Genomic DNA, 144,179 nt, shown 5'->3' with positions numbered 1-144,179 from the left:
TCAAGACCGCACTATCCGAGACCAAGACTTGCCCGAGACCAGAATGCATCGAGACCAAGACAAGACCAAGACTTCCGAGAGCTGAGATCGAGTCAAGACCAAGACCGAGACAAGCCGAGACCGAGACAAAGACCAAGACCAAGGCCATAAACATTATTTTTTTAAATTAAAAAAATATATAAATAAATAAAATTATGATAAGGTTTGACAGTTAAATAACATTCTCTCTTTAGTTTTAGTTTCTTTTAAATACATTTGAAGGAGAAAAAAGAAACAAAAAAATTAACTAAATTATTAAAACTACTACTGCTACTGATAAATTCACAATTATTGTACATATTTGAAAACAAGAATTTTATGTCAGCTGAATGTACAGCAAGTGTTTAAAAGCATTTCTGCCAAGAAATAAGATGGTGAAGCTAAATAAAAAAAAACTCAAACCCTGGAACAGTCATGTGATCAATCAATCAACAGTTCTTGTTGAGAAAGATTATTATTATTCTGGATACAGTGGAAACAGAAACTATAAAAAATAGTTATATTGTGAACCTGTTTATATTGTAGGGAAGATATTATATACAAATATGTTATTGGAGTCTAAAGCCACAAAAAACACCACTTTAAAAAGAAAATAGACTAATATAAGACCTCTTTACAGTTATTTGACTCATTCTGCGCTTTGCGCGACTTCTGGCGATGACGCGCTGGTGACGACATAATCCAAGATGGCGGACTACAGCCGACACTGTGTAATAAAAGCCTTAAAAGACATGGATATAATGAAAAAAGTGGATGGACAGAGGCATAAACATGCAGACTTTCACATAGACACACACAGACTTAAACACACACGGACCTCGGTAAACGGAACAGCTTCACCGGACGGCAGGCACTAGGACCCAGAGGCGGAGTACGTGCGTCCCCGTAGTTTATCATTTTACCAGTTGTTAGAGCTACTATCTTTACCAGGGAGCAAATATTTATTACTGGTGATTGTTTTCCAGAGTTTTACTGGGATATTTACCGGTGATTAGTTCATATCTCCCTTCCGCTCCGCGGGCCAAACTGAAACCGTAACCCCACACACACACACGCACACGCACACACACACACACACACACACACACACACACACACACACACACACACACACACACACACACAGTCACATTAAGGAAAGCTGCGGTCATTATACTGGCTGGATTAAAGAATGAATAAAGAATTGCTTTATCCCGTTCTTCTCCTTGTTATTGTCACATTATAAAAAAGTTTAAAAATAGCAGGAATTAGTGCTGGTCTCGAACGGTCTTGAGGGCAAATCCCGAGTCCGGGTAGCCCGAGACAAGACCGAGTCAAAATGCTTCAGAGTCTGAGACTCACAGCATAAAGCTGGCATGCACTGGGATTGGGAACCTTTTAAATGTTTCATGTTAATTTACAATATGTATCTGCTTTTTTAGTGTGCTGTTTTTTACTGCTGCTAACATGGTGACCAGTAAAACTGTACACTATTTTCTATGAGCGCTCAATACAAACCAGTCACAAGATAACACAGAGCTGCCAAGCCTCACTCTTTGAGTGTGACAGTCACGCAATTTGACGCATTCTCACACCACACGCCACACTTTACATTTGTCACGCTTATATTTCCCCATTCAATACTCTTTTTATTTTTTTCATGATAATAAACTTTGGTCCTCGCGGCTTGCCGCAGCTCGAGTAACTCTGATTGACTGACCGAGACCATGTCTCCTTGTGCCTAAATCTAACCAACTATGGCAAGCATCACACAATAATAAACCAATCAGAAGCAACGTAAGGCGGGTCTTGACGAGCCATCACACCTCACACAGCAAGCACCGACTCGTCGTCATGCTTTCAGAAAGAAATAGTTTCGAGAAGTCAGACGCCGTCTGAGATGGTATGTAACTACCCAATTTTGTTCACTGTTTATATTGCTGTGTGTGTGTGTGTGTGTATGTTATAGTGTTAGCTTACTCGTCTAAAAAACTAACCCCCCCAGTGCACGGACACACACAGTTAGCTGTGTTAGCGACTGTCTGTCAGAGGTTCAATCAGTTCTGAGTGTTGAAGCACTGAGATATGTTTGAAGAAACATTGCGTGTGTTTTTCTTCTCTAACTAACTCTCTGTCGATCCTCAGCAAAGATCTGCTGCTGCTGCTAACAATGCTGTTTCCACACTCTTAAAGAGACAGTGTCCTGAACGTGATTTACTTTAAAAACGACTTTCAGCAACTCAGAGCTGCCCTGAAAAAAGCAACTCTATATAATTTAATCACATTTCAGCCTTAATGAAGGAAAAAGTCAAAAGTGACACAAAATGTTGTTATTGTGCTGCTAGTGATTAATAAAACGGTCTTTGTGGCTCCACTGACTTTGACCCATTATTGTTTTTCTTGTAAAACTATTTATAAAAAATAAATGGTTTATAATGCCTATTGCCATTTTGAGGAAAAATATAGAGAAATGAATATTGGGCCATATCACCCAGGCCTAATGTAACCAAAGCAGAAACGTTTTATCTTGTAAAGGATGTGATTGTCTAAACTGTGTGAAATGAGGTGTTGAAACACTGTTTAAAGTAGTATTTTATTAATTTGAGTGTGTGACCTCAATAACAAATAGAAACCACTAGACTGATATGCTGCCTTGTTATGTAGCAAGTGAAGCTGATGCTAATGCTACACTACTTTAGTTAAACAAAGTAAAAAGACTGTGTGACTAAAAGAACACATCAGCCCTTTTATTTGATGTTAATTGTACTTGGAACCAGTTTGATAAATTGCTTACATACAATTAAAAATATATATGTATTTGAAAATTACCTTGTCTTTAATGATCTTTTATTCCTTTTATCCATTTAGGGCGATGATTTTAAGTAAGTGAATTGTATGGGGTGCCAAGTGTAAAAAATTTAGTATAAAAGTTGTAGCTAACACATTTTTATTATTTATCTCACTTTTCTTATATTTAGCACATTTTCCTACATTTAACACAACATTTAACCACATATGTAGAGGTAAAAAAAAAGCATTACATCTAAATATTTAAATCTAAATGGTATATGTTATATCAAAATGTTAAATCTATATCTAAATATTTAATCTAATTCTAAATGTTATATATCATATCTAAATGCTAAATCTTATATCTAAATATTAAATCTAAATTTAAATATATGTTAAATCTAAATGTTTAAATCTAAATGTTTAAATCTAAATCTAAATGATTTAGATCTAAATCTAGATATATCGTCTAAATGCTTAATCTTATATCTAAATGTTAAATCTAAATCTAAACATTTAGATTTAGATTTAACATTTAGATTTAATATTTAGATTTAACATTAAGATAGTGGCATTTCTACTGTGAATGTCTCTACAAAAACTACTTCTAAACCAAAAACTTCTACACCGCACGTTTAAGAGCAGGAATCTGATCTGTATGAGACTCAATCTCAGCCATACATCGGTGTCACGTACTGAGTTTGTGTTGTTTGTAATAATACCACGCTAGACAGCTGCACGACCTAGTGACCATACTGTATGGTATGGTACTACTCTCTATGACAACGTTAACTTGCCTTGTCATTGCTGGCGTTTGTGGGGATTTTTCCGACAAGCTTTTTAAAAGCCGGTGATTCCACTGTTGACAGAGGCTCCATATCCTCCACCACATACTCTGCCACCAGTCTCTTCACTTCTCTTGGTTCAAGCTGCTTTGGTGTTAGCGTTGCACCAGTCCAGGTGTTTCTTCAAGTTACTGGTGCTGTTTTTCACATCTCAGGTTAAAATGCGTTGTAACGCGAGTGAGATTTGTAACAGATATAATATTAAAAAAAAAATGATTAGTAATGCGTTGCGTTACATTACTGCGTTACAGCAAAAAGTAAAACATTAATGTAATTGCGTTACTTTTGTAAGACATTACTCCCAACACTGACTGGATCAGTGACAGGACAAAAACCCCATTAACAAAATTACAACTTGTTAAAGCAGAACTAAGTCACTTTTTCACCTTAATAAATTCTTCTCGTAGTCCCTGTGAGTGTAATACAAGTGTTTAAGGGGTGATTGGGGGGTCTTTCATCTCTTTCTGCTGTTTCTGGCCAGAGAACAGTACTACCCGGTGGCAAGATGTACTGCTTTACAGCAGCCCAATACAAACTAATGCTAGATTATGACCAGCCCCGTGGCTGCACACAGTCGTCTACAAATTCACTTTTCTCAAACTTATATCGTGGCGAATGGAGCAACCTCATGCAGTGACAGCTCAGCAGCAGCACACAGCAATCACAAGCACTGTCGTCACGGCAACAGGCACGCACGTACACACTCGCAGCCCAGCGCTCCATCATGCAGCACACACACAAATATCTATCTATCTATCTATCTATCTATCTATCTATCTATCTATCTATCTATCTATCTATCTCATTCTATTATTTTGCGCTAGCACAAGTTACTTAGTTCTGCTTTAATAGAAAAATTAACAACTTCCCAATCTTATGTAAAACTATACTTTAGGAACATGTTTTATTACATGACATTGTTGCCATTTCATAAAAACAAAAAATAGTTAAAACTGGGATTTTGTCTGTCATGGTGGGAGCTCTGCTGTCAGCTGACTGAGGGTGCTTTAGTCTATGTATAATTGATATATTTAGTTTTTTTTTTTTTGGTTTTTTGAAAGAACCAATATTCCTGTTGTAATTTATTTTGCAACTATTTGTTGACAGGATCTTTCAATATCTGGTTATGTTCTGTTGCAAAGATACTAGTCTCCTCCTGTGTTGCTTGCTTCTGTAAATGAAAAGAAAAAATCAATAAAAACATTTAGATTTAAAAATGGATGTTTTTTGTATATTTACTCTCCTAAACCTACAAACTAAAATATCCTCCAGCCTCTCTTTGCTCTTTCTAAGACTGTTTAGTGTATGGTTGTCTTTTAAATACAACTCAAAAATTGTGATCTCTTCTTTTTTGTTGCTCTGGTAAATGTCTAAAATAGAAGCATCTGAGCAGGAAACATAAAACCATTCAGGGAAAAATGTCCTTTCAATAAGGAGGATTTGGTTTATAGGGCTGTGTGAACACAGGAGTTGCATGTGGTTGATTCATGTCCACCCCCTCCTCTCCTGGCTCCAGGTTCCTGCTGACACAGCAGCTGTGAACAATACGTACTGCTCAGAAGTGTGTCAATGTGCATGTGTGTGTGTGTGTGTGTGTGTGCAGGTGGTAAGAGGGAGACATAGAAGTGCCTGTGAGCTGAATAACAAATGTAGCTGCACACCTGAGGAGCTGTCGCTGTCATAATCATCCGTTTATAATGCATTGCAGAAGAGGGACAAGAGTGGAGAGGAGGATATGAGGACACAGTGGGTATCAAAGCTCTGTTTGTGTTGTTTCATTTCCTCCTGTCCTCTTCTCTGCATCATGCCAAATTGTGAATCGGCTTGTTTTTCTCGCAGTTTGAATTTTATTTAAGGTAGTGTTAGCTAAGCCCCTGCTATACTTTGATATTTTTCACTGGGAGGTTTTCCTTCCTGTTTCTCTTCACTCGTCTTCTGGCCCTGCCGGCTGGTGTCCGCACACCGAGCTCTAAGTGACACATGGTTGCTCGTCGCAAACACCCCCACACCCCCTCCGAGGCTTTTGTTGTTTCAGCTCATTGCTAATCTATGGTTCTGCTGTGAGGGCCACAGAAGCAGAAAGTTGACTCACATCCAGCTCACTGACCCAATCATTCACTGCTGGAATGCTGGATGTGCGTGTGTGTAACGGAGAACAGTTTCTGTTAAGAAAGACGGGCTGGTGTGTTTCTGCTTGATCAGCAGAGTTGCCCAAGCCAGCATCAAGAAGGAGGGAATCAATGAATCCCTAATAGAAACCCGGATTGATCAACCCAGGTGAGAGAGGAATCAAGCAGTTGAAAGAGCACACAGTGGTTGTTTCCATGGGAGCGTTAATTCCTCTTTAATTCAGAATAAAAGTTAAATCCTCTTTAAACTGACCTTGTAAACAATTGATTTCTAATGCAAATGAAATTCTGAAATAAATTTAAATCCGAATTAGGTGGCTGGTTTATTCCGATTTTAATTCCGAATTACGTAATTCCTCTATCTTGTAAACATTAATTCCGCTTTAAGTTAGTTCCGGTCGATGACGCGCTGGTGAAGACATAATCCAAGATGGCGGCCCGGACTAGAACCGAGACTATTTATTTAATAAGAGCCTTAGAATAAATCAATATAATGAAGAGTCGATGGACTGAAGCATAAATGTGCGGACATTCATACTGACACACAGAGTTATTACACACACGGACATGAGCAAACGGGACAGGCTTCAACGGACAGGTGATAGTAAAACCCAGAGACGGAGTGAATGCGTCTCCGTACTGCATGTACAGGCTGTAATATCACCAAGTTTATCATTGTACCGCTTGTTAGAGCTGCTTTCTTCACCAGGGAGTATATGTTTATTCCTGGTTATTGTTTTCCGGTGTTTTACTGGGCTTTATTTACCATGATTAGTTCATATCTCCTTCTCCTGCTCAGCAAACTAAAGTGAAACCGTGTGTTATTGTCAAACTGCTGCTTCAAAACTACATTTAAAATAAAAGTGAAAACTGTTCCCATGTGTAGTCTATGTTGTAGCCAATAGATGTGATACATCATGTTCGCCCCTTGTCCAATCAGAACCTTTCCCAACCCCCAGATCTAAAAGGGAAATTGAAAAAAAGCAGATAAAACCTTTTTTCCATGTAAACCTCAATTCAGAATTACTATTTCCATGTAAACACGAAGCAGAACATTTTAAATCAGAAATATTTAATTCAGAACTAATTCCAAATTAAAAACACATCATGTAACCGTGGCCGATGAGACAAAAATGATTAAAATAATATCTGCTAGAAATTGTGGGGGTGGGGGAAAATCAAACATTTTTCAGCAAAGAAGAGGTAAATCTTTTATTAATGGGCTTTGGTTAAGCCAAAGCTTCGCTCCCTTTCTTACACATTGCTTTGTTTGTTTTACATGTAGTGATTCATCAGATGATTCACTCTTCACTCAGACCAAATAAAGCCCTCCTTGCGTAAGCAAAGGTTTCAATCTCACTTCTTTTGTGTCCATCCGGGAAACGCTCACCATTTTACTTTTATATCTGTTCTCTCTCCCAGTGACCCTTTGCCCGAATTCTCCTGCGGATGAAGAGAGCAGTCACATGTCTGTGGGGGGGCCGGAGTAGAGGCAGTGTGTCTCATGATCACATCCTGAGAGAGCCAAATGAAGCACTCCTCTCACTGAGCTACCTGCTGCTAACATCTGCTGCTTTGGCCATCGATGTCTCTGGCCGTGTCTATCTGCTGATCGGTTTGATCTGTGATCTGAATTCACACCAGCAATCATCCTGCTTTTACCCTAAATCTAGTTTTCCTTTCATCAGCTACAGTAACAGTGCATGTTAATGTCTCCATATTACTCTTAGCTTTTTTATTTTTCAGCATTGTTGTATTTGAGATTAAATGTGCAGGAAAATTTCTGAGTTAATGAGAGAAAATCAGCCTCTTTTAATAACTTGCTGACTGCTAATGAGCTGTGGAGACACAAGCAGAATAAAACAGATCATAATCCAGCTCATGCTGACAGGAGAAAATAGATTTTAACCATATGCAAATGCCAACAATATTGTTCATAGGTGAAATCATGTTTAGAATATTTAATGTGCTAAAACAATTTTACAACGATTGATCCAAATTCAAAACATTATCCTCAAGCTGATATTTCATAATGTCTTACATTATTAGAGTTGGGCTTTCCAGATATCCTACATTTCATCATGATTTTAAGTACTTTAATAAACTTCTTTAGCAAACTCATTGAACAAACCAGTTCTATCCCACTTTCTTAAACACACAGTAATTATTCACACATTTTTGTAATTAGGTCTTATCGCCTTTTGGTTGAAACAATCAAATAAATGTGCTAACAATAACCACTGAAAACATAATAACCTTCCAAAAAGCTATTTATTGAAGTTTACTCGAATCAAATTTTTTTCTCCACTTTTAAAAAAATTCCATAGCTATGGAATTAAAAAAAAATGGAGGAAAAAAATTGTCTCGTTCCCTGCGTCTAAAGCTATAGACTCTTGATAAGAAGCAGAGGAAGATGCATTGTTGGATTGCTAGCAGGCACAGTCTCCATATAAATCCATGTCTGTGTCCACAGACAGGCTCCAGTGTCCACCTCTAAATCAGTGAGGTCGACCTGTCTCTGCCACAGGCCTCATTGTCCTGCAGATCAATAGTGATAGGGCTAAGCACAGCTCCTGGAAGATTTCAAAGAACCCCAAACACAGTATTAAACGTTTGTATGGGACAATTCCACACTAATAGCAGAGGAGGATTCCTGCAAGATGTCCATTCATCTGATAATACATTTACAATTACTAATTAGTCCAATGTTGTTGTGTTGTTCTCCATTCACTTGACAGTGATTTGCATCTTCTTTATGATTCCTGATACTTTAAAGAATCTTTCTGTACTGGACAGCAGAGCAAAATGTAACTATTGTAGCCAATAGGATTCATTTACTGTAGATCAGTGGTCTCCAACCTTTACTCTCAAAGGAGCCATTTTGCCTCATCTCACCTGGATTAAAGTCCTTCCAGAGCTGAAAAAATGGCTTCTCAAGGTTTTTTTAGTTGATGTTTTTGTAGGGCTATATAAATATCTTTAATTAGATAACACATGATCATGTCGGTCAACACATACTAATTGCTCATTACTTGCAACATATCAAGCATGCATGTTAAGCCGGTGTAGTGTAGAATAAACCTATTGTGAAAATTTAAGGTAGCAAAATGTACGTATACGTGTAAATATTTACTACACTATTAGTGTGCATGCACCTGTAGGAGGCTTTCACACGTAGGATTATTTTTCACTTCACCAGCACATTAGGAGTTAATTATATATTTCCCCACACAAATAAAATCTGTATTTTCTCTCAGACTCGTCTTTTTGTTGGTTTAGTTATCTTACCAGGGTTTTAAAACATAAGGTTAGCCACAGGTGCAAGGTTTTGGGAGGTGAAGTAGGAAGGTGGGGGTTATTGCACAATGCAATTATTTTTACTTTGATACATTATTATAGTGTGATTTTATTTAGTGTCAATGTCATTAATCATTAGAAACTGTTAGAAATAACAGTTCATTTTTTTATAGCTATATAGAGCCTTTGCAAAAGAGTCGCAGGTTGTAGACCCCTGATTTAGATCCTAGGTTCCCAAAGTGGGGTACGGATACCCCCAGGGATATGCAAATTGTCATAAGGGGTACATGAATGAAAAATAAAAATTGGAAACTAGAATATAAATTGACCAGCCTCCATGCATTGCCACAAATGACACATTAGCAGATGTCAGATTACCCATGGTGACAGAGAAACAATCTTATCAAAAAAGTGCAAATATGACGAGAGCTACATTGCTTTACCGATTTACATTCTTACAGATTATTATTATTATTCTTTATCATACATTATTCTTCAACAGGATAGGTAAAATTCAGAGACAAATTTTACTATAGGGCTACATCGTAGGTGACATTACATCAGTGGTTTCCATTCTTTTTTGGGTCGGAACCCCATTTTAATAGCATTACATTTTTGGCGTCTCCAAGGACTTTTTTTTTTTTTTCAAGAATTAGCCTTTGATGTTTGTTGTTGTCAGGATTAATGCACAAAGTGACAAGATGTGCCAGCTCAGATATTTTCATACTGCATTGTATTTTAACTTGATTTATACTTAAGAACATGAAAGTATAGAAAACAGTTATTTAGCACTGCTTTGTGTGTGATGTTATAATTTAAAAAATAATAATAATTAAAAAAAAATAAAAACTAAATAAATTTTTTTAATCAGTATTTTTTTAATTGTAAATTACTGGACATTTCAAGGGACCTCATTTGACTTCCAGGTGACCCCAAGGTTGAAAAACGCTGTATTACATGATTCTGTTTTTTAAGTGTGTAGTGGTTGGGGATACATTACATACTGCCAATTTGATACACCTGAAATTACAAGGCAAGGCAAATGTATTTGTATAGCACTTTTGATTCACAAGGCAACTCAATGTGCTTTACGTGATTAAAAATGCAACATTCAGAAAGAAATGTCATAGGCCTATGGAGAGCTGTATCGAGCTACGAGCAGGTGTTCTAACTGCATGACATCAATTTGTTTTGGCAGAGTTTCATAAGTGTTGTGTGAAAGCAGACCAGCTCAAGGTGTAAAAATGCTCAGCAATACTCGCACAATTTAAACTCACGTAATATTTCCTAGTGTGAAAGCAATGTTTGAACTGGTTACAGGAGAAGAGTCAAATTTTAAGTAGAGCACTCAGCTTGTTCTAGCACACAACCTCAAGCTTTCTTTCAAAATGAAGAATTCTTTAGTGACAAGCTGCAAACAGGCCGGCTGATGAGAAAAGCTCCAGCATTGGTATTCACTCCTCAGTCAAATGATTAGATGTGCCTCATTATCCAATCATTGCCATGACTGAACAAAAAATCAATGGCAGGCCACCTGGTGGTCCACTTCATTTTCTTCTAATAAAAATGTAATTCCTGGCTATGCCTTTTTACGGATAAGGACAGGACATTCAATCATAAATTGCTCAGAGATGGAGTCCTTCCATTGCATCAATGTTATCAATAGAATGTGCGTGTGATCTTTCTTTTAGTGCACTGTCGGGAAAACTTTAGTTGTTGCTAAATAATTGAAGCCTGTTTAGGCATGTATTAGAGAGTTTTACAGCTATTATATGATATCACATTTGACCAAATTGCAGTTTATAGGACTATAGACCTGTTGCTTACTAAAAAAAGGTGTCTGGCAGAAAGGTTAGTTAAAGTTGGTTTGACAATAAAGATGTTGCCAATGTTTTTACCTGTTTATGTTCTTAAACCTGGCAGGTGATTTCTAACTGTTAGGAATTCCTAACAACAGTTTTATGGTTCTAAGCACCTCTTTGATGTTCTCAGAGTTTGTCTTCATAACAGCATTACATTTACATTACTTCATTGTGGTATGGACTTTGTGTAGAAAAGCTGAAAACTGAGCTAGCAACTTTTTACACACACACACACCTACAGGAATCTTATTGGTCATCCCAGTGCCCATCTTCCCAGAACAAACTGCCAGCAGATGTGAAGTCAGCATCCAATGTGAACATGAAGTTAAAGCTGCAGTATGTACATTAATTTGGCTTCATTTTGTCAAAAATCCATCACCTTTGAGCATATTGTAATTCAAAGTGTTCTGAAAGTGTCATTTTACATCTTCTCTTGGCTCTCTACATAAAGAAATCCAAGACAACCTTTCAGCCAATTAGAATTTTTTTTTTACAAACAGACTGCATCATCCCCGCGACCCTGTTAAACGGGAAATAAGCGGATAAGAAAATGGATGGATGGAGACTGCATCATGAGATGTTTTGTGGTGTTACTATTGGCTGCCCGACTAAAGTCAATGCGCCTTCATGTCCTCTCTAGTAAAGTACAATGGTGGACATTCCAGCAGGAGAAGTCCCCATTGCGGCTTTAGTCTCCTCGGTTACTTGGCAAAGCAACCATCTACCAAACATACTTGGCTAGAACGGACTCAAAGCAAACGTCCGTGACTGCGTGTTGTTCGCCCCACTTACTGGTGTCAGAGGGAGAACGATAACAGAGAGGATAAATCCTGTGTAAACCAAAGAGAAGAATAACCAAGTTGGAGAGAACAGACGCAATTCATTTGCAATCTGGACGCGGAATGGAGTTGGTCTGACCAGCAGCTTGTATCACTGCAGCCACGTGTGTGGGTTTTGTGGTGGGGGAGGAGCACACACCAGCAGCCACTGAGTAGGGCAGTAACTACAACTCTCCAATAACACAACATAAAGTCCCTACATTTGTCACTAGTCTTTATTGAGAAAACAGTTGCTAAGGGCTCCACAGTTGTGCACGTTCATGAGGATACCAGTAAGCGACAAAAGGTTTTGAAACAGGGAGGGAAGTGGGGAGTGTGGTTGTTTCTATACAAGTCTCCTGATTCTACATACCGCAGCTTTAAAGGCACTCCCTTTCTCTATTGCGTATGACTGAGAGAGAGATCTTTAATCATTTTATTGTTGATTTATTGTTTTTACTGCTTGATTGTTCTTTTTTAAATCTGTTTAATGTTTTCTGTTGCACTTTTATAGTCATGTAAAGCACAATCCACTATAAAAATAATTTGGCCTTGCCTTGCCTCAACCACCTTTGGTGGTCCTCCCCATCAGGATTTTGGAGCTTTCATTCATTGTAGAGTACAGATGTTTATTTACACTCTCACTTGATTGTGCCTCTCCATGTAAGCAGATCTTGCCTGCATCTTAAGGCTCAAACATACTGGAACGTAAATCCGCACACCAGATACCACGCGGAGTCAGCCAGACCAATTAAGTGAAAACTTCAGATTTTACGACCTGGTGTCATACAAAACACTGCTCACATTATATCGACCAACATAAATGTAATACCGACCTTTATTTCACCCGCCTGGTGAAACAGAGTAGGAGAAATAAACATGAGCTTAGAGGAGAGACTGGCAGATGAGCTACGAAAGTACAGACACCTTTAAAACACATCCCAGGTCAACAAGGACTACAGAGAAGTGCTAAGAATTGTGGGAAAAGTAGGAATTTTAATAGAAAGTACTATTCGGTATGTAAGCTTTGAGGAGTGCGGACAGTCCACGCGGAGTCCGCCATGCGCAGGGTCCGCCCAAGTTTGTTTGAGCATTTACACCTAGCTACTAATTGCTGGATTGTCTCAGGGTCATCTTTGCTCAGCTTACACATTGCGTATGTGGTAGACCATGGCCTCTTGGCTCTTGTGCTCAGTGCTTGATCTTGTGCAGTTATGATGAGTGCCTCTATGCTGTCTGTTATTTCAGCTACTGGTAGGTCTTCATGATATCAACCACTTCTTCTGACATATTATGCTCTATGTAGGGGTGTGTCACTCCACGTTGCTTGCTCATCTGCCATGTTGTCCTTGTCTGGCATTCACTTCTCTTTTTGCACTTGACGAAGGCAGTCACATTCTCTGCTCCCTCTCCCACCCTTATCTGCCCTTGCTGCTGCTTGTTTTGTCTTGTGAATCTAATTAAGCGTCTTTTTACCTTTCTATCTAAAAACCGAAATTATGGAATTGATCAGTTGGTCTCTCTATGCAATCGACCAAATTTTTTCAAGAAAAAGAACGGACAGAAGTTCCAGACGGAACTTTGCTGCTGGATGCGTGCTTGACTCCTGGCAGAGGGTCATTTGTCTGTCCATTCTTTCCGTTGAGGACGCGGAAGACATCTACATGATTGGAATTATGATAGCAGGCATGCTGCTGATTGGAGCTGGCAGCTTTCTGACTTATCGCAAAGTCTGTATCACGTTGGCAGCTGTTTGAGGAAGGCTGCCAGTCATTTCTGATGGATTGTGCAGGGCTCTTAATACTCAGACTAATGTGATGAACGAACTGAAAAGTAAGCTGAGGCTACTTTGGAACGTTTACACAGAATGTGAAACCAACTTGGAGAAATTAAATGCTCGGCTGCAAGTTACGGCCAGCCGCCCAAGGCTCTTACTCACCAAGATGTTTGTGTAGACATGATGCTCCGTTCCCCTCCCGCCACCCCTCTCCTCCTCCTCCTCCTCTTCTCCTACACCACCTGGAACTTTGTTTTCTGAACCAGCTGATCACCCACTGATCAGCTGGTCTGCAAACGCCAGCTGGAGACCTCAGTCAGCAGTGGCTTGTGAGCGCTCATGGTCTGAATGTCAGCTTGGTTGAGCTTGTGTGTTCATGATACTCCTGTGAGAGGAGGTTGTACGTTTGTGGAACTTCAGTTGATATATATTTGTTGGGTTTATGTTGGGATGTGTGATTTATTGATTTAACTGAATACTTTGTTGTAAGCCTTTCTTCTTTGGTTAAATAATTAGTGTTTTGGTTTGATGGAGTCTTTCATTTGTTGTAATAAACACAACTTTATTTCTGAATATTTCCTTGTCTTTTGTCCAGGTTTTGTTATTGTTCATTTCCCATACTCCTAGACCACCATAAGGAATGTAACAGTGACAAAGCAGACTCCATGCTTTCGTAAAATTTGAGCTTTGCACTTAATTGGCCTGGTGGACTTACAGTATGTTTGAACTTTTCTTATTTCCGCTTAGTGTATAACAGCAGGGTCCTCGAGTCAGGGTGCAACCCTCCATGCATGGTGAGGAGCATAATTTCCTCCTTTGGCCAGCATATGATCCCCACTTGGTATCTGATGACTGGCAGTGCCTACATGTTGATGACTTGGACTTTGTGTTTACTGTTCAGACAGCTTCTCAGGACTTGCGTTACTTGATGTCGGTACTTGGTTGTGGTTGACTTCCTTGTAACACTTCTTGTGATGCACATTTTGTGGAATACCAAGGTACTACATAACAGTTATGGCTCACAACATTGAGACAATGATTGGGAAATGAAAAGCTACGTGCTTCATAAATGAGCGATATTTGAATCACACACAGGCCAAAACATTAGTGCAGTACTGACAGAGGGAGCTAATGAATGTAAAGTCCAAAGCAAAAGGCTTTAAGACAAAAGCTTTCAAAACAGTATGTTTGAGAAAGGAGAAATAATAATAAAAACTGTTACAGTCGATTGGTAAATTTGTTTTCATTCTTTATTAGTGACGCAAAACACTCCGACACACTCCCAACTTTTGCAGTCAAATAGTTTTTCAACAACAAAGATTTGTTAGACATTTACTCTTCATTGGGATTTTTTTTTTTCTTTTCTGGTATTTCATATTGTGAGCCCTATATTGTATTTCATATTGTATCGTGAGTTGACTATTTTGTTACACCCGTAATATATATATATATATATAAATATATTTTCGTTTACTGAACTGTATATGACTAACTGCTGCTTTACTTCCCTCAGCTTAAAGGTAAGTACACATTCAAGCAATGCACAAGCAAGGCAAGCAGAAATGCAGCTCCTTTATGCATCACTGTGAGTTTGTCTTGAACATTTCACACTTACCTTGCAACTTACTTATGCAACTTCTGCAGGATTAAGTTAAAATGCCCGACCTTGCATCAGTAACAGGGTCATTGCTAGCCACTTGGGATGTCCTACTGTGAAAACATGGCAGGGTAAACAAGCCTAGCCTTCTTCGTGCATCCATATGTTCATGCCATCTGCATTTCTCCAATATCAGTAAATACTTACCTGTACCACATTGGCACAAGTAGATTGTTACTGTGAGGGAAAAATAGCTGCAAAATATTGTGGATTCAGACAAAGACAGAGAAACTTACAGGCAAAGTATTATTTTTTTTGTTAATTAATATTGCAAGGTTAGGGTGCCTTTGTTGTGGGTTTATTTCATAACATCTCAGCTAACAAACTAGAGACAGGGCATAGGGAAGAAGAACACCACTCGATGAAGCATGCCAGTCAGTTTGTACCAGACTACAGGGTTTGTGAACCATTAGTAAGGCAACACTGAATCCAATATATATATATACAGTATATATTTAAGTACATATGGCTTTACCAATTATATATTGAACTTTTAAAAGCATCTGTACTGTAATAACTGTAAAGGTATGGGTAAACATCAGTGATTTTTTTTTTTTGTGTGTGTGTGTTTTTTTGGGGGAGGTCAGCTACCAAATTAGCAACCAAGCACAACATCAACTGGGTGTGAAAGAAAATTTAAACTGCATTTATGATTAAACCAATGCATGTCTAAAAGATGTGCCTACACATCCCAATACAATAACTAGTCATAATTTAGAATAGAGTGTGCAATGTCAAGAACAACCATCTGCCCAGCACAGTGGTTCTCCTGCTGTTTGAAAGCAAAGGACCGAATGTTCTTTATTGAAACAGAATGGACCTGTTTCTGTGTATTCTAGACGTCTGTTATAGTCAAGCAACTGGCAATCTGTTCAATATGTAAATAGAACTCTGTTATCCTCCACAATAACCAAAAGAATGTGTATGGCAACTGGACAGTGGTGGAAAGGGTACAGAAAAAAATCTACTTAAGGAGAAGTACTGTTACTTTGATGACATTTTACCTAAATAGAAGTAAAGATACTGGTGTAAACATGTACTTGAGTAAAAGTAAAAAGTAGATCACTTAAAATGTACTCAGAGTAAAAGTTACTTACACTGTAAAAAGTGGGACTGGGCTCAGTTAATATTTGCTAAGTACCTCTTATTAACTTTTACATAATAAAAAAGACTGTGTGATGAGTTGGATTCAACAAATCTCAAAAATGTATCACTGAAAGTGTTTAACTGTATAAAATTAGCTATGATCCAATGAGTAGAATTTAATTCAATTTTGTCATACACTTAAAAAAAAAAGGAAAAGTTAATAGATCTCAGTGGGGGTTCTTTGGTTTTAATGATTTAAAGCGTCTGTCCGCCATTTGCATTTTGTGCCATCATCACGTGGAATACAGACAGATTTCAGCAGCTGAAGTTGTCCATTTTCTCTAAGGTAAGACCTCTGTTATTTTTGTGTGACAACATATAAAGACAAGCTGGCTTTGCTTTTGTGTTAATAGACTTTACAAGCATTCAACTATACTATATATGCTTTAGGTCAGAGTTGCCCAGCAGCATGCTGAAAGGTGCACTCAAATGTGAACATTTCACATGTTAAATTCACACAGCTACAACAAAGCCATGTGCAGAAAGGCGTCTAATTTTCAAACTTTCCTGGCTTCGGCACAGTATCCACCCTTCCCCCATCTTAATGACTGAACATTGTAAGTTTGAAATGCAATTTAGAGATGTACAGATAGACCAATACTTGAGTAATATAGATATATTGCTGTGCAGTGTGTTCTAAAGTAAAGTACAATACATGGTTTTCAGTGATAAGTCTTGGAAAATATAGTGACTTTGTCTGATTCTGACCTGATACAAACGAGAACTTTTTATTCATGTTAATATTCAACACGTTTTCAGCTAAAGTATTGTATTGCCCGTCTCGTTAAGAGGTTGGTTAATGCTAATTAAGTTTTGCTTTATTGTCAATTTTACATGATTTCACAGCAGTTATGTGTAAGGGGACGGTGGATGCAGAGCTCTGCGACACCACAACACACTGACTGAGCCGCGGGGTGAGACACTGGGTTGATCAGGGAATTAAGTCATTAATTCACGACCCACTTTTTTTTTAGAATTCAACCAATTAAATTTTGTTTTTCAGCTGTTGAAAACATACACATATATAAAAAAATTAAACATAAATCTATATATTTTTCCTTGCAACATGCATTTTATAGCATGTCTGTCAAAAGAAAAGGTTATTTTAAAATAAAAGACAATTCCAACATGAGAGACATTAAGTATGTTCATTTTTGACCAACTGTGCCTTTCGAAACTGGCCAATTTTGCATGTGTTTGAAACTTGACATTTTGATAGAGGTCACAATCTGACATCAATCCATCAAATTTGAATGAAATCAACCTGTCTCCATGGAGACAATGGTAGAATCAACAGTGATGATGTCAGAATTCTAAAATGTGGATGGGAAAATGAATGGGATATATATATATATATATATATATATATATATATTTTCATTTGGTTGCCAGAACATCACCAAAATGTATCTATTCCTTGTCCCATTCATCAATTTTCCTGAAAGTTTCATCAAAATCTGTTTATAACTTTTCAAGTTGTCGTGTACACAAACAGACACACACAGAGACAGACTGACCAATAGAATTCCGAAAACCATTTTCATTTTCGAAAGTAAAAACTCAACATAACTAATATTTATATGTGGTTTCTACAAACTAATACATACATGACAGAACATGAATTGATAATTCTCTTTTACCTGCAAAATACAACATTAAGATAAGTGAGGCTTGTACTTTGTAAATTACGTTTTGGTGGGAATTTGGACATCTTCAGTTAGGATTTTATTCTTTAGATTGCACCCTGAAATACACAATCTTCTTGTTTTGTTTCATTCTCAGACAGTGATGGAGAAAGTGTTTCTCAGGACCTTTGCTGTACAACATATGAACATTTACCAAATCCAGATGCAAACATCAGAGAGTCCTGATGGGGGTATCGTGAAAAGCAGTGTGAAAGTTCTGACTGTTTGGGGTAATTTTCCTAGTGCTGCACCATGCTTGTTGGGCTGACACATACACTGGACCTTGAATATCCAAAGATACTCAGGTACATGCTGGCAGTTGTTTTTTTTTAAAAGCTCTTCCTTGAGTTGGACTGTTGAAGGCTGTCCCCTAAAGTGAACAGCCTGAAGAATAAGCCACAAGGCTTGAATAAAGACACAACTTCTAGTTTTTTGGGGAAAGATGTGTGCATACCAAATATGGAGTTTAAAAAATGTTCAGAGATATTCACTCATTGTAAAGAATGCAAAACTAATTCTGTTTGTTTTTTATAATGATACATATGTCATGTTGGTATTTGTATTTTCAATGTGTACACCAGGGATACAAATTTATCATTTAAATCATTTAGAAAAAATTAAAATCGTATTGTTTATGAGGCAAAATTTTGTAACAAGTAAAAAATTAAAGAATACTGTCCTCCCCCCCCCCTCCGCCTTCGCTCGGCGCCGGCTCTCCCGTTGGGTTTGGCGTGGGGGGCTCCTGTCGGCCCGGGGTGCTGGTGGGGGGGCTGTGGCCTTCGCTTGGGGGGCGGGCATTGCTTCTCTGGGTGGGTGGCTGGGGGGTTGGCTCGTCTGGGGGCCTGGGGTGGTGGGGTTCGTGGCTTCGGGACGGGGGGGCACTGGGGGCGGCTGCTCTTGGGGGCGGCACTTGCGTCCTGGGTTGTTGGGTGGCGGGGTGGTGCGGTGGGTTGCTCCGCCGGCCGGTCTGGGCGCCTTGGCCTGGTTCCCTGGGGCGCGCCTTCGCTGAGCGTGCCACTGGCGCGGTGGGCCGGGCCGCCCCCTCCCCCTCCTCCTCGGGGGCTCACTTGGGGGACCGCTGGGGCCTCCCCTGGGCCGTGCTAGGTGGGTGTGGGTGGGGGCGCGGCCGGTGGCTCCTGTCCTGGTGGTTCCGCGTCGGGGTGGTTGGTCTGCTGGCTGGGGGCGCCGGGCCCCGTGGATGCCGTGTCTGGGCGGGGGTGCCCCGGGGGTGGGTCTCTGTGTTTGGCGTCTCGGGGTGCGCCCTCCCACCATCTGCCCGGGGACGGGCTGCGGCTCGGCAAGGTGCCGCTCTGCCTTGGGCAGGGTGGGGCTGTTGGCTGGGGCCTGCTGTCCTCCGGGCTGTGCTGGCGTCGGGGGTGTCTCATGTCGGCGCGGGGGTGATTGGGGGTGGTCTCCGTGGGTGGGGGGGGCTCTGCAGGTGACATTGATGTGGGGTTGCGGTGCCTGGCTGGGGGAGCATGGGTTCGCCTACCTATCGATCCGTGGCTGGCAGGGTGGCCCTGCTTGGGTGGTTGGTGGCGTCCTCTCTCGTCGGGGGGGTTGGGGCCGCCCACCTGTGGAGAGTGCTATGTCGTGGTGTCGTGCGGGCCTGTGCTGGCCCTGGTGTGGGAGCTGGCCACTCTCCTGCGCGGTCGCCGCCTGCTTTGGCGGGGCGGGCCGCTCTGGGCCGGCTGGCTGCGGGGGTCGCCTCCTGGACTGCTGGGAGATGTGGCTGGTGCCTGGCTCCGCCTGGGGGGGGTCCCGCCGTGCTCCGTATGGCCGCCGCGGTTCGGGGGGGTCTCCGGTTGTGCTGCTCGGCGCGTCTCTGGGGACCGCGGTGCCGTGTGCCCGTCTGCGCCGTCTGCCCTCTCCGGTGGCCCGCCGTGCAGACGGGCCGGGCTCCTACCAGACAGGCCTCCTACATGGACACTTCACATCACTCACTCCCAGCTGGTCTGGCTCACCCACTTGTTGCACCACACTCACATACCCAACCCTTGGGGGGCTGGATGGTGGGGCTGGGGGTGGAGGGGGCCGCCGCCTGCGCAACTAAGTAGTGGCGCGGGGGCGGCACTTCCACCTCTGGCTGCACTACTAATCCCTCCAATTTTAATTACACCTCAACACACCACCCCCCCGGAGGGTGGGACCACCACTTCCACCCTCTGGAGCTATTGCACCACATACACATGTGTCTGGGGCGCATCGCGCGAGCGGCATCAAGGAAAGGCGATCTGGCGCGCTCTGGGGTGCTTGGTCGGTGCGCCTGGGGGCCGGCGGGGCAGCTTGCAGCATCCCCTTGGTGCCCTCGGCGACTATGGGCGTGGTTGTCGTCCCTGGGGGCGCTGCTCTCGGTGCTGCTTCCGTTCCGGGTCCTTCTGGCCTGGGGTCCGGACCCTGCTGGCTCTGGGCCCACCGGCGGGCGCCCGCCGGCTGCCCGTTCCGCGTGGCTCTGGCCGTCTGCTGGGCGGGGGCCTTGGCTCCTCTGCTGGGGTCTCGGGCAAGGGGGCTCTCTGGGCCCTTCCCTCGGGGGGTTGGGTGCTTGGGTGTGGGTGGGTGGGGGGGGGCTGGATGCTGACGGGGGGCCTTGGGGTTGGGGGTTGGGGTCGGTGGGGGGATGCGCTGGGTGCTCGGCTGCTTGGGGCTTCCTCGGATGTGTGTATGGGGGGCGGTGGCTGCCTCTCGGCCTGGGATCTTGGGGGCATCTGGGGGGTTGCTCGGCCGCGGGGGGGTTGCCTGGGGCTCCCTGGCCTCCGCTCTTTCTGCTGGCCTGGCTGCATCTGCGGGCCCAGGGCAGTTCCTGGGCTTGCAGTAGCGTTTTTTTTTTTTTGTTTTTTTTTGCACATATGCTGGTATACGAAGAACAGTCTATTCTTCCCCACCTTTTCTATTTCCTGCCTTGAGTCTCTCCTCCCTGCTCCCTTTCCCCTCCCCTTTCCCCTCCCCCTCCACTTAGGTGTAACACTGCTCTCCCTTTTTATATCCTCCCTATAATAAAAGATTTCTTACCCTTCCTTAGGGAGGGCTGGTGATGGTCACAATTAAGCAATAATATAAATCAATGTATTTTATTGCAATAACAAAATATGCATTGCTGTCTCATAATGATTGCACTTCCTGTGGTGTTGACCTTTGACAGCATGTGCAGACAAGAAAAAAAAAAAAAGAATACTGTCTTTATTCCAAACTACAATTCACGATATATTTTGATTTCTCTTTTTGGATATAAAAAAACAAACTAGCCCTAAAGATTTTAATGAGTGCATTAAATGATTAAAATACACTTTAAAGTCTCAAAATATTACAAAATATTTAAACTTTTTAACAAAATCTCTTCTCAACCAGACAAACAGACCATTAATTGTATTGATTTATATTGCTGTTGAAACAGATTGACACACTTCTGTGAGTTTCTTAAATAAACTCTAAAGATAATTTGGTTTTTTTTGGTAATATAATCTGTTTAATCATCGTGCGTAAAATGACTTTTATATTGGATAAATAATTACAGCAACAAAGTGACACACTATTATGAAATACATTTAGCACAATTTGCAAAAAAAATGTTGAATATGAGTATAAAAATTTTGTAAACTTGAATTAATTTCACGTAAAAAATTGGTAAATTGAAAAATGGTTTTCAAATATTTAGTAAATGCAAATAAATTTCACCTAAATATTTAGTGAATTTAAATCAGATTTTTTTCAAATAATGAATAATTGTTACTCAATATTTTTAGTAAATGTATATTAAGTTTGCATAGAAATGTATTTGTATTTACTAAATATTATTAGGTTAATTTAACTCACAATGTGGCTTTTTCTTTAGGTAAATTGAGTTAATCTTTTTAATACCTTCTAATCAAATCTTATCTAATTAAATTCTATTAAATATATTAATTGTCACTTTATTGCCATGAACAGATTACATTGATTATGCATAAATTGTGCATAAACATCAAAGAAAACATTCAAAAAATGCTTACAGGAGAAGAATGAAATTAATGACAGCTCTGAGAAATTGATACATTTGTGTGAAATAATCGAACATTGCACATTTCACAACACATATCATCTATGAAGGATATATTTGCCAAAAATGAAGGCGGAAAAAATTATACTTACGCCCCAGAGAGATGTGCGCGCGCCTACAAATACAGTTATAATAATAATAATAATAATAATAATAATTGTAATTAAAATCACATGATCATTGAGCAAATCTGCTGATTAATTGGCTGCAACACCTGTAACTGTTATAAAAAGGAACGCGCACACAACGCGTAAAGATGCGCGGTGTGGCACTGCTGGAGGACGAGGCACACGAGAGACTCTGGAGGGAGAGGATCTACAGAGACCAGTGTGACTTATAGACAGGACCCCCCCGTGAGGACACAGTGCTGTGGTAGGAAGGATGAGGTGGTGTGGTGCACTCACCAGTAAACACCCGAGAACTGATGAAAAATGTGGTTTTATTTGAAATAAAATATTGTAATTTATGTAACGGAAATAGGCGTGGGACGAGCATGCAGGATATATTTTACTCTGCAACAGAATCTATTTCCAATGTAACGAAGTGCTGAAACAAAATTGACTTTAGTAAAAGTAAAATGACTGATTTTAGAAAGTACTTAAAAAAGTAGAAGTACTCAAAAAAGCTACTCAATTACAGTAACAAGAGTAAATGTAATTTGTCACTTTCCACCCCTGCTAACTAAATAGATGGACTGTTCCCAAAACCAACATTCATTTTCATATTATACACATAAATTAGTTCATAACCAAACACAAAACTACGTTGTCCAAAGAAAAATTAGTATTTGGTGTTATACAGGGAGTTTGACTTTAAAGTCCTGCCTTCTATTCAATGATTGAATATTACAATAGCTGTTAACATTATAGACTCGTCACAAAAACTAACACTAAATGCAGTCAGTTTACATTGTGAAACTGAGACACCTCCATCTTTGGAACACATTTACTATCAAAAACCAATAACCACACACAGATACTGCATCGCTAATTAAAGATGTTCTCATCTCGCTTAGCGTATTCTGGGGTACAACACCATTTGCCTTAATTAGGCAATCAATCACTATTAGATCCGTGTGCCACACCAGCACACAGCAGGCAGATGTAGCCGCCAGCTAAAAAAGAAACACAATCCATAAACTGGGGCAGAGACGCACTTGTAGAAAACTCTGAGACTCAGTAGGCTTCATCAGAGCTGCTTGTGAAGCAGCATTTTGCTTTTATTTGTTGACAGGAGGGTGGCACCAAGCTGCTTAACAGACAATCTTTTTGCTAGAAATTGCAGAGAAAGCCTCGGTGGAAATGTTCATGCATGCCTGTCATTGTTTATCACTTTGCATCCTGAACAATATAATCAGCTCCTTTTAGAGAAGAGTTTACCTCAGAAATTATGGCATATCATCGTCACCATTGTAAGTATATACTTGAAAAACATGGAAGAAATTGTTGTAGATTGCAGAAGCAATCAAATATAGATAAAATGCCCGGGAATAGAAGAGAAACACCCCTAGTCATCCCAATGCACTCTATTGCGCTTTGTTGTTAAGTGATATGAAAGGCTCATTGAGACAATTTGGCATGAGAGCAGAGTAATCAGAGCAATCCCGTGGCCCTCTGAGATCTTTTATTGAATGCATAACAATGAAGCTTGATTGAAATTGATAAAGGCTTTGAGAACTGGGTTGCTCCTCTCCACTCACTAATTTGTTCCACAGCAACCTTTGACATGCAGGGGATTGCCGCTGATGAGGTAATTAGCCAGATGTTGAAAGGAGGTCAATTAATTGCATTGGTACCAAAAAAGAATATATTCCTCCCTCCACCCCTGCATCCTTTTACAGAAAGCATATGCAACAAGTACATGACACCGGTGTCACGGTCTGAGTTTACCTCCGTACTGAGATTATAACCCTAACGCTAACATAATCCAATAAACAAATTAAACTCGTGTTCACGTTGAAAACAAAAATAAACAAAAATGAATACATTTTTTTTTTTTAGCAAAAATTCAATTTTCGGTAGTGCGCATGTGCGCGCATGCCCGTATATGCACATATACAATTTTAGTATGATGTGAACTCAGACCATGACACCAGAAGTCTTTCTTTTCAAAATAAGAGCACATATATGGGGACACTGCTGTTTTTCTAGCGCCAAAATTATCTCTATATTTTCCATGCTGTTTTAAAATTTCTATGGAACCGTACTCCGAAATTATTTTTGAAATAGCAAAACAAGGCTTCTCGGCTGCGGAAATTGCTGAAAATGTAGTGCACCAAAGTGGGGTTTTTCAGAAAGACGTGGGGAGATTTTCTTGTACAAAAAAAATCACACCATAATCTAATAATTGAAAATCAACAGATTTTTAAATGCATATTTATCCCCTCTTGACCCTGATGAAGAAATATGCCCTGAATTTCAAATTTAGTTTTTCAATTTGAAAAACGGAAAGTTTTTAGATTTATTTTTCTGAACAGAAAATTCAATGACCAAAACATACACTGACCAGGCTGCATATACCAAAGTGTTGGTGAATAATATGGTGTAAAATCCAAGAGAAAATACTGAGCTGTGCACTCCAATTGGTGAGTGCAGGCCAAGCTGTCATATTCCTATATCAACACAAAGTCAGCATGAAGAAATGCCTTGGATGTGAAAGGTTTGCTGACCTCGTTCATTTCTGTTCAAGCACGATCAAGGCCACGTCAACACAACACCCAACACGTCACCTGATTGTGAAGACTAACAGGTGTGGAATGGAGAAATCCTCAGGTATCAAGTGCTTATTAGAGTCAACTGCAATGTCAGCATCTCAGGCAACATGCATCACGCGGCTGAGTCCTGCCTTTAAAACAATGTCGTCTGTCTACACTACACTGAGCTATTCAGGCTCATAGATCATATTATCCATAAACTGCACGGCAATCTTGTACATGAACTTCTCATCCGATTGCACATTTAAAATGTGGTAAATTGTGGTCCGTGCAACACAGAAACTTTTTAGAGGTTTTAGAATGGAATTATGAATCATGCAACACAATATAGTTTGATTGAATGCACCAGAGTCCAAAGTAGCTTCAGCTAAAACCTCCTCCTCCCCTTCCAGGCAAACAGAGATGACAGATCGCCCTCTATGAATTAATCAAAGAGATGGAGCATTTCCCCCCCCACCCCCCCACCCCCATCTCATCAGTTTACATAAATGTATGTTTATTATATGCGTTATGAGGTTGATCGCTGTGCCAATTTTAGGAAAAATAAACAAAATGACATTGTTTTTGGTAAAGGCAATATTTTGCGATACACTTTTCTGATGAATATGGGTCATTTCTATCTGTATGGAGCACTATGCAAGATGCTAATCAGTATGTTTCAAAAGCTTCATGATGTTGTAAGTTGTAGCTTTAAAAATTAAGAACAAGGGCTCGCGTCATCATCATCCAAAACAGAAAGAAATATAGAACATTCCTTGCTAAATTAAACTTTTTAATTTTGGCAACACTTTTTTTAATATATAACATCTGTGTTATTACACAGACAATCAAAACACTCAAAGGAATGATTTATTATGCGTTTATTATCACAGATTATTACTACATGTAGCATCGCCCGATTAAGAAATAAGCATTTTTAAAAATTTTGCTAATGTGTCTTTCAATCCTTCGCCAAGTCCTTTGGTGTAGGCTTTGGTGATTTATGTTGTGTTACATGTTTCACTGTGCTCTCTTTACTGAAAAATACATCAAAATGACAGTAAATATTCATTTACTGTAAAAACTCCTTAATACTTCCAGTGCAAAAAAAGTGATAATAAATACTTCATTCAATGCACAAATCCACTGTGCCAATCAGTTACACAAATTCAAAGTGACACATCATTTTCTCACACGAGGCATTTTCTGTCACAATTTGAAGCCTTCCTGTGAGCGTCTGTGTTGACTAATAAAGAATGTGACACACCATCTCTGTGTGTAGGATTACCATAGACCGTCTGGATCAGACTGGTTGTAGGGAGATGGGAGTTCTGTCACTCAATCCAAAATCCACCTGAATGTTTTATTAACGTGAAAAACAATGTATTGAACAGGAGGAGAACAAGGTAGCCTTTCTTTAAATGTTAAAAAACGATTTTCATGAATCTTCATGTCACAAAATTCAGTCTCTTTACAGGGCTGCTAGGGGACCTAATTACGTGTCACTATAGAACAATGCTGGTGAGTTCACGTCCATCAGGATGAAGCTCATGAAAAGACGATTTATAGAAAATTCTTTACTGGAAGAAATTAATGATATTCCAGAATCTAATGCCCCAAATATCATACTCTGCAAGAGATATTTTTAGCAACAAATCAGATGATCAAACACTGCACTGCTTTTAAAGTAACCTGATGAGGCAACTGACTTATCTCTAATGTGACATTTACAGCACCTTCTGTCTTTGAGGTGTCTGAAACGAACAGAATTTAAATGAAAAGCTAAGAGGGGAATGCCATTGTCAGCAAAACATAAGTTAATATATGGATGTATAGTGTATACTGTGTGTGTGTGTGTTTTCCTTTTGATTAAGATGTGCTATGAATGACAATACATGAATCTTATTCTTTTTTTTTAACAATGTTTCTGCAAACTTTCACAGATATTTATTGGTGTTTATATTGATGATTATGTGCCGTTCTGTAAGCTTTGAGTTTCTTGTTGCTGTTATTTGTTAAAGGTGATGTTTTTATTATAGTTTTATTGATTGAGAGATGCTAAGACAGTATTTTTGCAGTTCTTCTAGGACAGATTATTTTATGCATAATAAAGATGATTGACTTGAGTGACCTCTATTTTTAGATTTTTTTTGTTTTTGTTATAAAGAGAGAAATGAATTCTTAAACCTTACGGAGAACTTATTCATCTACTATATTGTATTTTGTCGTTACAACAAGATATATTCAAGAAAATGTCAAAGTACTTTTTTTAAATGCCAAGGTCAGTCCAAGTTTCCTCTTTTTTGGAAATGAGAACATGGTCTTCCTACCCTAGGGGATCTCTCACTCCTAAAATACCTGACTGTTTTAAACTTTTTTTTTAGATAGTTTTGTCTGTAACAGGTTTGGCTTAAGATAAGTAACCGGCAAGGATTTTACGGGGCACAGCATGCTCCCTAATCCTCTTCAGTGTGTTCCTTTTAACAGCAGGTTGAATTAAAGTGCAGTGATAAAAGGAATTGAAATGGGTTATGCACCTGCACCCTTGCACCTGATCTATATAGATCTGGAGATTATAATTGTTGATTTTTTTTTACTGTTGTGCACAGTCTTGATTTTATAATGAAAAATGATATTGCAGTTGATGAGGTTTATCCTGTTGCCAGTGTTAGCATTCCTATTCCGTGGTCTCTAGAAGGGTCGATAGGTCATCGTGAGGGGAGGGCAGCAAGTGTGACTAAGAGTCCTGGACAAGGAAAAGAATAACAAAGGTTGATTTATCTACCTCTTTGTTTGCCTCTGCTCTGTCTGAGAACAAAATGGCCCCTATTTCTGTGACCTAAAGTGCAGCTTTGCTCTGCATTTTATAACAGCGCCTGATTTCTCAGAGTAGCGTTTAGCTCCCTGCACTATTGTCGGCATGTCCCTACAAACCAGCCGTTGTGTAGAGATTTTGCAGCGCAGTCCAGTTGGAGGACACCCAGTCCACAATGTTCCATGGCATGTGTTTTACATCGCAGGCAGGGTCTGGCACAGATTACAGACAGAATGCTTGGGTTCATCTGCATAAACAGGTTTTTAAACTTCTGCGTTTCTACCAGACAGAGGGCTGGTCACAGTGTGTGGTGAAGTATGCAAGTGTGGTACAGCGACAGCTGCAGTTACCAAGCAAAGCCTGACCTCTCAGCTGATGTTCACAGATTCAAAATGACCTTCATTTTAAATGAATTTGTTATAAAAGGTTTATTTCAGTATTTTTGAATGTCCCTCAAACTATGTTGCGCACAGCAAATCCAGCATGCCCAAATTTACACTGTCAGATTTGATTTCAACACTTTTAAAGTCTCTATATGGGTCCACACCAGAGAGTGTTAATTTAACTCTTTTTGGAGAGGTACCTTAACTCTAATTAAGTGTCAAATACTAAATCTGTCTGGAGTTAATAATTTAACACTTAGTAACACTAACTCAGTGTTAGAGTCTAAATATTAACTCTCCAAGAGTTTTTTTTTTTCTTTTAACTACATAAGAGTTGTAAATAATACTAAAAAAAGGTTTACATTTTGTTTTGAACTTTTAGAAATTCCTTGGGAAATAAACATTTAAGAGGCAATGATATTCTGAAATATGTGGAACAATGTACATGCTCTCACTTTCATTAGAATATTGCTTATCAAAGGGTCTGTCATATGTGAGCTGGTCAATGCAAATAACAGCATATAATAATAATAATGACAAATAAAAACATCTCAGATTAAAATGACTTACCAAGCGTGGAAAACACCTCAGTCATGTGGAAAGCAAATTGTTCTGAATGGTCGCTTCGGTGAGAGCCTGTGATGCTGGGGGCGGAGTCAGTGAATTTACTCTTTTAGTGTTATAGACACTGTGGGAGTTTAGAGTTAAAGAGTCAAGAGTTATTGTTTCCATTGTAACACCTCCAGATTTGATATAGAAACACTGTTTTAACACTCGATTTTAACTACTAATATTATACACCCCAGAGTTACATCAAAATAATGTGACTCTATTAGAGCAAAATTAACTCTGCTTTTGTACAAAGTCTGCCAACACCAAAAATGTAACACTTTTGAATTTGCTGTGGGGTTTGAACACCCACAACTGTGAACTGTTTTCATGACCCCAAAGTCACAAAGGGAGCCGAGCAGAGTTGGTCTGCATGTCCTTTATATGATCATGTTGGTACCAGACACCTCTGGATACCAAGGAGGGTCCAGTCATGAAGATACACATATAGACGCAGACAAAGTGAGGAACAGACACAGACAGAGATGCACAGAGTACAGATAGAGACACAGACGTCTTCCTCTGGCCACCTGCTTGTGGGCTTACACTACTAAACTTTGCATGTAAATAAATCTCATTAAAATTATACTACTCATGTCATTTGTCCTCGGAGCTGCTCAATCAAAAGATCCGGAAGAAAATATTGAAAATCTTACTCTTACAATAACAAGATTTCTATTTTGCTATGTCGAACAACCATGTATTAACTAACAGCTTTAAGCAGAATGGCTGCAGCAGCCTGTGCGTAACCCTCAATTTCCACTGGATGCGTCTCCGCTGCGTTACGTCATCGCTGCACCGCCGGAGCTGATAGGTTTCCGCTTTAGTCTATCTGATGATTTCCACCGGGTCCGCTGCGCTGCGTCTGCTCCTTACCAGCTCCAACAGTCCGGTGGCCTCCACCAGATATACGCATCAATCAGCACAGAGCAAATGAAGCTAAACAAGTTAAGCACGTACTCCACGATAAAATATCTGGTTACTTTTCAAAATAAAACAGAGTACCTACATCACCAAAACGTCGTAATGTGTAAAAACAAATTCACATCCACTATATTGATTCCTCTCATACTGTAAATGTACTGTAAACTGCAGCAACTTTGATTTAGTTCATGTTTTACTGGTGCAGTTTTATCTTTTCTCTGTTGACTGTTGATAAAAAATGTGTCTATGACAAATCCAGAGTCCAACCTTCTTGTTCTCCTTCGTTAGGAACACTGACCTGTTTATTATTGTGTTTATAACACATACATTTAACTGCGTTCTCGCACGATTATATAAATATTGTGAGAAATCCTCTGTCTCGTGATGTCACAGTTTTCAAACTGGAGTGCACCGTAGCGCACTCAAAACGCAACCGGTGGGGGGATTACCAGACGGCGGACAGCGGGGCAAAACCGGATCAGTGCCGTGGCGCTGCGGAGACGTATCCAGTGGAAACCCCCAGTTATTCTTACAGACATCGCCTTCTTTGCTGCTGTTTCTGTGAAGGAACTCAAGCCAACCCAGGAAGTGGTACCTCCAACCTTGCTACATGTCCCTGCTGTTGGTGAGCATCTGAAACAATGTGACTGGTCATGTCAAGAGGACAAAGTCAGCACAACTGCCTGTTGAGCTGATGCTGTGTGGCTAAATCACTGTCCCATGACTTGAGACATTTCAAAAATATGTGTAAAAAATTAGGCGTCAGGTGAGTTTATTTATATGGGAGGGGATATTTCTGCGTTCTTCTTTCAGGTGTGTTACATAAGGGCAGGGGTGTAAAGTAGTGAGCATATGCATCGACACAGAAAGCCATTTGATATATAATATTTTTGTATTCATATAATATAGATTACAAATTCTGTAATAGTAACAATTATATAGCACATGTTGCAATACTATGTCAATAAACCTATGAGACACTTAATTTACTGCTATTCATGCTTAAGCATGAATAGCAGTAAATAAAAAGTCTTACAAAATACTGAATGTCACAGAATCGTTCTTTAATGTGATGAATTTGATAGTCATCCTGGTAAAGGGTAACTGCGCTAATCATGCATGTATTACCAATAAAAAATAATATGTGAGCATTGTTTACATTGGCTCTTTCACAATTTCTCAGATTTCCCTCTTTATTTAGGTGTTGTAGTGCTTTTTCCTCCACATTTTCTTTGATATGGTTTTATTTATTAATGCACGGAACATAAAGATGTGTGTTGGATCTACTTCTGACGTGTCTGGAGTTTTTGTTGCGAGCTCTTGTTGCACATTGGAGCAGCTCATAGGGGAGAGAGTGGAAAGACATTCAAGTGATTTAGAAGAAGAAAATCTGCCTCAGAAAAACCCATCGGTGGAACCATCGGCATATGGAGGACCAACTCTGCCATGATTGAAAATAAATGAATAAAGAAATACCAACAGATATATGTCAAAAATAAATACATCTCCTAATACCTGAAAATACAGTATATGCCATCAATGCCATTTCTTTATTGACCCATTTATTTATGTATTCATTTATTTGTGCGTGCACAATGAAATGTTCTATGGATGAGTATACACTGGCTGAACTTTATTGATCGGGGAGAGCAGCAATGGCAGACAGGAGTCAACGCAGGCAATCCAACTTCGTACACCAACACAAGAGTGGACCCTGAGATAATTGGATACTTGGAGGAAGTGGAACATCGCTTGACTGTGTCCGTCTGCCACACCGTGGGAAGCCTAGCTCATATGTTGCTGACGGAATCGCTAGAAAACTACCTGCACAGCTAAGCATCACTACAAGCATCTGAGCTGAGCGAAACGGCAGTGATTATCGCTCCTTGATGGCCAGGTTTTTTTCTCTTCCTAGCTCCTTTACGAGGACTTTTAAAGAAAGCTATGTGAATAAATCTTTAGTATCATATATGCTATTTTTATAGAAGTTGCAGTTAAACTTTTTTATAAGTACACTTCATATACATTTTGAGAATGTGGGCGCTATGCATAGTCAGTCTCGAGCAAGATAACATCTATTTGGACCATACCGTGCAAAAGCTGACTGTGTCCTATCTTCCTATATACGTATCAATGGTTATGAATTAAAATTAAATATATCAAAGGGTTTTAATCATAATACTAAAACACACGACACTTTGATGTCCTCTATGAATATCAGGTAGACACAATATACATTATATTAAGTGAGTTATATTGAGAAGTGTGAACTATAATGTTGTAAACTCAACTCTGACTTGGCAAGGAGGGACACTATCTTTTCACAATGTCAGTAAGCATTAGCCTTGTCAGTGCTTACTGACATTGACGAGGTCCTCTTAATGTCATGACATGTCCTGTCTTTGTTAGTAAGCATAAACATCAGCAGGATTTAATTAAAACACTCAGGAATATAACACTTGTCCAGTCTATACTGCAGATCAGACCAACCTGCACCGTGGTCTGATCCATTCCTGTCAAGTTTTGGATTTGAAAATAAGGGAAAATTGCTGGCACCCACTACGAGCCGTCCTACCCGCCCAACCAAGCTCCAGTATCCCTTATATTTTAAGATAGGTGTACAGGAAATCTAAAATACCCACTTGTCAACCACTTACTAAATACAATTATGTGATTAGAGTCTGGTAGGTTGACCATTATTAACATTGAAATGCTGTGAACATTCCTATTATCAAATAAAGTCAGACCAGAAAGACAATTCTGGATTAAAATGCTACACAGGAACATTTATTAACAAACAGCTGCACAATATGTGCACACAGCAATCCATCTAACTGAGCTTTACATGCATTTTGATACATAATATATATATATATATATATATTTATATATAAATATTGTAGTTTTCTATATCACCAAAATAGAAAACTTGATACATCTTGAATCTCGATATATCGCCCAGCCCTAATTCCTAAATTATAAAACAGCCTAAATAAAAACATAAATGGATACATGAAGCACATGTGTTTATTTAATATACTTACAGTTTATAAACAAGTCAACACGTTGCATATTTAATGTTAATTTTACATTGCTTGTCTTTAAGTTAGACAAACATTTTATTTTCATTATATATTTTCTTATACTGTTTCATGCTCACTCATGTGGTTCTCTGGTATTCACTAATGACTTATTATAGACACATTTGTTGCAGACTTTACATTCTTTAACACTTTTTTAAAGCAGTGTATATTTGTGGAGCTTGTGATTGGCTGATTTTTCATGGTGACTTACGTCGTTCCTTCTGCTGTGGTAGACGTTAAAATCTCAGTTATTAATCTAACAGAATGTGTAACTGTGTCCCATCCTGCTGCTCTTTAGGAAGATAAACTCTTTGTCACATTTCACAACATATTTACACCAGTTCTTTGTTTTTTTTTTGCCGGAACGTCTTCATTCATCATCTCTTTTCTGAGTTGTTTCCAGGTTTGTTGCTGTTGTCAGCACTAATCTCGCGAGAACTGCCACTCAGGCCATTTCAGGAGGCAGTTCTCACAAGGCTAGTGACAGCGTTCAGTTTAGTAAGGCATGTTTTAATTATTATTACATTAAAATACGGGAAAATACTAATATGGGAAGATGAGGGGTAAAATACGGGAGTTTCCCGGCCAAAACGGGATACTTGACAGGTATGAACTGATCTGCTGTGGTAAACCCTGGCTTCTATGGCTCTTGTGTTCAGTGCTTGTTTATGTGCTGCCATGACTAGTTCCTCTGCACTGTCTGTTAGTTCATCTTTTCCAGCCACTGCTAGATCTTCTTGATATCACCCACTTCCTCTATCTGATAAATGGTAAATAGATTCATATAGCATTTTATAACCACCCAGGTAGTCCCAAAGCACTTCACATTATCAGCTCATTCACCCATTCACACTCACATTCACACACCAATGGGACAGAGCTGCCATGCAAGGCGCTAGTCAACCATTGAGAACAACTTAAGGCTGTGTGTCTTGCCCAAGGACACTTCGACACATAGACAAGTATAGACCCAACCTCTGGATCTGTAGACGACCCCACTACCTCCTCAGCCACGGTAGTCCACAATGTAGAGACTTGTCCCTCCATGTTGCCCTTGTCTGGTGATTGTCTGAGGCATTCACTGAGCACCTTATTCCTTGGAGTATCTTCTTGATCTACTCCTGGAGTTTGGATTGTTCATCCTGGATAGTTGATTGATGCTCACTAGTGCATAGTGAAGTGCACAATGGGCTGCATCTTTCTTTCTGAGCCCAACCCGGGTCTGACAGGCATTTAGATATTTATGTCTGAGTCCGACCCGAGCCCAACAGTTACATTTTTTTATCATACTAAGAACACATTAACATTTGTGTGGAAAGCCCAACTTTGTTAAGCAACTATTGGAACTCAGATGAGCGCAAAAGCACACACAGCGCAGTATGCGCACGTTAACACAGTATACTCTCCGCTTTGTCTGTAATCTGTATCTCTTGCACTAGCCAACAGATATCTGTCGTCACTACTGTGTGATCTCAAAAGCCTGCACATTGTCGAGCAGCGGTTATGTGGCGTGTCTGTGCCCTGCCAGGTTTCAGGGAATTAAGAGCGAAGTGGACTTTGACAAGTGGCTGCGTTGCCGCGGAGCACCCCGTCTTATTACTGAGGAGACTGGACATTTTTTGCATTAAGTGAAACAGGCCCATTAGCTGCCTACATAGTAAGCTGTTTTAAATTTAAAATGTTCAATGCGCTGATGCTGTATGACGGAGCCCAACTCAAAGCTGAGAATAATTTCTAAATATCAGTCGTCAGGCACGGGTTCGATGGTCACGCTCTAGTTGATATGTGATAACAGAATCTCTCCTGGTCAGTTCTGGTCAGACTGCCCAAAGTAGGCCAGATACCATTGAACACTGATAGCATTTACCAAGATCTCTTCTTTGAGCCTCTGTCATTGTTATGACTACCACTAATAGTAACAAACAAAACCCTGAGAGCACCGTACAACAGCAGATTCATTGATACACACACACTGAAACCTCTGAATCCCAGACCAGTCTGCCTCCAAAACCCATTGACCAAATAAACCCTGTGTCCGCATCTGACCAGCAACCCTAAAACTATTCTCATTTCATCCAAAACCACCACAACACTAGTGTATAGCCTCAGGCAGCTGGACTTGGGGTGGAACCTTCCATGCATGGTGAGGAGCTTTCTTTTCTTGAAGTCTTTTGGCTTCAATCTCCTCCTTTGGCCAGCGTAGGATCCCAGCTGGGTATCTGAAGACCGGCTGTGCTCACATTTTGATTGCTTGGACTTTGTTCTCACTGTTCAGCTAACTTCTCAGGACTTGCCTTACTCGCTGCAGGTTTAGTTGTTGTTGACTTCCGTATGGCCTCCCCATAGTTTAAACTAACCTGTGGAATCCCTAGGTACTTGTTGCTGTCATGATATCACCAAGGTTCCCCTCTGATTAATCAACTCCTTTAGTCCTTATTAATTTAACTCTTTTTGATACCATCCGGCCAGACTTGTCTAATTTTGAATGGCTTCCGATGATGTTTGATTTGTATCCTGGTGGTGTGGCTCAGTAAGTCCATGTCTGGCTCATTCGTACTATACAGCCTAATGTCATCCATAAGAGCAAGTAACTGATTGTTTCTTCATTTTGGATCTTTGGAACTACTAATACTACTAGTAACACAAAATTGTCGCTGTTGCTTTACTAGTAAATTCTACTCTCGCACTAGTGCTCAAAAACATTTACATAAAAACTAAATCTTTGTACATTTTAAATCTCACTAGTGGACTGTTATTAGCCAACTAGAAGCACAAGTAAAGCCAAAAGATTGACTAAAAGTACTAGTAGACCACATGCAAATGAAGTAGTAGGGATTATAATTAAATCCAGCATCATGTTTTGTTGTAATATTTTCGAAACCCAATGACAAGCATGAATTTGCTTTTCTCCACCCACTTATTACCTTTTAACACATTGGCTGGCTCAGTGGAGAACATTCTATTTATTGTACTGTCCTGCACTTCTTTGGTGTACCTCTTCAGTCACATGGATAGAACAGTTTTGAGTCTCAGGAATAGGATGTTGTGTTTTCTTGGTGCAAATACTGTATATTCACGATAATGCCCATTTGCTGCTATGCTGACTGGCTGACCTCTCTCTGTGTCGCATTTATCTTGGCCTCTAACCATCTCTTCCATGGAGGGGACTGGTTCTTATGTACTGTTCCCATCCTATATCCCAGCATCTGTAGGATTACTGTTGCTGTACTGTGGATCAGTTTGTTACTGTCAGTGATTGTGTATATCAGGAAGGTACCTAGGGTCGAATTTACCTCTTATAGAAGATATTCTGATGTTATTTGACAACCCAGCTTCTGTAGCTAACAGGGAAGCCAGGATTTAGTTGTTCTCATGATCTAACTTCTCAGGTCAGCAGCTCTGTCATTGAGGGTGTTTGTATCTGGGGGTTGGTACCAATCTAATGAGGGTGGCTGCTGGTGGCTACAGATGTTAAAACTAGACTTTATACAATCAGGATTTTTGGGCCCATCACCCATCAGTGAGTTTAAAAAAATGATCACCGATCCGATCATATGAGTAGAGATGGGTACCAGTTTCGGTACCATGTTTCGGTACCTAAACACATCATTTTGACTGTGAGGGAGTGGAGAAGTTGACCATTTTTGCTGCACTCCGGCAATTGAAAACCATTTAATTTGCTATCTACTACTACAAGAGAGTTAGGAACCAATCTGTTGAGGCAGGGGACACTGGAAATGCAGACATAATTCCTGGTCCTGTGGAATCGCAAAACTTGCTGTTGCTTAAAATCCTACACAGCGGAGGTGCAGTGTATACACACACACACACACACACAAACGCTCCTGTTCCTGTGTCTAACAACCCTCTGAAACCGACTGAAATATCCAGTATTAAAGAGAAAGTAAACGGGAGAGTCTCATTTCACCCCGCAGTTCCACGGGCCGAAATAAAACAAGCTCTCACACACACACATAGAGAGGCTAATAGCAGATGCTGACTTTGCGGTAGACTCGAGAAGCAGCTGCCGCTGCGCCCCGACCAACAAATGTGAGTGAAATGCTTGTACTACAGAGCGGTGTCACGTAAAACAAACATGTCGGTGGTGTGGAACGTTTTCAGAGTAAACGAGACGGATGAAATAACAATGCAATGGGAGCATCTAGAAAAAGTTTCATCACAAGAATGACCTCATTGATCGGATCGGCAAAATAAGACATTACAGTATGTCACAAAATCATTAAATGCAAAAAAATGCTAAATATTGGCTGATTCGATATAGCCGGTCAGATTGGTGTAAAGCCTAGTTAAAACACTATGCTACTAGATGTATATTAGTTCTACAGGTCCTATATTCTGTGAATACATTCCATACACACTGATTAGCTACACTGTAAAATCAAAAGTAGCAGCATCAAGAATACTGTTTGCTCTCTTTCTATATTTTATATAAAACACATCTTTATACCTATTGTTTTTTATTGTTTTATTTTAGGAATACTTGTGAAGCAGTTTTTCAAATGAATGGAAATGGCAGCATCAGAACTGAGACTGGAAATACTTAATATGAAGTTTTTCCCATGTGCTAAAGCAATTTTTCTTTTGGCACGAGTCCCCTCTTTATCTCATTTCTGAATCCAAGTGACCCCTTTGTCCGACTGCAGCATTTTAAAAACAACTATAGAGCATAATGATGGAATGAATGAGTGATTACACACATTTTAAAGAATCTCATTTTGTTAATGAGTGGAAAGAAAAAGTATTTACAGCAGCGATTTCCAACTTTTTTGGATCGTGACCCCAATTTGATATCAAGAATTTCTGGCGACTCCAAAGACATTTTTGGTAGAATTAGTTTTTTTTATCATGTTTGAGTTCAGATTTATTTTTATTTTACATTTTAGTTTAACTAGATTCACAAAGTTTAACTAGATTCACAAAGCGAAGGTATAGAAATACAGTTGTTTAAGATTGTGTTTTATTTTTAATCTAATTTAATTTAAAAAGAGTAATAATTAAAAATTTCAAATGTTCATTTTATTTTTTCTGAAATTTCAGGCAACCCCATATAGGATCCTGACCCCATGGTTGAAAAACACTGATTTAGTGGCTCCTGAATTGATTTATTTCTATGGTTTTTATCATTTCCGGTCATATCACACCTGGGGTGGGACCAAGACTGACCCTTTATTTGTTAATTTTCTACTCTCTCTTAAGTACCCCCTGTAGTGTCATCGCGTAGCCCTAGAGGTACACGTACCCCCATTTGAGAAACAGGCATGACAGATGTCCAGGCCCTGAAATTGTGTGTGTGACCAGCAGGGTGAGGCAGTGAGATGGGCGGTGTTTTATCCGTGCGGCTGGAGCTGCTCTTGTTTCAGTGGGACTGGATGAAGCAGCAGCCTCAGTACCAGGCGGTGCTACACAGCCTCACTACGGACTGTTCAGAGAGGAAGAAGAAGGTGCTTCGTGCTGTTTCCACCGCCGGCTGCACTGCTCATCCTGTCTGTGTCGCAGAGGAACCGTTCTTTCCACCGCGGCGCTCGGATATTCCTCTTTTTGTTGTCGTGTTTTCGTGTTTCCTGCGGATTACACGTCCACGGCTGCTCCGATGTACTGGCTGCTAAACGAGGGCAGTGCTGTGGTGCTGCTGCTGCTGCTACAGGCTCTACTGCAGGTAAATGTGTGCTCACAGCCCCAACATCGTGCTCTCTGTTCGGCTTGATGAGTGACAGCTGCTGGCTTTATGTACGGAGATAAAACACACATTTAGGACTAAAACGTTTCACCACAAAGCACAATGGATATAGCATTGGTTGCGGTTTTGGGTGAACCGCTCGTTTCTTAGATGCTACGTCCGTTAACACGAATCCTTATGGTGGAGAATATTGTTTTTGGTTAATAGAGACTGTAATGCTTGAAGGTTTTTGCCCGACATTAATGTAGCGATCACTTACGCTGCCTTTACAGTCGGGCATTATGTAGATTGCTGCAGCGTGTCCTCTTCTTTTGGTGCGTTCACTGCCCCTTTGGTTCAAAGTCCTCACAAGAAATCAGGAGAAACTACAGTGAGTCCTTTGGGCTCGTTATGCTGGTGCTGTGACGATTATTGTCACTTTATCATGCAGTAATATTTAATTAATCTACTTGTTAATAAGACTAGAATATTAGAAGAAACCTTACTATTGCCACTCTTAGGAATGGTATTTGTTTAATGATCTGTCTAACATGACACACACACACACACACACACACACCCTTGTGTTTTGTGGGTCCACTATCTGTAAGTTGTTTCCTGCTTTTTGTTATTTTAACTCCATTCTATATTTTCTGCTGCATAGGCCCTTTTCAGACTTTGGCTTGACCCCATGTGAACATGATAAGGACAGAAAGAAGAGCACAGATCAGTGTCCGCCTCTGTTTTTTGGTGTTTGTTCAGATGTTTGCATCATAAATGTTTATTCCCTCCCCTGCTTTTTTATTTTATTGTATTCCCTTGTTGCTGCACTTCAGAGTGAGTGTTTGTGCAGAGCAGTGTGTTGATCAGAGGGGCTGTGCTGAAAGCCCCTGCTATCACCCCCTGTGCATGGGCCTCTAACACGGACAAATGGGGCTTGTTCTTGCCTAGCCTTGCTTTTTGGCTAATGCTTAACCCTTTTGGCCTCATTATACTAATTGCGGCCCCTGCTATAAAAACAACAGATGCTTTTGTACAACTGTGGGGACTTAAGAACGTGACCAAGAGGCTAAGGGAGGTAACAGAAGGCATATTTTAAAAGTTGATTTATGACTCAATCTCCCCCCCACCCTCCCTAACTCTTTCCATCCTCTTCTGTCCATCACCCCCCCCCCCCATCCATTACAGACTGCAGCAGAGGGCAGGGGTGCCCCATCATGCAGGCCAGGCTTCTCTGAAGATGTACACAAGGTTGTGTTGCCAGATATCACAGAAATACAACAGCCCCTCTTCAATGGTGAGTTGTTAAAATATCTGAAATATCTTGTCTGCATTTTAGTGTGCTTGTGTGAATTTGTGCTTGTGAAGCAACGTGCACGCCAGTTGGTGCGTGCTAGTTTACATGTGTTACATTTTAGAGAAGATGGGAACCAGCCTGACATATTTAAACAATTAGCCTCGGTGCAGTGCTGTGGCGTTGCGAGTCGTGTTATTGGTCTTGTAAAGCGGCTCAAATGTGGTTTAGCTCAGTGAAGATCCTGTCCTTTCTGCTTACATGATGTTTTGGGGATTTTATAGGCAGATTTGCTGCTTTCCTGGATGCGCATTGTGTCTTACGGTCTCTTCTTTGTGCAGATATTAGCTCAAGTCTTGGATTTTATATTCAAAGGTTGTGGGAATTATAGTGGGTGTGTACATCTTGTTTTGAAAATATTAGAATCAATTATTCAGAGATTTGTGAACTTATCCATCTTTAATGGAGCAAATAATGCGGCTATAATGATCTTATACCCTATGCTGGCAGGCTAAACCATTTTCTTTAATTTAGTGCTTTTATTTTTTTTCATTTGTCCTAGTTTGAAACCATTGTGCAACATAAATAATGTAAAAGAGTTCTGTCTGGTGCTTTAAACACTTCCAAGATGGTTGAAATCATATGTTCAGTGGCTAATTGCAGCCCTTCTCTGCAGAACGCACTGAGTGGTTGTAATAACAGCCATTTACATTTCTTTCAGTGTTTACTCCAGCAACAGTCCTTCTGTTTGACACCTGGAACATTTACATTTGTTCAAACATTAAGTCTGGTGTGAGCATCAATGTGAAAAAATGGCTATATAATAACCCGAACAATGTCCTACAGAAGCCATGACCAATGCTGCTTTCATTGGGTTTGCTATTTGCAGATTGAGGATGTAGCTACTGTGAAATGCTACAAATGGCAATAAAAACTGGAATATATCACTGGTGTGCCATTTAATGGAGAAGAGCCTTGAGGTCATTCGAGACAGTAAAGTTTCTCACTTGTGTTGGATTTCACAGTGTGCACCTAAAAGTTGCATGCTGCTGTTGGTGTGACTCACAAGGTTGGAGGGGATGGAGGGGAGATGGTAGCAATGGCCAGGGAAGGGAAGAGACTGCTTAGATGGGCGGGCCCAGCTTTCACTGAACGTTACCTTGTGCACAAGTATCCGTTTGATCCTGCAGGTGATGGATTTCCCTCCCTTGGCTCGTGGACGAGCCAGGACCAGGGGTAATCAGTTTCTCTTTTGTTTAGCCCTCCCTGTTTCTCCCTCTCTTTCTTCTCTGCCCTCCCCTCCCCCCGCGAGCTGTTGCTGTGTGGAGACTTGGTTGATGGTGAGGGGCACTCCTGTGTCATTGTAATGCAGCAGAGCTCAGCAGCGTGGGATGATGTTAATGAAACTGCATTCTCTAATGAAAATCTCCTGTGGCATGTTTTGAAAGACAAAGACCCCACGATGTGGAGAGGAAAGTTTTTCAACCATGCGTTTAACATGCTGTTTAAAGATATTGTTTTTGACCAGGAGCGGAAGGGTTTTTTTTTTTTTCTGTCAAACCGAGGTTTTCTTAGCCACACGCTGTAGGCTTAGGCTTTTCTGTTTCTTTGCATTTCATTAGTTTGGCCAATGGTGTCCTCAAAAGACTGCCGTAATGGATGTTACCTCAGGGAGGGAACCTTAGAATCCTCAAGCTGTCAAAGAACACACAGGAGTTAATAAAAACAGCTAGTGTCAGGTGAGGTTGGACTTCTTGCATGTTAAAAATCAGATCAGTGGCCACAGTTACATGTAAACTACTTTGTGTTTACATGGAGAACAGGTTTATTTGGCTTTATTTAATTCCTCTTTAAGTCTGGGGGTTGGGATGGCTCAGATAGGACAGGGGGTGAATGTGACGTATCATGTCTGTCGGGACAAAAACACACAACAAACCTTTTATTGTCAACTACAACACAGAAGACCACACATGTGAACTGTTTTCACCTTTATTTTGATTGTAGTTTTGAAGCAGCAGCTCGACAATAACACACAGTTTCACTTTGCTCCACGGAGCAGGAGGAGGAGATAGGAACTAATCACCGGTAAATAAAGCCCAGTAAAACTCTAAAAAACAATAACCAGAAATAAATATTTGCTCCCTGGTAAAGAGAGTAGCTCTAACAACCGGTACAATGATAAACTTGGTGATATTACAGCCTGTACATGCAGTACGGGGCAGAATTGATTCCGTCTCCTGGTTTTAGTATCACCTGTCTGATGAAGCCTGTTTCATTTGCCGATGTCAGTGTGCGTAATAACTCTGTGTGTCCGTGTGAATGTGCGCAGAATGACCGGAATTAACTTAAAGCGGAATTAAGTGTTTACAAGATAGAGGAATTATTTAATTCTGAATTCAAATTGGAATAAATCAGCTACCTAATTTTGATCCAAGTTTAAGTTAGAATTAAATTTGCATTAGGAATGAAGTGTTTACAAGGTCAGTTTAAAGAGGATTTACAGTAACTTTTATTCTGAATTAAAGAGGAATGAAAGCTTCCATGTAAACTTTTCAGTTTGAGGGTTGGATGTCAGTGATATGGAGCTGATATGAAGCAGCTTTTCACCCCACACATACACAGTAGGGGATAGCAGTTAGACGTCTTTCCTCGCATCTTCTTGCAGTGTCGTTTTGTCACTGATTAGGGCAATACACACAACGAAGCCTGTAAAACCCGGAAACGATTGCAGTTAACATGTAAACGGCTGCCATTGTATGCACTAAATTGCAGACATCCTGTGGATTTGATTATGGTAATTGTAGCTAGAGAGTTAGCAACGCTGATTAGGAGTTAGATAAAATCGTTGTGGCATGAATGTGATTTTAACTGTTAGCTGCCCACGCAGTGCCCCAGTTATTCACTATGGATATGTTGAAGAAGAGATGACTGTTGTTCTAGTTTGAAAATGTAACCACATCAGCATGGGAAAGTTTCCCCCTTTAGGAGCCATATGATCTTGGTTTCAGGGTCAAATTACAGTATTGGCTTTCTGGTCTTATGTCAAGTCAATAGAAACCCTTCAAATATTTTTTACAATTAAGGTCAAAATGATTTTATCGATTAAACTGATTTAAGAAAATGGATTAGATGTAAATTAACTGAGCCACTGGGTGTGATTTTTGTACCCAGCACACTGCACTCCACCCGGACTGTGTTTCTTGCTGCACTGATACTTTTACTTCCGCTATAGAAGCGTTGCCTAGTTACAGGCACTCTGCGGGCTGCTCTATGCAGAGCCTGCAGAGGTGGAAAAGGTAATAAAAATCAAAGTTTACGGAAAAGACAAAGGATCGTTACACACTGAACATAAAGACAGGACTGCGCGGTGTGTGTATTGTAATGCAGATTTAGCAGTACTTTGTGCAGCAGCAGCTCGACAGGGGGATGCATCTAAGCAGTGGACTTATGAAAGGATGATGACTGGTCAGATTTATCATTTTAATTTTATTGCTTGTATGAATAAAACAAGCAGTAAATGGAAGCTCCAAGGCATAGAATAACATGTACCCTCTTGTAAAAAAGATGTATTCGTTGTTGAATTATTTTGAGGTTGGATACACCCACAGATTTTGGCATTAAAAAAAGGCATTATAAGCATTATATTATTACAGTTACTGCTGTCTTAAGGTAAATATAAAATGTTATTGTTTAACTTTGGAGAAAAAAGGGTTGGTTTGACCTCAATTAGGGTCTAAATGCATTGTGTAGTCTAACACTGTGGTTGTGTTTATTTAGGCTTTGTTGTTTAACAGGCCTTTTTGGATGTAATACCTATTTTAAATGTCATGCAATAATATTTTGTTCGATTTTGTATGTCTATTTTTTGTGCAATTAAGAGAACTGAAGAGGAATGTGTGTCATGTAAATCTGATAATTATGGAATAAGATCATGAACTATTGGAACTGCAAAACCTTATTTCTCTTAATTGTTAAAAAATAGATAAAATTACTAAACTATTTGTTTACTGCAGCACTAATTACTAGGGCTGGGTGATATAAACCAAAACCTATACTACAATATGTTTTTCTCAACATGGCGATGCACAATAGAGGATTATATTAGGTCGTCCATATACCGGGCCAATTTTTTTTTTTTTTAATTTTTTTTTAACACTTTAGAGTAGCCATGAAAGGAAAAAAAAAAAAAAACATTAAAAACGTCCATTCGGATGTGTGAATATATAACAACAAAAGTATAATAATAATATTAATAGCATGTGCATGGGAGAGGTAGAGTCCAATAGGCTTACAAACCAATTTTCAGGTTCCTGTTTGATTGTATATTTAAACATATTTTGTGAACTTAACTACTAGTCACTTTGTTAAGAAAGAAGCTAGAAATAGTTTAAACCGACTACTTGCACATTGTATATTGTTGTCATGCTTTACTGCTACTTACTCGTCATGTACTTTTTCTTTTACTTGGTTGTGTACGGGTATATTTAAAATTCTATTGATTTATTTCATTTCTAATATATACATTTGTATCATATGGGTGTTTCAATTGTCTTTCATAGTCAATGTACTTAAAAAAAAAAAAGAGTTAATTAGCCTTAAATATCGGCTGCTTTAGATATCGGCCATCGGCTGAATTTAAAAAAATATTAATCGAATTTAAAATCCCATATCGGTCGACCTCTAATACACAATATAAATCTCGATATTTGTAACTTAAAGTCTTACCAAAAAAAACAATTCAGGGTTCAATTTTCTGATGCAAAATGCACTCAGCAATCCATCAAACTGTGCTTTTCATGCTGTTCTGAGAAGTAGCAGAAGCAGCGACTTCTAAAACAAGTGTTTTAATATGAATTAAGCGATGAAATAAAATATATTGTTTACTGCAATATTGTCATTTTCTATATCGCCGAAATAGAAATCATGATACATCTTGAATTTCAATATATTGCCCAGGCCTATTACTATCACATTATACAATGTAAAGCAGATTAAGTCTTTACATGTTGACCCTGTTTCTTTGTATCTTGTTTAGCTGTCAGATAAAGTGCCTTGTTTTACTAAATTGCATTTAATTTCAGGTGGGCTGCACCGCGGGTTGTTTGCTCCTGGGTATCTAATGGAGTTCTGGTGGCTTTGGAGAGCTGACACACATTGTGATGAAGCCTTTATATCTGGGTAGCAGAGTGAGTCAGGCGGGGCATTATTCTGCAGTGGTTTCTTTCTCTAAAAACTGGGTTAATGAAAAGCCCAAATGCTGAATTGAGCTTAATTCATGTTCTTATGCCACTGTTTTTTCATTCGAACCCCCACTGTGTGTTCTGCCTCAATCCTTTTAACCCCACCCCTCAGCCATGAGTTTAACTTATTTTCCTGACAATTACAAGATGAAACACAACTACTTTAATTGTTAGCTTTTGGCCAAGTGTTTCAAAAGCACCAGTGCCAAGCAAGTCCAGGGTGGGGGTTTCACAGATGATTTAGGGGAGGGATTTACAGTTGACCGCTTTAATAAGTGATTTAAACAATTACTGTCAACGTCAAGAATGAGAACATCAGATCTACAGCTGCTTTACAATAAAAATATATCTGGAGTTAATCAGGAATAATTGCATGTCGTTACCTACTAGAAAGCCCCTTATATTAACTGATTTTGAGCCGTTCGACAAGAAAAACATTGTTTGAGCTGTTGTAAATGTCTCTGAAGCTGCTCCCAGTTTAATGCCTTTTCTGGTTCTCCTCACTCCGTTAAGACTCTGAGGGTCTGGAAATCAGCCGGGACTGCTCGTATGTGTTTAAGGGGCCCAAGTGTTTTGGCAAAATGTGACCCTGCTTGACCGTGTCCTGTAAACTGGGCTAAGGGCTTAGCAACCCACTCAAGCGCTTTTCCTTGCTGGCTGATTGAGAATGAGGCTGGTGGGGGGTTTCCTAGTGAGGTATAGATGAATGGAAAGACCAGCAAAAGAGGTCCTGACCTATCACTAGGGAGGCCACAAATACATGGCACCTCTACCTTCTGTTGTCCTGACCCCATTGATCACTCAGAGAAACAAACGCACAGATATTTAAAACCCCTTGTGTTTACAGCCAATCTGCATGTCACCTTACTTAGTGTTGATTGTCCAACAAAATTTAACAAGGATTATTTATAACTTTTCCTAAGAAAATGATGTCAGTTTGTTGAGTGTTCTTTTTATTTAATAAATTACTGAAAGTTTTCCCGAGCAAGAAAAAGTCCTGCTGTTGGAAATCATTGCATTGGAACCATATCAGATATGCATTGATCTCCTTGTCAGTGCTGAGTAATTTATTGATCAGACATGACATTCTTCCAATTTGAATTCCCTTCCCGAAGAACAGATCATTACATGCAGAGGAGCCGTCATGCATTAGATATGGCAACTTAACAGAAACATGACACACTTTCTTCCTGTTTAACTTCATCACAGTTGGAGTTTGTGTCATAGTCATACTCTTCTTTTTCTTTTCTTTTTTCTAGGCCGCTTTTTTTTTTTTTGGACTAAAAATTTTAGCTCCTCATTTTTTGAGGGTGTTGGGCGTGTTGTATCACTACAGCATTGTTTGGAAGAAAAGCCCAGAGCCCCCCTTCCCCTTCTTTTTTCCCTTCAAAGTGGATCAATGAATTCCGGGTCTTTGTTTGCTGAGATCAATACGTTGTAATGAAGGCTGTGCTCCAATTCCCAGCTAAAGAATCACTGGCAAGTCAAGCTTGAGTTTGTTTTATTCTTTACTGTCATCAGTCTGCATACTTTTATTTTCCTCCCACTGTCTCTTGACATTTATTTTTCCCTTTCCTTGCATCCACTGTGGCCTAGATATCCACCACATATTGTGTGACAGATTGAATGCTGGCAGTACTCACTCAGGCATATTAACCTTCTTGCATGTTGCTCAAGTGGAGGAAAAAGCAGAGTTAGTTGTGTCACTATACTAACAAAGTCTTAGCTCCACTGCAGTTTAATAAGGTTAATATGAGAAAAGATATGATTTTAACGAGTGCTGGGCGATATGGAAAAAATCATATATCATGATGTGGACTGTTTTGTATCACCATAACAATATATATCACGATATACCACAATAAAGTTTAAACTCGATTCATAGTTTAGAAAGTGAAAGAATGCAGTTGTTTAACATTATTTTGTGTGTGGTGTGACAATTTAAACAAGAATAATACTTAAAACATTTAAAAAATAATAATTTTGAATCTATTTTTTTTTCAATTGTTATTAATTAGACTTTACATGGGACCCCGATTGAAATCCAGGCAATTGCACATGGGTTCATGACCCCAAGGTTGAAAAACACTGCATTTCATTATGTATATATATGTATACATTATGGGTACATGGCTTCAGGTTAAATGTCTGAAGGGGGACTGTGGAAAGTTTGGGAAACACTGACATTTTATGGATTGATTTAATAATTAAATTATGATAATACAACTAGATCTGTGAGCAGCTAGTATCACAATTCAGTCATAACAGGTAAAAACATAAATAATAAATAAAATGAATGTGAGTGTAACTTGTTCAATGATAACGTCTTGTACGTAGGCTGATCAAACATAACACAGGATAACCAAACTCATTTCAATTCACTAATATTTTTGTTGTTAGTATAATATTCCCATTGGAATATTACACTAGGCCATTTTTAGATTGTTATACTTAGTATAGTGTAGTGACTACAGTCGCGCTCGGTGAAAGCACACTTACCAATGGCTCACTGTAGACGGTGACCAAAGCATTGTAGCTAGTGGTGCAACGGATAAAAAACTCATGGTTTGGATCGTATCATGTTTTGAGTCACTGATCTGATCATTTTTTACAGATCAGCAAAAAGAAAAGACAAATAACTTTGCTCTCCATTTATTTTGTAGAACACTTAGTGCAACATATTTCTGCTCATTAAATACAAACAACATTTAACTTGAGGTGTCAATCCAATGCTTAAATACAATTATGAATCATATAACAACAAATTAAAGTTTAATATTAGGTATAACACCTTCATCCTTTAAACAGGTAAGTATATGGGAAAATAAATTAAGGCATGACACCTTTTTATAAACATGGAGAGTGAATTAAAAACTAGCCGATGCTCACATCACAAAAAAACAGTGCTCTACACTAACGTTTCCAGTGGTGGCACTGGTGCGACTAACTTTTTCATTTGGTCGCACCAGCACAGAATTTGGTCGCACCCTTTTTTTGAAGTGGGGGGGTGGGGGTGGGGGGTGTTTAGCATAGCCATGCATGCTGATGAATAGTTTACTTAACTGGCGTACCATAGTTTGTATGAAGTAAAGATTGACAATGACTTCAGATATTTGTAAAATGTTTTAATGTTTTAGTGTCAATATTAGGTTTTTCTGCAACAAGCAGTGGCTGAAATAACAGGTCATTTATTTTACATAATTTTAAAAGAAGACGTAACAATGTTTTTTAAATAACAGCAAAGCATAACAACAGGTTATATGTATTTTGTTCTTTTATTTTGCAGAAATGCTGTACTTGAATTAAATTAACAGTAGCATAACCAATTTAGCATCTGCGTTGTTTCACCCAGACGGTCCAGTTCTTATAGTGGGGTCTCCTAACCCTCTTCTGCAACCTTTACTATACAAGTACAAAGTCCTCCTGGAGCCAAAAAAAACCTTCTCATTGAATACAATACAGTGAATGAAATTTTATACAGTTAAACTTATGTAGAATAATGTTTGATTTAATTCGATTTGATTTATATTGATCATGTAAATGGAAACTTAAAAACAGTTCAAAATAAAATAAATTGACAAGAAATGAAACAGTATCTTGCATCTTCAAATTCTTACACATCTCAGTTTACATGAACACAATGTTATATAAAGAAGAATTTTTTTAGTTAATGTATTTGAAAGGCTACAAAAAGTAACTTGAATTTGATAACACATGATCATGTGATCAACACATGCTAATTACTTATTTCTTGCCACATATAAAACATGCATATTTAACCTGCACATTGGTGGTTAAATTAATCTGTTCCCACACAATTAAAATCTCTACTTTCAACCAGAATTGTGTATTAGTCTTTTTACTGCTGCCCTCAATGTGAGCGCGCTCTCAGTGAAGGGCTCGTTATGCCGAGAGAAAGAGAGGTGCACTCTGTGAGAGGTGACAAAGTGTGGGTACACTCACCTCTCAGTCACGCACACACACACACACACACACACACACACACACACAACAGGCTTAATCGAGGCATTACTAGCGGATGCGCGGATCATTATTTGTTTCTTTTCGTCAACCAATCCGCGGACCATGTGCGTGCTGAACCGTGGAGAGATGATGATCCGTTGCACCACTAATTGTAGCCGTTTCCACTCATTCAGTTTGATTGTGAAGATGTTCTTTTTGGTAAAAGTGCTTCTTCCTGGGCTGCCTGCGTAGCTGCCTCTGTTCGTTGCGATTCCGGGCATTTAACTTCATCCTGTTGTGTGTCCATCTCTCAGCACTCCTTCACTCATGAGTTTAATAACGTAAAGCATGTTGCAAACCCGCGGCGTGATGTCAAATAACGTAAAGCAGTATCATGTCGCAAAATCACAAGACTTAGCTCTATTGCGAAAATGATTCTCACTTATATAAACTTACAGTATGCATTGCATAGTGACAAGACAACACTAATACATTCACCTTAGCCTACTTAATGAAATATATGCTTTAATAACTGATAAAATTAGATTAGAAACAAGAGAAATAGCATGATAGACACTTTTCTATCATCCCCATGATATGTATCGTCATATTGCCCAGCATTCATTTTAACTATGCGTTTGTCTGACCCTATTGGTTGGCACAACCACACAGGAGGTATTTTATTCATGTCTGATTTTTTTGGGCTCGAAGGCCTTATCAAAAACTAAAGGTAGTCTGAATACTATCTCTCCCTATCTGGAAGCAGCCGTTACGTTTTCTGTACAATGTCGAAATGCTGAAGCATTTTTCAGAGAGCTTAACAAGCTCTCATCACCTCTCCTCATATCACTCTTATCAGCTCCAGAACCCGCCGTCATCTACTGGCGCCTAACCACATGCCTGGGACACAAAGCAGTAGTTAAGGTGTCTCTCTCCCTTCTGCTTGTGTGCACAAGTGGGGAGTTTGTCCTTGGCTTATAATTAGCTTTATCTGCTCTGAAGGAGCTCTTGGTGGTGGTGAACAAGCACTGGCTGAATATCTTTTGACACAGCTTGGTTTGATGGCAGTTTGTATTCTGTAAGATGGGTTCCATCGGATATGATCAGAATTGAGCTCTTAGTCCACGACGTTATTCTCCTTGTCCATATCTATCTCCATTTGCTTTTCTTCCTGTTTGCTAAATCAAAATGTTATTGTCCGTTCAAAATCAGATCTTTTTTATGCTGTATTGCTCCTTCTCACAAGCTGTGTTTCCATAATCCTTGGAAATGCGCAAAATCAAAATAGGTGATGGAAAAACCAGAATTTTGAAAAAGCACTCAAATATCGCTAAAAAGTTTTGACGCTTTCATGACGAGGTATTACACGATTTTTGTCGTGTCGCAAAAGCGCTATGGAAAAACGTTCTCCACAAATACACATCCCAGAGTGTGACCACTGCTCTCCGAGAAAACATGACGCGGTAAGTGTAGACTGAAGAGGAGAGCGGGACATTTCTTAGCATTATATTTACAACTCATTAGTGCCACATTAGACATGAAACAACAAAAGAATACAGAGTTTTATAGGGAGGTTTGGAGCGTCCGTCTTTCTGCAGCGAAGTCTCGCATGATGAGATTTCACGGGAGTTACGAGTCTCCTTCCCAAAACATTGTTCAATGGAAACACTTTTAAAGCGCAATTATACTTTGTCAACATTTAGAAATATCACGTTTATTTTGCGAAAATCTGTCATGGAAACCCAGCTACAGTCATATGAAGGTTGAAGGCAGTTTATAGGTTATTAGATCTTGCATCACACCTGGGCCTCTCCATCTATGACTGTGTGGATACATTTTTAAATTTGATCTTAAAAACTGGCTTAGGTAAAAAAAATATCTCCTAATGTTGGTTGCTGTCCTTGACAAAAAAGTTATGGTTTCCTTTATATAATATATAAACACTGACAAATGCTGCAACTTGATTTCCTGCATACATTTGATTTAAACCGACCATACAGTACATGCATTGCTGTCTAATGAATAATAATAAAAAAAAATCTAAATGCATTCTTGTGGCATGGCATGCCTGGCATTCATATTGTGAAGAACACCCAGACAGTGCACAATGACCCCTCTATGTAATGAGGTTGTGTATAAATAGCTGTATTGACCTGGCTTTCTGCATACATGGCTCTTTATGAACTAGGCTAGTGATATTTTTCACAAGCTGGAAATAGTGTGGAAACGAAAGTGCCAGGTTGCACCCTGAAGACAATATATCAGCTCTACGGGGGAATTGTTTACTTTTCTGGAACTTGATTTGTGGATTTTGGTGCTATTTTTCTTTCAGTGTTTTTTAAGGTCTGCTGTAGAAAACGACTCTCTCTTTATTGTATCTTTTTTCCTTTAAAGACAGCTCTGTTTGTCTTGCCGTGCATTGAGTAATGACCCATTTCGATTTTGTCTAGTTTCTCTGCCCAGTGTTTGTTTTTTTCTTCTGATGTTAAGCCAAACTAAAGCATAAAGACCAATGTCCTCACGTTTTGCATTGGCAAGCCTATGAAAAGAAGCCACACCCATTTCCATGCCGCTCTCTCTTTCTCTTGCTCTTGTTAAACCTTTTGTTCAGGGGGAATACATTTAGCTCCTATTTTTGCACCTAGTGTGGACTCGGAAGCCTTTACTTGTCTCAGCTGTGTATGAAAAAAAAAACTGAATAAAGATGGAAGAAGAAGAGCTCTGTTAAGTCGGTGACACAAATACCATAAACCACATGCTGTGTTGAAAAGCCTACATGCATCAGTATGTCATTGTTGCTCTGATGACAAGAGAAATTTGATGCATCGACACATTAATTGACCCAGATAATACTGTACCCATGTTCAAAGACCAATACCCTGCCTGGGATTAGACGTTTACCCTCTGCAGGGTTCGCTCTCTATTGTATTCTAGTGTAGGCTTTAGTTTCAACGCACCAGCACTTTTCCAGACAGCAGCATTCTGATGACCCTCTAGGTTGTCTCATATGACATTCCATCATAGATCTGCCTTTTATCCAGTTCCTTATCAGCTTTAGCACTCCCTTCTTTCTGTTGTCCTGTGATGGAAGAGTTCCCCTGGCTTTCCATACAATGATTAAAATGCCTTAGTTGTTCAATGTCGAGAGAAGACAGCAGTGTTTAGCCCTTTATTTCTGATTCTTAAAGGTTCATGAGTTTGTTTGGAGAAGTGACCACTTAAAGTAGAGCCTCCGATTTCCGTTTCAGAAATCCTCAATATGACCTGCCCATTTAAATGTTTTGTTTTATTTCAGTTTCATTGGCTTTCTCTAATCAGATGTCATTACAGGCTATTAAAGGAGCATAGGACAGGATTTGTGAAGAAATAAACATCAATTTGAAGTATTTTAAAGCTAATGGGTGATGAAGCGTTGAAAACCAAAAAGAATGAGCCAGCACATACATCTCCCTATTGCCTTGAAAAGGCTGTGTGATGCATTTGTCATCTGAGTTTTCTGTGTAGTTCCGCGGACGTGACGTCAAATAAAGAGTTCATGCATGCTCCTGCGCCAGTACACAGAAAATACTGTATATATACTGTATGCGACCTTCATTTACAGCCCAAATGTTTTCAACAATAATAAATAGCATTCTGTCTTCATTCCCAAAGTGCCACCCAATTAGATAAACACATGTCGTGCACCAGATTAGTCTCAAGTGATCTCCCGTTACCAGTCCGCACTGATACGATTGTCTGCCATCAGCTTGGATATTGTGATTGACCTGCAGCAATTTCTTGTCTTCATTTGAGCGCACACTATAGCAGCGAGCATCATATCGCTTTGCAGCCAGCCTTTTCTGAGTTTATATTATCTCTTCCTCTGTCGATTTTTACTGTGGAGAGGGCGTGCAGCAAGTAATCACTTTTTTCCCTGTTGCTCTGCCTCCCCAGCACAACTACTGCTGTAGGAGGGTAAATTGAAGAACTGCAACAAGTACAGGAAATATTATTTGCTGCAGTTTTTCACACAGGAATTACTATAGTAAAGTTGTCTATGTCTACTTTAAGAGTAGTTTTACCAAGTAAAACGTAGATACGCAATGGGAGCTTTAATTCCTCTTTAAAGCAGAATAAAAGTGAATTCTTCTTTAACCTGACCTTGTAAACACCTAATTCCTAATGCTAATTTAATTCCAAATTAAACTTTATTCCAAATTAGGTGGCTGGTTTATTCCGTTTTTAATTCCAAATTAATTACTTCCTCTTTCTTGTAAACAGTTAACAACACTTAAAGCCGCTTTAAGTTAATTCCGGTCGTTTTGCACATGCGCGGCTTGCAGCAATGACGCGTTCGGTAATGACATAATCCAACATGGCCGCCCGGACTAGAGCTGACATCATAATAATAAGAGCCTTAAAATGCATAGATCTATTGAAAAGAGTGGATGGATGGAGGCATAAACATGCAGACATTAACACGGACACATGGACTTATTAAACACACATGGAGATCAGGAAATGGAGCTGGCTTCATCGGACGGGTGATACTAAAACCTGGAGATGAAGGAAATACTGCTACTACTAATACTGCAGCACAGGCTGAAATATCACCAAGTTTATCATTGTAATGGTTGTTAGAGCTACTATATTTACCAGGGAGCAACTATTTATTCCTGGTTATTGTTTTCTGGAGTTTCGCTGGGCTTTATTTACCGGTGATTAGTTCATATCTCCGTGAACCAAAGTGTGTTATTGTCCAGCTGCTGCTTCAAAACTACAATCAAAATAAAGGTGAAAACAGTTCTCATGTGGTCTTCTGTGTTACTGCCGACAATAAAAGGTTTGTTGTGTTTCTCCCGATAGACGTGATAGATGTGATACGTCACATTCGCCCCCTGTCCTATCAGAGCCTTCCCAACCTCTAGACCTAAAGCGGAATTAACTAAAGCCGAGTAAACCGGTTTTCCATGTAAACCTCAGTTCAAGAATGACTATTTCCATGTAAACACGAAGCAGAACACTTAAATTCCGACTAATTTCATTCGGAATAACTAATTCCGAATTAAAAAAACATAATGTAACCGTGGCCATTTATCATCTATATTTACAGTACACTGAGTTCATGATACAATACGAAACCAGGGGTGGTTAACCGGCCCGATTTCCCGATTAGATTCTGAGTATTGAAGTCTCGATTTGATTACAAATCGATTCTCGATTATTAATGATTATCGATTCAATGTTTGATTATTGATCTTCCATTTGTCATCAGTTATCTGCTGAATTATTTGACTTCTATTTTAAGTAACACCTCACAGCACCTTCTACACTGTAATAATGCAATAGAAATATCCAAATGATTATTTTTGCTTTAAATGTAGTAGATATACACCGAAATGAAAATTCTTAAACGAAAACTGAAAAAGAGAAAACCAAGACCAAACACTGAAAGAAATTATGCAAATCATTAGTACCATTGCATACATAGCTATGAGTGCATAGTACTCAATAAATTAAAGCATTGCAATTGCATAAATTTGTATTAATGCTTCAAAGCATTAAAAAAAAGAAAATATTTATTTAGCACTGACATTCCAACAATGCTGTACTGTATGTTTTAAAAGATTGATTCTATATAATGTTTTGAAAAGGAAAAAAAGAGCAAACATTTTTTTTTAATTTCCGCTAATGTTGAACTCTAATTACTTTTCGAATTTCAAACTGAATACAAAAAATGTTGTTAATAAACAATAAAAAAAGACTTCATTTGGCCCCTGCCAGACTTACAATTCACGTCTGTAAAAACACTAGAAGCACACAGCTAATATATTGTCATCATTATCATGACATCCCTTTGAAATAATCCATACAGTCTACACACCTTTGACTGTTAGTTTATGGTCCACACACACTTTCATTGCTGACCTGTGGAGGCAGCGACTTGCATCTACTGCATCAAGTCTACTAGACAAAGAACAACAATGGAGGGTAGAGAGAGTCAGCATCTCTGAATCTGAAGTGAAAAACATTCTTTTGTTTGGTCAAAGTCTACAATCTTTGATCAAATATTTCCCTACATTTCATCTGATTCTCCACAAGCATAACACACTTCATCTCCTGTAGGTCCTCTGTCACTTCTTTGCTCTCACACTAAGTGATCTAAGCACTGTGACCTTTGTAGAAGATAAGCTGCTTCTTCAGCTGACTTGAAGAGTTTAGAATAACAGCCTCAACCATTAAATTGTGGCATTGCTAACCATATGAGGGCTATGAAACTGGGTTATTGACCTTTCATGCCTGTCACTGGTGATGGGCGCATCCAGAGCAGGAGGAAGATAAATCGGTCTTAATAAGAAGTTGGGCTTTGACTCCCACCTGGGCAGCAATTTTACACCTCGTAGTTCTTTTTCATTTAGACCATCACTTATCCTTACCACAGCTAGACCAGTTGTTGGTGGGTAAGTTGGAAATTGACATCCCATTTGGGAGGGGTTGCACTAAATCCCTCCCAAGTGATTCAGGAAATGATCAGGCTAGAAGATTTAGTGGTGCACATCTTAAATAGAAGCTGTCATTATTAGACTGAGGACTGTTTTGCAAAGGCAATTTGAGGAACAGTGCAAGGAATTTTATTATAATCACCAACCTTTGAGGTCTCTTTGCTGCTGATTAATTTGGTCATTACTGGACTGCAAAACAATAGAGGAAAGCTGAAGCGGCGGAAAAGCTTGATAGTAAAATTAAGCATGTAAAGAATGTTGTATGCATCGTGGAAGAACAGAGTAGGTTGAGCTTATAGGTTTTCCTGTCTTGTCCTCCCTCCGAGCGCATACTTTATAAAAACCTGGTGTGAGGCTTGCATTTATATTGGATCAAGATGTGATGATGTTGTTTTTCCAACTATTTTCCCTTGTGTTAATAATCAGATGTGGGTTCTTGTGGGGTTCAACGAAAACCATTTTTATTGACTCTGGAGAAGCTTATCTCTGCCGGCTGCATTGTTTGTAGATAGGACCACAATCGTGCCCCAGTGGAAATGAGCAATTGATCAAAAACAAGAACCCGCACTGTAAATATGTTTGTTATTGGCTGCCTTACCCTGTGAGGTCCAATATAAGGCCAATTTTAATGTTTTGCATTTGTTCTGTTCCTGCTTGTACCTCATTTATCGCAGGAGCACTTTGCCCTGGCCTTGTTTTTCAGAGCAAGGAAAGAGACGCATTCAACTCCAGCCATCCTCTGTAGTATTCATTATGAGGGGCTTGTTGAATTTTTCAAGTGTTTGTTTATTTGCAGAGAGATAGCTGGGGGATGAGGTAAAGGGACTAATGCATCAGAGTTTAGTGTGCTTGAGTGTGCTGTTTTCTAAATGCACCATATACCCCTGTGCTGCTGGGAATGGCTTATTATTTGCAGGCTGAAATGGACTACTTATCAAAATGTACGCTATGTGCAAAATTGGAAAAAGTTATCTCTGGATGCAAGTTGCAGGGGTGCATTGGAGTGGGAGTAGGTCTTTTGGACCTGGAAAGCTCCATATCTCAATACATTCCAGCCAGCAGTGTGAACAAGTGGGTTTCAGTTGATGGTGGGGGAAATGTGCTGCAGCTAAATATGGCTGTCTCACCAAATCTGTGGTTCACACATGGTTTAATGATAAAAAAGGGTGACCACTGAATACTAAAGACCAATAGTAAAACTTGTGTGCTAAGTTTGAGCATGCAACTATTTGATTTTGCTGAAACATCAACACCATTGAGACAACCAGCACTTGGAGTAAGGTGCTAATACTCACAGTCCTTGAAAAGCCCCTAAAACTATATGGATGTAGTATAACAGTGTAAACTGGACGTGATGTAATTTAAGAAAAACAGTCCTGTGTGTTCTTCTTAAACACACCTGACTCTGATGGCATCTTAGGAAGGCCTGTTGATAAGGCTCTCTTTACAAGTTGCCTCATATCTGAATAAATTATTTGAATAGATAGAACATAAACCTTTAAAACACATAAATGGCTTATAATGTCATGGAAGGCATTTATTTTAAAATGAGGGCTTTTATCTGTGAAAAACATGCAACCATCTTCACTCCGGATTATCCCAAATTGCCTGTGAAATTGAAACTACGAGGAAGCGCCCTGCAGCTTGCAATTATATGATGCTGATTCTTAAGGACGCCATAGGATGTGAGAAACAAACTCAACTGTGTCCTCGAGCTTGCCTTTTTGGTTCTTTCTGATTCCCCCAAAGATGTTTAATGGCTGCAAACACCTAAACAAAATTGCCACTGTAGTTTTTGTTGATCTGAAACAAAGTTTTGGTGCATGCTAGGACTGTTGCAGTTGGTTTCTGACTATTAATTAAACTAAGGTCTTCTCTGCCTTTTTTCTGCTGGCTCCGCCATTATAAAAGTTTGAAAAAAGTGAATTTGTAGACGATAGTCTAGCATTAGTTTGTATTGGGCTGTCGTAATGCAGTACGTCTTGCCGTGAGAACGAGAACAGAGCTGTGAGACTGGTACCAGCTCGGAGGCAGGTGTGGTTTTCTGGCCAAAGACAGCATAGGGAGATGAAAAATCCCCCAATCACCCCATAAATACTTGTATTACCCTCAGAGGGACTACGAGAAGCATTTATTAAGGGGAAAAATAAATAAATTCATCTAACTATGCTTTACATGCAGTTCTGAGAAGTAGTAAATGCAGCGACTCCAAAAACAAGTATTTTTTTTTTATTATTTTGTTATTTGTTACTAATATTTTTTATTATATAGATGTAGGTGATATTGTAATTTTCTATATTGCCAAAATAGAAAACTCAATATATCTTGAATATCGATGTATCGCCCAGCGTTAAACTGATTATTTTTGTGCTTTTGTTTAAAAAAACATTAAACTTACTGGACATTAGGGATGTAACGATTCACTCAACTCCCGATACGATTCGATTCACGATGCTGGGTTCACGATACGATTTTCTCACGATTTATTTTACAAAATGGGACTGTAGACAGATGATGACTGAAAAATATTCCTTTTTTTGGGGGGGGAAAATAATGTACTATTTTCCTTTTATTTTTCATTGTCAAAAGAATCCATTGATAAACTATTCAAAACAATGCAATTTAACTAAAAATAAATCTTGAATGAAATAAATAAAGGAATAATACAAATGAAGAAGAAGCCTATTAATTTAAATTCTGGTTCAATTCAAAACTACATAATAGTTATTTTTCTTTTTAAAAGTGCAACTGAAAATGTATTTTGTGCCTTAACAATTAGACTTTAAAAAAAAACAAAAAAAAAAACAGTCATTTTACTGTGTTGACGTCAAATATTTGTTTGGACCAGCAGAGGGCGCTGGTAACCCAGTGGTCGGTTGGCATGCAGATATTCCACCAGTGAAGAAGAGATGCTATGCTAGCAGACAGAGCTAATAGAAAAATGTGATTTTTACAGATATTCACGTAATATTACAGATATTCTTTTGGTGCTAAAGATGTAAAGAATCATTTATGAGAATGTTTAACAGTAAATGGCGGCCAGAAAGAAAGTAGTAGCAGATTCCGCCCGCCACGTCCGCTTCTGGAAGGATTAATATATAGCGCCCTCTGCTGTTTAAAAAAAGTACTGCGATTCAATTTTCAGCGCATCGATGTGAACCGTGGTACCTATGAATTGATTTTTAACTGCCTTACGATAATCGTTACATCTCTACTGGACATGCTTGATACTCTTTTTGTAGAAATAATAATTCTTAAAATAAATCACAGCTATCGACATGTTTTTGGTTTCCTCTGATATTGTTGTGGCTTTGGGTATATGTTTTAAAAAAAAAAAAAAAAAGGTATAAAACCGATCCTTGTACATTAGCTGCAGTTTCATCCTCTGCTCTCCAACAGGCTACGTCATGAATATAACAAACATCACAATGTGTGAACACATGAAACATCAGCTCCATTCAGACTCATTAACGGTGCACAATGACAGGACGTGCACGAAACTCTGTCAGTCTTTGCTAACGTAACATAGCATCACTGTTCAATACGAGGCCTATGCGACAGAAGTCGGTGTCTAACACGTACGTTCTCATTAAAGCTCTTACCTGGGCTTTGGCTTCAATACAGAAGGCAGACGTTTGTCTTTCCTGTGAAGCTGCTTTGTAAAGACGGTCACACCGAGGCTGTAACAGGAAATGAAGGCGTGGAGTTCTCCTGTTTTGTTCATAAAATCCAATATGTGTCCAGATATCTGCTTTTAAGATACTAGGTACGTTTTTACTCACTTTAATCAGTTCTCTTCATTTTTGGCTCCCTCCATACGGTTCTGGACTCATTTTCCCACAATTCAATGGGATGCCAGGTTTTTGTTTTTTTTTAACTTCACAACTTTATTGTCCTGCTGCAAACACAATATAAGGATGCAACATTACAACACTATAATCAATGTGGTTATATTGCAAAAACCATTATTTATTTTGAACACCCCTATTAAACAGTCCAACAGGCAGAGCAACAAACAGTAACAGCAAAGAAAAACATGAAACTATGGACTCTATGCAAAAGGCAACAAAGTCAACATTCAACTTATAAATCAGTCATTAGAATTACTGTTTAGCTCCCAATAATAACGTTTAATGTCTCACATTTAGAAACCATGTGATTACACAGGGAGAGGAAGAAATAAGTAGGAGTGGGAATTAAAAACCTCTATTACACTCACTTTTAAATAGAGTAGAGTAATGCTGGATATATATAGATATTTTAATTTATATCAATATATCTAAGCACGATTTTGCACGGGACTATATCGTTTATATCAATATAGTTCATTTTGCGTTAAAATAGCAATACATTTATTTCCATTGGTCACAAATCAGCACCTATTTCTCCTCTCCCATATCCATATACACACAACCACTCTGCTCCGCCTCCCTCGCACTGACTAAACAGCCCCTTCTCCACTCACTGTAAAACACTGTGTGAGCGTGCTGTAGAGATCCGGAGGTCTCCACAAAGCAGGACTCAAAACAGCTCATTACCGTCACACTGCACGTTTACTGTATGCAGGGGAATGTCATTTCAGACGGTACGGTAACAGAAAAGTAACATTAATATCCATCCATGTGCTCAGTACAAATCAGGGAGAATGCAGGTCTGACTCAACTCTGACCTTACGTTACCATGGGGCCCTTAAAGGGACAGTCCTCAGGAGGCCATCATTACAGCACGCGTGTGTCAACATCTGATAAATTCACAATTGTCAGTAATAATAAATAAATAATTGATAGTTATTTATAATGATTAAAAAAAAAAACTGTGCAACACTTTGGTCAGCTGAAGTTTTTTTTTTTTGAAATTTGCACAAATGCACATAATTTGTTTTATACATTTTTATATTGTTCTCTACAGCTCTGCTAAATGGATCCTTCACTGTTTTTATAAATGTGGCCTAAAACCATTGAAATGTCCTTATTAGAAGATCTATGCCTAACAAAACACATTATTTAGCACCATATTCCTTTTATTAACTTTTTAAAATGGGACTACTTTACTGTTATAGAGTCTGTGCGCCACCATTTTGAAATGATGTCATTGACTTTTAGTCCATTGAGTTCTATAGGAGAGAAGCATTCAGGATCATTTAGCAGCTTTTTCAGTCATAAAGATACATCTGTGTTAGTGGTGACGGAGACAGTGGCGAGGTCATTAATCGTGTGTAACAAATGATGAGTTAACCAACATCCCCTGCATTACCATTGAGGCAATGATGCTTTAGTACAAGCTTTTTTATTTGTCACCATTAATACGCTTCGAGCTTGAGAACGTGACAGTGCCACAGGCTTGTATACAAAACGAGAGATGAGCACGCTTCTCTATAACACATTAGACATATTACTGTGAATGGTGATTATTTTAGGCTTTGTAAAGCAGTACACCATCTCAGTGAAGAGAATATTTGTGATCGTATTGTCAGTGCATATTAAATAATGCTGACATACAGCATTCAATCTTATGAATAAATATTCTCTTTAAATGACCAAATCCATCAATCCCATTGAAACAATGTGTGCCAGTGTTGTTCGCTACTTCCCACTGCACGCACCGAGGCCTGGTGAGCAGATAGGACAAAGCCCCGTTTGTGTCTTTGTGACCTCGGCGCTCCTAGACAACACATTCTTGGTAGGACAGAGGGGAAGCATTCAAATGGGTTTATCACTGTTGTTTTTCCGCTATTTATCCAATAAGATCTGCGTCAAAAAGAAGAGCTTTGTATGTGTGGTAATGTGTGTTTGAGGCAAGACAGCAGCTTTTAACTAATACTAAACCAAAAGCTAATGCGTCAGTTTAGGATAATGTGTCATTTTACACATTTTTCTTTGTTTAGAATGCTCAGAAAGATCCCATGTAAAGGTTTTGGGTTTAGCTAAAGGCTAATATACTAGTTTCCATAAAAAGATTCATACATAGTGTATTCACACTATGATTCTTACTGACACACAGAGACTTTTAATGACCTACTGCATTAAAATGAAACATAACCCATCACATTAATGCACTTTAAATGATATGTCTAAAGCTGAATAATACAACTTTGTCCTTGGAGTCATTTATATCCACTTTGCGCCTTTATATCAGTGTTAAGGTCAGTTACATTTTTCAGTTACAATTCCATTTTCAATTATGATTACGAGCATTTTTCCAATTAATTTTAAATTACAACAATTTTTTATCCTCAAAGTCAATTACAATTACGCTTTCAATTACTAAACTTCAATTAAAATGATTTACTGAGCCTGAAATAAATAACCTTCCTCTTGTGTTAGCTTTCTGTTAGCATCTGTGATGATAATGGGTACTAAATCCACTGTAAAATCCACTAAAAACAAATATCTATAATCTAAATTATTTCCTATCTCTTGGTATCCTTGTTAGGCTTCCTAATCAATGAAAATATAGGTTTTAATATTTTTGGTGTTGACATCTGAGCCTTTTTTGTGTCAGTATACCCCTCGATTTTTATATTTTTTAATGGTAAATTGTGGGAAAGCTTGATATGAAATATATTTTGATAATTGTTATATACTTTTGCGTAGAACTGTAACATGGTTCCCCAATTTTTTTTGTTCAATTATATATATAATTTTTATTGGAATTACAAAGTCAATTACCTAAACTCAATTACAAATTAACTACGATTACGACAGCAACAGATTTTTAAAATTACAATTGCGCCATAATTGCATTTGATTATCAATCACACAATTATAATTGACCCCAACCCTGCTTTAAATACAATTAATATTTCTTATATGTGTAGACATACTGGAGTATTCAGCCAATCAGAGTTCACAAAATCATGTTGTAGTCACGTTAAGACACCTCTTCATACAGTATTTCTTCTCCCATAGAAAGTCTCCGGTTCAATCTGACATTTTAGTTCTTAGTTATATGTCATCCAGTTCCTCTTTTTCATATCTTTATTAATGTCAAGCAATAGCAAATGGATATGCATCAATACAATAAACAGTGTAAGTGTGTGTATGTTACACTTAAGTAACACCTGGAGTGATTCGTCAAAGTGAACTCAGACAATGCCGTCTTTTCTTAGCCTCTCCTCAGACCTCTGCTCTTTATTTATTAGTCTGTCTGCAATGTTCCTGGAGAGGCAATTGCCCTGCCATTGATTTTTGTCTGTTTTAAAAAAAAAAGGTCGACCAGACACTGGACACATGTTTGAATGGTACTCTTTCATTTTTACTCTTTTTTTTTTTTTTTTTTTTGAAAGATGTCATTCTCTTCACTTATCAATCCTTCCACCAGACCACCAAGGGGTGACAGTGTGTGCACGCAGACAGCTGTGCATCACCGCTGCACTTCATTCTATGCATGATAAGCAGAGATTGACACGAACTCTGCCTGGTTTCATCTGCTCAAAATGCAACAGCTGGGCATAGTTTTTTTTCCCTGCTTCATTTAAATGAGAAAAGCAGATAGAACTGACACATAAATGCACAGATTTAGAGTAGTGACATCAGGGAGTGGGGTGGCCACAGTTTCCTGAATGTGGTTTGGAGCAAGGCAAATGCTGAGATGTGCTACGAGTTAACGCCAACATAACTGTTTTTAAGAAGTGGTCGAACAAATTAAAAGTGGGATTGAATTCTTGTTGGGCATCATCTCTGTAAATGCCGTGCTAATGGGAGGAAGAGAAATTTATGTATGTGGGGGAAGCCAGGGATGAGCTCTCCCTTTGGGATTAATGGGAGTCTCTGTCTCTGTTCACAAGAAATATGAAAGGCCCTTTGTTGGTAAAGGGCTTTGCTGCTGCCATTAAATAACTACCCCTGTCATATCAAAAATCTCCCAGCCCCAAATTCATTGCCTCCTCCGCTGCTCATCCTCCACTCCCTTTTCTTCCCCTGTAAGCTGACGTGTTTTCTGTCAAAGTTGCTCATTTGTGATTCCTTGCTGTGCCTGCTGTACACAATTCTGGAGACTTACATTGTTAGTATTCACTGTCACTAGTAGAGTGCCGGCCATTGGGGTGAGCAAGGGGGAGTTGAGTGTGCGTAACAGTGGTGTTACAGGTGGTGATTCATACATCCGCCTGTTATGCTGCACTCCAGTCTTTTTACTCTGGTGTAAACCCTAGCCTGTCTCAGATACCAGTCAGGGATGAGATGCTTCTGGTTAATGTGTGACTAGGAAGGCTGTGATGGTGGTGGGGGGTTTATTTTTAGTATTAGTGGTGGTGTGTGGGTGTGTGTGAGTGGCTAAAGCACACCTCCTTAGGCTAGGCTAAATAAAGAGTGGTCTATCAGCGAGAGGAAATGACTGTTTGGCACTCGGCTGGCAGTGTCTTTCATCAGGTCACACTTTGGGCTCTTCACACCTGCAGCTCAAGACCGAAGGGTGAGCGGCTGTTGGCAGGTGCTAATTGGTGGAATGGTGGGCTAATACTGTACTGACACAAGAGGAAATGGTTGTAGACAAATTCTTCCTGAACTAGAATCAAAGACAGGTTCTATTTAATTGCATGTTTTCCAAAGTCACTTTTATGTGGGGAGGGGAAAAACTGCTTTTAGAGCACCTAAATCATTGCTGTAGGTGTGAAGAAATGTCATTGAGTTCCATTGCTTTTCTCTCCTTAGTGGTATAAATTTGCCTTTTTCTAATAGCTTTAGCCACACTTGCCTCTGTGTTGCACAGCAAAGGCAGATAATCTATTGGCTCCATATTGACTTCCTCGGGCTGTCCCCAATGGATTTGACATGGATGACGTGTTTGAAACAAATGGGGGAGGGGGACCTAATGAAAGCAGGAGAGCCCAGACTGAAAGAAGAGCAAAGAAGAGTGGGGGGAAAGGAGGAGCTCAAATGAAGAGGGCTTTGCAGAAGCCACAGGTTGCCAGGGGAAACCAAAATGGCTGAGTGCAAATGGCCATCCTCTCGCTCTCAGATGATGGCTCTGCTGTAGACTGAATATGAGCCTGATGTTTAAAGGATGAAACTGAATACACACTGAATGTCTGGCTTATAAATGATTTATCATAGAGTTTTCTCGGACTCTGCACTGAGTGTGTAGCTGCTTTGGGGCTCTAATGAGCTTCATAGATTCATGTTATTCTCTGCTTTGATTGTAATACTGTGGATGTTATTCAGTAATTTAATTTATGAAGCTTGGAGCTGATTGCTGTGTTTGCATGGACGAAAAGAGTTTAAAGTGATACTTAATCAAAATTACGACTACAGCTCAACCGAAAGACTATTACTGTATTTTCCGTCACATAGCTCTTTATTTGTTTTCATTTACATTTGAGGATGTGGCCAGTATGGCGTAGCGCTCTGTGAGGATTTTTCAATTCATGCCTCCGAAGCATAGTTATAGTCGGGAGCGGGGGGTTGGGGGGGGGGGGCGATTTTCGTTAGCGCAAATGGCTACACGTACCTACAGTGTCACTGTGACGCAGAAACCTAAATCATAAAGCCAATGAAATGGAAACTAAATGGAACTGGTAAACTTGAAATGGTATATTGGGTAAGAAGGAGCTTGGCATGACATATGCAGTTTGCAAAATGAAAATCAAGTAATTTGGGAACACTTCAAATTTCCCAACCCACATTTTACTCCATCACCTGCTAAAAGAAGCCTATGAATGGAAACTTCAATTTTATGAGATATTTAAATATTTATATTTGAATCTGCTGATTAATGCCATGGGTACTTAAATATCATATTTTATTTTCAATTTAAAATGTTCTCAAATGTTTACTTTTGGAGCTAATAAGTGGGTATTCATGTTTTCTTATTAGAACATGAACTGAATATTTAAACATTTATTTTTGGGTATTGATAAAATGTGAATTAATCTTATTGTTTTTTTGTTGTAAGAAAGTTTTTTTTTTTTTATGTTGCTGAATTGGTAAACTTTGTAGCCACATAAACTTGAAAACTATTTGACTGCTTTATTTTCAAAACTACTAAGTGACAAAGAAACATTACATTTTGCAAAGTAAGCAAAATGTTACCTCTTTGACCTAAGTTTGCCTCTATGTATTTACAATTTTAGAATCACTTCATTGAACCTTGGAAAGCAACATTTTCTTAAACATAAAACATTATTATTGGTATCCTTTGTTAATAAGAGTATTGTTTGTGACTTAAGAATCCGTTTGAATTGAGAATTGGTTTGGAATGGAATCGTCACCACGAATATTGGAATTGAATTGTGAGTTGTTGGAAAATGAAGTGTTCCCCGGGCGCTACACTGTGGCAGCCCACTGGTACCCCTTAGGGAAAATGGGTTAAATGCAGAGAAAGAATTTCACTACGGTTTCACGACGTGATTAATAAATAGGGACGCACCGAAATGTAAATTTGGGGCCGGAGCCAAATAAAATATAAACGCTTGGCCGAATATCGAATGTGTTAAGTTTTTCACTTTTTTTTTAATAGTACATAATTAGCCTAGAATACATTTTTAGACATGTTTTTTTAAAGAAAGTAGTACATTTTTTAAATATTCAAAAAAAGCACAACAAAGTTTTTCATTTATATTAGCCCTTCAAATAAAACAAAACATGCATTCCAAAAAAACTGAAGTGCATTAAAGGGGAGCTATGATGAAAAAATCACTTTATAATGGTTTTGCGAGAGTGATATACATCCCTTTACCCTCATTCAGAGGGCCAGAGTTGAAAAAGTTCTGTTTCCTCTCTCCCTTGTTATTCCACATTTTGTAAAACTCAGCTCCAAACGGGTGTGGATTTTGGCAGGTGACGTCACCTAACACATAATATAGAATATATATATAGTATACTTTATTGCCATATATGTAAATGCAAACTGCACTACTGGACCCCCAAACTGCACTACTTTTTCTGTTGGGAGTCACTGCTTGGAGCCACGGCCATTGTTCACACACATCAGCTGTTAGCACTCTGTGCTAATACTACACCAGCCTATGCAGACCCGGCATTGCTTGTGAACTGAGGAGGAAACGATGGGGATGTTTACGGATTCGTGGCTCACAGCGCTAACAACCGACTCGGTTGTGGAATTGGACAGCTTCCAACTTTTACGCGAGAGCGGAAGCGGAAAGGAGAGCGTCTGGATGTGTTTGTGTGCTGCAAGGAGGAGCTGCTGCGGCTGCTGCTGCTGCTCTGTTTCTGCAGCAACACGTACATACTTTTCTGACTCAAAATCACTGCAGGTTGTTTGATTGCATTATTGCGTCACATGCTACTATTCTGCCTTGCTTTTAATTCACTCCACCGAAGGCCGAATGTGGCTTTTTTTTTTTTTGCAATAGTTGGCCGAGTATATTCAGTTACCGAATATTCGGTGCATTCCTATTAATAGATACATTATTATTATTATTATTATTATTATTATTATTATTATTATTATTATTATTATTTGTGTGATGGGTTGTGTATCACTTAAACAACCATCTTCTGGAAAGGATACGGCTCATTTGAGTTCTCCGTTCTCATATAACCTTACCTAACACTGCCATGATAGACAGTGGATTCTTGGTCAGTGTAATCATTTCATTGATCTAGGCTTTGTAATAACCCATTTTGGTGATGAAGGTCCAACTTGTGCTTTGTGACAAGGTGCAGATAAAAGTGAGTTGGAGCACGGGCATGGACATTACCCTTTAATAATATGACCCGCTCTTCTCTTCTGGAGGACTCATAAAAAATGCTTTGATGCTTTTACCAGTAATGCTCCACAGTTTGCCCATATCTCCACAGCTGTTAAAAAAAAAAAAAAAAGGGAATCAAATTCCATACAGATCCTCTGCTGTTATAGTTCATGGCACCAGCTGTCTCTCTGGGTTTAAATCCAACCCCTGGGCGCCACTCCCTCTCACTTTGGTGTACTTCATGTGATGCATTGATCTTGGAGAGCTCAGTTCCCCCCTCCCGGCCTACTTGAGCAGGAATCATTTGGGGAATTAAGTGGGACATGTGCAAGGACAACTTCAAATATTTCAACATCTGATAAAACATCACATGATCACAGTGCACAGACCAATATTTTAATTAAAATGAAGAAAAGCAACATTCAATACAAATTTGACCCAAATTTATATTTGACAGTTGGTTTTATGACCCATGGGTAAATCGCCTTTCCATTTAACCTTGACCATAGCCTTTTAACTATTGTTGGTCGGTAGATCATTAGGATTTAAATTCAAACACAAAAAGTAATGGACATTTATTAAAATGCCATTTGATAACATAAAAAGTAAAAATTTAGATCTTTTGTGAAATAACTTCAAACTCTAACTCACACTTTGATTTCAAATGTAATTTAAACAAATATTATAAATATGAACTTTCATTTATTTATTGCTCGCCTACTTCCTAGATAGCTAAGAGGAAAATGAAATGTGTTCTCATTACAAAAGTAAGTAGCCTACTCTTTTTATCCAAATGCTCTTAAACTGTACTTTTGGTTGTAGTTTTCTCTTAGCTTCCACAATGCAGTCATATACATAATGATTCTAAGACTGTCAAGATTTTGTATTAATATTGTGCAGAATGGCACCTTTCCAGCTTTTATTGCTGGTATGCTTTCCTGAAATAACCTGTCTTGAAAAGTGTGTTTGTTGGTCAACAAAAGGTGTCTGTAGGGTGAAAACTGACCAATTTTGATACCGGTTACAAATTATTTACCAGTTTTTGGTAATCAATACCATTGTGTCCTTGTATTCTGTAAACTGGTTGCCATTATGTGGTTTTTCTGTACATGCATGCCACCACACATTCCTCACACAGACACCCTATTTCTCGTTAGTGTTTAGTCTGTAACCTTTCCCGGAACAGCTGCCATGGAAGGCATGCCCATGGGCTGAGCTACGCAATTCCAAATGTAGATTCCAGCCAGGCAGAAAGACAAATGTTTTTGCTTCCAGGTCTTCCCAGTACCTCTGGTTGCTACAGCTGTCACGTTAGCTCCCCCTTCCTGTTTAACTCTCATCACGACGGCAGATACTTAATAGTAAATGACCTGTTGTTCTGACAGAAGCCAGCATACTCACACATAAAGTCTCAACAGGAAAATAACAATTAATCTTTTACAGTACAGGGATGGATAACAATCTGTTGGTACCTTTCTCAATGAACTCACCATGAGCCTGTATAATCTCTGAACAGTGTTCTTAGTCAAATAATACATTCTCATTTTAGTCATTATTGGTTTATTGGTTGAGGATTCACTCTTCAAACTCTTGAATGCTTTTATTTTACTTTCTCGGAAATAGTTTCCTTGTTCGTTTCTGATTGATGGGCCTTCTAAGGTACCGGCTCAAAGGAGCCCCACAGTTTTCACCTTAAAAAGGACAATCAAACTACTACAAGTAGAGTACTGCGTTTCATTCCTTGTTTTCTTCATTGCACATAACCCTTTTCTTCTCGTTGTTTTCTGTTTTCTCCTCCACACTTCTGCGGCTCGTATTACTCCGGTGAAAGATAATATGCGATGGAGCGCTTCAGGTTACAGTGCACACTGGGAGATGATTTTCAAACAGTAAACTCGGTGAATAGCGGGATGCAATGGAGGAGCGCAGCACCAAGGGACGAGCTACCCTCCCCTTTGCCGCCAGGCTAAAAGCATTCAGCTCCTGCCCATTGTGAGTGTGTACTCAAAGGGATTTGTGATGGGGATGATCTTTGACCCACTCACGCCCACGTTATGCAAATGAATGCACAAAAGCGACAATACAAATATTTTGGGCTGTGGAAATGAATGTGCAGTCTGATTATTTGTGGTTTTCCTGAAAGATTAAAGTCAATTGATTTGCTTAAGATTTAAAGGGGACATGAAATCTTTGCCACTTGTTTGTGTGTTTTTCAATGTTTTACTGCTTGGCAAATCCCACTCCAGAGGGATATAAACCACACAGGAAGAAATAACTGGACCTGTTGTTGTGTAGCTTGTAAAGGTAACAGAATCTTCTCCCCCTCCAACCACCCACCCCCCCTTTAACATGTTATTGTCCTTGTGCAAAAAGGTGGGGGTGTGGGTGGGTTGGGGGGTGCAATGTGTAATGTAAGATGGGTCTGCATGCTGAGGTTCATGGACAATACCCTTTCCCAGACTGTATATAGTATATAATAACCACATCAAACCCAATGGCTTTTACCTTAACGCCAAAAGACACCAAACCACAGAGAGCTGTGTTTTAGACTAAAACATTTGAATCAATCAATAAATCAATCAATCAATCAATCAATCAATCAATCAATTTGATCAATTATTTTTAAACACTTCAAAAGGTGAGGGCAAGAGGTTTTCTTGTCAACATAGTGATTTTGGTCCTCATTTATAAAACAATGTGCAGGATCCATACTAAAAGTGTAAAATCTGAATATGGCATGTGCCAAAAATAATCTGATACTTTATATAAAACTGTTGTATACACACACACACACCTGCAGACACCTTTTCAATCTCAAGTTGGAGATGATGAGTAACAAGGACGGTCCTAGCACCGTAAGTCCTGGCACCGTAGCTGCAAGCCTGCGTGTCCTTTGCCACATTGCGATCGGTACTAGTGCCGGTAGACACCCGTGTGCCGCCCCCCACCCCTCCACCCCGAGGTATCTACACACCGCAACCAATTTGTTAGGTGGCTGGTGTCTCACTAAACAATGGGGCACACATGTGGGGCACCACTTTATGGCTGATGCTCTGCGAATTGGGTAAGGTGTAAGGAGCCAGCACCTCAATGGGTCGCTAGTGTCACCTGAAAGGTAAAACAAGAGCAATTATAATCCAGGTTTTAATGGTCAGGCTTTATTTAATGGTTTTTAATGTAGCTAATTACTAAGAAGCCAGCCAACACGCACAGCACCTGCCTGTAGTCTGTTTCCTAAACTGCTGTGTGTGAGGAATAATGAAACATGTCTCCAGCCAACTAAAATTAATTTGGTTTGAACCATGTTTCTTCACAAATGGATGGGGAATCAATCAAATGGATGGGATGCACATTTTTACAGTTTACATAAACTAATTCAATTTCCCTCAGAGCCCTTAAAGCAATGTGAGTGCAGTCGATTACATTTGGAAAATCAGACATTGATGCAATTTTAAGTCTACATTTTGAATGATCGCCTGTTTACCTACAGTGTAAGGAAACATGATGTATGGACTGGTAATGTTACGCTATACAAAAAAGGCTAGCAGTTTTTGTGCTCATGCATGGTTGTGATATCCTAGACCTAACGACAGAGCCTTCCCATTTGAAAAGGAAAAAGTATGATATCGTGGAGTGGTTCTTCAGCTATATGCATGCATTCACCGAATTAAATATGATTTAATTATCTCAACACTAGCACAGCCAGTTCTTTACTTCTCTAAAATGTTTGTGTACAGGAAGTTGGCATACCAGTGTGCACATTTTACCGCCAATTTACAAGTTTGCACCAAAAATGTGTTGCGTCTTTCATGCCCCTTTTTGTGCACGGACAATGTTTATAAATGAGGCCCCAGGTCAGGGTGTGTCTGTGCCAAATTTTTGATGATTAACCACTGAATAAAGATGTACTGTTCTGCTAATTAAATTCCAACAAGCTCAAAGGGAAACAGGTACAACTTTTCTGTATTGATCAGAGACTTGCTGCCGCTTACTTTTAGTGTGCTGTGCCAATGAATATATGAACACTAAAGTCAGTGAACTCACTCATACATACAATAAACCACCTTTGTAAGTATTTATTGGAAAAGAGAAAGCAGAAGAAGGGCTATGGGTGGGGGAGGATGCCTCCTTCCGCTGGTGGGTATAGAATGTAAAGGGTCTGCCCTAAGAAATATTTGACATTTTACAAGCTATCTAGGGGACTCTCGACCCCCTGTATGTGGCCATAAGAGGAACAATTTTATTACTTGTTTGTTGCTGTAATGGCCAATATTAATGTACAACTGATACACTATAGTAGAGTGTACATACACGCTGATCTTTTGACTGCTGTTATAGCATTGGCTATTAAATGGAAAGTGGACTGACCGACTGGAAGGACAGACTAACTCAAGGTTGCAACTTGCTATGGTGACTGACGACAGACTGACCCTTAACAGTATCATCCACCCATGGACTTATTTAAACCACTGATTAGATTATTATTGTGTGCAGGAATGCACCACCCAGCCATACATTATGGCCCCAACACAACCGCTCTCATATACATACTTTTAATGTTAATTTCTTCCTCAATTTAAAACATGCTACCAATATATAAGTATTAGCACTTTGTCTCTGTTGCCACCACCTTTTAAATGGTGGTAGGAGGAATGTGCAGTTATCAGGTTGAGTTAAATAGAGCCTATTTGAGTTTACCTGGGCTGCAAAACCCCAACGATGGTCTTACACCTTGATTTGAATTGGACTGCGGCATTCAGCCACGGTGACACTGGCTGCCTAATGCTGTTCAGGCAATGATTTAAAATGGTTGCTTGATTGCACTGATGCAGCAAGTACTTGGCTGAGAGGTATGTGGTTGCAAGAGTACATCGTTGACTCTTCGACCTGTCAGTAAGAATTTCAAAATGTCTTCTTCAGTTTTTTAATTAATTCAGCATTTCCAAATATGCCGGGCCTTTGCTTGTTTTTAAAGTCCAGTGTGCCTCTGATGTGCCTGATTCAAACCATATGCTGAAGGACCTTGAAAGGTTTCCACTCCATCAATACACAGCTGGCAGGCAGCCTGTGATCTCATAGCATGACGTTTGGCATATTTTGCTGCATTCAACAGCCTTGCCAAAGCATCACCTCTGCAAGCTAATTATTTGCCCTCGGATGCCAAGTCGCACGCTGACAAATCAACTTAAAAAGTCTAATTTCCACAAAGCTTGCATACTGGCGTGAACTGGGTTATGAGACATAGTAGGGAGTTTTAAGGCTCCAAAGTTCTGCATTGGCGTCACACAAGTGGAAAGGCTGTAAAAATGTCAGCCGAGCATTATTAAAGGCTGCTGTGTCTGCCTGTTTCAGAGGGGCATTTTTTTCAGCACTAGCTCAGCGTTAGCATGAGAGTTACAGTCTGCATCAGCAGCGGGGTGGACAAAGACTTACACCCAAACTGCCCTCAGTGCACTAGGATATTAAAGTGTGTTTTACTGCCCCCATCAACACGCATGCTACACCATAGACACGTGTTATTGAATTCATATCATGTGAGTTATTAGGTCAGATATCTTCTGTGTCCTGTGTGGTCCTTGAGGAGAAGAGGAGACCTTATTAGTTCATAGGCAGCTGCTCCCAAACACTGTACAAATAAATAAGTTGGTTCAACTTGAAGCACTTTGCATCAGGGTTCAGCAGCTTACAGATCAAAATAGCTTTAATAAACCAAACCAAAACTGGCAGAAACCCATAAGAATGCTGAGTGCTATTATGGAGTTATTGTTTCTTTTAATGATGGCGTTCTGTAACAACTCCCAAACATAACGACTGAAAAATCCTCATCAGCCTTGCAGCCTTGAAGAAAACCAGATATGTAATATTCTTTTAATAATTGAGAATTTTTTTTCTATGCACATAATTGTTGTTGGTGAGTGTTTTTTGTGTGTATACAGGCAGAATACAGAGATTTATTAAAAATGTGGCACAAAATAAATAAATGACACGACATCATGTAAATATGATCAATACAGCACATAAAGCTCTTTTTCTTAGATAGGAACATGAGGTATAGAACAGGTGTATGCATGGCAAACACTAACCTTAAAAATACTGTCTATATATGCATTTGTGCGTGTACACAATACTGACAATACTATACTAACATTGGCTTTGTGATGACTTGCTTGAATTTTTGTTGTTATCAAAATAATTAGATTCAGCAGAAATATAATACAGCTTCAATAATTCAAATTGCAATTCCTGTGGTCATACTGAAAGTTGGCTGAAGCTTTGTGCATATTTTGCCTACCCTTTGTAAATGATCCTACAGCCCATCAGCTGAACAACATAGCATTTATACCAACAACTGAAAATAATACAGACTAACATAATGATAATCTAAATATATAGATGTTACACATAAACTTAGAATTAGTTTGAGTTCATATATCTATTAAGACTAAGAGTTCTATTTATGAGTTCTATTTATGAGAGGTACATAATTCTACATTATTCTGTGCCGCTGTGCCAGTTTCTCTAAGATCATATTGACTGTCTTTAATTTTGAACATGGTCTTTGTTAATGGTAGGGAATACACTCATATTTTGTCTTTGAAAAAGACAAAAAAAGGTTTAGGTATATAACCTTGTTCTGTTTTTTAAGATATACATAACATTTCATTTTTATAAGCTGTGGTTCTTAAATACCCTTACCCTTACTACAGAGGATGAGAACCAAAAAAAATAAAATCTCATTATCATCCCAAGATGACTCGCTTTACTGCCCACATGTATTTGCACAGAATCACACACTTTGTGCAGACACACTTTGTTCACAAAATTGAATAATAGTCTCACTTCAACATAGTGGTATTAGCAACCACTGTGAGTAATGGGATTAGGCCTGGAAAAAACCTAAACCGTCATTCCTGCGCCCACTCCAGTAAGCCAGAGGCGTATGAATGAGGTGGTTTTAGGTGAAGACCAGTCATAGTAATAAAACCAGACCAGCACAGGCAACCTCCATCATTCCTGCTGGTTTGTTTCAGCTCTTCAAGTAAGTCCGACCCATTTCAGTCCAGCAAATTTCTATTCTTTAACCTGCAGGCCCAGCTTAGAAGTCTGAGAGAAATCAAACGTAACTCACCTGGAACAGTTTAATCCTTAGAATTATTTCTTGAAGACTCAGCCCTGTGTCATGTGCCCACTGGCCAGCTTCTGCCAATACAACTGCAGCCTTTGGTTAGAAATAGACAGCAGATCAAAGCAAAGTCTACCAAATCCAATTCTGAGAATTACTCAGTTATTGATAAAAGAATTTGGTTTTTAAGGTTAGAGAGATGAGCTGTGGTTGGATTGTTGGTTCCAACTCCTGAACTGGTGTAAAGATTCCAGGCTGTGCGTTCACCACTAGTTTTGCATGTGTCACCTCACCACCAACTCCTGAATGAACCCGAAGTAAAGTAAAGTAAAATTGTAATTGTCTTCTCTTTGTATTACGATTGGATCTGAACTGTAAAGCATTGATGAATCTCTGCTCATGGAAAGGATGGAGGTGTGTGAAAAATGCACAGACATCAGTAACATGATGGTAGATTAGAGTGCAACAGTGCGGTTTGCTGTTTAATCACTACTTTGTGTGTAAGCCGTTATGTGGGGATAAAGCAGCTTTTCAGTAAGCTTCAATAGTAGTGGGATGTCTTTCTGGTGAATCTTGCCTATGTTGGTGTAGCACTCTGAACCTGTATATATTTTTTGTTTGCCTGAGAGGTTTCAGTGATGCAGAGTGATGGGACAGAGCCAACCAAACACAGCATTTCACTGCCCTGCCTCTCATTCGTCTCTCTGTCTTTGGGTCAGGTTGGGTTACACCAGGGAAAACAGCATGGCTGCTTGCTGTGTTTGAAGTTTAAAAAAACACTTCACATCTCTGTAGATCTATGCACTGAGAAACTACTGGGAAAAGTAAAACTCCTCTTGTGGACTTATTTATAAACATTTTCACTGTTCTTGCTTTGTGATGATTTTTTACACTTTAAGAGAAACTAAACTAAAGGTTTTTGCTGATGTCTCACTACGGGAGAGATTTAAAAAATGCTTTGATTGTGCCCAGGGCTTCTGGAATAGTGAAGACACGCCCAGTCTATACTATAAAATATCCAAAGCACAATGTAAGCTATGCTAACTACCTGTACAATACTCACTATACCTCTTTTTTCACAATTCTCTCACTCCAATATACAGTACTCGCCACAGATTGCAATGTCAACAGGTGCTAGTTTTTATGGGAGGGGCGGGGCCAACAGTGGTGGTTAGTGACACGCAAACCACCATTCTCAGCCAATAACATTTGATTGTAATAACTGGGTGCCAACCCATAGAGGACAGTCACTCTTCCATTTTACAACAAAAATGTAAATTTCAATTTGACGTAAACATTTATAGGTTATGCTAAATTAAAATACTTTGACTGAAATGTCAAGAGTTGGACAAGCATCAATCACACTACTTAATACCCAAATACATTCATTTTCAGCAGAAAAGAGTGGATTTGTAATTTAGTTAATTTTTAAAATTTAAACCAACTGTTATCAATCCAAGATAATAAAGGTAAAGAAATAACATTTCTAAAAAAGACATATTTGTACATAATGTACGCAGCACAGTGGGATATTCTTAAAGACTGCCTCACTGCGAAAACACCCTGGGTTTGATTCTCTTGTTGAAACCTATAGATCAGTGGTTCTCCCTTTATCTTATTTCTGAATCCAAGTACCCCCTTTGTCCGACGACAACATTTTGCTTAAATAACTATTTAAAAACAACTATAGAGCATAAAGATGGAATGAACGAGTGATAACACTCATTTTATTTATTTTATTCAATTGTAGAATACTGTAGATATCATGTTGAAGGTTAAAATGTTTTTAACCAATTGGTTGATAATAAATGGGTCAGTTTTTCTCATCCCTGACTATTGTTCTCTGTTTGAGTAACATCACTTGATCAAGCCTTTTCCAACATTCCACAAAATAAGTATTTTTTTTTTTTTTTTTTTTTTATTAAAGAAAAGAGAGAGAGTTCACCAAGGCTGCAATATTAGTATTGTATCGGAAATGAAAAAGTTGTATCGGGACATCCCTAGATAATACAAATTTTGTAAATAAGTGGAAACAAATCTTTTTGGATCATGACCCCATTTTGATATCAAGAATTTCTGGCTACCCCAAAGACAGTTTTTTTCTTCCTAGAACTAGATTTTGATCATGTTTGAGCTCAGATATATTTATATATTTTTTTGTTGAAATTTAGAACTTCATTTATATTTCACAAAGTTAAAGTATATAAATACTGTTGTCTAAGATTTAGTTTATAATTTAAAAGAAAAAAATAATATTCAAAAACATTTCAAAAATCTATTTAAATTTTTCAGAAATTTCAGATCACCCCACACTGAAAAACACTGATTTAGTGACTCCTGAATAACTTTATATTGTTTGTATCATTTCCGGTCATCTCATGCCTAGGGTTGGTGCCAAGACTGGCATTTCATTTGGTAATTTTCCTCTCTCGCTCTCTCTCTCTCGCTCTCTCTCTCTCTCTCTCTCTCTCTCTCTCTCTCTCTCTCTCTCTCTCTCTCTCTCTCAATACACCCTGTAGTGCCAACGAGTACCCCTATGGGTACCCCATTTGAGAAATACTGCTATAGATTACTGTGTGTATTTTTCATGTTCTTCTTCTGTGTTTTCTCCTGCTAGTTCAGTTTTGTCTCACATGTCAGAAACATATATGTTCAGTTTACTTGAGTCTCAAAATTGCCCATTGGAATGAATGAACGTGCATTCGTTTTTCTTTGTCAGCCCTGTGACAGACGGGCATACTTTCTAAGGGGTACCCGCCTGTGCGCCACAGGTGAGCAGGGATAGACATAAGCAGAATCTTGTGGCCCTTTAGAAAATTAAAATGAGTTAAGGAAATAATGTGAAAAAGCTTTATTTAAAAAACGCTGGCACAAAAATAATGATACATTTATTCACCTGATTGTCAACACACCAGCTGTTCAAGCTAGTTTTAAGCCTCCGCACTTGACAGATACACTTAAGGAAGGAACTGTGTGATAGACAAGTGAAAGGACTGCACATTGGCGTGGGAAGCTGTCCACAGTACTTCACATGTTTGCACCACCTGCTTGTCTGTGCCAGTGCCATAGCTGTCAATGATGGTGTGACCCTGACCAGCGCTGCTATCAGCGTGAGGCGACACAGTATTCCCATGAGTCCTGGTGTTAAAAACCCAAGGTCTCGAAACATTTCCGCAGGCGGCCTTTGTGAGCAGACACAGATTTGTACGCGGTCGTGCTTGTGGTTTGGTGTTATAGCTGCAGACAAATTCATCCCAGATGTGTTTAGAGCCCCCTCCGTTCCTTCTCCCCCGCAGATCTTCTTTTCCCTTCCTTTCTCCCTCCAGTTTCCCTAATCTGGCAGTTATTGTGTGGGTAATAAAGTACAGCTGCAGAGAAGCCACTCTGAACCCACTCAGTTCAGCTCATTACATGGGAGTACACAGGCTGTCCTCAGTCAGGCCTGTTCTCCACAAACATGCTTCCCACATGCTTATATTCTGCACTTCCTTTAGCACAGATGATGCATGTGAGAGGAGTCGCCTTCTTTTTAAAAATATATTTTTTAGAATTTTTAGAAAGAAATTCTATACTTTTACTTCACTACATTTATTTATGTATTTGTTTGTTCCTGTCATGAAAATGCAAACCATTAGGGATGTAACGACTCAACTCCTGATACGATTCGGTTCCCGATACTGGGTTAACGATACGATTTTCTCACGATTTATTTCACAAATTCAGACTGTAGACAAATGATGACTGAAAATGAAAATACTGTACTATTTTCTTTTATCTTTCATAGTCAAAAGAATCCCTTGATAAACTATGCAAAACAATGCAATTTAATTAAAAATAAATCCTAAAATAAATAAATAAATAAATAGTACAAATGAAGAAGAAGCCTATTTATTTAAATTCTGGCTCTACAGTAAACTATGCAAAACTGCATAATAGTTCCTTTTCTTTTTAAAAGTACAACTGAAAATGTGACAATTGGACTTTAAAACAAATCCCATATCAAAGAAATATTATAAATAAACAAACTATGGCTTTCATTCTCTCTCTCTTGTTTCTCCCTTTCCTCTCTGTTCCCCTCTTACCTTGTATTTCACATGTTCTTTCTTTCTCACCTCTTTCATTTTGTTTCGGAAGCCAAAATGCTTCCACACTTCTGATTTAAAACACGGTGGTGCATCCTGAATTTCAAATTCTATATAGTGTAATTTGCTGTAAAAGTATTCAAATAATTTCAGATTATCGATGTGAAACGTGACACTTTGAATTGATTTTTAACTGTCTCACGATTAATCTTTACATCCCTACAAACCAACATAGATTATTACATCAAATAATATCACAGTCCAAATGAAACATTTTCATGATTGGAAAGAAGCAGTAAGAAGAATAAAAATGTTATATTTCTGTCCCTTAACTTAATAAATACATAATTAATAACCCCACGAACCTTCCCCCGTCAGCCCACACAATTTTCACCCTGAGTTGACTTACTAAAGCATATTGGCAGATTTTTTTTGCCCTATACATTTTTTTAAATGGACAAATATTTGAACAAACCTTCAGATCATTTTGTTGAGTATTCCACAACCTTACACCGACAACAGACAAGCACGTTAGTCTGACATTTCTCATAAGAATCGAAAGTACTGGTTTCTTTTTGTCTTGATTTAGCAGCCAGTGATGTTAAATCAGAGTGAATGAAGTTGCTTCATTGGGTGAAATGTTGTTGGCACGGATGCTGGAGATGTTTGTATTGTAGTTCATATAGTGTAACCTTGTGCTGTCCGTATGTATTGTATTTGTATTTATTTATTTTTTAATCATTATTTAACCAGGAGAGACAGTTAGGTTTAAGGTCCCACAGTGATGGGGACCCTCTGATTCCAAGCCTGGCAAATTACTGTATTTGTACTTTATTATTCACTGATTCGTGGATTTACTGTTACTTAAGTAGTTTTTCAGTGAGAGACTTTGAGTTAAGTATGACTTTTCAATACATCACTCAATAAATCAAGTTTTTTCTTAGTGTTGTCTGGTTCATGCAGTTTCCACTCCTTGTCCACATCCAAGTATGTCAGGTTAAGTGGAATCTATAATCCCACATGTGGGCGTCCTTCTTGTCTTGGACTGAGAGCTTTTATAGGCCAAACTATTACCAACTGTGATCAAGCTGAGCAAGTGTTTAATGTTCTAAAATGGGAATGAGAGTGATGCTCTTAGATTTTTTTTTTTTTTTTTTTTTTACTATAATGCGAGGGTTAGGACATGTACAGACTGCATTATTCTAGGGTCTATCAAATCACATCTAAACCTGTACCACACTTGGTGTTTGTGCTACAGTAACACTCCTTGTGAGGCACCGCCCCGTCATCAACACACCAGCTTTCACTCACTGTCAGTTTTCGCCATTATGTGATGCCATCTACGAGGTTTAGAGAATGAATCAATAATATTTTCTATTCCATAAGGAATAGAAAATATTCTATAAGGCTCCTCCATGAACCGCCACCTTAACGTGGTGGAGGGGTTTGAGTACCCGAATGATCCTGGGAGCTATGTTGTCGGGGGCTTAATGTCCCTGGTAGGGTCTCCCAAGGCAAACAGGTCCCAGGTGACGGGTCCGACTAAGAGTGGTTCAATAGCCATATATGTACATTAAACAACAAAGGCAGTTCACGTCGCCCGGATTGGCGCTACCGGGGCCCCACCTTGGAGCCAGGCCCGGGGTTGGGGCTCGAGTGCGAGCGCCTAGTGGCCGGGGCTTTGCCCACAGGCCCCTTCTTGGATTCCTTAGAGGGAGTACTGGAGAGTGCTCCTTCTGGGGATTCCCTCGTTCTGCTGGGGGACTTCAACGCTCACGTTGGCAGCGACAGTGAGACCTGGAGGGGCGTGATTGGGAGGAACGGCCCCCCTGATCGGAACCCGAGCGGTGTTTTGTTGTTGGACATCTGTGCTCGTCACAGTATGTCCATAACAAACACCATGTTCAAGCATAAGGGTGTCCATATGTGCACTTGGCACCAGGACACCCTAGGCCGCAGTTCGATGATCGACTTTGTAGTCGTGTCATCGGACTTGCGGCCGCATGTCTTGGACGCTCGGGTAAAGAGAGGGGCGGAGCTGTCAACTGATCACCACCTGGTGGTGAGTTGGCTCCGATGGCGGGGGAGGATGCCGGTTAGACCTGGCAGACCCAAACGTATAGTGAGGGTCTGCTGGGAACGCCTGGCAGAGTCTCCCGTCAGAAGGAGCTTCAACTCCCACCTCCGGGAAAACCATGTCTCGGAGGCGGCGGGGGACATTGAGTCCGAGTGGGCCATGTTCCGTGCTTCTGTTGCTGAGGCGGCTGATCGGTGCTGTGGCCGCAAGGTAGTCGGTGCCTGTCGTGGCGGCAATACCCGAACCCGTTGGTGGTCTGTTCATAACTTTTATGGACAGAATTTCTAGGCGCAGTCAGGGCGTTGAGGGGGTCCGGTTCGGGCCTCAGTATTGCATCACTGCTTTTTGCAGATGATGTGGTCCTGTTGGCTCCAACATACCGTGACCTTCAACTCTCACTGGATCGGTTCGCAGCCGAGTGTGAAGTGGCTGGAATGAGAATCAGCACCTCCAAATTCGAGTCCATGGTTCTCGACCGGAAAAAGGTGGAGTGCCTTCTCCGGGTTGGAGATGAGGTTCTGCCCCAGGTGGAGGAGTTCAAGTACCTCGGGGTCTTGTTCACGAGTGAGGGAAGGATGGAGCGAGAGATCGACAGGCGGATTGGTGCGGCGTCTGCAGTGATGCGGAGTCTGCACCAGTCCGTCATTGTAAAAAGGGAGGTGAGCCAAAAAGCGAAGCTCTCGATTTACAGGTCGGTCTACGTTCCAACCCTCACCTATGGTCATGAACTTTGGGTCATGACCGAAAGAACAAGATCACGGGTACAAGCGGCCGAAATGAGTTTCCTCCGTAGGGTGGCTGGGCTCTCCCTTAGAGATAGGGTGAGAAGCTCAGTCATTCGGGAGGGGCTCAAAGTAGAGTCGCTGCTCCTCCGCATCGAGAAGAGCCGGATGCCCCCTGAACGCCTCCCTAGTGAGGTGTTCAGGGCACGTCCCTCCGGAAGGAGGCCCCGGGGAAGACCCAGGACACGCTGGAGAGACTATGTCTCTCGGCTGGCCTGGGAACGTCTCGGGGTCCCCCCGGAAGAGCTGGAGGAAGTGGCTGGGGAGAGGGAAGTCTGGGCCTCCCTACTGAGGATGCTGCCCCCGCGACCCGGAAACGGCTAAGCGGGAGAAGATGGATGGATGGATGGATTCCATAAGGACTGTTTTTGTAGCACTTATGAAACCACTGGTGACCTATGTTTAGAGCTCTTTCCAAAAGCCTAAGACCAACATCCAAATACAACATCATGACCAAGTACTATTTGCTCAACTTAGGCCACATAATCACCTGAATATTTTTGAATGAAATAGGTTTATTTAGAAAAACTTGAGCTACGCAAAATGCAGTTGTTTTTACGACTCTTGAAAAAGTTTATATTAGGAGATCATATTTTTAGTTCTTGGATTTGGGATCTCAGTTTTGCTCATGATTATCATTTAGATTCACTTCAACGGATAAGGATTACTTCTCTGAGTGAATTTTCATTCCAAGGACAAGATTTATTTTTCTCTTTTTTTGGTGTGTTTAACTATTGTTTTGTGCTATGCTCAAATCACTCCAGAACTGTCCTTGAATGCCTCATGAGCATGCATGCCAATGTAGTACTAGGCATCCACTGTGACGAGAGTCCAGGAACAAGCTCAGGATTGGTGTTCAATCAGCGCAAACACTTAAACCTCTTTCATATTATTGGAACAATTAAAAAAAAAAATGGAGAAAACTGTTTCTAAAAAATGTTAGAAATAGCAATCGTTCAAATTGTCAGAAAAAAGGGGTAACAAGACCCTCTAAATGCTCAGATTCAGCAGCAAAATGTTGGTAAGGCACGAGAAACATTCATTGCAACTCAGAATGATAAATAAAAGCACCAGAAATGCACTTTGGTATATGGTCTTTAATGGCTTTTAGACAGAGATGCAAGTAAGCCCCTCCCTTTTCTTTCTGGTTTCACCTACTTGACCTCGACTGTGTGTGGGGGAGGGTCTGACGAGTCGAAGTAATGTCGGCTTAACAGTGATATCACCCAGAATTGGAGCAGTACAGAGGGATGAGCCGGGCTGACACTTTAAGGCAGTGTTTATAGAAATGTATGCTTCCCTCTGTTTTCTTTGTCTGACTGAAGCAGCACATAACAAGCTGTCATGTGTCTGAAAAGCGGTGCTTTTTCACACCAGAATTGGGCTTATCTTTAATCTTTTTTTCTCTGTGTTTTTCATCTTTTTTTCCTTAAGCACAAGCTAATTGTGTTTCAAGCTGAATTTGACACGTATTGATTCAAATGTGCTGCTGCAAACACACACACACTCTGAATTGGCAGCTGCCCTAATCCTTCTCTTTGAAGAAGCTTGTTTTTTTCTTTGCCGTCATTGTTTTGAGGAGGGGATTTTTTTTCCCACTCCGAGCTTAGGCAAGATGCATATTTTCAACCTGGCAACTCTGTAATGTTTGCTTTTCCATGTGTCGCGTTGCTTTCCTCACACGAAGACGTTTTTTGGAGCCATACATTCAAGTGCCTTGTGATGTGGTGCAGTGCAAGCCAGTAAAATGAGGATAATGCTTGTTAGCTGTAATGGTCTGCCTGTCACAATGACTCATCGGCTTTGTTTGGCTTGAAAACAAAGTATTTTAAATGTCCTCTTGGACAAACTCTTATTCTCTTTCTGTGTCTTTTCTTTACATTTTTGAATGTATTTCTTTTAACCCGCAAGGAACAATTTCCTTGATTATCACATAATTGCTTGTTTGTTCTTGCATGCAGAATATAGTGTGTGGATATTCTTCCCCACTTTGAGAGAGACAGAAAAAAGCTTTACAACATAATTGTTCTCTCCAGAGGCGTCCAGCCTCGTTCTTCTGTCTTCGTCTTTGTTACTAATCCAAAGAGGATCTTCATTTCTCTTCATATCCCCCCAGGCATCACAGGGAAAACAGACTAAAATGAAAACTGTATTTCTTGTGTTGCTGAAAGGCATAGCACCAACATCTTACCATCCAGTGCCACATGTGACGTGTTTAATTTCAGTTCTTTTTGCAGCTGGGATACAGTAGGTGAGGAACTCGCATCCCTCCAAGCTCAGTTTCACTTTTCTGTGCTGCCCCTCAGTGAGAGGAACATGATAAGGAAATCCTGTGTGTGTGTGTTTTGCATTGATTATTCCACACTGAGAAAAGAGTGAGGAGAAAATTAATGTTTGTGTGTGTGCCCGGGTTTGTAATTGGATGCAGTGGACCGTGTCAGTTTTTACCTTAGTTTGTCATTTGCATAGCCTTGAATGACAACGCAGCGGTGCAGCGTGACTGCACACCTCCACCCTGCAGAGAACTGCATAGCGACTCTTCTAATCCGACCACAAAAGTGTTGACATTTCATCTACATGATTAGTAATAAGTAGGAATGAACCAAAATGAAAATTCTTGGCTGAAAACGAAAACCAAAGCTGAAAACCGAAAAACTGAAAGAAATATTTATGCCATTGCATTTATGGCTATGAATGCATACTAACCTCACTAAAATTAAAACATTGCAATTGAATAAATTAATGCTTCAAAGAATAAATTAATTCCAAATGTATTAAAATATGTATTTAACAAGGACATTCCAACAATGCAAAATATAAATCTGCCTAAAATCCCCACTGATGGCTGTGTAACAATGTCCCGCCTACAGCCCCCACTGATTGGCTACACAGCAAGTGACAGCCAATTGACACTGAAGCTTTTTTTTCACTACTGTACCGCACAGTTCAGGTTTTACTTTGATTTTTATTCAAATCCAGGGATCCATTTTATGTATTTGTTTCAGTGAACTTAGAGATCTCTACACTTTTTGTTTTTATATGATAAAAAAAACAAACTCTTAAACCTTTTTAACCAAGATGTAGTGCATTCTAGTTTAAGGTCTTTTTTTATTATAACAATACTGTATTCAGTCTAATCCCTGGTGTGTTATTCTAAATTTTGACACCAATTTTTTTTTTTTTTTTTTTTTTTTTTTACAGCAAATGAATATCTGTTCTATAAATCAGTTATTGGTTTCATTGATGACTATTAATTGGCATGGGTCCTAAAATAATTTAAAAAAAAGAACATATTGGTTGACCCTTACTCCAAAGTGTGTTTATTTGTTACACTATTTCTTACTTCTGTCTATTTTTCCTGCTTCTAACAGATTGACTGTGAGGAATACGTGGTAAATTGGTTTATCATGCAATTAGCAGCAAAGTATTTCTTACAGCTGATTTTAAAATAGAATAAATCTGTTTGGCCTGCAGTGTTTTATCAGAACACTTGTGTAGATGATTCCTACGTCTGTTACAGCAATGACAGCAGTGGTGTTTCCACCTGCCCGCTTTTAGAAAAACCTGCTAATAAGAAAAGCTTCTATTGATGCCAGTATGCTCCTTATGCTGGGAACCATCATTCTGTGCCCATCTGAGAAAAGCTCCACTGACAGAAAGTCAACCCACCTTTACTTTTTTCTTCGAAATTCTGAAAATGTATCATCTTTTTCATTGGAGTGTGATGGTAGTCAAAGTTGGTGCATTAGGAAGTTGGTGTAGGTGTACAATTTAGTTTGAGAAAAAAAAAAAAAGTGGGCTACAAATATATGAAGCACTATGTTAACGCACATCTCAATACGCATTCCACCTAAAACTTCAACGGCTTCCAAATACCCCAAGTGTGAGCATCTGTTATTTTGGAGTCATTTGGTAATTTCCAAATGTTTATTTTAATTTTATTTCGGCTTGACGGCACATTCATGTTCACCCAGAAGTGAAACCGATTCAGCTTTTGACCTCAGAGTGTGAGGGGGCGCTAGCGCACCATCTATATCTATTTCACTGCTCCTGTGGACTTTTCTTTTGAGGAAACATACTTTTTTTTTACTGTTCCTTATTTGGTGATGTTTATTTTCATGTTAGTTTGAACATACGCTATGGACACCCGGAAGTTATGACGGGACCCAGAAGTTATTGACGGGAAATGGCTGCTGTGTTGAAAGCTGCACATTTCTCCGCGGCGCGTGTGTGAGAGAGAACCAACGGAGGAGATTAGAGTCCCAGGTAGAGAGTCTTACACACACACATGTCAATCAGGTGCTCTTCACTAACGATCACCGTCTACGTGACATGCGTGCAGGTATGTGAGTGTTGAGTGTATAACGAACCACTATTTAGTCCGGTTACAGTCTGTGTCACGACACCCGTTCATAGGGTGGTAGTGACTGTAGTCAGATCTAAGTGTTTACATGTTATGTAGACGGTGCTACATAGTGAAGGTCACCTGATTACAGCAGCTTGAATTTAGAATGGATTAAATTTATTCAAAATATACAAAACTAAATATTTATACAAAAAATACACTAAAATGACAACAAAACTACACAAAAAAGATACAAAATACATAAAATGACTCTAGAATCACACTACAATGGCAACAAAAAACAATAATTGTACAAAAAATGCACAAAAACACAACAGAAAGATAGAAAAATACACAAAATGAATGCAAAAAAAACATTCATTACAGAAAAATACACCAAACGAACAAAATATAAAAATGAGTAAAAAAAAACAACAAACACATTTATCATGCGCATGTCCTATACAATTAAACCAGGGAAATCGCACAAGCTGTTATACTTTGCACCCGCAAATAAACCCTTTATAACACTACAGAGTACAGAGTATGTACACCTCTTTGTACAGCCAACCTTCAAACACATACTCATTTGGCCATAATTGACAACTGTACTTATGCTCCCACTACATGAATACATACTTCCAACGGGCACTCTACTAGTTATTTTAATTTGGCCTACAGTAGAGAATTGGAATCTACTGACCGATCGCTATATGGCTTGTTGCTGACATCGTTGTTTTTGCCTCTACGGCTTTAAGCACCACAAAGCAGGAGGAGCTGGTAAAAAAACGGTGCTCGGTCACTGATTTGGACTCGGGTTTGATTTAAAAAGTCAGACAATGAGCAGAAAATAGTGATTTAATGATGTGTGTAGTGACTGCCTGCAAGCAAAGGTAGCACAACTAGTTTGTTTTACAGTCTAAAAACAAAACATCATATGACGATAGCCAGAGGATGAGCTCGACTCAAACGCAATCGTGTCCGGCCACAGGAGTGAAGAAACCTGTTTGCCCGACTACTCAACCGCAGATTTGTATTAATCAAGCTTGTTTGAAGCGTACGCTCTATGATAGAAAGAGTAAGCGTTGGACTGACATTACATCAGCCATTACAATACACTTGTTTAAAGACGTGGTCCGTATCCAATCGGTAGAATGCAGCGGGTTCATGACATGATTTAAAGCAGATACATGGTGGAACAGAAATGCCCAAACTGTATAGCCAGCTCTGAATGACCTCTGTGTATTCAAATATTTCATAACTATACGGACTTAATGTCGAGTCGCACCGCAGAGCTTTATATCAGCCTCACAATCCATTTTGTAACCGGTAACTCATAACTGTCCTGTCTGTGCTTACAGACTTCATATTTCCCTGATGACTGTATGAGTGAAGCGATAGCAGACAGATTAAAGAATATGCTGAAGTCATGGGGTCTCAGGGAAGAATCTCAGGTGTGCATAACCACCATAGACTGTAAAAAGAATGGACCTCTATAGTCCCCACACTTGAAGCCAAAATACACGACCATCTTGCATATTTGATGTAATTTGGAGCCAGAATCTGCGCATTAGAGTCCTGTGGGAGGAGCCCAGGTAACACGCCCCGCCCATTTAGCGTACTGCATAATCATTGGCTGTCAATCATTGTAAAATATGACGTCAAATTCCGACCGGCACTAATGTGGTGAAGGCAGCAGCGCTTCTAGTCATTAATAGGTTAAAACTTCTGTTTGTAAGTGTAACATGTTAAGCTATTATGATTTACTTATTCCACCAGGTTGAACAGATATGGCATAAGTGCAACTTGGCATAGCTACGTTATTAGAAAACAATCTGTTACTGTTTTTATTTAAAATATCAACAATGTAATTTTTGTTTGCAGGATACAGTGCTGAGTTAATTTTGAGTTTCGAGATCTGCACAATAAATGCTCTCATATTTACATTTTTGTTTTGATTTTGTTTGGTTTTTAATCAATTTTGCATCCACAAACACTTCCTATTATAGTTTTTACACTTTAAGTTTATATTATGATATATATAATGTTACTGTGAAGCGATTCAATTTATTCTGTGACATTAATTTAAGGTCATATCGCCCAGCCCTTGTTTTTATGTCTACATCTGTGTACACTGAACCAGTAATTTGCCTTTCCCATATTTATGTACTGGCTGTTATGAACTGCTACTCCTACCATTCAGTCAATGAAATTGACTCACTTAACAGATAGCAGGAAGTAGTGCATGCAAATTGCTGCATTACTCACACTGTTTTGTTACATTGCTTTGATTTCCATGAGCTGTCCTTCCTATTGTGTTTGCTCAGGCTGGTCATTTTCCATACTTCAACACCAAGTAATGAAAGCCTCAAATGTGTTTAAATATAATGATTGCCTATGTCTCTTTTTTTAAAAAGGGCTTTTACGTCAGTCTGTTTATTGTCATTCACAGTGGCTAGACTTGGTTTTAAATGAACTTCATCTCTAGCAGTGGCACAAAAGGTTAAGCAATTTGTTAGAATGTAATCACATTCTAATAAACAACTGTGCTAATCTGATCAAAACTGATAATGTTCAAATAGCTTCCTCTGTGGTCATTCTCCAGGGAATGAGCTTTGCCCCGCTGTGCATTTATTTCCATCACCTTTATTCAGGACCAATCACAGTATTAATTAACTCTGTGCTTTGCTGTGTACTAGCCCTGCCTGTCTATAACTGTCACTGGACAGAAAGTCCTGGAATAATTAATATGTTTTTTAATAATATACATGCAGGCACGTCCAGTACAATGTATTTACCCACTGTCTTAAACCACTACTTAAACCACTACTATTTTTTTTTAAATACAATATAAACCTCATTTTATTCCATAGGCCAATCCTACAAGTAACGATTATTACACTACTATAGTTTTTATCATTTCTGGTCATCTCCTGCCTGGTGTGCGACCAAGACTGCTCTTTGTGTTTTCCATCATCATTATTATTATTATCATTTTTAACTAAAAATAAACATTATAAAACCCCATTTTTAATTATTTTATTTGTTCATTTTCATCTCTTTCCCCCTCTCAAGTACCCCTGTAGCGTCATTGCGTACCCCTATGCACAGCACATTTTGTTTGTGGCCGTCTAGAGTTCAATATTTTTGTCATTTATAGAAACTTCACACTGGACTTTAAGCAACATGGCATCTGTACCTCTCCACTCTTCCTCCAGACTCTAGGACCTTGACTTCCAAATGACATGAAACATTTCACAGTCAGTGATGACTTGGGCCGCCATGTCATCTGCTTATGTTGGTCCACTGTTGTTTTCTGAAGTTCAGTCAATGCAGCATCTACCAGGTAATGTTTAGAAGACTTCATGCTTCATCCTGCTGACAAACTTTATGGAGATGCTGATTTCATTTTCCAGCAGGACTTGGCACCTGACCACACTGCCAAAAGCTGGTTCAATGACCATGGTGTTACTGTGCTTGATTGACCAGTAAACTCACCTACCAAAGAGAATCTATGGAGTATTGTCAAGAGGAAGATGAGAGACAGATGCAAAAATGCAGATGTCCTGAAGGCTGTTTTCAAAGCAACCTGGGTTTCAGTTACATCTGAGCAGTGCCACAAGTTGAGCACTTCGATGTCACGCTGCATTGGCCATGGTTACATGATGTTTTTTTTTAATTCGGAATTAGTTATTCCGAAATAAATTGTTAGGAATTAAAGTGTTCTGCTTCGTTTTTACGTGGAAATAGTATTTCTGAATTGAGGTTTCCACGGAAAACCAGTTCATTCGGCTTTATTCAATTCCACTTAAGTTCTGGGGGTTGGGAGGGTTCTGATGGACAGAGGGCTAACATGACGTATTCCGTCTATCGCGAGAAACACACAACAAACATTTTATTGTTGGCTGTAACACAGAAGACCACACATGAGAACTGTTTTCACCTTTATTTTGATTGTGGTTTTGAAGCAGCAGCTTGACAATAACACACTTTGGTCCACGGAGCGGAAGAGAGACATGAACTGATCACCAGTAAATAAAGAGCAGCAAAACTCCATAAAACAATAACCAGTAATAAATATTTGCTCCCTGGTAAAGACAGTAGCTCTAACAACTGTTCCAATGATAAACTTGGTGATATTACAGCCTGTGCAGCAGTATGGGGACGCTTTTAGCCCATCACCCGTTCGATGAAGCCGTTTCGTTTCCATGTGTGTGTTAGTCCATGGGTCCGTGTTAATTTCCGCATGTTTATGCCTCCATCCATCCCCTTTTTTGATTATATCCATATCTTTTTAGGCTCTGTCAGCTCTATTCCGGGCCACCTCGTTGGATTATGCCGTCACCCAGCATGTCATCGCAACAGTTTGGACATGCGCAGAACAACCGGAATTAGATTAAAGCGGAATCAAGTGTTTAAAAGAAATGGATATTTAATTTGGAATTCAAAACAGAATAAACCAGCCACCTAATTCGGAATTAAGTTTAATTCTAAATTAAATTAGCATTAGGATTTAAGTGTTTACATGGTCAGATTAAAGAGGATTTAACTTTCATTCTGCTTTAAAGAGGAATTAAAGCTCCCATGTAAACGTGGCCAATAACACGTTTTCACTTTGTTCCGCGGAGCAAAAGAGAGATAGAAGTCCATACTTTAGTCAATCAAGGCCAGTGGTTAATGCAACAGCTGTTCTACCTCCACCATACAAGATGAGTGAAAAATAAACTTTATAATGATCCACGCATCAGTAGTGAAGCTTTGGTGCTTCATGCCCAGATGAAGCTGTACCGTTTACAGAGGTTCTGGCCATTCACTCTTTTTATTATGTCCATGTCTTTTATGGCTCTTTTTAAATGAATAGCCTTGTCTGGCCATCCTGGACTATGACGTCACCAGCGTGTCATCGCGGCAAGTCTCGCATGTGCAGAATGACCGGAATTAACTTAAAGCGGAATTAAGTGTTTACAAGAAAGAGGAATTATTTAATTCGGAATCAAAATTTGAATAAACCAGCCACCTAATTCGGCTTTAAGTTTAATTCAGAATTAAATTTGCATTAGGATTTATGTGTTGACAAGGTGACTTTAAAGAGGATTAAACTTTTATTCTGCTCTAAAGAGGAATTAAAGCTCCCATGTAAACGTTGCCACTGTTGCAGTAATTCATGCCCAACCATGTATTGAGTGCATAGAAATGAACAGACTTGACCTGACATTTCTGTTTAAAATATACTTTTTTATTGATCTTATATAATGTAATTTTCTGAGACACAAAATGGAAGCCTCAATCATCAAAATTTCATGAAATAGAGGCTTGAAATATTTCACTCTGTCATGAGTCGGTCATATACGGGTTTTACTTTTTCAATTTCATTAAATATACCTGTACTCATACTCATTGAATGTGACTTGATGCATGACTGAAACGATACACTAGAGATTATTTTATAAAGCAGTGCAGAAGGATCGATGTGGCACTGAGCTGGTGACTGTGGGTGCTTCACCTGATGTAAGGGACAGAAATCACACACCTAATGTTTCAAGAATGCCTTACAAATGCACTGAGCGTGCCAGCAGAAGTTATCTATCCCTATACTCCCCCTAGTCTCTGTTTTTTGTCTCTTTGAATTTCCATGGTGGCATTTTGACACCCATGATCAAGGGTAGAAGTAAGAAGCTTTGAGTATGTGTTTTTTAGATCAAAAGAGCCTAATAATGTCACATTGCAGGTTGCACTGCAGCAGCTTTAGTGCCTGGCCCTTGTGATCAGCCTCTTGAGAAAATATCAGCCAGCACAGCTTGATACCAGAAGCAAAGGAAGGGGGAGCTTCTAGTCATTAACAGATTACTTGGCTTTTTAAGTTTTATGACCAAATGCAAACCAACCAGCAAGCCTACAATATCTAATCCATCTTAGTTTTAATTGTAGTGATTAAACATTAACAAAAATGTACACATTTTTCTTTACTAACCATGGTTTACTTGTTAGATTGAATTTGAGAGCAGTAATAAAGTAATAGAGGACACCGCAGTCTTTAGTCCAATGTGCACCAGTGAGACTTGGCAGCTGAAGGCCTGTTTGGTGGTTCACCGCTTTTTCGACCACAGATGATGGGCGTGTAATTGTAATGCAAACAGTGCAATTTTGTTTGTAATTGAACTCAACAATGAATAAAAAGTAAGACTCAAGGATGTAAACGCTTCAGATTTTCTTATTATTCAGATTTGATCACATTATCGCTATACCTGTTCCTAGTAACTGTGTGCTGATGAATGCAGAAGGATGTAGTTTAACATTTTCAGCTCTCAGCCTCAATGGCATGATCATTCACACAATTGATTCATTTCACTAACAAAGGCCTGCTAATAATTGGGATGTTTCCTCACTGTTTCCCTTCTCATCAGTCATGTTCAACTGACTAACCATTACTCATGTAAACAATAAAAAAATCTGATTGTAGTTTTTTTTTCAAAGTAATTAGCAAACACAAATTAGTTGCACTAGAAATGTTGTTGTTTTTGAGTTTCGACTCGCATTGTACTTTTCTTATAGATATGATCAAGTCACGTGACATTTTTTTGACTGTATAGAAAATGTTTACTAAAAATGTGATAGGCTATGATAAGATCAGGGCTAATCTGCAAAGTTTATAGTTTGGGATTAAGCAATCTGGTAAAGATTATGTGGGGTGTGTTCAATATGTTTTCAAAGGGCCTCTCCACGATAATCTTAATGTTGAGTAGAACAACAATATGCATAGATGATGTAAAACGAGTGCGAAAGAAACTGCAATCATTCTAGGAAAATGAATCATCTCCTTGTTGACTGTATTAAATGCCCTGATGCAATTTCTCTTTGTTTTAATTGCATTCAATACATTTACTATATAATATAATAATATGCCACATATTTAATTGTCATCCCCCCCAAGCAAATCCCTTACATATTTTTGTCCAAGCTGTAAATGCATGGAATGCTTAGTGTTTTTTGATGTGCATTAAAAGAAAAACTCCTTAGAGGGTTTAGTCTGGCACAGCCAAGCTAGAGCCACAAACATATATTTAATAGTTGTGAGCACGTACCTGACTTTGAGTTTCCTTCTTCTCTTAGCAGTTGTAGGCAATATTAGGACAATTTATGTTTTGCGCTGTGATAGATGCTTTTTGTGTTTGGGCACTAAGTGTGCACACTGACCCTAATTCAGTGCCTTTTCCCTGGTTTCGGTTGAGCTCAGGATTTCATATCACAGCAGTTTGAATTGAGCGAGCAGAGCGAGAGCTCCTATGGGGCTTAACAAGATCTTATAAACAGCGGGGCTGGCATCTCACACAGCACATTCAGCTGGAGCCTCCGCCTCACACTGCATTGTCTCACTGCCAATGCTGTTCATTGTGTGTGCTAAAGTTGCTCAAATTCATTGGTGGATAATGCATTCTGTCAGGAGTGTTTTGGGCGAGTTGGGTTTTTTTCTCTTGCGTTTAGCTGCAGAATCCTGATGAAACACTTAAACTTGCTGCGTATTTCCCAGTTGGTTGTGACCTCATTTCCCAGAAATGAATGATGGAAGAATCTCACGTGAGAAGGTTCAATCCTTTAATTTACAACACAATGGAGACTTTCAGTCGCTCACTTTCAGTCTACATATATTTACAAAATGAGACTCTACAAAACTATCTTTCTACCACTGACTCTTGAGTTTTGGATTTCAACCTAATTGCATCTCTCTGCCTCTCCCTTCCCTGTTCTGTTTGTTTGTCTGAGTTAGTTATCACGTGATAGAGCAAACAACAATGAGGCGCTCTTGCACTATGGGAAAGGTTAGTAGCAGTTTTTGTGTTGTCGGTTAGGGATGGGGGTTTGGCCTTCAGAGCTGTGAATTGGACCATTGAGTCAGAGGTAATTTTGGGCCCCTGTGCAAGGCATTATTCGGACGGGTCTTTCTGCTGACATGCCTAACCCCCTCCTTTTTAACCCCAACCCCTGATCCCTGCAGTGCTGCATCGGCATTTCTGTCTACTTTAAACCGTTATTGCTGTGCCCATGACAACATGTGTGACAGGGCGTGGTAGCTGTGATTTTTATCCATGCCTTGGGCCTCAGGGAGCCAATACATCTAGAAGTAAATACATTACAGAAGTTCCTCTATCAACATTTTTGTCTTTTTTATCATCACCACAACCTGTCTGAACAACGAAAACACATCTGCTGGACATTCCTGTTCATTTTCAGTGAAAATGGTTGTGCTTGCTGCGAGTTTAGTAGTAGCTTGGCTGGTGAGGAGTCTCTGTTGTCCTGATGGACACATTTCTTACCTAAAAAAATGCAGTCCGTGCATTGAGTGACGACATGTGACTGTAAGTGTACAGAGTGAGAGATTGTTAAATACTTTAACATTTTAGTGGCTGTTGAAATGACATGATGAATTTGAACAGGTGAGCTGGACATGTGCTATCTGTATTTCTTTTAAAGGTCAGACTGCATTACTGGCATCCTGCCACCACTTACTGGTATAGAATTGGGCTGAACAATATTTGAAAATAATCCAATAGCGATTTTTTTTTTTTCAAGGTCATATTTTCATGGGTTTTACAACTAACAAGAAATAAACTAATCTGTATGATAATAAACAATATATTTAATACTTAATATTCATACATTGCCCTTTCTTATATGTTGTGCTTATGTTAGGATAAAGATAAATGAAGTATGAATTAATATGAAAGAGGTAGGGATGTAACGATTCACTCAACTCCCGATACGATTCGATTCACGATACTGGGTTCACGATACGATTCTCTCACGATTTATTTTACAAAATGGGACTGTAGACAAATTTTTTTTTTGGGAAAAAAACTAGAAAATACTGTATTATTTTCCTTTTACTTTTCATTGTCAAAAGAATTCCTTGATAAACAATTCAAAACAATGCAATTTAACTAAAAATAAATCTTGAATGAAATAAATAAAGGAATAATACAAATGAAAATGAAGCCTATTAATTTAAATTCTGGTTCTATAATAAACAATGCAAAACTGCATAATAGTTCTTTTTCTTTTAAAAGTGCAACTGAAAATGTATTTTGTGCCTTAACAATTGGACTTTAAAAAAAAAAAACGTGATTACACTGATTTACGTCATATTTGTTTGGACCAGCAGAGGGCCCTGGTAACCCAGTGGTCGGTTGGCATGCAGAAATCTTGCAGCGAAGAAGAGAAGCTATGCTAGCAGACAGAGCTAATAGAAAAACGTGACTTTTACAGATATTCACGTAATATTATAGATATTCTTTTGGTGCTAAAGGGGCAATGAATCATTTATTAACATATTTAAGAGTAGAAGGCAGCCAGAAAGAAAGTATTAGCAGACTCCGCCCGCCGCCTACACTTGTACACGCCACCCTCTGCTGGTTAAAAAAAGTACTGCGATTCCATTTTCAGAAAATCGATATCAACCGTGATACCTATGAATCGATTTTTAACTGCCTTACGATTAATCGTTACATCTCTAGAAATAGGGCATATTTATCAACTTGAATTTGAAACGTACTAAATACTTGCAGTCATGTGAGCGTTCACCACAACAATCTAACATATTTCTGCCAAACAAGTGTGGTGTAAACATAAGTATATAAGTCGTTAATAAATCACACAAACCAAACTGCAGATTAAAACAATAATGCAAACACGTCTTTGGTTTTACTACTACAACATGTTTCTAGAAACATGATCTGTAAACATGCGGACTGCACTTCCTAAACACTGTCTGAACTTGACTTGACAAGATAGCCTAGAAATATGGTAAATAAAACTCTAATGTATAAAACAAAGCTTTACTGTGCAATCTGCTCAGGCTTATGGTTTTGAGCTGCTCTGATGACTTGATGACTTACGCAGCTCAGCTACGGCAATAACTTCAGAATCTTTCCCACTGGAAATTCTAACAACGTGTTGTTCAGATGATCCGATCACAGAGGTTAGTACTAGTACTAGTAGCTCAAAAAAGACAAAAAAACTGAACGGAAAAGTTGAATGGCGTCTCGGCTTTCCTTCACAATGTAGCTGCTTATGCTATCCACATACAGTAGAGTTACGCAAGACCCGCGGCTGTCAATCATTGACAACCTCAAATAACTTATTTAAAACAAACAGAAAAATGAGCACTTGAACACAAGGTAGGGTGATAATGACTACTGATCACAGCAGTGTTTAGGTTTGGAAACAGATTGTGTACAATTTGACCAAAATCCCATCCATTATCATTGAGGAGCCAGTCAGCAGGGGGAGCACTAAAATAAAAGCTTCATTTCCCCGTGAGTGTGCGTCGTCCATTCTTTTTACAGTCTATGAGACACCAATGTATTTCTGCTTTACAGTAACTTTAATAGTTGTATCTTGTGCACAGATGCAGCCATTTAAACTAAGCTGTGTTGAAGCAGGGGACGGTCCCTTGCTTCAACAATGCATCACTTCTCCCACGCAACAGTTTAAAGGGCAGCATTGACTTCTCTTCCTGCCTGCTTTGCTCGCTCGCAAGTCATGTGACCTGTCAAAATGCACCCTTTGGGGTTAGAATATTTCACAATATAATCACAAATGCTATTGTTAAGCCTTGCTCATTTGTAATGAGTTTAGACTGAACTGTTGTGGATAGATGGGAAATATTTGAACCATAAATATCAAGCCTAAATTTGCACAAGAATAATGAGGAAATAATAGGTTTTGACATTTGATGTGTTTCTGAAAAGCATTTGGCTTGATTTAATGAGAGTTGTTTAATAGTACATCTAATTCAGTGCTTCCTGTGTTTTACATATTTTCATTCTCAAGTTTTAGACCTCTACTTAGGAAACGTCTTTGTTTATAATGACAAAAACGAAAAAATTAAGAGGGTTGAGGAGGATAATGATAGAGGACACACTACAATACAATATATTTCACGCTCCACTTCGAGCATCATCCGGCATTGTTTTTATGTTTTATGTTAACCTACGTGAAATTAGGCCTTAGCTTGTTTTAATTCATATACACTATTCAATACCTTAATGTTATGTTCCTAATGGATAGACTACAGTGAAAACTGCACTACAGAAGCTTTGCAAACACCATATAACGTGAAGTGTCTTCTGTTTTATCCTGAATTCCCTTGACAGACCCTCGTTTTGTATTCCATCTCTGTCTGACTCTCCTCTTACTTGGGATGGCTGGTGATTGCCTGAAGGCTTTGAGTTTACAGGCACCTGGCTTTGAGGCAAAACCCTCAGAGAGAGAAGGTCATCCATCTAATGGCAGCTCTGCCGAGTTCAAAGACGAAGGAGAAAAGATAACTAATTGGGCAAAGTAATTGAAGTAATTGTAGTCAGGAGGGAGGTGGTCAATATAAATTGTGTTTTTGAAGTAGGCCGATGTCATCCTGAATATTTGGACTGCTGACTCGCTCATAATGTAAATGCAGTTAGTGTGCCACCAGGCTCTATCTGGATAGATGACCATTTTTATCTAAAAAACGTTTCCACAAAAAATGTTCCATTTAACCTAGGGCAGGGCAATATATGATTCAAGATATATAGAGTTTTCTATTTTGGCATTATAGAAAATTACAATATCGCCTATATTATTTATATAATCACACAGTACAAATCACATCATCAAAGTATTTAATATTATTCAAAGAGTACAGTCAAATAGTGTCCTTCTTTACAATTTTTCCATATTTTGGAGATATATATATATATATATATTAAAGCTTATTTTGTATTAAAGTACTAGTTTTAGGAGTCTCTGCTTTTGCTACTTCTCAGAACAGCATGAAATGCACAGTTTGATGGATTTCTGAGTGTGTTCTAATCCAGACCTTCCCCTAAACAAGCCACACTATAGAACTCACTCACACATGCTGTCCTTTTATAGGAGAAAAAGCCCAAACTGGCTCATGTTGTGTAACTACTTGTTAATAACTGAGCCTGTTTGGCATTTTGCATCAGTAATTTAACCCTGAATTTTCTTTCTGGTTTGACTTCTTTTTGAATTTGATTCTTTTTGAGAAAAAATGTTGAGATATGAGTTTTGCTCTATATCGCCGAGCCCTAATGTAACCCCATTGCACGTATGCAAATGTCCATAGATGGGCAGAAAAGAAGGAAGGTGCTTCACTCAGCTGATACACACGTTTGTGTTCTGTGTGTTGTTTTTAGCCCACAACATGTTTGACCTGTTTGTGCACATCATCATCATCATCATCATCATCATCATCATCATCATCATCATCATCATCATCAAGTGTTACATTTACACCTTTTATCCTGGCAAGATTCACAAGTTGTGAGATGTGTGTTGCTTTCCAACAATGCTATCTATTTCACCCAACACTGAAGCTCAGAGGAGCTCAGTTGCAGATGATTCTCTGAAGACATCAGTGGGTCCCCAAGGTAGCAGCACAAAGGAAGATAAGGCACCCTCCTTCAAGGCTTTTCCTTAAGTAATTCCACATCTGTTTTAATAATTCATCAGGGCACCAATACAGTCTCCATACAAAAGATTTATGGCAACCTTGTGATCTTTGCGGCCTGAAGGAATTTTGATCTTTTGCTTTGTGCTTTTCTCATGTGCCGTAAACACTAGGGTGCAGTGGGGGATGACGGAGAACTATTTCCATACAAAGCTCTTTGGTGTTGAGGCTTGTGTGTGTGTTTGTTTGTGTGCAAGCAGGAGGTACATCAACTGAGCTGTGCTGTCACTCACTTGTAACAGAAACCTGTGTTGTAGCACTGCCACTAAGGCACCTGCGGGACGTGATGCGTTCGCACGTTAGTGTGTTGAGTTTTAATGTGTTTTTTTATGCTTATGAAATAAACATCACACTCACATCTCGCCTCTCAGAGATGGTAGTGATCCGCAGAAGGCATCCCTGTATGTCATGGGGGACAAAGCGAGCATTCAATGGTCTTAACTGGGAAAAAAAACAACCTGTCCACCAGTACATGATCCTACAACACAAACAAAGCTGCATCTAACCAATCTAATGTATCGATTAGCTTTTTAAACGTATCGTTTGAGGTTTTTAGATTGAGCTTTAATAGCCCTTAAGGGGAACATTTCACTCTTTCTCCTGTTTTCCTCTCTCTCCATCATTCTCCTTCACTGCACCTGTTTTGAGTAATACCCGTAGGGCACAGCTTGAAGTGAATAATGTATGAGCAGGAAGGAGAGTCAAAAAACCTTTGTGGACCTACTATCCTACTGCCACTCTCTCTTTTCCTTTGAGCTTTTCCAGTTTTTTTTTTTTTTTTTTAATGTCAGGTTCATTTTAAACTTTAATGCATATTTTTTGGTTTCTTGCAGTGAGGTTTATCAGCTGTGACCAAGGTGGTGAGGTGAAGTTCGAGTCTAGCAACCCATCCTACTTCCGGATAGATGCTGATGGTTCCGTATACGCTACCAGGACTCTTCAGCCCTCCGCCCCCCTCGTGTCACCTTTAGTGATCAAGGCCAGTGACGCTACTACTCAGCAGCAGTGGGTGACCCAAGTCCATCTGATGTCCTCCAACCAACAGGTGAGCTCACCTCAACCCCTCCAGGCTTTTTCTGTTGACTGTGTGACTATCACAGAATGTGGGAGGTGGGGGTGATCAAATGTATTCCTCTTACACACACTGCACATTCACAGATGACTAGTCTCCTAAATTGTAGCAGGTGTTCTTAGACACTGGATGGATGCTCACTAATTAAAACGTAATGTGTCAATTTATAAAGAGCACACACACACTGAGCGCGGTCAGTGATGGGTTAGAGAGCAGATGCAGAATAGCTTCCAATGAAGTTGATTTTGCGTAGGCAAAACACATTTTCAGTGCTTTGAAACATAACAGACATCTGGGACAGTAGCAGAGCACTGCTTTAATCCCTCCACCGGATGCACAGCAGTCATTTACCATCAATTAGGAAGGTTATGTACTCATGTCAAAATGGTGGCTCACTAAAGATGAAAAAGGGCTGCAGTTGTGTAGTAAAGCAGTGCACATACTAAACAAGATTGATAGGATGGTACAATTTTAAACAACATTTACACTGTAAAAAAAATAATAGTAACAGAATTAAGAATTGTTGATTATAAATCTACTTTTTACTACAATTCTATATTATTTTACAGTTTTGGTGATTTTGGTTTTGTGTGGAGGCTTAGGTTTAAAACGCTTTAAAATGGTGAAAAATCACATCTGCTGCCTTTAAACCTGCATCAGAGACACATTAATGCTATTTTTACTGGTTTTTTCTCTGCAACGCCTGGGTTAAAGGAGCACAGCTTTATTATTGCTGTAGGATCTCAGATAATTAGACTTCCTCTGACTTAATGAACACCCCCAGATACAGTAATCACATTTGTTTTACAAAGACCAATGTGATTTTCTTTTTAATCTTGTAATGCACTTGCACAAGTGGCCATTTGTGAATGCATGGCACTGTAGATTATCTCAGAGGTGGGTGCTATGTATTGTGTGGGTGCAGATTAAACGTTAATGCTGACAGTTGCGTGTGGATAGTGTCAGTTCGCTCAGCTAAAGTGAGACCAAGTAAGTAATGATTTCAGGGATTTTCAAAACACCATCGTTAGCCGGTGACAATCATTTACTGCAGAGACTCCTGCAGGGATATGTGATTTTAATGATCCCATTATTCACTGTTGTCAGCCGGTCAAAGGTAAATGATACTGACTCATTACAGCAGTTTTTCCTTAGTTTTTAGACAAAATGAAGAATCTGACAATGAGCTTGACACACATGTTATTTACCATTTTAAACAACAGCCTCAGTCTAACCTGTACAAGGTGAGATGTTGGATTCACCCTTTGTTGGTAATGAAATCAGGACTTGACTTTCCTGTATCTTGTACATTTATAAATGATGAGGTCGTGAGCAGTTATCTTACCCCAGCTGTCATAAATCATCATGTATCCCTTAATCAGATCAGCGATTAGATTTTTATATTAGTGTCATGAATGCAGCGGCCAAGGGGGAAACATTTTAATCAATGACAGACAAACAATTTCCTCATTAAAAGGAGTGTGTACCCACTTTCTCCACCTTCATTAAAGTCTCCGTTTAGGATCCGAGAGGGAGAGGTTTCTTTAATGGTTTGTTTTTGTCTTAAACCCAAGCGGCCCAAAGCATCCCTCCCAACCTTTCATAAACACTCAGACCATCACTCAGCCCAACACTCTGCAGAAAGCAGACTTGCTGATAAGAGGGTAGCAACCATCCCAGTGCGGAGGGTTTCAAATTCCTGGTAGGTCAGAGTTAGGCTGTAGCCATCACCCACCATTCATCATTCCACACACAATAGTTGCAAATAATTACAATTCTCCCTGGTGCCCATTTTATTAGGGCAATGATGATATTACCGACACGTGTTTGTGTTCTATCTGTCCACCAGCATCTCCTACATTTTCGCCTCAATTCAACTTTATTAACATAGCGGCAAATACGACAAGTCATCACAAGATTGAGAGCACACACATTGGTGAAAGCAATATAATCAGATTTCAAACATGATTAGCGGAGGCTGCTACAGCTCCCAGATGTGGGACAAAGGAGATGGTGGAATGTGGGCCGTGTTATAAGGTGAGCCAGGGGTAATTAATTTTTTCGTTTGCATGGAGCAATTAGTAGCAGTTGGCAGGAGTCGAGTATACCTCCAAACCAGTCATCCTCCAAATAATTACACATACCAGTAGGGAAGATACTCAAAGGGACGGCACAGCTCCAATAAATGCCCGACTATCATCAAGTAACATTGGCACATGTGACCTATAGTTTTTTTCAGTTTTACCTTCCTGTCTCGTTTGGTTCAAGGGTATTTTAACTTTCTCTGGCCTTACTTCAGTCTCCTCAGTCTCTGGAGCAGCAAAGGCAATTTGAGCCATCTGTGTGTTTAGTGTCTGGCTTTCAGGTACCAGCCTCCTTTGTTTCAGATCTCATTCATTACAGCCGAGGGAGGATGGCAGATCCATTATAGAAGCGGCTCTATCTGCGTGGCTGCATTTTATCAGGACATAAGAAGAAGGCTGCCATTTCCAGCAATGCTGGGCTGGTGTTGTGCTGCTGCTGTAGCAGCAAACAGACTTACTATTCCTATCATATGTTGTGCCACAGTAAGAGTGATAGCAGGAAAACGTTTTTGATTACTCTAAATTAGTATTAAATTATGTTTAGAGGAGCCTTTTTGTTCTGCTGAATATGACAGCTTGTTTTTCTCCTCAATTGTTCTCTTTGAATGTTTGTTGCTTACACTGTAAGATTACTCCAGTAAGATCTGAATAATTCCCATTATACTCTACTAAAGTGTGTGCTAACAAGCTTTCAGTAATGTTACTGACAAATAGATACTCAATTCACAGTTTTATTATTTGATCAACAGAAAAACGTTAACATAGCATGTGGTAAACATGAAAAACCTGAGATGAATGAATTGTTAACCTTTAACAAAACATGAGAAGAAGAGAGGTTTCTAAAATAAAACGATAGAATGATGTTTGGGAAGATTTGAATCCTACTTTTTAATAATCACTGTTAAACTAATCTGCTTTTCTATAAATACCCCTCGAGTAGTTGCCTATACTATTAGTTTATCATCCAGCAACATGCATTAAGTGGTTGATGCATTTGAATAAATGAAAGCATTTCAAAGTTGTTGTGTTACACAATCAGAAAAGTCTCAGAAAACGTTTGAATTGTTTTTTTCAAGTCAAACATTTTGTTAAATCCAGATTAGTGTTGAAAGACACAGAAAAGGACGTCCTTTATGTCCTCAAAATGCATGAAGTCATGGACCGTTTTTACCCTGAAGGCCTTCAGACAAAGGTTACTTAAAGATTTGTGAACAGGGCTCTACACTAACTTTTCCAGTGGTAGCACAGTTCTGATTTATTTGTCATTAATCATTAAATCTGTAAAAAAAATAACTTTTTATTTCACCAGTTGTTTTTTTTTAAAGCTATAGGGAGCCATTGCAAAAGAGTCAAAGGACCACATTAGGCCCCAGAGCCGCATGTTGCAGACCCCTGCCCTGGGAGAACCACAGCTGAACATCTGTCCGCTCAGCCGCTCTGTTCATGATAAGGTCATCCATACGCACTCGCACGGATGCGACCAGATAAAATTTTGACTCGCACACACTGAAAAAACACTCGCATACGCAACCATTTTGGTCGCAGTCTCGAGCGCTGGTGAAGGAAAGGAACTTTGTTGTGTTTTGCACAAGTAGCACTTTAACAGCCAGACAAATCCAGGCTGAGGCACAGTTTGGACTCTCAAAACAATGCTGCAACTCAATCTACATGAATCAAGCCTGACAACAGACACTTGCTCACAATAGACGTCAATAAACTAAATGGACAGATGAGGCCAAAAACAAGCACTAGCACCAGGGAAAAGTCAAGTGACTGATCAATCATGAACAAGAGCTTGGTCATGTGCCACACAGAGATGGACTGAAGGAGAGGACCTCAAACTAAACTAAATCAGTTCAACAAATCCATTATCTCTATCCACTGAAGCTTATCTCAACCTTTACCCCATACAGACCAACGGTTAGACCAACACACCAGGAAAATCCCATAAACACAGATTTTTTTCCAACAGGCAATTGGAAGATGCTAGAGTCTATTAACTCTGTAAGGAAATCAGAGTTTGTGGGAAACAACAAAATCATGCTGTATTGGAAAAACACACACATTGACCCAGACAGCTAGTATTCTGGTATGAAATGCAGTATTCCTACTACCGTACTTTTATTCCAGACAATAGATCCCAGACCTCTCGGGGATCTTTCTGCTCCCAAATTTGTGGATTTTTCCTGTTTTCAGAACACTATGTTTTGGTTTAGACTTGAAAGTTTATGAAATTTGTAAGGCTGTATTTTTTGTTGCACAAATAACAAGTCACCACAGTGAGAATGTTTAAAGAAGCATATAACCACAGCACCGAGATGTTGTTTGTTCTTGTTCTTCTTCTATTTGTTCAGTAAGTCCATTGTATTATGACAAATCTCTCCCTGCGATGTATGAGAAACAGACATTGCATGGCTGTAATGTTCTGTCTTTTATTTGAAGTGTACTAAAAGATTGAAAAAAACATGCCCACATTGTGTTGTACTCCAGTGCAGTACAGTGTGGAGATACTTCAAAGCACATCCAGTGATTAGATACTGTATCTGCGAGTCATGAATGCTTTCTGCAGCACAGCTGAGAGATTTCGACCTGTGAACCCACACTGATGTCTGCAGAGCAATGCAACGAGCGCAGCTTAAAATGTATGCAGCAAATAAATTCAATCACTAAATCATTTCCTTTCATCAGATCCAGGAAGTTGCTGCGCCTCCAGCCATGTCCAAGGACTTAAAGGAAATAACATTCCCATCACGAAACACGGACAGCCAACTGAAACGCATGAAGAGAGACTGGGTCATCCCCCCAATCAATGTCCCGGAGAACTCACGAGGCCCATTCCCACAAGAGCTCGTCCGGGTAATATACTTCACCCAAGCACACACATACTCACACATACTGGTCTGCCAACATCAAAGTCAAAGCTTTGTGCTTGATATGACAACCTTGTTCATTCTCCTCTGCCCTGGGCTCTCCCTCAAAGGGTCACAGGCTCAAGGCTTTGCCTAAATGCTCTATATTTACACAGCTTTGCTAAAGGTCACACCTCTCTTTCCTGCTGTTGTATAGTTTGTTGTTGTTGTATTTTTCCAATGGAAATGTGTACCAGCAAAACGAGACATTATTTAGAATGTGAGTGAAATCTCACACACTCATCTGTACGGTTCAGACATTGTCACTTTTTTACACATTGTAGTTATTCTTTATCTTCGCTCAGTGACATGGCAACTCTCGAGGCAAGGCTCAGTGGGGGTGGCTTGGATACATAGAACTGTTGTCTGGTTCATAGCTTGGAGCTATGAACCAGACAACAAAAGTCAATCCTCTGGAGCTACTCCTTACAATGTGTTAGGCGTTGTACATTGTGCGTGTTTATTTTCCCAAAACAATGTCTGATACATTTTTTTACACATTATGTGGTACCCACATTTATAAAATATAACTTGTCCTTTCAGATTTTGACTTCAAAAGCGCTTCTATGTAACTTTTCTTCACTGGCCACGGTTGTTACATGATGTTTTTTTAATTCAGAATTAGTTATTCCAAATTAAATTATTTGGAATTAAAGTGTTCTCCTTTTTTTTACATGGAAATAGTAATTCCGAATTGAGGTTTACATGGAAAACCGGTTTATTCAGCTTTATTCAATTCCGCTTTAGGTCTGGGTGTTGGTAAGGGCACCGACTGGACAGGGGGCGAACGTGACGTATCACGTCTATCGAGAAAAACACAGAACAAACCTTTTTTTTTGGCTACAACATAGAAGAACACATGAGAACTGTTTTCACCTTTATTTTTATTGTAGTTTTGAAACATCAGCTCCACAATAACATACGGTTTCACTTTGCTCCGCGGAGCAGAAGAGAGATAGAAAAGAGGAGAATATAGATAGAAGTCCGTACTTTGGTCAATCAAAGCCAGCGGTTAATGCAACGGTTGCTCTGCCTCCACTATACAGGACGATGAGTGAAAAATAAACTTTATAATGATCCCTGCATCATTACTGAAGCTCTGGAGCTTCGTACCCTGATGAAGCGCTGTTCCATTTGCCGAGGTCCGTGTGTGCAATAAGTCTGTGTCCGTGTGAATGTCAGCATGTTTATGCCTTCGTCCATCCACTCTTTTCATTATATCCATGTCTTCCAAGACTCTTATTAAATAAATAGTCTTGGCTGGAGTCCGGCCAGTCATCCTGGACTATGTCGTCAGGAGCACGTCATCACGCATTAATTATAATTAATTAATTTATAGCGGAATTAAGTGTTTACAAGAAAGAGGTTTAAATAATTATAGAATTATTTCATTCTAAATTAAAATTGAAATAAACCAGCCACCTACCGTAATTCGGATTTAAGTTTAATTCAGAATTAAATTAGCATTAGGAATTAAGTGTTTTAAAAGGTCAGTTAAAAGAGGATTTCACTTTTATTCTAAATTAAAGAGAAATAAAAGCTCCCATGTAAACATGGCCAATGATAAAAAATGTGAATAAATTTCAACATAGTTGTGGTCATTATAGATATTTGCCTGTATTGGTGTAATTGTATGCATGTATTACAGGAGGAAGTGGGAGATGTTGATCAGAATGGATGGAGGTCTCAGTTTACATGGAAAACAGGATAGACAAGTCAGGAAAGACGGTTCTTCAATACCGTGAGAACCGCTATTGTCGGATAGGAGCTTATTTTTAACTCAATTCTCTGATTGGAGGACGGATAATTCCATGTGAAGTTATTGGCAGTTTTCAGAAATATTAGATTTGTTTGGCGCGGCTTCTCAAATGTTGGATATCTATTTCTGTTTATTATCAGTAGATAGATTTCACTGATTTTCAAGCAACATGATATGAAGACATTACAGAGTAAATAGCATTAGCTTATCAAATAAAAGATGAGATTGATGATCCAGTATGGTGATTTGTACACTTAGAATTGGATGCAGTGAGGCAATAAATATTTCTGATAGGAAACTTGTATTATTTCTTTTAATTGTCAAAATTAAAAGAAATAATAATAATAATAATAATAATAATAATAATAATAATAATAATAATAATAATAATGATTTTCCTTAACCTTTCTTTTACTTTTATTGTTATTTCTTTGTGTTTTTTATTTTCCTGTATTCTGTAAAGCGGCTTTGAGTCCCAAAACAAACACTATGTAAAATTGATAATGCATTATAAAATGTTTAATGTGATAAAAATGATAGCACACTTGTGTTTTAATGTATCTTTTCCAAATCATCTGTACCCACAGATCCGCTCAGACCATGACAAAAACCGCTCCCTCAGGTACAGTGTGACGGGGCCTGGTGCTGACCAGCCTCCCACAGGCATCTTCATCATCGACCCCATTTCTGGAGAGCTCTCAGTTAACAAGCCCCTTGATCGAGAGCACATCTCCAACTTCCATGTAAGTCACTCACACATTTGTTTAGGGGAAAGCCTTCCATGATGTACCATAGCTTTAGATGTGTTTTTCCAGCCTGCTTTATCAGGAGGTGTGTGTTTTCCCTGGCGGCACGGTACATTCCTGCCAGCAGGCATGTGCGTGAGGGTCATGTGTAGCCTAAACATTCTCCTAGGACTTGATAAAGACCAGGGTCTCCCAGGAAATCTGACTGATCCGTCTGAGAATTTAGAGGATTTTAGAGTGATTTAAGTCTCTGCTTGAGTCATTGTAACCTTAAGATGTAAAATTGCTTTTTTTTTTTTTAAATAAGTGGTTTTTCCGATACATTGAAAAGGTCTTTGACAAAACGCCTGGACAAAAAAATGCGAGATATGGGAAGCTTGGAGAAGCTTTTATTAGGTGTCTACTTACCTTAAGGTAATCTATAAAGGCGCTAAGATGAATTGGTTGCAGCTGCTGCTTGACTTTAAGATGTCTGTTACCTTCTAATCGTAGAACAACTCCAGAGCAGCTCATACAGGAATTTTCAGTTTCACTAGCAAGTCCTTGACAGGTAGATTTATTTCAAAGATTAAACCTTAAATACTTTTTGCCTGTGATAGCTTTGTACTCATCAATCTGAAAACAGTTAGATTGAAAGTGACCTAAAGCTGAGTGTATCACTTATTGTAAAAGGCTATGAAGGCTAAATAAAAAATGTGGGAGTTCACTTTACAAATAATTTGCACCTTTCGTTGTAGTTTTAAAAAGCGCTGACCCACACGCTTCCACAGTGAAGGCCACAGAGGGCCGAGGCTGGTGATAGAGCCAGAAGTGTTTGAGCTGCTTCTTTTGTTCTCGTCGGTTCATTTTAGTGAACAGCAGATTTCACATTTTTTTTAAAAACCAATCAGTGCCATGGTGACGTTCTTGCTGCATATTAGAAAGAAACAGCACACTACTGCATGCTATTTGAGCTACGTTGAGACTGCAGGCAAATGCAGCCCAAATCAGATATTTGTTTTGCCCATATGGCACTTTCACATCATTCAATATTCAATAAACGTCTCAATGCTGCGTCCCAGAAGGGGCAGCAACGGAAAAATTGGCAATTATGGGGACGGAGTGGATTTATCATTGCCACACATGGTCATGTATTACCTCAAGACCTTTTTTTGCATGCGGGTCACTTCAGGGTCACATTCAGTTAATACTGAGTCTAAACTGATAGAATTCACATTCACTGTGTAACAAGTGCACAAAATAGTCAGATTCCTCCAAAAAAATCAGAATAGTGCATTAAGACCTGCCGGCTGAACGTAAGGTTTTAAAAAATACTTCAAATATGAAAGAGACAGTACATTATCTATTATATTGTAACTTGGATCACATAAAGAGAAATAAGTGTGTGTGTGGGGAGGGGGGGGGGTTACAATAGACAATAATGGGCTCATGATTTGATATTTTGGAAAGGGAAAAAAGACAAAAAAAAAAATGCAGTTGGAAAAATAATCATGCTTTTATTTGACTATTGGCTTACGCTCATACTCACACTGGGCGTGACCTTTTCAACTAATACGAATATTAAAAATAACTAAATAAATAAACAATAACATAAACAATAAAATAAATAATATTTTTCCTATTTAACTGCAAAAAGGCCAACACAAAACTGTCAATTCATGAACTTTGTATAACAACAAGATTTCTAAAAAAAAACCCAAAAAAAAAACACAGTTTACACAGCCGCGATTTAGGATATGGACTTTTTTTTACAAGAGTGCTAACATGTCTACATTTTCTGGCAAGAAACACAACTATTTGATAACAAAAAATTAAACTGTTTGACTTTTGTGGGTGTGGGTTGAGATTGTTTTCCAAGGTTTTTTTTCCAATGTTTTAAGACAAGTTTTGTAAACCTACCTTTTACATTTGTAGCAGAGATAATCAACCTCAGAGGGTGCAAAAAAAATGATCTTGTGTGGACTGTGCATTTTAACTCTAGCTCTAATGCTACATTACAGTATTTTAATTAAGATCAACCTAAGTTCTCATTAAAACCATCAGCATTCTTAAATATCAAACTAACTTAGCTTCAATAATCCAATCTCTGCATACTTTCATTATTCTTATATCCATATAAAATTTGTTCATTGTATTATTCTTCATGTCATTCCATTTTATCCACCTTCCCATATTCAGAATTTGTGTTAATAATTACTTATTTACTATATCTTTGTTCTTTCAACGTAAACAAATGTATTATCAATAAAATTGTATTTAAAGTCAGCGATGTTAATCCTCTACAATAAGACTGATAATGTTGGCAAGGAAATTAAAGCCGTCAATTTCTGTAATCTGACTGGTGCCCTGTGGTAAAATATTAATCTGATAAATATTGATTATTCAAAAATATATAATACATATGCTACAATTAGTTAAAAAATGTTTCCATGTAAAATGAAATGCATGGTTTGAAATCTTGTTGATATATGAAGTAAAGTTATGGTTGGTTGCCAGGGAGTTACCACTTTTCTTGGTTTTTGGGTTTAATTTGAAAATCCCTGATTTAGGGTGAAGGAGATCAAGCAATTGATGTAAATTGATGTTATTCTCTGATCATGATAGATACTATAGGTGCAGAGGATAATGTAAACAAGCCTTAAACCCTCTCTTCCATGACACAAGGTTGTTGGCACAGGCGATAATACTTGTTTGTTCTCAAAGTGCAAAAGTCCATTTGATTATGTTTTGTCCTCCAGCTACGAGCCCACGCTGTGGACCTGAACGGCAACCAGGTGGAGAACCCAATTGATATTGTGATCAATGTGATCGACATGAACGACAACAGACCTGAGTTCTCTCATCAGATCTGGAATGGCACTGTTCCCGAGGGTTCTAAACCAGGTAATGTGTAGCCTTTGTAGACTGAGCCTCAGGGTTTCTGTGCTGCACCATTGTCTGCACATCAAACAGCATTGATGGCTTTCCCCAGACTGCTGGTTTGTTCACACTGGTTCCGCTGCATTAAAGTCATCATTGGTGGTTTTTAATGTCATTAAAATGAATGAGGATTGTTATTAAAAATCAGTAAATTGACTACTGCTAATTATGTTTCAACAACACTCTCAAATTTTAATGTCCTTTGGCTGCTGATGTGATTCTAAACAGGTGGTACAGGTAGGGGTCAGTATTGGCAAGGATGTTGCAATACAATACGTATCACCATAAATGGGTCACAATACGATAATATTGCAATATATCACAATTTATCGTGATATTCTGCCCAGTTAATATCAAAATTAAACGTAGAGATGAAAAATCAAGTTGAGTATATGTTTATCAGAATATATTGATCATTCCGATGACAAATTGAGTCAAAAGTATTTGCTTCAAAACATCCTATTTATTATTTATTATTAGTGTTTTTGCACATTTTCACTGAAAAAAGAAAATGCAGTGTTATAAATCACCCTGAGTTACTGATAATGCACAAAAATAAGAAATTTCTCCTATTGTCAGTTTAAACACAGATTATATAAAAACTGCCATCATAAAATCAAGTGCATCATTTAACCATTACCACACATTGAAAGAATTGTAACCACTGAAATATTGCACAAATACACAAAAATAGTGATTAATTATTTTAAAAAATTATTAAATAAAAAAACGATCGAATTTTAAAAATAAAAAAATCTATTTAAAATTGGCACCCAAAAAATTGCAATATATCGTGAAATCAATTTTTTTCACACCTCTAATACAGGTACAATGTTGACGTCCAGTCCCTTTCTTTACATCCTACAGGCACCTTTGTTATGACAGTAACATCCGTTGACAAAGATGACCCCAAAACAGCTAACGGGATGCTACGCTACAAGATCTTGTCACAGAATCCTGAGAGTCCATCCTCCAACATGTTCACCATCAACAATAAAACTGGAGGCATCATCACTGTGGCAGCAGGCCTCGACCGGGAGGTACTGCTCTCATCACAGTCACATGATCTCATAATGAATCTAAATATTGTTGTTGTGGTTCATTATCTCAGGCTTTGATAGCATCTCAGTTTATCAGTTCAATAGATTTATCACATATATAGTTAAGTGAAGATGTATTATAGTTAGTTATTATAAGTTATTATAGTTAAGTGAAGATGTTTTCACTGTTAGATTATTTTTCATGTGATATGTTTTTAAGATAAGTATTAGTGTGTTATCCATTAGTGGAAAAACACAACCTGATTATCGTTTTAAATGTTTAAAATGTTGCAATGAGCCAAAGGGAAGTTTGTCCATTACCATTTAAATGAGAAGCAGAAATTGGCCGTTTAGAATGCAATTTACTCCAACAAGAAACCGTGTGCATCGCTGAGCAGCTAAATATTTTCCTTCCCCCATTGTACCATCTATGTCTATGTCTAAAACAGGCTCTCTCTCCTCACTCTTGCTCCGTTTCCTCTGCAGCAAACCTCACCTCTCTTTCATTTAATTGGGTGTGCGCAGTTGTTTGAGAAAAAGAAATAAAATATTACAAATGGCTACAGCCAGTCAGTGCGATCCTAGCAAGGGTAATCTGGCTGAGTTGGCTGCTCAATCACTTCCGACCCCGGGGCCAGCGTTTTATGTTAGCCAGTTGCCACCATGAAAGTAATTTGCCCGGCTCTCATTACCTAGCAACTGGTCCATCACCTGAGTGGTTTTTAATGTGAAAACTGAAAAGGCTCCTTTGTTAGTTTCCTCATGGTGCTTATGGCACAGATGTGTATGTTTTTCCCACCCTCGTACACAAAGTCGTATCAGCCTGTGGGGAGTGAATCCAATTTATATAGAAAAACATCCTGGTGAAGAAGGCATGTTTAGATTTGTAGCCTTTTATTTGAACACTAATAATTATGTACCCTGTTGTAGCATCTTATTAGGTGAGGATAAATCCTGCTTTTATAAGGCTTCTAATGGTACTTTTGTAACAGTTTCCACTGCTGTTGATTCATTTCTGACTCTTTTGTCCTTTTCCCTTTAGAAAGTGCCTCAGTACACTCTGATCATTCAGGCCACGGACATGGAGGGAAACCCCATGTATGGCCTGTCCAACACCGCCACTGCTGTCATCAGAATCACTGACATCAATGACAACCCACCGGAGTTCACCGCAGAGACGGTAAGAAAACAAAGTTTGACACTTCAATAAAATACAAAAATAAGAGACAATAGCTTTACAAAAATGTGTTTTGGTTTGGTTTTTTGTTCAGTCAGAGCTTACACAGAGAAGCCTTAGCTTATTAATTAAATTGTAATTGAGTTCAGATAATTTACTTTGCAATTGTAATTGCAATTCAAAAATTGTCAATTTACCGCAAAGCTGTGGTCCAATTCTATGTACAGTTCTACGCATGGTTAATAATATATAAATATGTTTCAGATCAAGCTTTCCCACATTTTACCATTAAAAAAAATCAAAATCTAGGGGTTTACTGACAGAAAAAAGGCCCAGATGCCCACACCAAAAATATTCAAACCTATATTTTCATTGATTATGAAGCCTAACAAGGCGTTAAAAATAAAAGCATAAAAAACACACATTTAAAACAGTGATAAAGTGGTGCCACGGGATTAGTATTAAATTATTGCACTGGGTTTGTAACAAGTTATAGATTGTTAGATTTCATTGCAGTTTAAAAGTCTTATAGCCTGAAGGATGAAGCTGTTGCAGAACCTTGTTGTTCTGCACTTCAGGCTACGGTTCCTCCTGCCAGATGCCAGCAGAGAGAAATGTCCATAGTGTGGGTGTGTACTGTACTGGGTTACAACACTCACAGCTGGTTTATTATAATATCCTGGCTTTTTGCATATATGTAGCTGCTCAGATTTATTATTTACAAATTCCTATACAATTTCAGTTTTAAATATGTGTTCACTATGATGATTCAGCTCTTTTGATCCATCAGCATCAAATGACATTGGTACAGTACTACAGTAACACTGCCATGTTATCAGTGACCTATGTTTTTAGGAGGTCTTTGTAGCTCCTGCAGCTCTGCTCAGCAACAAGTTCAGGCTGCAGCAACGTGTTCGTCTTTCCTTTTTGTCGTTTCACTGTTGGGTGAAATTATTGAAGAAAATCCTTTAATGCAGGAACTTGTCCACTGTCTAATGTCGGCAACATGGTTCTCAGTGGTCAGGGAACAGCAGCAAACGGAGTTAAAAGGATTGCAAAGCCGTAACTTACTGTGTACAACCGCGCTCTCATAACGAGCAAATGACCCCTGACGTCACCAGCCCCACGGTGCCGGTCTATTAGCAAAGTCTAAACAGGGCTATATAGATATGATAGATAATTAATGCATTTATTGTATGATATCCATGGCCACACCCTCAACGGCCGTAAAGGTGTTTTTGTAGACGTAAACAGGAGTTCCATGAATCAGTGATTGATTGCTCAACCTTGCGGACCGAAAGTGTGTCTCAGTGTAGTGAAATTGAATTGCGTGCAGTTAATCTGAATTTGAGAAGCTGAAATGTATTGAATTTTTGGAATGTATTCAGATGAATTTTTTTCAACTGGAAAAATGCAATTTCGTTTCAAAACAGTAATTTCAATTTCAAGTTGTTACTTTCAAACTCAATGCTAACTATTCAAATTCATGTTCTAGTGGCACAAATCTCAGCCCATAGTATCAGTGTGCAGTAGAGCATAGTCATTGACCTGAGGGTTAAAAAGTGTCTTACTTTGTTCAACACCCCAATAAATATTAAGGTTTTTTTTCTAAGTAGAGTTGTCCCCAGAACAGAATAAGGTGTCCAGTTTGCCTCTAAATATTCACTTGCACCTCCCACACCGGAAGAGTGCATGGTGTGTCCATAAATTGGTAAAATTTGTAATGCTACAGTGGCGTTATGAAGTGAGGCAAGGGAGCGGGATGACCATGACAGCCTGATAAGTTAACTGCATATTTTCCCAGGATTGGACCTGCTGTGCTGTGTGCACCAGGACTTTGTGTGTATCACTTACATCCCGCTGTTTCTGCACATTCATGGTTTATTCATGCAGTTTTTTGGTGAGGTGCCTGAGAACCGCGTGAATGTCATCGTGGCTAACCTGACAGTGACTGACAAGGACCAGCCCAACACACCAGCCTGGAACGCCGTTTACAGAATCACCGGGGGCGACCCCACCGGCAGGTTCTCCGTGCCTACTGATCCTACCACTAATGAGGGCCTGGTGACGGTTGTCAAGGTAAGCTTTGCATTCAAATTGCATTGAGTAACCCATGCGTTTAGAGTGGTAGTATCCAATTATGTACATTTGATTGATTTGGTGCCCAGTGGTGTAATGACATACACTGACATCACAGTAAGAAGATATAACTGGGTGGTCACATTATAGCCTGCTAACCTGTTGTGTGTATAAGCTGCCCTTTGTGTTCTGTCATTAAGACTTCTTTAACTATTTTAACACTATTCATTTATTCAAATGAAATAACAAAAAAGAGCACTGTTGATTCATTTAAATATATGATTTATTTGCAGCTCACCTGCACATGGGCAGTTTGGTTGCATTAGTTACAGGTAAAGAGGAAGTGAAGAGGAGAGATTTAGACATTAAAAAGTATCCCTGATCTCAACACTTTTAAATAAAAAAAAAAAACATTCTGATGCTAAGTTAATGAACAGTTGAGATATACAGGTATACAGTACATATACATATATCAACTATTCATTTTGACATGTAATTTAAATATGATGTTTACTTCCTGCAATGCATCATTTTTGATAGTAAACATATTACTGGTAGGTTTATATTTGATGATTTATGGTTTTATTTTATTTTCAAATAAACATCATACAAACACTTAAACTTAACATGAAAGCAGGCTCATGTGCAAGCATCATTATGGGGGTATCAATGCATTTCATCAACACAGACAAAGAGAGAAATAAATTAAATTAAAAAGAGAATTATAATAAATAGTACCGGTAGGTTTTAAAATAATATGAAGCAGAAGAAAAAAATTGTTTCTATACACACACACACACATACACACTGTAGAAACGTCTACTGCTGGCAGAATGTGGTTTAAAATACAGTTAATGTGGCTCAATGTACACACGCATACATGTAAAGGACCTTATGGTACTCTTACCTGACAGTTAGCTGTAAATATTAAGAGACACTGAAAGCAATAATGGCAATATTGCTACTATTTTACAGCTACTATAATAACCATTATTATATAACATTAAAAAGTGGAGGCTCACTCAGTGCGGGCATAGTGAAAGGCAAAGACAAAATGCTAAAGCATTTTCTAAAACATATGGAATACATGAATAAATGGCTTTAAGCTATATATACTGTCACACAAAGGGCGAACACATTTAAGGAGATGCTACTGCTAAGGGAAATAGACTGGTTTGTGTTTTGGTGTTTTAAGAAAAATCACCTGCAAACATAACTGTGTAAAAATATCGATCAATCAAATTTCAATTTTAAACCAAGAAGCTAGGAGCAGGGGCTAATCTGTTCCACAGGACCCACAACACTGTTCTCTATTTCATTACAGCACACTAAGGTTAGATTAGAGACTCACATATGTCCGATAAGGCTGTGGGAGGAGAGAACCATAAGAAAAAAGACATACCAACACCTCTGTCTTTTGGCCATGAGGTGCACAGTAATTTGTTTTCAAACTTCTTCCAAACTTTCTGGTTTCCAATAAATGAAAATGGTTTCACAACTCTTACATCAGCTTTTTTGTTGTGCATCCTTGAACTGACCACACACCTTTATCTCACTTACCATCTTCAGCAAGATTACACAGTCAAGTTTCTCAGGCAGCAGTTATAGAAGGCTCTGATCAATGTCACATAACCAAAGGGCTTTTTTTCTCATTTAATTTTCCTCCATTCCTGCGATTCATTTCGCTTTGTATGTCCTCCTCTAGCCTATCGACTATGAAATCAGTCGCACATACGTCCTGACAGTGGAGGCGAGAAATGAGGTCCCCCTGGCCCGAGGCATCCATTCTCCTCGTCAGTCCACCGCCACCGTCTCCATCAGGGTCATTGACGTCAACGAGAGCCCCTACTTTGAGCCCAACCCCAAACTCATCAAACTGGAGGAAGGATTGATTCCCGAGTCCGCACTTTCTACCTTCACCGCACAGGACCCAGACCGCTTTATGCAGCAAACCATCACGTAGGTTTGATCATTAGACAGTGTCTTTTTTTTATAAGGTAAGGTGAGGAAGGCATGGGCTGATTTGGTGGGTTGAAATCCCCCATTACTTTTAGGACTTCTCCAAGTAAGAAAGCAGACAGCTTTCCCTTGTCTTATTCTTTAGCAGCCCTTGTTTTTCTCAGCAATTTGGCCGCGGAAATGTTTATCTGCTTGAAAACATTCCATGGGAAATAGGCTAGCTTTGTAATTCCACGGTTTGTAATACAATTTAGTTAGAGCTCCTGATAACAACCAGCCAGTTGGGTCTCTCTCCCCTGTGACGCTGCTCTCAAAGGTTGTAATGGTTTTTTAATCCTGTAAAATATTTATTTGAAGTAAGCAAAGGAAAAAAAAAACAAGATAGGATATTTTTAACACCATGAACTGAAATCAACCTTTTTTCCAAGTTTGATACTTCACTTACAGTATTCAGTTGATAGGTATATACAGTAGTTTGGACACAAAACCTCAGTGCACAAATTGGTGAGAAGCTACATGACCTCTAAAGATCTGACCTTAATATAAAAGGAAAGGATGATGAAATATTATATTATGATCTATGAGCACTACTCACCCTGAAACCTGCTGTATTCTGATCCTGTGATGAGACCAACTGTGTACCAGTAAGATTACCAACAGAGCTAACATTGCTCTCATATGAAAGCATGCAGTGTTGACCAACCTTACCGTAGTCCTCACACATGCCTGCATCATCTTCATGCAGGCTTCACCAATATCAGTGAACTGATCCCTGTAGGACCATGGCACAGACGAACAAAAAGCTTTAATCTGTATTTAGTGTTCCACTAACGGACAATCAGTGAGGTCATTAATCATATTCTGATACCACCCATTCAGGGTTCAGGGCCCCCACGGTCATGAAATTCCTGGAAAAGTTGATTTTCTAGTCATGAAAAGTTATCGAATATTTTAACTGTTTTGGAAATATAGCCAATTTTATATTCATGTTTAAAATTCAACCTTTGCCATTACTATGAGACGTTAAGCAAGTCCCTTAACCCTAACACCATGTGTAGTACATCGATTTTAATAAATGTGTCAGCAAATTGAAATTGTAATCTTCTAATCTTATAATTAAACATGGTAGCGCTTAATAGCTGATTCATCGTTATTTATATATGTATATATATATATATTGCAAAATGGGTGTCAAAGGCAATTGCGCCATTGTACGATGCAATATGATAGATAAGTGATGGACACAACTTGCATTCCCTGTCAGACCTATGTTACACTAGTACACTGGAAAGGCCCACTCATTTTTACGCTCTAATGGTCTTGAATAGATCTTAGTGGTTCAAAACTAAGTGATGGAAATTTGGCAAAATATTTTAGAAAAGTTTTAAAAAATCCTTGTAAAAAGAAAAGTGTGGGAACCATGATTGTTATTCACTTGCTCCCCATATACTGTGGAACACAAGATCCAAGGTCTTTTTAAGACCCTCTTCCTAATACCTCTTTTGGATTTGTCACTTAGAAATACTTATTGTGACCAATGCTGTGATGAATAGATAGTGTGAATGAAGTGTCAAAAAAATTCCTGTTCCAGATATTCAAAACTCCATGACCCTGCCAACTGGTTGAGAATTGACCCCAACACTGGTCGGATCACAACGATTGCCATTCTGGACCGAGAGTCGCCCTACGTGAAGAACAGCTTGTACAATGCCACATTCATGGCTTCCGACAGTGGTATGTAACAGAAGAGCGCCTATGATGCACTGCTTCCACAGCCTCTGGATTTCATTTGGAGCTAGTCTTATCAGTGAATTCAGGAAGATAAGACTCTCTTTATAAAGGGAAGTCTGGCAGCTGTCTAATGCAGAGCACCTTGTAAAGGTCAGGCTAGCACTTCTTTGACTACCTCTGTGATGTTTTTCACAGGAAGTCTGCAAACAAATGCACTCCATCTGGAGAAAAATCTATCTCAGTTAAAGTCACTAGGATGCCATTGGTGCTTGAAGGTCAACCTTGTTTCAAGCACTTGGTTTGTCTGCCACATTGACCATCTCATTGGAGGTTAATGTGTCAGCAATTCCATACATGACATACATGTGTGTGGATGTATTCACTGTTCTCTGCACTGGTGGGATTTACTTCTGTCCAGGTTTACCCTGTTCTATGGAGCACAGCCTGGGCCAATAGGCTTAAAACCGCCACCAATAAAGCGGTTTCTCTGCATTAATGGGTCAGGATTGGATGACTAGCTCCTTTGAGCGTGGCCTGAATGATAAAAAAGCCTCTTAGCCCAGTGAATACAGAGAGGAGCCCAGAGAGCGGCAACAGTGGGCTCTGTATGTTCACTTTAGTATTCTCATCACATGTCCTCATTAGGAAGATGCTTCTTTCTCACATGCACACCCACACAAATGTTCTGATATCAAACTCTTTCTTCCTCCAGACCTGAGATAAAATTTTGCAATCTGTATGCTCACTAAATAGGTCCTCTCCCACCAAAGTAAATAGCTGTTTAGAGGTTCTCATTATCACATGAATTTCAATAGATGAACTTTATACTTTTCCATACTGACTGTATAATGCTGCCTTTCAAATGAGACTCTATCTTCCAGGTGGAACTTTTCAGAAAGTTATTTCCTCATAAATATGTATGTGTATGAACAGCGTGCTTGTCATTCTTTGGCTCAGGTATTCCACGTGCGAGTGGCACGGGAACTCTGCGGATCTACCTGCTGGATATCAACGACAATGCTCCCAAAGTGTTCCCTCAGGAGGCGGAGATATGTGAAAAGCCAGAGCCCAACGCCATCAACATCACAGCGCTCGACGGAGACCTCAACCCCAACGCCGGTCCTTTCGCCTTTGAGTTGGCTCACAGACCGTCCGATGTTCGCAGAAACTGGACTATAACACGGATCAGTGGTAGGAGACAAAACCCTTTGGAAATCACTCGAACTGTACCGCCTCTTATTGAAGGACTGTTTAATGACTCAAAAAAAAAAAGTGACAACACATCATTAGACCAAGTGAGTAGATTTTTCACATCAGTTTATTTGTATGTTTCATTCTAAATCACAATTATAAAATATAAAACAAGACTGAAACAGGCAGAAGCAAAAATGCTTATATGCCCAACATAAATAACATTCAAATGACCTTTTCCAAAACACACATACAAAAGAAATGCAAGCATGTAACAAGTATGTTTGAGTTGCCATTTTTCAAATGATGCAAAAAAAAAAAAATAATAAAAAAAAATATATATATGTATATATTTATCCACACACACACACGTGCTTTCTTTTATACAACATTTAACAAAACACACACATATTTCTACTGCTTCACATAACTCTCTAAAATATATTGTGACATTTTGTTTATGTGTCAGACATCTTAGTTAAACTTTTAATCTTACTTTAAATTTCATAAGTTTGGATTTAACAAATAATGGATGTGTGTGGTTATAATATCCTGCTTTGTTTATCAATCATACAGCCTTTTTTTTGCAATAAAACAGTATAATTTATTATGGTTAATAAAATAATATTTTTTAAAACATTTCACTTACTTTTAACAGGGGTTTTTTTTTATGTCACTCATCTAGTTTGTAGAATTAAGAGATTTATTTTCATGTTTTGAAAAACGTATTGTTTACCTTTTCGTAATGTATGGCTCACATTGTGGGTTTTATTTTTACTACTGCATGGGGTTTAACAAATCAATTATCTTTATCCAAGTGTTATACAGTATTCATGATTTTACACTGATGCAGTTTATACCTGCTCACCCTTAGCAGGTCAACAGTCCATCACCAGGCTGATACATAAATATTCACACGCGATAAAAATATATATTATTTTATTAATTCATGGACTCGTCCATCACTGATTGAGCTTTTTAGTTGTACTCCTGTCCTAATACTTAAAATACAATACTAGCGAGTTAGTGTTCATGTTCAGGACCAACCTGACATTACTGACCTTGAATCTGCTTCGCTAATCACTGCCTCATCCAATTATTTCTGTTGAGCTAGCAATGTTATCAAAAACACGCTAAACCCTACATTTATAAGAAAAGTCAATGGATTTTTTATTTGGGTTTACAAGAGTTATTCGTTGTGCATTAGCACTTTTTGATGTAATGTACGAATGCCAGGGTTGATAATAATAATAATAATAATAATATACATTTTCTATAGCACTTTTTTTGGACACTCAAAGATGCTTCACAGAATCAAGGGATTATTCTTTCACTCCACACTTAGTGATGGTAAGCTACTATTGTAGCCACAGCTGCCCTGGGGCAGACTGATGGAAGCGAGGCTGCCATAGTGCGCCATCAGCCCCTCTGACCACCACCATCACTCACTCACACTACATTCATTCTAGGCAATGTAGGTGAAGTGCCTTGCCCAAGGACACAATGACAGATACCACTGAGGCGACTGTCACCACACTGTGGCACCTAGATTTCTCAGTGGTCTCCCATCCCACTACTAACCACGCCCAGACCTGCTTAGCTTCAGAGATCTAACGAAATCGGGCAATGACAGGCTTCAATTATCCATGTTCAATTACATTTCAATTATGATTACAGTTACCAGCCTTTTTTCCCAATTACAATTAAATTACAATTTTTTTTTTTATCCTCAGGAAGAGAATTACGTTCTCAATTGCTAAAGTTCAATTACAATGAATCACAATTACTGAGCCTAAAATAAATAACCTAATAAAAGTGTGTTAGCTTTCTGTTAGCGTCTGTCATGATAACGGGTCCTAAATCAGCTGTAAAATACACTATAAACAAACATCTATTGGTGACCTTGTCGGTCTTCCTAATCAATGAAAATATGTTTAATATTTTGGTGTGGGCATCTGAGCCTTTTTTATGTCAGTATACTAGTCGATTTATTATATATTCTTTAAATGGTAGATGTGGGGAAGCTTGATATGAAACATATTTGAATAATTGTTAACTTTATACGTGTAGAACTGTACATAGAACTGGAACATGGTTCCCAGTTTAGCGTCAAATTATAATTGACAATTTTTATAGAATTTTAATGGCAATTACAATTATAAAATCAATTATTTAAAGTCAATTGCAATTTAATTACGATTATGACAGCAACAATTTCTTTTAAATTACACCATAATTTTAATTAATTATAATTATGCCATAATTGTAATTAATTATAATTATGCCATAATTGTAATTAATTATAATTATGCCATAATTGTAATTAATTATAATTATGCCATAATTGTAATTAATTATAATTATGCCATAATTGTAATTAATTATAATTATGCCATAATTGTAATTAATTATCAATTACGCAATTACAATTATAATTGACCCCAACCCTGATAAATACGTATTTGATGATTTGAGAAACCTGAGGCACAAACCTCACACTGTCAACACTTGATTACAGCATTTGTTTGAAACACCTCCGAGCAGCTGTTCTGAAGCTAATATCTGCACATGGCAGAGGCAGAACTAAGACAGTATTTGAATACATAAACCTCAGCAAATAGTCTCTAATTGTCTATGCTAATCTGAAACAGAGACGTTAGAGGAAAAAGTTGTTTGTTGTGCGCTCACCGTTAGATAGCTGAGTTTAATGTATCGAAATGGGATAATGGTTTGTGGATTATGGCAGCTGGGAATTTAGCCTAAGCAGTATCAAAAGGTATTCCAAGGTTTAGAGCCTCCACATCCAAATCCTGAGCATGTTTTTGGATTATATATGATGATACGACATCCAGGTATAGAATTGTAGTGCATATTATTAGTAATAAGCATATAATCTGGCAGGGAAAGATAAGCAAACAACCCTAATTCAAAAAACCCTCCTAAAAGGCTCTTAAAAGATGAAACAGTCATATCATCTGTCTACTACTCCTGCAGCCAATCACAGCTCTTTTTCTGATCTCTTTTCCATCTGTCAGGTGACTACGCTCAAGTGAACCTGAAAATCGGCTTCCTTGAGAGCGGCATCTATGAGCTCCCCATCATAATCACAGACTCGGGCAACCTGCCCATGTCCAACACATCCTACCTGCGGATCAAAGTGTGCCAGTGCGACATCAATGGAGACTGCACAGACCAGCAGCACATCATGGCTGCCGGCTTGGGCACAGGAGCCATCATAGCCATCCTCCTCTGCATCATCATCCTTCTCAGTGAGTAATTCTGTGTCTCACTGTCAAATAGCGCACCACAACAACACACACAGAGATTATAAGGGCTGCTACACATGATCCGAGATATCACTAGATTACTGAAGGATTACAGAAAGGATAGCCCTGATCAGGAAATCGTCCAAACAATAAAACATCAGATCCGATTACATTTGACTGAAAATATGCATGTCTGTTTTCTATTTTTGTGTGTGAATTGAGCCCTCTCTCCATCTGTCTCTCAGTACTGGTGCTGATGTTCGTGGTGTGGATGAAACGTCGCGATAAAGAGCGTCAAGCCAAGCAGCTTTTAATTGACCCCGAGGATGACGTCAGAGACAACATCCTCAAGTATGACGAGGAAGGAGGAGGAGAGGAGGATCAGGTAAGAAATAAGTGGTTAAAAATGTTGTTTGACAAAGTAGGTATTGCTTTAAAAGCTCTGCAAACATTTTATTGGCCTTATTATAAGAAGTTTTGAAGAGCTATACATTCAGTTCTATTGTGATTTAAAACAGGCTCCTATACAATCACATGGCACTGCCTCTTATTTTTCTTTAAATTGGTTGACAAATTTGTGCTTTCACCTACCGCCAGCAATGTGCTCCCCTCACTCTATGGCACGTATACCCCTGATTGATAACCAGTCTGATGGTCACCTGTTTGAAAATTTCACTTTCAGTTCAATGGTTACATTTACATGGGAGCTTTATTTCCTCTTTAATTCAGAATAAAAGTGTATTCCTCTTTAAACTGATCTTGTAAACACTGAATTCTGAATTAAACTTAAATTCGAATAAGGTGGCTGGTTTATTCCAATTTTAATTCCAATAATTCCTCTATCTTGTAAACACTTAATTCTTCTTTAAGTAATTCCGGTCGTTCTGTGCATGCTCGACTTGCCGCAATGACGTGCTGGTGACATAATCCAAGATGGCTGCCCAGACGAGAGCTGAGACTATTTGTTTAATAAGAACCTTAAAAGGCATGGATATAATGTAATGAGTGGATGGATGGAAGCATAAACCTGCAGACATATACACGGACACATGGAATTACACACACACAGACAATAGCAAACGAACGGCTTAACTAATGATGCGCGGATCTTTATAAAGTTCATTTTTCACTCAACGTCCCAATTGTCTGTTTCTCTTCTCCGCTGCTCTATCTATTTCTCCTGCTCCGTGGAACAAAGTGAAACCGTTTGTAATTGTTGAGCTGCTGCTTCAAATCTACGATCAAAATGAAAGTGAAAACCGTTCTCATGTGGTCTTCAATGTTGTAGCCAAAAATAAAAGATTTGTTGTATGCTTTTACCGATGGACGTGATATGTAACGTTCGCCCCCGTCCAATCAGAAGCTTTCCCATCCCCCAGACCTAAAGCAGAATTGAATAAAGCCGAGTAAACCGTTTTTCCATGTAAACAACAATTCGGACTTACTATTTTCATGTAAACATGAAGCAGAACACTTTAATTCCGAATAAAACTAATTTGTAATTTAAAAAAAAAAAAACATCATGTAACTGTGGCCAATATAGCACCACTGTAATAAAGGGGGAATACATTTATTTTATCAAGTCAGAAAGCTGCACTGTCCCCTTGATGGGGTGAGGGGAGGCAAGTGTGTGTGTGTGTGTTGGGGGTCTTTGTTGGAAGGTAAAATTTGGGTCACGTATATTCAGCAGGGAGGCTGTTTTCCATATAGCTATAGCAGCATGAAAACAAAGGGGACCACCTACATCCATCCCTTCTCCAAGCTTTCACATACAGTTCTACTCTGTAGTGTTTGTGCCCCTCATTATGCTGCTCCTAGGTACATTCTTTAGTCAGACATAATGAGGAGTGGGGATACTTACAAGGAATTCACAAACGTGCCGGCAGTTGTTTCAGAAGATTGTTAAAACTTCTCTTCCCCTCGAGCAGATCCTTGGGTTAACGTACAAAGGAAATTCAGGTCCACGGGTGCCAATGAAGTCGCATCACTGTGTGCCTTTGCACTGATCAGACTCTCACAGGCACAAATTCAATTGTCCTAACAACCTCTTGTTAACAGAACAAATTCATTTAGTTAAAGATGCACAATTTACCAAATGGGCTGTTTTCTGTTGCCAGCCGAAGCGCTTCATTGGCTTGGGTATTAGCATTGAACAGAGACCCCAGTCTGACCCAGCATGGTGCCAAATTAGCCTTGGAGACTTGTAATTGGTAAGCTAATGTCATTTGGAAAAAGACTGCATTATTGTGCTATGGCAAAATAATGAAGCCCTGTCTTGGGTAACAATATTGCTAGAAATCCATAACACATCTGCCAATATTGGGAGTCCAAATTCACACACAGCAAACAGTGCTCTAACTTGTAGGCCTAAAACATGTTGAAAAAGAAAGTGTGGCATGAGTTAAGACTCATCAAAGGCAAACACGTGGGTGCAGTGATTGATTGAGAGGAAAAAAGCTTTCACTGTAAGTAATGCAGAGTGGGGCAGGGAGCCAGGAGAAAATGGACCTGTCGGCACAATCGCGGTAGTCCGTGTTTTCTAATGAATGGATTTGATTATTTCAGAGATGTGGTCTTTATAAAGCCAACCATGGCTCTTCCTATCTCCTGCTGGGACGAAAATGTGTGCAGGCACTGGGTGCTGTTATAGTACAACGTTTAGTCATCGCCGCCTGTCCTTAGGTTTGGATTGGTTTGAGAAGCACTTTGGACATGGAAAGAAATAAAAGCAAATTGAGAAGCAGTTCATGATGGAAACAGTGGCTAGATTAAGTCATTGAAAAATGGCAATGAATGAACCGCTGTTAAGGCTCAGACTGAGATAGCGCTCCGTCCACTCCCGTGCACCATCGCCTCACCAGCGATTACGTTGACACGATCGCTTCTGAACAAACGTAACATGGTTATTTGGCAACTTTATGCTGTTTATTTCTATCATAAACCAGCTGATTTTGACTTTATCCGGAATGTTTCAGCGCTCGCTCTCTCTCCGTGTGTGTGCGCGTGTGCGTGATACGTCAGCTGTCAGCCTGTTTGATAGCATGCAACCATAAGTCTCGTCTAGTCTTCTGAAAAGGGTGCCCACCAGCCGGTATGTTGTAAAATTGAAGTCCTGGATTGTTGGTGCTCCTATTTGTGCAGTTAGCAATGCAACACAATGGCATTGTGTTGTTTTTATACGAAAACAAAAGTCTTTCAATCGCGTGGAGATGCCAGTACAATGCAGTCCTCCGGTTGTTTTGCACTGAGCCTGCACGCGCATATGCACCTAATTTAGTACGCATACGTCACATCAAATGGGTCTATTGGATTCACATTAAGCTTCACTGCTGTAGTTCTGCAGGCCCACTGTGAAGGTAATGTGCATTTTCCCATCCATTTATTCACATAATTCTTACTACGTTTTGGCGCTGAGTAATTCATCAATTTGGAAAAGCTGAAACAGAGATGATTATGCTTTTAAAACATTAAAAGCCATTTCTTATTCACATTTTTCCAAAAGAAACTTTTAGAGCCCTCAACTTGAAGAAATCACTGAAGTTCATATAATTTTACCTATATTTTAAATATCTTGCATTGTCTTTACCTTTTTTATTAGTTTGTATTCATGTTGACATGCAAGTCTTTCATTTTCAACATACCTTTTTTTTTTTTTCATTAATATTTTCCAATTAAGCAAATGCAATTTTTAGATTGTGGTAGTTTCAGCTTTTCAACTACTTTTACTACTACACAGTGCCATGAACTATAAATTGCTCCTGCTGAACCGCGTAAATGGAGGTTTACTGCATTCTGCTGAGTTTTTACAAGCATCTACAAATACCCGCTCCTCCTCACTGCTCCCTGTCAGCATATCAACCCATATACTGCTTTTGGCTGAAAGTATTTGTGGATATTTCCCACACGTCACTTCATAAGTTTTGATAAACATTCTGAAAAAATACATGATTGTCCCTTGCTTTAAAATGCATTATCTTAAACAACATCATTTCTTCTGCTTAAAAAAATAAATAAAATTTGATTATTTAACAAATTCTAATGAAACATGAAATTCACTAACAGTCAGTGTGTACAGCTCAAATTATACATTTGATTATGATAAACTCAGCTACGTCTCTGCAAATAAAGTGTGTTAAGGCTTAGCCATGTTCCTTTTCTAGTGTTTGAATGTGGGTCAGGAGAGCCAGCGGCGGCCATTTCATAAGGCCATGGTACAAGTTAGGAGTCAATTCCCTGAAGGGAGCCTGGATATCATTAGACCTTCCTGCTTAGTTCAGCCATTATATGGCTCTGTTGCAATTACTGTCACCCACTCCTGACCCTTTGGCTGTGTGACTTCAGACGAGGTGAGATAAGAGTCAGAGTGAAGCAAACCAACTTTAAAAGGAGCTGCTATTACATGAGTTCCAGCAGTATTTTTACCCAATTAACAATTGCGGTTATTGAGATCGACCCTTTGTAAACACCTGATGTGTGAGTAATAATAAGAAAAACAAGCCTGCACTGCTCCATCAACACTGCACTGGAGTATCCAAACGCCATTTTATCACATCTGTCTTTCTTTCGTTCTCCCCCACTGGCCGGTCTGAGCCTGCTTTTATCCACTCATGGCACAATTAAACTGAGGAGCATGCCAAGCTTCCAGTAAAGAAAGATTTAATCCACTGCATGACCCGAGGCCCGTTGTTTAAAGATTAGTATGATCAGGAGCAGCATTTTAGTGCTCACTAGCTCCTCATAACTGATGCTCCAACAGAACAAATTGTTAAAGCTTAGTGTGCATTCGTTTATAGACTTCAACGCCTATTGGCTCTCTGTTGCATTAATACATCAATTGTACCTTGTCTTCTATAAATGTTATATTGTAATAACCATACCTTAAAGCTGCACTATGTAGAATCCTATCTCTGCTTTATTTTGAAACTGAAACCATAACCTAACCTCCATTACCGGTATCTTTTGTGAACGCTCTTAGTGACTTTTTTCTCAATAGAGACTAGTGACAAATGTAAGGATGTTATCTTGTGTTAGTGGAGCTTTTTCTGGTGTTTTATAGACATGAAAGCACCCATCACTCTGTAGTTACTCAGCAGCTCCACCTCGGTCATCACCGTGGGCCCTTGAGCAAGGCCTTTCCCCCAACTACTACATTGTGGCTACCCACTGCTTCTCAGGAATGAGAGCAGATAATAAATGGTGTGTATGTACTTATACATATCATATGTGACACTTAAACTTAATTAATTAATTTAAAATGTGCGATGGATCATTAGCTTTAATGTGTAAAACTGATCAATTTAATTTAGTTAGACCTAAAGAGCCATGTCTGCTATTTGCTGCTTCAGTGTGTAGTGACGAGCTGGGTAAATCCTCCTCCATGTCAGCAGGTGGCAGTGTAGAGAACAAGAAATAAAATAATCCTACTTTACAAGTCTCAATGACTTGTAACCTTCAAACTGGCCTCGGACCAACCCTGTTCACTGATCATTAACACATTCACAGACTAAACTGTTAGGATGAATACTATGTATAGGGCTCATATTGTGTATTTTCACCACTTCATTGCAGGGCTTTAATACATTAGGTTTGTATTACCTCAGACACTACATTTTATTCAACACTAAAACTACAACACCCACACAGCACCACTGCAGTAATGGTTAGGGTTTTTGCACTGTGCGTGTGTGTGTGGGATGTTTAGGTTTATTTTGTGACTGGAGTGGAATATTTTATTTCTGCTAATAATCTGTGTGTAGGTACATGTGCAACCATGCAGAGAAAATTTTGAAGGGGGATATTAAAGATGGATGGATTACCGAAAATCTCCTAAACGGCGACAATCCATCATTCACGCTTATTAGGTGCACACTCAGAATCTGCACTGGTGTTTTATTTTTTATCTGCTGTCATCCTGACACCATCGTGTCCCTCGGTTACTCTCTGCTACCTCCTTTTCTCCTCCTCCTCACTGCCTGCTCGTGACTTTGCACAAACTGTGAGCCATTCAGGTTGCCTTGGTATTGTTAATAGGATTAGCAATGGCTTATGCATATCCACCATCCCTTGTCTGGCCAGTGATTAGAGCCAAACAGTCGCCTGCATATATCCTTCCTCTTGCACGCACGCACACACACACACACCATGTATATTATGTATAAGTATAAACAGTCTGTGGTGCGTGATGTCGTCCTCAGTTTGGACTCCTCAGTGTTGGCTCTTTTAATGTGTCAAATTGTCCCTGGGCTTGTGCTTCACAGACGAGGAGATTAAAGAATCCCCCATGTTCCCTCAACTTTCCTCCCTGTAACTTCAAAATCTTCCCTCCACTTACTTGAACTTCCTCCGCCTCAGAGAGCAGGATGTGTTTACCCATTTGAATAATCTCACACTGCTCGGGGGTTCCTGTCAGGGCGCCCAGCTAAAGTCCCATCCTTCTGAATCTTTCCCAGGATTACGACCTGAGTCAGCTCCAGCAGCCGGACACGATAGAGCCTGATGCCATCAAGTCAGTGGGAATCCGTCGTCTAGACGAGAGACCCCTCCACCCCGAGCCACAGTATCCAATGAGGTCTGCAGCACCCCACCCTGGAGATATCGGAGACTTCATCAACGAGGTAACAAAAACATTATGGTAACAGTTATAATGAGATCACATTGTGTTATATAAATCAAAGCTCATCTTAAAAATACCCTCATGCTATCATTAACCTATTTCTATAATAACGCTCTACCAATATAAACTGTTATGCTCAAAAAATAGTTTTTTTCTTTTTTTTTTACTGCTGTATAGTTTGAGAAAAATAGGTTTAGAATCTAATCAGTTGCTATTAAGGAGAAATGTTTCCTATTGTACATAAATCAGCACCCTTCACATGCATGATGCTAACCAGGGTTGGGGTCAATTACAAATACATTTTCAATTACGATTGCAGTGACCAGCATTTTTTCCAATTACAATTAAATTACAATTATTTTTGATCCTCAGAAAGTCAATTTCAATTATGTTCTCAATTGCAATTAATCACAATTACTGAGCCTGAAATAAAATGAATAAAAGCTAACCTTCCTCTTGTGTTAGCTTTCTGTTAGCATCTCTTATGATAACGGGTCTTAAATCAGCTGTAAAATACACTAAAAACAAATATCTATCATCTAATGTATTTCCTATCTATTGGTTACTTTGTTAGGCTTCATAATCAATGAAAATATAGGTTTTAATATTTTTGGTGTGGACATCTGAGCCTTTTTGTGTCAATATAATTCTTTTTTTTTATTGTAAAATGTGGGAAAACTTGCTATAAAACATATGTTAATAACTGTTAACTACATATGTCTAGAACTGTACATAGAACTGTAACATGGTTCTCCAGTGTTGCATTAAATTTTAATTGACAATTTTAATAAAATTTTCATGACAATTACAAGTCAATTATCTAAACTCAATTACAATTTAATTATGATTACAACAGCAACATCATTTTTCAATTATAATCATGCCATAATTGTCAATAATCAAAGTAAAATTACATGTGTGTCTGAGCTGCAAAGCGAAATACATATACAGTATATATATATATATATATATATAAAAGCAAAAGATGGGCTGTGTATTCAAGTGCACTGTTTGAGTGTTCCCTCCGTTGCCTGAGGCCATCATTGACTCCAGTATGAAGGGAGAATGTAAAATGAAAAGAGCAGTCATTTATATTTCACCAGCTCCAACAGACGCAGACTTCACCAGCATTACAAATGGACTTGTGCCAAGTTTCTGGATGATGCCTATGTTTTTAGATTAGAAGTTGCTCTTTCAGCTCCCTAATCATCTATCTCTCAGATCTTTTCACAAGGCTCTGCTCATTTTCTATTTCACTGTAAGACCAGACAAAAAAAGGAAAAACACCTAATACACCTGTCGCGACAATTGATGGATTGAAACTTAATTTTCTGTCCTGTGAAATAAAGAACAGCTCTACTACTCACCCCATTCATCATCAGGCATGTTTCTACATTTTATTAAAAATGCACACAAGACGTTAGAGACATTTTGGTGAATCCTGACCCAGATATCACTCACATCAACCAGCCAGCTTCAAGTTGTTTTTTAGGCAGATTTCTAAAGCTGCTGTAGCTCAGTCAGAGTGGATTTATCTGACCACACTGATGGTGGTGTTTTATCTCCATCCTGAGAAGTTTACATACAATGAAGTCTTGTCACTTCTAATTACATTACTATAACAGAAAAATAGGCAAAGTTTTACATTAAGCGCTTTTAACCAACTGCCTATTAGCCAACACCTAAACAGAGCAGACAAAGTTATTAGCACTGATATTTACACCACTTGTTGACCCGACCTGGAGGTTCATTTGTAGCTTTTCAATAATTACTGACTTGTTGCAAACTATTGAAACTGTTATTAAAGAGTAATTAAACCACTTTTTTCTGCTGAATACAAATGTAGTTGGTAGGGATGTAACGATTAATCGTAAGGCAGTTAAAAATCGATTCATGGGTATCACGGTGGATATCGATTTTCTGACAATTGAATCGCAGTACTTTTCTTAACCAGCAGAGGGCGCTATCCGGAAGTGTTGGCGGCGGGCGGAGTCTGCTAATACTTTCTTTCTGGCCGCCTTCTACTCTTAAATATGTTAATAAATGATTCATTGCCCCTTTAGCACCGAAAGAATATCTGTAATATTACTTGAATATCTGTAAAAGTCACGTTTTTCTATTAGCTCTGTCTGCTAGCATAGCTTCTCTTCTTCACTGCAAGATATCTGCATGCCAACCGACCACTGTGTTACCAGCGCCCTCTGCTGGTCAAAACAAATATGACGTAAATCAGTGCAATGACGGTTTTTTTTTTTTTTTAAAGTCCAATTGTTAAGGCACAAAATACATTTTCAGTTGCACTTTTAAAAGAAAAAGAACTATTATGCAGTTTTGCATTGTTTATTATAGAACCAGAATTTAAATTAATAGGCTTCATTTTCATTTGTATTATTCCTTTATTTATTTCATTCAAGATTTATTTTTAGTTAAATTGCATTGTTTTGAATAGTTTATCAAGGAATTCTTTTGACAATAAAAAATAAAAGGAAAATAATACAGTATTTTCTAGTTTTTTTCCCAAAAAAAATTTTGTCTACAGTCCCATTTTGTAAATGAAAAAATCGTGAGAGAATCGTACCATGAACCCAGTATCGTGAATCGAATAATATCGGGAGTTGAGTGAATCGTTACATCCCTTGTAGTTGGGTATGAAGTTGTGCTGTTGATTGATCCTGGTCCATCTCGCAATGTTTTAGTACAGTTTGGTATATTTAGTTGTAAAATGTCAGAGTGACTGCCCTCTAAGGGTTGAAATTTGACTATTACAATTGATTTTTGCTGTTGGCTGAGAACAAGATCATTGTTTTGGGACCACCACAAATGAACACTGTTAGTCCCGCCCCTTTTATTAAAAAAAACTAGCACCTGTGGGCTCTACAATCTGTGGTGAGTAGGTTGGATTGGGAGGAGAGTGAATAGAGAGCTACTCTATATTGAGTAATGAGGAGCTAGTTAGCATAGCATATATTGTTCATTGGAGAATTGATAGTATAGACTGGGCGTGTCTTAACTGCTCCAGTTCATCTTCTGATTTAGAGGTTGGTGGTTCAATTGCACAACTATACCTGTCTTTGTGTCAAAGTTTCCTTGGGCAAGACACTGAACCTTGTATAGCTCCCAATGGTAGATTTGCACCTGGCTTTGCTCCTCTGTGTTACTGGTGTGTGTGGATGATAGTGTGATGTTTTGGGACTACTTCGTTGGTAATTAAAACGCTGTACAAATCAAATTCATTCACCAATATTAAGTGAATATGAATACAGTCCCCATCCCTATATTTCCTGGAGGGTCGCTAAATAAGTTCACCCATGGGTTTTTAGAAACATGGGAGATGAGTAAAAATTATTTTTTTAATTCTTTATTGTGAGAAGAAACAGATCTCTGTGACAAGTTCCAAAAAATAGAGAAAAATTCAGGGGAGAAGAAGTTTGGTCAATTTGCTAACATCAAATTTTACACTAAGGATGTTGTGGTCTGGACTCTGGCGTTGATAAAAGAAGAGGATTCCGGTCCACATTTAGATGGGGGTCCTGGTAGAGTTGTCAACAAACTTAAAAGTATTTCATGAATTCTCAACACAAATGCTCTGCAGCAACAAACATTGGAAGTGAACAAGAACAACTCACAGCAGAAAATAAACCTAAATACAGTAGCGTGTGGAAAGATGTGTAGGGATAAGGAGGTTGCTGAGACATGTAGATATACTGTATAGTCAGACTATCATAAGTCTAGGGCTGAAAACCCAACTTTGGTTCTTTAATGGCACTGACCAAAATCTTTGGTACCATCCAGTATCAAAAGATGTCTTGGCTTTTGGTTCCAACTCTCAGTATAGGGTTATCATCATTTTCTAAAAACACTACCTGTAACGTTCCATGTGTGTTAGTTGAAGTTATGAAGAATAAGTAATAAGTCAAATCATAATGTTGACTTCTTGGTCTTTGACTGTCGTCTGAAGGTGCTAGGTAGACTCCCATCTCCTCCTCCTCACACTTTGGGTCAACTCCCTCCATTGTAGAAGTTGTAAAAGCACTGGGAAAATGTTTGTAGTAATAGTGTGTTTATTACCCTAATTTTCACACTGCAAACTCGCTCTGTTTGGACCTCACTCCTCAACTTGCAGCTCCGCACACCGGCAGCCTCCCCCACATTTCTAAAGTAATTGTAATGTAATTGTTTTATTCTTTACAATTGATTTAATAAAATTGCTAATGAAAAAGTACAGTTTACCAAACGGCATCAACGTGAAGGTAAATGTATCGTATCAGTATTGACCTTTTTTAAAAGATACCGAGCTCTACATAGTTGCAGATGGTCATGGAAACGTCCCATTCTTGTTTGTTGTCAAAGGGTGAACAAATTGTTTTTCTCCAAGTTTAATTCTGGCCATTTGAGCCAGGCTTGTATTTCCACCTGGACGCGCTCTACTTTACGACCACCACCCTAAATGTGCAGTTCATGTATTTTCAAAGCAGTTTGAATAATTTCCAAAAGGTGTTTTGGAAATCCAAACCAAGGTGTAAGGCAGTTCAACTTAACTTACTGTAGATGTAAATTTTATTCTGCAATGTTTTGTGACCCCTGTGTGACCCTAGCCCGTGGGACTACAGATGGAAATTAGCCTTTGGTTTACATGTATACATTCCATGTTTGTTCATTAACATGCACTGTCCCAATCAAGTGAATAAATAAACAACTTGTCCCCACCCATTCTGAGTCCCCTTACTGTATATCCTGGTATGAAAGCATTCTTGATTCCTATCAGTAGTAATGGTGGTAATTAGATATTTTATTAAAATGTCAGTTTGACTGACTTGATGAGTTTTTATCTTAAAGTGCATGCACACTCTAAAACCACTTTTTTTCTGCTGAATACATACAGTATGTGATTAGGTATGAGGTAATGTAGTTTCTTGATCCTTGTCCCACTCTTCAGATTTTAGTGTTAAGTATTTAAATTCAGCGTTTTTAGTTGTAAAATGTCAGAGTGACTGCCCTCTATGGGTTGAACACCAGCTATTGAATTTTGCTATTTCCTGAGATTAGATCAGTGACGTCACTAACCGTCACTGTTGGCCCCGCCCTACAGCCCTCAGTGAGCATTGATTGACAGCTCCATGTGGAACTGTGCAGTGCTGTAGGGGCGGGGCTGCTGTGATAGGGCGTGTCTTAACTAGTCTAGGAGCAATGCCCATAATCATGTTATTCTTTGTATTTCCGCTAGTGGCAGGTCAGAATAAACCTGGGGGTGTACTTACACTTTAATATTCGGTAAAGATTTAAGTTGTTGTTGTTCTTATGCTTCTTTTGATCAATATTTTAGTGAGTTTTTTACTGTTACTTTTCTTCTATTTAAACCAAGGATTGAAGCTGTTCAGGCATTATAATCCACAGCTAATTTAGTGGGCCTGCATGATTTCTGCTGCCGATGAAAAGATTACGTCAAGCCAAAATCATTATATTCACTGTAAGGCAGATAATGGCTCATTAGATTCCACATCTCCTTTATCTGTGGAACAGTGTGACCCTATAAATATGAGACCATTTCACAAAGAGTAGTGATTATCTGCAGCACAGTGGATGGTTGAGTTATAACCAAATTATAAGACTTAGTTATGTGATTGGCTATCAAATAGACAGTAGGGCTTTGGTGGTGGATGACAGTAGATAACTTGTAGAGTGTTTAAATGATTAATCAGTGAGATTTTATATCATTAGCACCATGAACCTGTGTAAACACTATACCAAAGCTAACAAGTGAAATATAATTAGGCACTTTAATTCAACCACCCTTTAATTATATAGGATTTCAAAACTTTATTATCAGGGAAGAGGAATTAGAAAACTCTTTTCTTTCTGCTTTAATGCATTTACTTTTTGATTGGTGTCCTCAGTACTGGCAATCAAAGGGAGAAACCAAGACTGGATCCAAAGTAGTTTGTGGCCTAAGTATTATCTAAGATTATAGTCGTATCCATATTCCTCAGATTTTCAATCCATCAGATTTCCAGAGTCTAGTTGAGGAAGAAGACTAGAAATGTCAAGACGCAGGGATAATTCCTGGGAATGTCAAGTACTATCTCTCCAATAGAGCCACTTTCAGCTTCACCAAAAGCCCCAGATATTACATAGAGATGGTGCACATGCATGGCACATGCACAGACGTGCCCGTTATCTGCCTTGCCTGGACTGAACGCTTATTCTCACAGTGTATGCGGCTGCCTAAGAGATGTGATATATTGAAGTTAGAGCATCCAGATGATAAATGACTCGGGGCGACTTTGCAAGACATGGCAGGCTGGGGATGCCTGCTCTGGAGGCCAGTGAGGCAGTGGATGCTGATTCCATGTTTTCTGCAGGCCGTGCTCAATCCTGCCTTTTGATTAAACCTCCATCTACAAGATGTAGAGAACCTCAGGAACATTAAAGGATGATAGTAGCATGAGCCTGATTTCCTGGACAAAACAATGATTGGACTCTGGCCAAGATAAAATAGGCTGCTTGTGTTTGGTTCTTTCTTCATCTATATTTACACGGGCTCGGGTCGGGTTCAGGCGCTGCGCAGTAAATGAACGGTAAGATGATGCATTGCAATTAGTGTGAGAAAGATGCAGGAGGTAAATTGAAGGCTAGCATCTGGAAAATGAAAAAAAATATATTTAAAAACCTATAAACTAGTTGTTCTTGAGCTGCTGTGTGCATGTGTCCGCACAGATTTCAGCTGTAATGGGTTTGGATGCGTTCGGGCTGTATGCCACACTGGGTCGAGCTTTTGAGGATTTTGAGTAATAATGAAGTGTTACTCCATTTTGAAGTAACGGCATAATAGTGGAAATTTAGTCTTTTTACATTTTTTAGGGTGACATGTTTGTTACATTTACCAAGGAGGTTATGTTTGCATCATTGTATGTATTTGCCCATGAATTATCTAAATAAAAAATGTAATGAATGGATTTAGATGAAATTTTCAGGGAATATCCAAAATGGGATAAGGAACAATTGATTACATTTTGGAGATGATCCAGATTAATATACCGATTCTGGCTCAGTTTGAAAAATCCCTCTGTTCAGCTATTTAAGTTGGTGCTGGTGACGTTCCGCGTTACATGCTCTAGTCATAAGTTCTGTTTCACTTTGTTTTGAGCACACAACAGCATAGCCAATAGAAAAGTATTACAAGCCTTTAAAGTGTAAATGATCAAGGTACCATGATCAGGATCACTGATCCACATAACTGCCAATATCTGGTGGGGAGCATATTTGATGCTTGGCAGAGCTCTGGGGTTTTTGTTTTTTTTTTGTGGAAGTTTTGGAATACTTCAGAGTTCTGGTAAAAGGGCAGAAGTGCCAAGCATCCAAAGGACCAATAATGCACAGAATACTAATGATCAGTTCCCTCTTCCAGGAAATGTGGTGTCATTTCATTTTATTTTATTTTTTTAAACAAAACTTGTTCAAATGCCAACCTGTGAAATTATTAATATCCAACCCTGGTCTATAGGATTTCATACTGCATTTAAACTGTAATATCTCCCTTTTTCCTTTATCAAATATTATGTGGCCTCATTATGCTCTTGATTCCTTCATTTAGTTTACGTTTCACTTTAAATCAGCTTTTAACTTCAAATTTAACTGATGTCTTTTGTGTCATAGTGTAATAACTGACTTTTATTGATACTCGGAATCATAAAGCTCGTCTCCATTAAGCTGTGAGTCCTCTGAGAGGATGCTGCTGCTAAGTAAACAAAGGATATAAAGCCACTGAAACTCACCGTAAACACAGCAGGCTTAAAGGAAACAATTCAGGTAATTAAATGACCCAATCAAACCAGATCAATTGATTGACCAGGTTTATAAAATGAATCAAATTTGCTGGTTCTGGTGTGAACCTGCATAGGCCTGTTGAATGTTGATTTGTTGACAGTTAGATGGAAAAAAAAAATAGAATAAGCCAATAGGAGAATAAGTATGTTGGGTCGTGTCTAGAACACCCAATTGAGAAAGAACATCCACAAGTGTGTCAGCCCTTTATTATCAAAGGGATTTTCATCTTTTTTTGTTATTTCCTGACAAAAGATCTGGTTGTATTAATGCAAATCAAAGCTGAGGTGCAGATTTGAAACAAAACAAAACAGCATAAGCGACTAAAAACAATATGAAAGCATTATGTCCATGATTTAAGGTGTCGTTGAGTGGGCTAACCTGGATTTCTTCTCATTCTAATCAGGGCCTCAAAGCGGCAGACAACGACCCCACCGCCCCTCCTTACGACTCCCTGCTTGTGTTTGACTATGAAGGCAGCGGCTCCACGGCCGGCTCCCTAAGCTCCCTCAACTCGTCCAGCAGCGGGGGCGACCAGGACTACGATTACCTCAACGACTGGGGCCCTCGCTTCAGGAAACTGGCGGACATGTACGGCGGAAGTGACGACTAAGAAACAGAACAAGCCACACCTTGAAGGATGTAAAAAAAAAAAAGAAGAAAAAAAGTGAAGGAAGATTCCCCGTTGGATACGGACAGTTCCTGTTATTCCCCAACAGAGCGATAATTACTGGGATAGAAAGAAGAAACACAAAATCAACAATGATTCAGATTTTTTTCCAAAACAAACCAACCTAGGCTTACTGTTGTAGTCTACGCATACATATGCTTGTTGAAAGCTTGGCCATTAGCTGTGGTCCAGGTACGGAGGATGTGGGCGGGAACACTGGTGGACTGTTGCCACTCTGATTGTTGGTATTGAATGCGCTCAGTTACACTTGAATTCACAGTACAGAAGCACTGGGATATAATGTGCCTTTTTGTACATTTTTTTGGATCTAAATGATTAGTTTTATGTTTAAGGCTTTAATGATACTGACTTTTGGAGTGATTTTAAAGTATGTTACACGCTGGTATGCTTCAACATGCTTTCTTGTTTTTTGGTTACACAATACTCCTGTTTGTTGAAGGTTATTTAAATAAACCACACTGATAAAGAGATGAAGGATTATGTTGAATGGAAAAGAAATGATTAAAAGCAACACTGTACAGTACACTAGACTTTCACTCTAAAAATGAAAGATTATGCAGCAGGTTGCAGATAAAGGGAGTTATGGATCACACTTTTTGTAGCATTTTTTTTATTATTTTTTTTTTTTTGAGGTGATGTAGTATTTTACAGAAACAACAAAAAAAAAACTTTTTGGTCTAATCTATGTATACTTCATTTGCCTTAGTCATCATCTGATTTGTTTTACTTCACTGTAAAAAGATGTGTGTACATAATCTTTTTTCTTTCTTTTCATTTTGATGTAGTATATAAAGAAGTGCAAAAAGTTCCAAACCTGTAAATGTATAATTTGGACTACAAATTTCAAGTTTTTTGCATGTTTTATCTTTTCACGATGACAAAGAGGAAAAGAACTGTTGTTTCCCAAATTTATTTAGTGGAAGAATAAAACTTGGATAACATTACATGTGTAGAAATTGGAACGTTTCTTTTTTTTGTAAAAAAAACATGAGGTGGGAAATGTGTTCAATAAAAAGTTTAAAAACGTGGTGATCTTGTCAGCACAAATGTGGAATTTGTACCAAAAATGTGCCGGGGTGGAGTGATAGATAGATCAGCTTTGAGACTGGAAAAAGTTTTGGATTCCACCTTGTGGGTAATTCTGTGTACTGGACCCCGACCATCCAAATAAAATGCAAATTTTGGAGCTATCGCTGCCTCTTTATTTATTTAGCTTAAGTTGTCCAGATAGCACTTTTCCCAGAGCCAGTACGATCATAATTGTGCACTCACCGTTACTGGATATTGATTTGAGTGTCTACTATTATAATTACAGCTGCCGTGATTCTCTGTAGTCTAGACTATTAACAGCTGTGGTTTTGATCATATATTCCACGTTAATTTACTATGACCAAACAGCTTTGGCACTACTCATACAATGTGTGTATTTTGGTTAATGCAGTTACGGATGAATCTGGCACATTGTGTTTGTGTTTCTGCTCCAAACTGCATGTTACAGGTATGTAGATGTGAAGGCTACAGTAGCCTAACGCGCTAGTCCATTATCACTGCATCCAGCAACGCCAATGAAAATCAGCCATCAGTTAAACTAGTAGCGACTTTAACCAGAACATCAGATGGGAATTCGCCACAATATATTCTCTGAACCCTGTGTTTTAAACAGACAGTCGCTCATCCTAAGCTGTGTTTTGAAATATACTCAGGTTTTTTTATAGTTTCATTGAGTTGTGTTTTCAAATGGTCTAAAAATAAGGGCCCTCATTTATCAACCTTGTGTGAAAACGGGTGCAAATCTGAGTGCAAATTATGTCATTGTGACAGAACCAACGTGGGACTTGTGAAAATTTGTATCTGACCAATCCCAGCGCACCAATGATCGGGTGTTGATAAATGTGGCGACTGAATTCGATTGGCTGAATATTCCTAGTTCAGAGGCCACGCCCACTGAGCTCAAACAAACACTAGCAAGGAAATAATCATTTCCGAGATGAAAATCAGCATTCTCACAGCTAAGGTGAAGAAAAACAAAAATGTGCTTTTTGGTAGTGAACAGAGTTTATTAGTGGGTTTATTGAAGGAAAACCAAAAAAGTTATTTTTCATTTTCATTTCACTTTTTAATAATCTGTTTGATTTGTCCTGAATGTGTGTCTGCTTGTGCTTAAATGACAGCCGAGGCTTGTTTAATACTTTCATTTCAGTCTCAGTCACATTTTACTGTTTTACGTCATAAATCCACACACTCAGATTTGCGTACATAAAGTCAGACCAGACGTGAGATCTGATTGTAGCGAACAAACATGTCGGAATTGAGCTTGTGAAATTTGGTCGAACGTACGAACGGTTAATAAATGATGGCCAAGGTATCTAACTCAGCGCATCTAACAGACTTAAGCTTGTGCAAGTCCACTCGTCTTGAATGTGGATGTAATATGAACCTATGTCTATTTTGTGCGTCCCTAAACAGAGTCAAAATCCGGCTCATATATGTAAGCAAATAACCCGTCTGTGGATACAAGATTACAATTTCATTTCGCAGAAGCTTTTATCCAAAATGACTCACAGCACGAACAGTTAGGCTCAACGTCACGCAGTGATGGCCCAGGTTGGAATTGAACCGGTGACCCTCCAAATACAAGCATGCTTTCTTCAACGTTACGCCACCACCACCCATACAGTAGTGTACAGTGAAGTCCTGGAGTTTACGTCACACATGACCTTAAAGACAAATGTCATAAAAAGCTGGCATAATGGACTTAGGAAGAATTCCTCTCTATTTCAATGTTGTTGTCACAGTTGTCACATGCGCTGTGTCTTTTGTCTGACCAGAGTCAGGGAACATCTGCCATCATCACCCCTCTACCACGCTGTGATCTGTAACTCACAACCACCCGTTGCCAAGCAGAGCTGAAACGATATGTACTTATTAACGACAACCCAGATTGGTTTTGTTCTCTCATGTAGAAAAAAAAAAAAAACACGAGTTTTATAGACCCTTTGATTGTTTGTAAACATTGGGACGTATTTTGTTGGGCGGGGCTTAGCCTGGAGGCAAAACCACATTTGTCTTTGTTATTTCTGAGCACGAGTGTCCGCTGGAATTCTATAAAACTTTAATTTACAGTACGTCCACTAACGTTTTTCCTCCTATTCTGGCACCCAAACACACAACAAAGCTGTAACATTACAAGCCAGCAGTGTTTTTGCCTCCAGCCACGTTACTTCTGACGTGAGCCATGAAAGGGTCTATAGGGGAACAATCAGTGAACCCAGTCCTTGTGTTTTTTAGCTGTTTGATCACAAGAAATCAATTTAAGTGTTGGGTTTCCCACCGAATTAGAATGCATTGAAGTGAAATATTTAGGCATGCACTTTAAATCACCATAACTCTGCCAATATTTTCCCTTTGAAAGCTATTGAATCTTTGTTTGGCTAAAGCATCAGAGAGGAGGCAAAATAATGAGAGAAAGAAAGGACAAAAGAAGAACAAATAACTGCAGATGTTAATAAAACATGGAACACCCAAAGGATAATGAAAGCTACATGGAGGTTCAGAAAAGGATTTGACAATAAAGAAGTCATGGGGAAAGTCAAGGTAAATTGTGTTGATTTTTTTTAGATCAGTTTGTTTAGTTTAGTGTGTGTGTGCGTGTGTGTGTTTGTGTGACAACAGGGTTCTCATTAGGATTTTGTTACCATTCATTCTCACTTTGCTTTGTTTAATTTTTTTAAAATTACTATTATTATCATTTTCATTGTGGTAAATACACTGCTGTTGTGTTCATGTTACATACTTGTGGACGGTGATTACGATTACATAAGCGGAGGATGTTAAAGCGTTGCAGGGGTCCTCAGTTGAAGACGAGAACATCTGAGCAAATCGCCTGTATTAAATAGATGGTACGGCTTATGTATGTGTTTCTCAGTTATGCAGATTAAAAAGAGAGTTAAAACAACCCGTGCACGCCTGGCAGACCCTTTTGTATCAAAATGTGCAACAATTGTTACAACGTTACCAATAAAAAAAGGAAAAACAACAGAAAAGACCCCCCTACGCTGCTGAAAACAGAGCATTGGGGGTGACATCACTCAGTAGGGGAGCAAAATTACAACGTCGGGGGCCCTTACGCTCAACAGCACTGGCAAGAACCCTGGACAATATATAAATATGTCTTTTTCTTTTGTCAACCCAGTCTCACTCCAAAGACTTATGACTTATGGCTTCAATCTACCAATTACCAGCAGTACAAGAGATGTGGTTTTCCAGCAACAGTTTGTTTGTGACTTTTACTCAGTCAGTACCAGCATTTTGGCTTCCATTTTTGCACCATTTTGAATATTGGTCCTTACCTCAACTTTCCCTTTTGTCCAGAACCTGCCTGCAAACTTGCCTGCCTGCCTGTCCATACTTACCTGCCCATCTGCCTAGGTATATATCTCCATTACTCTGAAAACTTACCTGCAAGATACTTACCAGTCCATCTCCTTGTGTTCAGTCCTCTGACTTGTCTCCGTCCATCACCTGGTCCCATGCTCTCCTGGGGCCTCATGTAAAAAGACTTGCGTATAAAATGGTGTGAAAAAAGCGTACATCTCAATCCATAGACAGGCATACGCTCGTAAAAATTCAGATGTTCAAATCTGTGAATACGACTGGATCCACGCTCCGATCGGGCTTAATGTTTGTCTCTGTCTCCCGATCATCAAACAGGCTGTGGACACACGCACACCGCACCAGTCGGTCGCGTTGTAAGGGGGGTGGATCGCATGCACACCAGTCTAACGCATATGTACCTGCCTGTGTAACTTTCACCAAACCTACACTTACCTTATTTAAGTAGTTAGGTGTTGAGTGTTGTATCTTGTTCAATCACAGCAACGATCTGACTCAGAGTGTAACACTACAGTCACTACCACTCTATGGACGAGTGTCGTGACACAGACTGTAACCGGGCTAAATGGTGGTCCGTTATACACTCACACACACACTGACTGACTTGCAAGCACTGCTCGCCTGGATAAGTGTTTACATGTCACGTAGACGGTACTACATAGTGAAGCGCACCTGATCGCTATAGCTTCACTCACGCCGCACCTGCGTCTACGTGTGACTGATATATGTTGGTTAGGTGCATACACTTTAATGTGTTTGCACATTAAAGCATCTGTAGACGTGCTAACACGTTACACCTAACACGTCTGCAAGCACACATGCGGACGTGACTTGCGTGCGTGCATTGTGCCCGTGTACCCATTCTAAGTCTCTGGGATATGTAGATCGTTTACGCGTTCAATAGACTGGTGCGCATGAATTTAGAAGCGATCCACCCCCCATAGCGGTGATCAGTCTGGAGTGTGCATGTGTGTGTTTGTGGCTGCTAATGATGGCTGGACTGAAAGCGTTAAAGTGTTCAGATGTAAGTGGCGGTTACTCAGAGGACGTCACCTGTAGTAGATCAGCTCACAGAGCAGCTCAGAGGTTCATGTGTGAATGTATTGTATTATTTTGGTAGTGTGCCTCATAAATCCTTAGAATTTAAAGCATCAACTATGTAGAAACGTACGTACACCACCTCAGGACTTGACATGAAAGACTGCACATTTCCAAGCCCACTCCAGTTTTCGGACATCAGGAATTTGCCGTGGATTATGACCTACGCAAGTTTTTGAGCGTATGTAGCTTTTGGACATGAGGCCCCTGGTCTTCCGGGCCCCTGCCCTGCCCAAGTTATAAAAATAAAACTAACGTAAGTTACTGGGGTAACTATGGTTGTGTGAATTCCCTCCTGACTGCCAGTAGGCAGTAATAATAGTGAATATGTCAACTTGCGCTCCATGCAGGTCGAGTAATAATGTCAACAAAGTCACGTGATGTGTAGGCTATTGGTACGCCTCTTCCAAGGCTATTTATATCACGTGACAGCCAACACTCGGCCCCTAAGAATCTTCTCGCCCTGGAGGATTCCAAGTGACCGGTGATACTGGCAGTCTTCCAGGAATTCACAGAACCATAGTTACCCCGTAACATACGTTCTGTTTTATTCCCTGCCAGTAATATTAGATGACTAATACCAGAAGTGTCACAAGGAATTGTACCCACCTCCTAGTCTGCCGTAGCAGCCAGTGGCAGGATAGTCGTCGCCAGTGAGGATCCAGAGGCCACATCAAGGCGATAGAACCTTGAGAAGGTGCATGGACCCGTCTAGGATGCTGCAGCACAAATCTCTGACAATGATACCCCCCTCATTGCCGCCCAGGATGTGGCCACACCCCTGGTAGAATGGCAGGTAACTTTAGAGGAGGCAGGTTTACCGGCTAATTCATAAGCCTTCTTCATTATTTCCACAATCCAATTGGATAAGCGCTGTTTAGACTCTGAGTGTCTAAAACCTTGAATGTACAGCTGAAATGAACAAACTGGACACAGGCAATTGGCCTTTTCCTCCAACTAGGATGCAAACGGGGGTGGACAGTATGCTGCCAAATCAGTGGCCTGATAAACATGACTAGATGGCAGCAACTTAGACAGGAATGAGATGTTCGGCCAAAGTGTCATCCATGAACCGTCTGCCTTTCAATGACGGCATGCAGGGCTAATGGAAAGTTCATGGAGTTCACTCACATGCTTAGCAGTTGTGTCTGCCAGTAAAAAGGCAGTCCTCATAGACAGTACCTTTAAGGACGCCCCAGCCATAGGCTCAAAGGCCACCCAGCTCAAAGTCTGCAGAACCAGAGGTAGATGCCAAGCAGCTTCACACTTCACCCTCGGTAACCTCTTGGCACCACGCAGAAACTGTGATACCTAGTGATGTGAACCAACTGGCCTGCCATTGATACGGCAACGGTTAAGATATATTGCAGCCACATGCACCTTTAAAGTAAAGGCTGTACGACCAGTGTTAAAAAAGCACTGCAAACAATGCAGTATGTACTGTACAGAGCTCCTCTCGCTGCACCATGATAAAAAAAAGTCGCCTAGCAATTTGTATACACCAATCGGGTGGAAGGGGCTCTTGCAATTTGCAAGGCGTCACATATAGAGGGATCCAGCTTGGTCAAGAGTGACCAATCCCCTTCAATGGATGTCAAACTTTCCTGTCCAGCTGGGACAGGAGGTCCACCCTTGATGGAAGTTGCCAAGGGTCCCTGTCAAACAGGCTTTGAAGGACTGAATACCATGGTCTCGAGGGCCACTTGGGGGCCACCAAGAGAACCCTGTGAGCCAATAACTTCACCCTGTGAAGCATGGCCAACAACAGGGGGACCGCAGGAATCGTGTAAAGGAGAACGCTGGGCGAGCAGTTGGCTAGTGTCTCCATCCCAAGTGGGGCACTGGTCTC

At 39.1% G+C, this 144,179-nt stretch overlaps 1 protein-coding gene across 1 annotated transcript; it reads left to right on the top strand.

Moving 5' to 3' along the window:
* The first annotated feature begins 37,924 nt into the window (after positions 1 to 37,924).
* On the top strand, positions 37,925 to 138,030 carry cdh2 (cadherin 2, type 1, N-cadherin (neuronal)). Its single transcript, XM_028472540.1, has 16 exons — positions 37,925 to 38,240; positions 39,429 to 39,537; positions 98,617 to 98,828; positions 103,628 to 103,795; positions 106,195 to 106,350; positions 109,092 to 109,236; positions 110,140 to 110,312; positions 111,355 to 111,492; positions 113,383 to 113,568; positions 115,274 to 115,527; positions 117,119 to 117,261; positions 118,216 to 118,449; positions 121,485 to 121,718; positions 121,961 to 122,100; positions 128,165 to 128,329; positions 136,556 to 138,030. The coding sequence occupies exons 1-16, from the start codon at positions 38,175 to 38,177 to the stop codon at positions 136,760 to 136,762; spliced, it is 2,730 nt and encodes a 909-aa protein (XP_028328341.1). The 5' UTR covers positions 37,925 to 38,174; the 3' UTR covers positions 136,763 to 138,030.
* Positions 138,031 to 144,179: the final 6,149 nt, after the last annotated feature.

The sequence above is a fragment of the Gouania willdenowi genome, chromosome 17 (assembly GCF_900634775.1).
Source record: "Gouania willdenowi chromosome 17, fGouWil2.1, whole genome shotgun sequence".
Taxonomy (NCBI): domain Eukaryota; kingdom Metazoa; phylum Chordata; class Actinopteri; order Blenniiformes; family Gobiesocidae; genus Gouania; species Gouania willdenowi.
Note: the sequence above shows the minus strand (reverse complement) of the source record. Positions and strands in the feature narration are given on the sequence as shown.

Bases quoted from the DNA above. Each gene is read 5' to 3' on its own strand.
- cdh2 (XM_028472540.1), top strand. From the start codon at position 38,175: ATGTACTGGCTGCTAAACGAGGGCAGTGCTGTGGTGCTGCTGCTGCTG. The intron at 106,351-109,091 runs GTAAGTCACTCA...TTTGTCCTCCAG, and splicing joins AGCACATCTCCAACTTCCAT to CTACGAGCCCACGCTGTGGA. The intron at 122,101-128,164 runs GTAAGAAATAAG...AATCTTTCCCAG, and splicing joins GAGGAGGAGAGGAGGATCAG to GATTACGACCTGAGTCAGCT.